This window comes from Pungitius pungitius, chromosome 15 (genome assembly GCF_949316345.1).
Source record: "Pungitius pungitius chromosome 15, fPunPun2.1, whole genome shotgun sequence".
Taxonomy (NCBI): Eukaryota; Metazoa; Chordata; class Actinopteri; order Perciformes; family Gasterosteidae; genus Pungitius; species Pungitius pungitius.
This window is the reverse complement of record NC_084914.1, coordinates 3,425,670-3,562,777: the sequence shown is the minus strand read 5'-3', so window position 1 is coordinate 3,562,777 and position 137,108 is coordinate 3,425,670. Positions and strand designations below refer to the sequence as shown.

The 137,108-nt window shown below is 48.1% G+C and overlaps 9 protein-coding genes across 39 annotated transcripts in view; 5 read left to right on the top strand and 4 right to left on the bottom strand.

The window, feature by feature from the left end:
• LOC119205091 (voltage-dependent R-type calcium channel subunit alpha-1E) overlaps positions 1–17,545 on the bottom strand; it is a 35,176-nt gene extending 17,631 nt beyond the window's left edge. The window contains exons 1-6 of the mRNA XM_062557844.1: positions 17,241–17,545; positions 15,438–15,898; positions 9,770–10,038; positions 6,521–6,627; positions 6,290–6,429; positions 105–209 (exon numbers count right to left, since the gene is read on the bottom strand). Coding sequence (XP_062413828.1) covers positions 105–209; positions 6,290–6,429; positions 6,521–6,627; positions 9,770–10,038; positions 15,438–15,853 — 1,037 coding nt within the window. The 5' untranslated portion in view covers positions 15,854–15,898; positions 17,241–17,545. The remainder of the gene's footprint in view (positions 1–104; positions 210–6,289; positions 6,430–6,520; positions 6,628–9,769; positions 10,039–15,437; positions 15,899–17,240) is intronic.
• Positions 17,546–19,487: 1,942 nt separating this feature from the next.
• Positions 19,488–30,303, bottom strand: klhl14 (kelch-like family member 14). Its single transcript, XM_037457421.2, is given in 11 exon segments — positions 19,488–20,729; positions 20,862–21,019; positions 21,474–21,632; positions 22,771–22,961; positions 23,099–23,177; positions 23,574–23,634; positions 23,636–23,659; positions 23,661–23,665; positions 26,874–26,995; positions 28,664–29,564; positions 30,133–30,303. Coding segments are annotated over 10 exon segments (1,818 nt in total). The 5' UTR covers positions 29,542–29,564; positions 30,133–30,303; the 3' UTR covers positions 19,488–20,588.
• Positions 30,304–37,599: 7,296 nt separating this feature from the next.
• On the bottom strand, positions 37,600–53,245 carry LOC119205506 (coiled-coil domain-containing protein 178). Its single transcript, XM_037457416.2, has 20 exons — positions 53,042–53,245; positions 52,677–52,820; positions 50,978–51,114; positions 50,808–50,866; positions 50,657–50,736; positions 50,041–50,262; positions 49,740–49,960; positions 48,729–48,871; positions 47,753–47,906; positions 47,572–47,667; positions 47,193–47,329; positions 46,912–47,095; positions 46,770–46,832; positions 46,310–46,438; positions 46,095–46,208; positions 45,737–45,882; positions 45,321–45,480; positions 42,619–42,768; positions 40,096–40,230; positions 37,600–38,109 (listed from the first exon to the last, which is right to left on the bottom strand). Exons 2-20 carry the CDS (start codon positions 52,732–52,734, stop codon positions 37,999–38,001), a joined length of 2,499 nt encoding a protein of 832 aa, XP_037313313.2. The 5' UTR covers positions 52,735–52,820; positions 53,042–53,245; the 3' UTR covers positions 37,600–37,998.
• Positions 53,246–53,649: 404 nt separating this feature from the next.
• dtna (dystrobrevin, alpha) lies at positions 53,650–68,530 on the top strand. Of its 25 annotated transcripts, none has more exons than XM_062557662.1 (24): positions 53,650–54,044; positions 57,736–57,803; positions 58,004–58,084; positions 58,173–58,386; positions 58,557–58,642; positions 59,023–59,177; positions 59,294–59,399; positions 59,606–59,772; positions 59,953–60,077; positions 60,643–60,651; positions 60,951–61,034; positions 61,190–61,258; positions 62,601–62,696; positions 63,396–63,474; positions 63,672–63,766; positions 64,804–64,917; positions 65,056–65,152; positions 65,724–65,747; positions 66,104–66,263; positions 66,352–66,441; positions 66,522–66,621; positions 66,909–67,050; positions 67,153–67,191; positions 67,345–68,530. In XM_062557662.1, exons 2-23 carry the CDS (start codon positions 57,737–57,739, stop codon positions 67,168–67,170), a joined length of 2,178 nt encoding a protein of 725 aa, XP_062413646.1. In that variant the 5' UTR covers positions 53,650–54,044; position 57,736; the 3' UTR covers positions 67,171–67,191; positions 67,345–68,530. The 25 variants fall into 25 exon arrangements, 21 of the variants coding, with proteins under 21 accessions (XP_062413646.1, XP_062413644.1, XP_037313329.2 ...); XM_062557660.1 differs by lacking the exon at positions 53,650–54,044 and adding an exon at positions 55,305–55,525 and having other exon boundaries at positions 66,525–66,621; XM_037457432.2 differs by lacking the exon at positions 53,650–54,044 and adding an exon at positions 55,307–55,525 and having other exon boundaries at positions 67,153–67,184; positions 67,409–68,530.
• Positions 68,531–69,674: 1,144 nt separating this feature from the next.
• mapre2 (microtubule-associated protein, RP/EB family, member 2) lies at positions 69,675–79,805 on the top strand. 2 transcript variants are annotated; one of them, XM_037457614.2, is made up of 8 exons: positions 69,675–69,762; positions 73,467–73,596; positions 75,249–75,376; positions 75,988–76,133; positions 76,263–76,479; positions 76,625–76,773; positions 77,531–77,689; positions 78,306–79,805. In XM_037457614.2, exons 2-8 carry the CDS (start codon positions 73,475–73,477, stop codon positions 78,402–78,404), a joined length of 1,020 nt encoding a protein of 339 aa, XP_037313511.1. In that variant the 5' UTR covers positions 69,675–69,762; positions 73,467–73,474; the 3' UTR covers positions 78,405–79,805. The 2 variants fall into 2 exon arrangements, with proteins under 2 accessions (XP_037313511.1, XP_037313512.1); XM_037457615.2 differs by lacking the exon at positions 73,467–73,596.
• Positions 79,806–80,347: 542 nt separating this feature from the next.
• spidr (scaffold protein involved in DNA repair) lies at positions 80,348–106,568 on the top strand. Of its 4 annotated transcripts, none has more exons than XM_062557691.1 (20): positions 80,348–80,963; positions 81,268–81,435; positions 81,678–81,735; positions 82,185–82,361; positions 83,067–83,206; positions 85,999–86,198; positions 86,822–86,949; positions 88,252–88,498; positions 91,394–91,586; positions 92,196–92,443; positions 97,628–97,786; positions 99,977–100,067; positions 100,155–100,295; positions 100,407–100,469; positions 101,019–101,250; positions 101,755–101,886; positions 102,893–102,986; positions 103,086–103,197; positions 104,079–104,135; positions 104,681–106,568. In XM_062557691.1, exons 1-20 carry the CDS (start codon positions 80,949–80,951, stop codon positions 104,798–104,800), a joined length of 2,775 nt encoding a protein of 924 aa, XP_062413675.1. In that variant the 5' UTR covers positions 80,348–80,948; the 3' UTR covers positions 104,801–106,568. The 4 variants fall into 4 exon arrangements, with proteins under 4 accessions (XP_062413675.1, XP_062413676.1, XP_062413674.1 ...); XM_062557692.1 differs by having other exon boundaries at positions 80,349–80,963; positions 83,064–83,206; positions 99,977–100,055; XM_062557690.1 differs by having other exon boundaries at positions 80,349–80,963; positions 83,064–83,206.
• Positions 105,496–106,413, bottom strand: cebpd (CCAAT enhancer binding protein delta). Its single transcript, XM_037457566.2, has one exon. It carries the CDS (start codon positions 106,411–106,413, stop codon positions 105,496–105,498), a length of 918 nt encoding a protein of 305 aa, XP_037313463.2.
• A 2,001-nt stretch (positions 106,569–108,569) lies between the features above and the next one.
• On the top strand, positions 108,570–114,987 carry mcm4 (minichromosome maintenance complex component 4). Its single transcript, XM_037457412.2, has 17 exons — positions 108,570–108,771; positions 109,602–109,671; positions 109,783–109,941; positions 110,038–110,201; positions 110,292–110,393; positions 110,488–110,583; positions 110,862–110,957; positions 111,045–111,183; positions 111,286–111,506; positions 111,684–111,804; positions 111,908–112,167; positions 112,489–112,854; positions 112,981–113,108; positions 113,414–113,621; positions 113,729–113,957; positions 114,086–114,219; positions 114,333–114,987. The coding sequence occupies exons 2-17, from the start codon at positions 109,608–109,610 to the stop codon at positions 114,426–114,428; spliced, it is 2,583 nt and encodes an 860-aa protein (XP_037313309.1). The 5' UTR covers positions 108,570–108,771; positions 109,602–109,607; the 3' UTR covers positions 114,429–114,987.
• A 613-nt stretch (positions 114,988–115,600) lies between these two features.
• ube2v2 (ubiquitin-conjugating enzyme E2 variant 2) lies at positions 115,601–119,066 on the top strand. Of its 3 annotated transcripts, none has more exons than XM_037457725.2 (4): positions 115,601–115,721; positions 118,128–118,276; positions 118,373–118,498; positions 118,642–119,066. In XM_037457725.2, exons 1-4 carry the CDS (start codon positions 115,706–115,708, stop codon positions 118,786–118,788), a joined length of 438 nt encoding a protein of 145 aa, XP_037313622.1. In that variant the 5' UTR covers positions 115,601–115,705; the 3' UTR covers positions 118,789–119,066. The 3 variants fall into 3 exon arrangements, with proteins under 3 accessions (XP_037313622.1, XP_037313624.1, XP_037313623.1); XM_037457727.2 differs by lacking the exon at positions 115,601–115,721 and adding an exon at positions 115,808–115,827; XM_037457726.2 differs by lacking the exon at positions 115,601–115,721 and adding an exon at positions 117,566–117,638.
• Positions 119,067–137,108: the final 18,042 nt, after the last annotated feature.

The window sequence follows — 137,108 nt, the reverse complement described above, 5'->3', positions numbered from 1 at the left end:
AGTGCAGTGTGAATATCACACCGCCATCTAAAGAATAAGCATTCGTTGGTTTGCATCCTCGCAGCCAGAGCCGGAGGTCAGAGGTCAGCGAGCGACTCACTCACTTGGGATGCCGGAGACGAGCTTGAGAGGTCGCAGCACTCGCACAGGCCCTCAGGGTCCGAAGGTCGACCGGGATGTTCATGTGGGCGCCAGCTGTGGCCAGAATCCTACACACACACACACACACACAGAGACAGACGCACACACACATCGGGTCAACAGTGCGTTGTTTTCTCTCTTTTATCATCGGGTAAGACTCTAAATGAAAAAACGGACAGGGACGTCCTTTAGTATCTTTCCCTGGTGCCTCCTTCCTTTCTTGAAATGAATGTGGTTTGTATGTTAGAAACGACAGAAACAGGCAAAAGGAAACAAGTGGATGCAGCTCGAAGGCGAGTGATTTCAAAGGAAGAAAAGGTGAATTAATAAAGGGATTTGACGTCTGCCTGCACAGTAGATCTGCTCAGTGCCAGACGTGTGTGGCGAGAGACAAAGAATGCACAGCTACACCTGGCAGGCACGTCTACTCACATCCACCCACGCGCACATTGACGTCCCTCCACCTACACACAAACAATGGAAAGAACAGCAACAGGGGCAAACAACGGGCACGATCCCATGTGAATGCCTCCTGTAAGCAAGTAAGAAAAAAAAAAAACGTTCCAAACAAATCATTGCAACAGAGCCGCCGGAAGCCTGCAAACACGACATCCTCCATCAATCCGAAGCCACCGACAACCGCCCCAAAACGCCCCAAAACGCCCCAATAAATAACAAACCCCGCTGCGTGGTGTTTTAACCAGGTTGTAAAAAATGATCCTAGAAATCTTAATTGCTTCCAGATTTTGAAACAGCCGCAGATAGAAAATCTATTAACTCATAAAATCGTTGAGCAATGTTAGGGAGTGAGGGGGATGGTGCGTGTGTGTGTGTGTGTGTGCGTGTGTGTGTGTGTGAGAGCAGGGGGGTGGAAAGCACATGGCAGGAACTCAAGAGTAAGCCCACGCAGAATCTCTCCTGAAAGGCAGTGGGAGGGAGAGAGGCCGAATGAGCGAGTGAATGAAGCGAGGCCCCCGTTTGACACTGCCAAGGATGGAGCTGAAACGCTACGTCGCTACGCTGCGACCACTGATGACCTGCGGCTGGAGATCTGTTCTGCACCAGAGGCCCCCCCCCCCCACCCCGAGGTCCGAGGTGGTGATGACCAACGGCATCAGAAGGCGAATATTTATGTTCATAATGCACATACATGCAGTTTCCTGTACACGACAGCCTTTGAAACCACACTACCTTGCCTCGTGTCGGCTGAACGGATTCATTTCAAATATTTTGCATATTTATTCGCGCGCACATACACGCGTGAAATGAACGGATCAACGCGACAAACCGCGGACACAAACGAACCCTTTCCATTTGCCTTTCTGTTATTTTACGCCACTGATGAGGATGCCAAACAATCCCTTTAACTTCAGTGTGGTTATCAGGAGTAAGCGGGTTTTTAAATGTGCCTGAATGTGAGTGAGTGAGTGAGTGAGTGAGTGTATCAGACCCTGGAAGGGATGACACAGTGAGTGGGAGTCTGTGGAAATAGCCGTCCAATCCAACACGGCAAAGAGCGCGCGGCAGGCCGCGGCTCCTTCAAGGCTGCACTTTGAGCACAACAATTCAGTGGAGGCTTTGTCTAAATTAAAGCAAATATTCTCTCTGTTGGTCTTGTGAATCATCCCTAGACACAGACACGCACACGCACACACACACACACACGCACACACACGCACACACACACATCGATGCCATCTTCTTTTGTTTAGTTGAGAATTAGTTTTTTCCTGCAGAAACTAAATTCACTTGAAACAACCTGAAAACATGCAAACCAACATTTTCCTTCATGTATTTCTACTGTTTAGTCCCTACTTGCATCTTACATCTTTGAAAATACCCGAGTTGTGGTTTGGGGTAAAAAAACTTCCTGACTTCCTGCTTTGCTGCCGCCGTACTGAGGACCGAGTCGAGCTCCAATCCGGGTTATGAATTCCCCGCCTGTGCTCCGCAAGCCTGATTAATTTTGCCAGAAGATTGGTTTGAACACAAGCAGGAGACGCATTCCTCCGGTCCCTCTGCTGTGGTTCCTTTTCCTTGGTGGCCCCCCCAGTTAGCGGCAGAGAGAGAGAGAGAGAGAGAGAGAGATCCAGGATGCATTGGTGACCTTCTTGCGCGTTATGAAAAGGCCGGACCTCTGGGCTCCTCTGAAAGAAGGTCACCTTACAAAAAACGATCTGTTTGGATCTGGAGTCATTTTGATATCGTTTGATGCAACCACATTTTTCCTGCCTTCTGCATCCTTCAACGTGCCTGCGGCGTATTTCACATGAAAAAAAAATATCCCGGTTTGCAGGTGTGAAAACACAGCTGTGAAAGATAATATGTAATAAAAGAAAGAGAAGTATAATTTGACCAGGGCTTGGGTGGAGTGAGAAGAGAATACAACACCCCCCCCCCCCTCCCCCCACTAGAGATTCAACTCGGTAGCAATCCAGCCTGGAGTTGATGTTTGTGCTGAGAGGCTGATCCTTTCCTGTTGCGCCGCATTACACCAAACCCGGCTCTGGAGAGGCTGAATTCATTACATGCACAAAATGCAGCGTCTCCCACACACACAAACCTCTCCACCTACACGCAGAGCACCGCCAGGAACCACGGCGCCACAGCGGCATCACGTTGCTCGCTGTTTTTTTTTTCTTCGGGCACAGCTCTGCGAGTGGCGTCAACGCGACGCGGCGAACCAATTAGCGGCTTTTGAATTAAATCGGAAACTAAAAACAAAAAACGACTGCTCTGTTGAGCAATTCCATTTGCAATTTGACTCCTGGTTTCTAGGTTACAGAACTTATCAAACAGCAACATTAAGACGTGCACATGGTTTTAGTTACTTAATTAATCTGTTATTTTTCTTGCAACGTTGCGTAAAGCTAAAATGCTTAATGTGCAAGCAGCTGGTGCCTCGGAGACGGGTCACTGGTTTTAAAGGATTTTTTCACATTTGTGTCATAATTCTCTTTAAAGACGGCAATTATGTTTCTACTCCTGAATACATACAGGCGTGTTGATGACATCACCACAAAACACACGCCACGCGGACAGGAAGTCGGTCCGGCGAGAAAAACGATCCCCCCGCTGCCAACTTTGCTTCCACGTCCCGCTGTGCACTTGATGGGAAACTAACTCAAGACACGCACACACAGCCCCCCCCACCCCCGCCCCAGACGGGTGAATCCAGCAATACATGCAAACACACATGAGACGCCTCCTGTGTGTTATTCACCTGGCTAGAAGAGCCGTGACCCTCTGCTCCGTAACGGCGTGCTGGGAAAGATGGCCGATGTCACCCGGTAATTAAGTTGTTGGAACTGATCGAAAACGGTACCCGGGGGTGGGGGGGGGGGGGGGGGGGGGGGACAGCAGGTCCACTGGCAACGACCGGTACCTGGGGGCCTTTATGAATGGAGTGAGACGCTCACGAGTCATTTGGGAGACGTTTCTTTGCTAATCAAAGCGCGCGCGGCGACCTGTGTGCCTCAGGACACAGTTGACCAAGTTTCCGTGAATTAAATTGGTTTGTGGGTGAATTGTTCTGGCTTCTCCGTTTTTTGCTACACACTCGTCACTTAGATTAAGGATTTTAATTGAGCTCGTCGTCCCGGCAGATTCGTTAATATGAAACGGAGTGAATGCCGAAAGCGCTGCCCCAGTGGCCTCGATTTTATTCCCCAACCGACCTCTTCCACACATGTGTGTTTTCTTTTAAGTCTGACTTACTTCTACTGTGCCACCAGTGAGTGTGTGTGTGTGTGTGTACGGAGAGGAGATCAGCGTATGTTCGAACCGGAAAAATGTGTCAAGCAGGTGGCAGGAAACCAGGTCGCCACGGTTACAAGCCGCGGCTGGAATCGGCCCGAGATGATCGGTGGGCGGAACCCTTCAAGAACTTAAGCAACAGTCGAGTCCATTTTAAACGCCGTGTGACTCCACTGTTGGTTCATCACAAAGTGCTACTTCCCTCCTTCATTCATCAAAAAATGAATTTAGCTTCTTTTACTTTGTTTGACTGACATTTGGATGAAGTCGGCTTGTGTTCATCCTGTTCTTTCTCCTGTACGTTCCAATGGGAAAACATCTAACAAAACATCTGCTAAAAGTGCATCAAAAATAGCGACGGTTGTTGCGTAAGACGCGCCGATGTGTTTCGGAGGACTGTAATTGGGTTCACGGCTCCGAAACTCCAAACTGTTGCGCAACTTGCACCGCTGGCCTTCGAGTGATAGCCTACGCCGAAGCTCTATTCATAGCAACACCGATGGTGAAAAAAAACACACAACAGGAGCCGGTCAACTGTGTTACGACCACAACCTGCTGGAGAGTTGTGAGTAACGGGTCGTTGGGTTTGTTTTTTTTACGGGCAAACCGACGCCCGGTGAGAGACTTTCAAACATCCCACTGAGGCCGCTGTTTAATGCCGACGTAAGAAGACAGAGGAAGACGGAGATAAGCTGAGGAAGAGGAAGGTGGGGGGGGGGGGGGCAACGCACCAGAAGCGATCTTTCCTGCAGGGGAGTTGGTCGCAAGCGTTTGACTCGATTAATGCACGATTAATGCAGCGGGCCGCTCTCTCTGCCTCCCGCCCGTTCTCCCGCGTTCGCGCTTAATTCAGAGGTCCCCCGGCGAGGGAGGGGGTGGGGGGGGGCGAACCGGAGAGGGCTTTTAGACACGTCGGCCAATCCACTTATCCACCCACCCATCCCGGCCCTGCCATGGAAACGCACATGCTCCTTGCGTTGTGTTTCTCTGTGGATGCGTCCGGTGTTTAAAACATACCGTTTAAAACATACCGAATGCGCTAAATGGAGACTATTTAAACGACATAAAATCAACAAACGGAGACCCGCGTACGGGGGGCCATGCTCCGCTGAACACGTGTCAGACGAGAGAGGTGCAGCATGTGGGGGGGGGGGGGGGGGATTAAAAGCCTTTAAAATGCAGCACAAGCGTGCGTGCCAACAACAGCGACAAAGGCAGCGTCAACTGATCGATCAATAGCATGACATGGACTTTTGATGTTTAAAGGCTACCTTTCATGGGTTCCTTGCTAGATTCTAGAAGTCGTTTAGAATGAAGCTGGGAAGCTCTTTCTAACAAATTGATTATTGTAGTGTTTATTGATCCCACATGTACCAACCTGCTGCAGTACTTTCTTCATAATCGGTTCCATTAGTGGCTCAAGACATAGAAGGCACATTTTGCCTCAAAGGACATGAACGTTTTACCCTTTTTCACTTGTCAGAGCTAAGAAACTGTTGCTTTCTAGACTAGAGTTCAAAATAAGGAATGTAGTGATATAAAGCTCCTTTATTCAGAGCTAATTCAGAACAATACAAAGAGCGGATATTCCTTAGTGGACGACAACGTCTGCGGCAATTCAGGCGGTGCATCAGTGAAACACTCCTTTACTGCTAATGTCAGCGCTACTGTTAGCTCCAGCTCTGATGACGTCTTGTTTAATGCCGCAGAAAAGCATCAGTAAAAACCAAACGTTGCAGAACAAATAAAAATACCAGGTGTCACGTTCCAGGTTGTCATGGTGACCGAAAAGGAGACCCGGGGGGGCACGGCTAGCGGTAGCTTCCTGTGCTTATGCTAATGCTAAAGCTAAATGGTAAATAGATTTGAGTAGCGCCTTTCTAATCTCTAGACCAAAGGGCTTTCATATTACATGCTCACCCATTGACACCCTGATGACCTGCCCATCATCTGACTTCCAGCAACTCGGCTTTAAGTGTCTTTCCCACAACCAACGTGAACTAGAAGAGCAAGGGATTAGACCTCACATCCTCCCTCGGCTAAAGAATCCAAAAAAGCAAACGTGGTGTTACTGTACAATGAAAAGGGCAATGACAAAAGGTAGTAAACCCTGGAAGGAGCCTCCAGACAGAAGAAGGAGAAAAGAAAAATAGTATGAAAGCGTTGCAAGAACCTTACAGCCAATCCACAGTCTGCATGCTGCTGCTTCGCTGTGATTCGATTGGCTCGCCGTCGGAGTGCAGGCGATGTTCAAAGAAGTGGATCAGAGAGAAATTTGATTCCCGCTTCCAAAAAACAGACTTTGCCAGTATGCTGCTTGGCAAGTGGTCACTTGGTGGTAATATGTTGACCATGTTTACAACAAACATTTCTCACATCCAACGCCACTCACCCGCTCAGCACGACTATGAAGTCCATGACGTTCCAGCCGTTCCTCAGGTAGGAGCCTTTGTGGAAAACGAAGCCGAGGGCCAGCAGCTTTATGGCCGCCTCGAAGCAGAAGATCCCGATGAAGTACGGCTCCGTCTTCTCCTGTGGAAGGAACGGACGGCACCAATGTCGTCACGGTGTGGAGCTCATTTTTTAACAGTCGACGTTCTCGTGCACTTCTTCTCTTCCTCACCAGTCTCTTGGCCATGGGGGTCTTATCCTCTCCGGGGAGGTGCTGCTCCAGGGCCAGGACCACACAGTTGGCGGTGATGGTGGCCAGGATCATGTACTCAAATGGTGTAAAGGCCACAAAGTTAAGGAAAGCTTTTTTTTTTTTTTACTTCAACACAAAGAGGAAACTACAAGCGTACAAAAAAAACTAATTCTGATGCAAATAGATGCCATATATTGTCCCTCATTAAACATATTATGCATATTGTAAGTTAAACAAGCCTTAAACAGCAGTGGCGTTATTCTTGATCCAGATATACAATATTTTTTCTGAATTCCAAAAATACTTGAAAGAGCATTTGTGGGTGGTTTAGAGCAAAAGAGGGGAAAAAAAGACCTAGATGGCTGGATGATTACATGACAGATGAATTATGGCACGGTTCATATTCTCTGGTGTTTGAGGCAATCTGTTAGAGAGACGGCAGTATCCATGGCAACGTGCTTTTAAAAGTGTTCTTCACTAAGAGGAGAAAGAGGCAGGTTAGGGAGGGAACGAGAGCGCCGTCGACACGGCTGGTTCAAACTACACAAACTACACAAACTACAGCGTCACACGGCGCATTTACTCCAGTGTGTCACAGCCTCCGCGACTGGTGGAGAAACCGACTGGTTTACTCCATCGCGAGGCCACACAAACCGCCGCGACGTCGCCTTTTGGCGGACCAGAAGCAAACAGCGCGTCCAACCACAGCACAAGCACACAGTCGGGTTTTTCAGGAGTGTGTTAATGACGTCATTTTTTTTAAGCAGAAATGTTGACCACAATGTAGTTCCAGCTCCTCTGTCTCATGTGACGATTAAATGTTTGCTCGAATACTTTCTTTCAGGCTGACCTCAAATCATCCATATGCTTCACAACTGGATCCCCTGCACGAACTTTAAATGGGAACACGGCTCTCACCTCGTTTTTCTGCGGGAAACCTGTTTCCGGACTCACCTGTCACAGGTGTAATCGGAAGTGAGAGCACATATTGGCGTCTATTTGTGCTTTCTGTAGGTTTTGAAGCTTCGAAGTTCATGCCATTTTCGAGGTGCTCCTGGGTAATTTTCTTAGGAATGGCGCGTAACTCGGCCAATTTTTTTCTCACGTCGGAAACATCTGTGTGTGTGTGTGTGTGTGAGTGTGTGTTCATGGGCCCTGTGGATACAGTATACGTGCACATGTGTGAACCAGCATGCGCCCCTGGTGACTCTGCCCCAACACTCGTCTATGTTTGTGACTTTCAGGTTCCCCCCCCCCCCCCCGGATGTTATTAATTTCCCTGTGTTGAGTGAAATGGGGTCAGTGACTCACAGAGGAGGGCTGCGATGGGGGGGCCCCCGGGACCCACACTGACTCACGGATCCACGTCGTCGCCATTGACCACAGGACAATAGCTGGAGGGGGAAATACTTAAAGTAAATCTTGCCCCCCTCCAGCTGCCCTTTACTGTCAGTTACCTGCAGCAGAGAGCGCGCTGGTTGGGGAAAAATCACATACAGGTATCCATCTCAGCTGAAGGAAATGGAGGGGGGGGGGTATCTAGGCTCTACTTGGCACTTTTATCTCAATTTGTGGCTGTTTCTATTTTTATTTTTTTTAAGAAATGCAGCAAATCAGTACGATTAAAGCTCTAAATGTTTGGTATTATTTTTAGAAAAAAATTACTTCAATGATTCAAAATAATGACTATTAACTTCTGCAGTTACTTAATCAAAATTAAATTCTTAGTGGAGATGGTTCATATTAATAATTGAACCGTAATGGGTCTTTGTGTATAAATGTAAAATACCTGGCCAGCAGTGATGTCAATTCTTTTCAGAATGCATTAAATCTATTGATTGCTTTTGAGATGTTTCTATGCCTTCTATAAAGAAGTATCCACCCAAGTTTTCCAACACCTGCCTTGAAGATACCTCGTATTGTCTGATCAATGGCCAAAAACCCCACAGATATCAAGCATAGAAGAATACACAACAAACAGAAGCACACTGGAGCAGGAGATTCTGTACGGCTCGATGCGATTAATCGACTGTTGATGCACATAGACGGTTCATTTTCTCTGGCAGGAATCGATACAATCCTTTCACCCAACAATTCGTCCTCCAACAACGGGCAAAAGAACGTGTGAGAAACACCATACTGTAACACTCCCATCGAGTTGTGCACGGATATATAAAATCGAACAAACACCATCGCAGCGAATGCAAATGCATCAGTTTTTCACTTGCAGTCTCTAAAGTTGCGACGCTGTGAGCAATATCTGGATCTCACCCGGCCAATACTCTGACATGTGCTGCTTTCACAGCCCACGATCCACCGCAGTACCACTGGCCAGCTCTCTCCCACATACCTCTACCTCTGTGATACCCGACAGTCACATCACCGGGCTGCCTGGCCAGCGAGTCTTGACCACTTTGCCCCACTCCCACACGCAAAAAACAGAGCCCGCGGTTAGGTAACAGCGGGAGACTGGCATGCTGCACTGAAGGGGGTGTAAGACAGGAGGAGCAGTGGGTAGATATGGCAACTGAGTGATGCTGTTTGAAAATGTAAAAGCATTGCGCGCAATTTATCGGGGAATTAAAAACAGATCTGAGTGAACAAGGCAAGGAGACTAAATGGATTCTGATGCTTGGGCTGTAGTTGGTGGCTCTCCACGTTCCTACATTTCTGCACCCAGCATTCATGTTGAATGAAATGGCTGCACCTGCTGAGAAAACAACACAGCTGATCTTTGCTCCAGCTGCAGAAGTTGAGGGGGGGGATAAGCCGCTGTGGATGCGGCGTATTTGAACTGACACCCACTCGCGGGTCAAGTTCATATTCCAACGAGCACCAGAGCAGCAGAGCTGTTGCCCACACGCCACCCCCACAGCGAGCAGAGCCGGCTTCTAACAATCACCACATGCTAACTTTTTTGCGTCTTCACGGGGGCCCTGAGGGCAAATTACACCTGGGGGGGGGAGTCTCCGGGCAGACTTAAAAGAGAAGAAGAATGAATGAATTAATCTCCTGATTTAACTACCAGCTGAAAATCATAATGCAGATGAGAATGCACCAAACATGTGAAGTGGTTAAGCAAAAACACAGCAACGAGACGCGCACTCAAGGGACTCTTCTTCTGTCGGTCATTAAGAGCTGCGGGCTTTTAATGACCGTCGCTGTCCGCGGTGCTGAACTCACAACGCGCGCCTTCTCTGCGCCGCGTTTCCCCCACGGAAGGATATGGCCACTCGATGATCCGCCTCGCGGCTCTCCTCATGATGTTGTCCTCCGCGAATATGAAGAGCGCCCTGTTGACGGTGAGGCAGTTCTGCCGGTGGGGGACGGGGTTGTACATGGCCATGGTCCGGGCCCGCTGAGCCTTGGCTTGCCTTATGGAAGCCGTGAGCCCCGCGGCCACCGCCGCCGCGTCCTGTTCCTCGCCGCCGCGCTCCGCGTCCCCGTCTCCGGAGTCCACCGCGCCGGGCGCGAACTCGTCTCCGAAGCGAGCCATTCTGCAAAAGAGACGAGGAGACCACCGGCTTAGATTTGGGGTTTTTTTTCGGTAAGTGGAGCGAAGTGGAGCTACTTGGGAAAATAAAAGAAGAAGGATCCACCTTTAAATCCGGTGACCGCTTTTCGAGCGCCAATATTCCCCAAAAAGTTGCAGATTCTTATCACTCCATTTCCACAAGAAAAAAAAACCCGGATTATATCATTGAGTCGGATAATATTCTAGCAGGGAAAAATCCATTTATTTAAAGACGAATCAGGCGAACAGGCTGCAAAATGTGGTCATCTCTGATTTTCCCATCGGTTAAACAGCGCGTTACAACCAGCTCTGAGCAACTTTTAATGTGCGCCTGTAAACTCCACGTCCACTGAGTCACTACCTATCGAGTTTCTACCAACACTACTTCGGGATCTGACAACGTGGCGGCTGCGTGATCCAAAACTACTCTGAGCTCATCGGGGAGAGAAATCCGAGGGAAGTCTTCGCAACTTTTACGCATCTTTACGACCCCGGTGAACTTGACAAAAGGAAGAACTCGCGTGAAAGGGAGCCCGTTTAACCGATTCTTTAAATTATAATGACAAAGGAAGAAGAAGAAAAAAAACTGCACACGAGGTAATTCTCAGGTGATCCTTCGGCCGTTTCACCTGCTGGAGAATGAACAGGCAGCCAAGCAGCGCATCAGCACCGGCGGCTCCCTCCCACTGTCAAATCTCATGATGGAGGTTTCAAAATCTATCTGAATGAAGGCTGGTGGAGAGGAGGGACATACATTTTGTAACCATAGCAATTAGAGTTTGCTGAGGATGAACAAAAAACAGTCTAAAAAAAAGGAGAGGGAAAAAAAAGAGCATATACACAGCAGGCTGTGTGGGTATCAAAAGCATTATGTAAATATGTTAGTGGGTGCAGTGGCAAAGTGTGAAATTATATTACAGACAATGCACAGATTGAGACAAACAATTACCTAAAGGTGATTTATAGCAAAGGGGGCTCGCTCACCCCCCCCCCCCCCCCCCCCCCTCCCCAGCAGTATTGTCATATTTTCATTAATGGAGACAGAATTGCACTATTAGAAACATTTACAAACTAGGCCATTGTGCTAATATTGGAGTAAAAAATAGAGCATGAAATAGATCGTAGGGCTGCTCCCTTTTTGAAGGGGTCGTTTTCGTGCTCAGTGCCACAAGTGAGACCTCGTTGGGCGACCCAGGCTCTCTCGCTCCATCTGCTGCTCCCCTCCCTTCCCCACCGCTCCCCGAAGATGACCACGCCGCCCCCCCCCCCCCCTCCCCCCCCCCCACGGACGCCGTGTTGTCCAATCAAGCTTGTTTGCCCACTTCAAGCCAACGCAACAAAAAAAAATCAACCCGGGTCCATCGCCCCCTGACACGTGACGCGACCCCCCTTCCGCTGGCCGACAGCAGCAGCACAGTGCAGGTATCAAAGTGTGCAGACGGGCAGCGAGAGGGGTGGCAGAGGGAGGGAGGGAGGTGGGGAGGGGGGGGGGGGGGGGTTGCAAAAGCGAGCCAAGACAGAGTGACAAATATATGCTTGGCAAACAAGTCGAGATCTGGGGGAGAAGAGGGAGAAAAGCAAATCGATTTAACATGATGTGAATGAGTCCATCTCGTCCTAATCTGCATGAAGCAGGCGGGCGTGTCACTTTCATGCAAAGCAGGAAGCAACAAAAGGCCACACTGACCTATTCAGTGCAGCATGTAGGATGTAACGGGGGGGGGGGCAATTAGCACTTGGTTTACAATCTGCTATTCTGCAACATATCCCACAATCACTTTCTTTTGAACTAAAAATGGAATTCATTACAAAAAATAATGCACTTGTTTGTAAACTAACGGAAAATATTTCCCCATCTATGCAAACAGTACATTTCTGTGTGTGTGTGCGTGTGTGTGTGTGTGTGTGTGTGTGTGTGTGTCTGTCTCTCGCTCTCTCTTTGCTGTTGTTTCCATAGCGACATCGCTCTCTTGAATTCCTGCGCCGTTCGTTCTTTTCATTTGTGCCAACAAAAGCAATGTTGCACAATGGAGCGACCTCTCCCTATACACACACACACAAACACACACACACACACACACACACGCCTTGCCTCCAGCAGGGCCATTGCACAATCAGGAAGCAAACTGACGTCCTCGCCACTACAAGGTGTAGATGCGTGATCGGCCGCGCTCTGCTTTAGGAGGATGTCCTGGCTTTTGTCTCCTCTCGTGCTCACAGCCTACTCAAAGGCGTCCTAAAAAAACAGCTCACGTGAACCGTCGGCGGATCAAAGCGGAGGAGCTCACGTCACATTTGGCTCCGACCCCCATCAAAGTTTTAATGGTGAAAACGTGTGTGGAGAGGAAAAAAGGGGGCCCGCGCTCAGCTGATTTAAGGGGTAAAACGGTGCCTTGCTACCTCCATGCTGTGTTTCTATGGACCGTCGCGTCTTCAGAAATAGCTCGCAGGAAGACAGGCGAAGGAGGGGGGGGGGTTGGGGGGGGGCTGCGGGTGACACGCAGCGCGGGTTCAAACGTTAATGGGCTTATACTTTGTGCTACAACACTGAAGAGCTTTTATGTAATTGCAGACAGCCTTTCATCCTGCAATGACTGGAGTGGTTTTAGCATTTTATTTTTCTTGCTGTTGCCTGGCAACAGACATCCTCTCATACTGAGTTGTGTCAGTTTAATTCGACCAATAACCGCCACTTTTTCATTGCTGATTGGCGTGACACCGTTTCCCTTGAAGCATATTAACGTTAATGTTACGACGGATAAATCTTACAACCGTGAAGATCAACACCTAAATGAGGACCAGAATATGTTGCACGTTCAACAGTGGAAGTTTCTTTTGTAAGAAAAAATAACTTTCCTCAAAGGTCATATCGTGCAGAAATGTGATATCACTCATTGATCTTGTATTTTTCACAAAATTAAAATTGCAGTGACAGTTATCGTTCAAATCCACAATGTCCAAATTGAGCGTCTGAGCTCTGAATGCATCGTCGGACGGTTTCCTGTTGCTCTTCTACTTTGATTCCCTAGCATCCCCTAATGGACAAATGACCGCAACACATGCAGAGTTGTGTGTTATATATGTTCAGCTGTCCTTTTCTTGGTCTCCATGTTTAATGTGTTGTGCTCTGATGGGGGCGGGAGCTACTCGACACTGCGCAGGTTAAAAACAAGAGCCTTTGCCAACGTTAGGGATCAAGGACGAAAGGCCGACATAAGACATAATGTGGGACATAAGACATAATGTGGGACATAATGGCAGACACAAAAGTGTAAGATAAAGATGGAGAGCAGGTGAGGGAATGACAGTGAAGTGGGTTTGAGTGGGTGATGGAGGTAAAGAGAAATCAGACGATGTAGGAAGGACGATGGGGGCTAGTTGGCGGGTTGGCGAGGGGGGGGGGGGTTGGGGGGGCTACACTGATGGAGTACCACTCTTGAGTGGAGTGGTTGGAAGCAGATAATCAGAGCGATGGGGGCTCCTGAGTTTGAAAGTTCACATGCGAGCACCCTCAGCTCCGCCATTAAAACCGCTATCCAGCATCTGATTACAGCAGACAGCAAGGCGTTAAAACACAAAAGAAACATCCATTGGACTGGTGAAAGCAGAGAGAAATGATTTGGTGAAGAATTGGCGAACACAAAGGAAGCCTCACACGTTTGAAACTAGTGATTGCCAGATGAAGAGAGACACTTGTTGTTGTTGTTTTGTTGCACACACTTAAAAGATTTGAACATGCAAACCACTGGCGGCACTAAGGAGCCACGTTTTGAGGGCGGCTCGGGACGTCTTCTATGCGTGATTTGATGAACATTACTCACAGTCATCACCAATTGGAAGAGACGTAGGAAATGTAGCGCTGCGCCAACTGAACAATGCAGGTTTCAAATGTTTTCTTTCTGCTTTCTTTGAATATTTGGTTTTTGCAGATGTTTTGTGAGGAAGGAGATGCATTTTTTAAGAACACAAGGACACACAAAATGCTTTCTGCCTTTCATGTAATAATTATTCAGGCAGGTGATTTAAGTTGAGTTGACACTTTAACATTAGGCGCGGTAATGAGTTTTTTTTTTCAAAGTTAAAGTCATTTAAGGTGCCCTCTTGTGGACTCTTCGGGGAAATAATCTCCTCCAATCACGAGCGTGCATTCGCCCAGCGAAGAGGTTGCATAGGCGCAGACAGCCAATCAGGATGTGCCCACCCGGAATATACCAGAGTCTAACAGGTCATGGTCACAAGTGTGAGAACCCTCACCCCGCAGCGGCGGAGCGACAGGGCCCTTCCTGTAGAGGGCGCCACCTGTGCTCATAGGTGGATGCAGAGGAGGAACGTCTGCCCTTCTACAACGTGACGTCATCTCTGACCAACATGAATCACCCATTTAACCCAATGTTCATTTAAACGTCATAAACGATTGTAGCTTAATATTAGGCAGTGGTGTCCTAAGTGGCCCGGTGCTTTGGATCTGCTGAAGCGTGGCATACGTGCCAACCTTGAGACCTCAGAATTAGGGAGATATTCAAAAGGATCGGGGGGGGGGGGGGGGTATCATCATATATATATCACACAAACGCAAAGAAAAATGTAATTCATTTTTTTCACAAATTCAATTCCTTAAGGGGTCTCCTCAGGAGGTTAGACTCTAATTTGTACAATAACAACAACACTACTCTACTTATGGTTGTATTTGAAGGTGCTTCGCAGCCTGTAGCACCGCCCTTGAAGAAGCGCAGCTATGAGCAGCACCTGTGAAATTCAATTTGCAGGAAAGGGGGGCGTGTCATCGCACGGATGGCACCTGTAGCCATGACACCTCTTTGCTAAGACACGAGTGGCAGATGCAAGATTGCCCCTCCACGTTAGTCTCATCTTTTTCCGTTCTAATTGCAGCGCTTGACTTCAAGGTGTAACCTGTAATTATTATTATTATTACCAGTGACGGATGGTGTAGCAATATTGTTGTCCGGGTAGAAATCGGGAGAAATTTGGGAGAAAGGTCGGTACAGGAGATTTTCGGGAGGGGTTTTGAAATTCGGGAGTCTCCCGGAAAAATTGGGAGGGTTGACATGTCTGTCCACAGGTCACTTTCACGAGAGTTGGATGCGTCATGGCAGAGGAAGCACAGGTGCAATTAATAACAAAAACCAAATCGGATGGAACAGAGCGATCTTTCCGTTCACTCTCGGTCTTGGACCTCGTTTGACGTTTAGAATCGAGGTTTTGGGGCTTCCCTCTGTTTGTTTGTAATGACTGACCTTGACCTCCAATGGCTGTCCTTTCACCCCGGACACGTTCCTCCTCCTCCTCCTCCACGGAGACGCATCCTCTCCACACATGCAATTTAAGAGGGCTCCTGTGCCTCTGAATCTCTTTCATACTTACTCCCACTCCTTCCTGCGGGCCTGCGGCGTGCTCTGGATCTTGTGAGCCTGGTGCGCCATTATGATGTCTTTCTGCTCCACGAGGCCCCCGCGCCGCCGCTGCATGCCGTGGGGGCTCAGCGACCCCGAGCCCTGGTCGGACGAGGCGTCGTCCTGAGCGCACGGCACGTCGAAGCTGGCGGCTCGAGGGGGCAGCCCCAGGCACTCGGGGAGGGCGTGGGGCACCTGCAGGGAGCTGGAGCGGGCTGCCTGCGCCAGGCCGTGCCGGGGGCTGGCGCCCGACGTCCTCCAGGGCTCGGGCTCGGGGAGGGACAGGGAGGACTGGGCGTGCATCCGTCCAGCTGGACCGGAGCCGGACGGGGACAGGGGGCCCGGCGAGAGGGAGCGGGAGAGGGACTGGTCTGAACTGGTGAGCATCTCTGCAGAGGACGGCGGGCGGGGGGCGGGGGCGTCACCATAATGCTGCAAGACGAGACAAAAGGGGGGGAGACGGGAGGAAGCGTTTATGAGTGAGAACTGGTGACACACATGAAACATTTCACATCCAGCCTGCCCCCCCCCCCCTCCCCCTCTCATTGTCTATTTTTAGCAGCGATAGAAGCTTGGCTCTATAGCGACCGCAGAGTCTACCACATTGATCCGGATCGAACGAGTCCAGCCCGCTTCCGCGTGGATTTATGGTCCCCAGAGGATACATTTCATTACTGTACCTGTCTCAGATACCAAAAGTAGGATTTTTAATTCACTTATCGTCTCACATTTTACAGCCAGATAAAGTCACAGCTTCAAAACGAATCAATGCAATCATGTTATTGGTCTTCTTCTAAATGAGCCCCTCTGAAATGCCCAATGTTCATGGAGGCAAAAGACAAGAAGGAACAAAAGCTTCAACCCAGCAGTAGTAGCAACAGTATTGTATTGGAGAAGGACACATTGGACACTCCACTTTGTTGCTTAAACTTGGTTGTTTCCAGAAGATTGAACCCATGGAATAAGACGACGCTGCCATTGTGTGTGTGTGTGTGTGTGTGTGTGTGTGTGTGTGTGCGCGTGTGTAACCGAGACAGAGAAAGAATGAGGGAGATGAGATGGCCTGGCTGAAAAACAGCAAGTTTGAGGCGAGCCAGTCAGAGACAGAAGAAACGAGTTTTTTTTCCCCCCCACTCAGCCGACGCAGAGCTGAATCGGAAGGCGCGGTGACTCACGCGCACGCTGCGGGGCTTCCTCCGACATGACCCCCCCCCCCTCTCACCTCCCCACCGGCCGAACGCACAAGTTCAAAAACACAGCCAGGTCAAGTCGCCAGGTGAGAGGTGATGAAATCGCTCGGTGGCAACGCGCACGTCTCCAGGGAGCAAAAGCATTCAGGTTCTCCCGCGTCGATCCGCCACGTTGCGTTAAAAAGGACGCGCACGCAAAGTGGTGCGGTGCGGTGCGGTGCGAGAGGTGAGAGCAGCGCTGCGGGGCGCCCGGACACAACCATCAGCTGTGTGACAGCTGTTGTTATAAATAATCAAATGATTCCCTGATCGCCTCTAATTAGCGCACTGAAGCAACTGGCAGCCCCCCCCCCCTCTCCCCCTCCTCTCCCACACACCCCCTCACACCCTCGTTAACAGGTATTGTTCATTAGGATGCTGTTATTTTTTGGTAATTCTTTTGGAAGTGTTTGATTTGATGAATAAGTGAAGGGAAGAATGAAGGAGGGGGGGGGGTTGAACGCAGCGCGCGAGACACCGCGGAACATTTCGATATAAAAGTAACGCAACGACCGACGGATCCGAGGTGCGTGGTTTTCCGTTACCTTGCTCCTTCATCGTTCAGGTGGATCCTCCGAATCCCGCCGCTCCCACTCGCTCCAAGTTTACACGTTTACACGTTGATTTGAGGGACGTTTCTTCTTCTTCTTCCTCTTCCTCTTCCCCTGAGTGGTGATCGCAGCTCGTGTTTTTTTTTTTTTTTGTCTATAAATACCGCGGCGTGGCCGGCAGCCAGAGGAGCGCGGCTTCACGTACACACAGGCGCGGGGACAGGAGCGAGGCACGCGGATACATCACCGTCATCCATCACCGGCGGAGCGACTCCACGCCGCGAACTTCACTCCAACAGTCACCCGCTTATTCCAGCCGCTCACCTGCCCCCCCCCCCCCCCCTCCCCAACCCCCCCCCCCCCCCGCAGCGCGGAGTCATTCATTTGTTTGTTGTTGGTAAACGAGATTCATGCAACAGGTGCGCGTTTTGGTTACAGTGCGCGTTGAAGTGAGTCGGGTGTGTGTGTGTGTTTTTTTTTAACCACTAGATGGGGGACTAAAGCCGCCGTACCTGACGCACGCACAGCAGGTGCAGCGAGAGAGGAGCTGCACTGATGTCACAGGTATAAAGTGACTGGAACAGCAGGGCCGGCACGGGCCTTTTGGGGGGGCCACAGCTGTACGTTTTTTTTTTTTTTTGCCCCCACGACAAAAATACGATTAAAAAAGTGTCCAGATCCTTAAGGTATAAAAGAAGTGGAAACAAAGATATATTTTTCAGTACTATTAGAATCATAGTATTGGATTATTATTGCTAATACATGAACATGTAACGAATCAATGGGAGGAGCTGAAATGTTTTATCAGATCCAAATAGTTACTTGCAGAAAGGGTCAGGAATCTATACATGAAATGTATGTACATTCACATTTTCTCTTTAGCTGACACTCTTACAGCATTCAGCCAAAAGTGTACAAGCAACGAGAATCAAGAAAGTATGATTTCTTCCAGAAAGACAAACTACAAAGTGCTTTAAGTCAGTGCCATATACGTGCTAATAAAGTGACGAAGTGACTAAGTGTACAAGCAACAATGAGTGGCACGTCATTGTCTTTCTTGTGATTTATTAGAAAGGATCTGTTCTTGAATTATTCATTAGTACAATAGTTTTTTATCAGTTTGATTAAAAAAAGTATATCAGAGGGACGCTGCATGTAAGTAAATATACAGTTGAATATTTTTGCAGAAGGAACTTTGGATATACCTTCACTTCACAAACAAGAAAACAGCATTTAAAAGTCTATTTTTGCCATTTTTTTGGCAGCAAATCCAGGCCATGAATGTGAACATAAATATGAAACACATGTCGGGTGTTTTCTTCCTACATTCCCTCAGTCTCCTCAACTCTCTGCTCGATTGTCTCCATAAACCTCAGTGTCTCCGCATTGTCAGACGTGTCTCTGCGGGTCTTTTTTTCCTAGTGTCCCCGATGCCATATTGTGTGAATTAGACATGGATTTATGTAATCTAGCAGAATCATCACTGTGAGGAAATAATTGCCGTCTTATCCTGCAGGCGGCCAAGTGGATGCATGACGCGGAGACGCCAAGCAGAGACATATTAGAAATGAACCATAGATGTGTGCGTGTGTGTGTGTGTGTGTGTGTGTGTGTGTGTGTACTAGCGGACAGAAATGGAAACGGTTCCTTCTCAAATATCCCTGAGATGTGAAGACTCGATCCGAGCTTCATTCTGTCAAAGTGAAGTTGTGTTTTAGAGATTCACTCGAGTTGTTACGCGGATCTTGAAGTCCTTTAGAACAAAAAATAGAAATCCTTCATGAACAGAAACGATGATTGGATTTCATCTGGTTACATTTGGAGTAAGAAAATGAAAATAACAGAAGTAGAAGTATGTTTTCTTTTGTTAATATTGATCTATGGTGAGTTCCTGGAGTCAGTTTTTCAGAGTAAATATAAGGTGAACTTAGATACTGACGCCCCTCAGGAGCTTCTTTTGTGACAAAGAGGCTTCTGTCTAAAATGGCAAAGAAGGGAAAAATGTATTTTAATCATCAAGTCAATTTATTTTCATATTTTAAAATGCAAAGGACATAACAGGATTTGAGAATAAATCCAGGGTTGAGTGCACAAAAATGTTTCACTGCAAGCGATTATGTACAAGAAAGAAATCAACAAATCTCTACAGGATCCAACAGGTACTGCATCGATATTTAGAGTCGACTCTTTGAACCCAACAACGTAGACTAGACGGGACTTGGATTCGTTTGATTTACGGGACTTGGATTCGTTTGATTTATTTTTTATTTCTTTTCCTAAATCACAGCACATTGATTAATTTACATTTGAATGAACTTTTCCTGCTGACTCCAAAGCTCACTGTTTAGTGCATTAAGGACTGTTTGTCTTTCACTGAAGAGGTCGATGCGTACGTGGCCTCATAAACGGGCCTGTTATCTTTGAACCTCCTCCTCTTCTTCTTCTTCTTCTGCTGCTGCTTACCCATAAATACATCGGCTAGCAAACTCAAACTTGATTGTACCGTTTAATTAACGTGAACATTAGTGCGTCATTTGAATGCTAACAATCAATGGTTAGACTTCATTCTTTTCGCTCGCAGCACAAAGAACAGTTTGGCAAGAGTTTTTTTTCCGTGACGTTATTACAGAAACACGACTTCAGTCTGGGTGTAAATCATTTAGATAATTAGCTTTAAATTCCTCGTTGAGATCATTGTGTGTTTTCCACAATGCTCTGCTGCTCGCGGGTCTATTTAAAAAGATGGGGGGGGAAGGGGGGGTCAGTTCGGTAAGAGCTGCGGCATAAGAGCACAGTCCAGAGTGACGGGGGAACATTTATACACTGTGATCACCCATTTGGTTCCGATCACCTGGAACCGCCGGCGTCCAAGTCCAAGAAACGACGCCGCATGTGGATGCAAATATGCCTCTTTACGGAATACAAGATAAAAATGGATTTGAAAGCTATAATTCAGTTCGACACTATGCGTGCTATAGTAGAGACCCCAAAAACACTCACAACCAGTTAAAATCAAATGTGGAACGAACCATTTCTCAGAACACGGATGAGTTTAAATACACGAGTTACACAATTCTTCTTCTTTCTGTTTTTGTTTTTTTTCTCTTTTTTTTTCTTCTCTTTTTTAAAACCTCCAGTAAGGAATAACGAAAGTGCTCTGGTCAAACCTGTAAAAAAATAATTTATACACCCCCTCCCACCCCCCACCCAAACCGGACTGGAGGGTTTTGTCACAAAAATGGTTGACGACCGCTCTGCTCATCGATGGTCTTCTTCCCGGTCGCTCTGCTGCTCCCCTGCGGCGGCGGCGCCGCCGCCGCCCCCCCCCGGTCGCATTAGTTGTCATTTGTTAAAGGGGAGGCAGGCCGGCAGCGTGACGGTGGAACAGGACGGGCCCGCCAGGGGCTCCGCCACCTCCCCCTCCAGCTCCGTCCACGTTCCCTTCTCCGGGCTGTAGCAGATGGTGGACGACTTGTAGGCCCCCTGAGGAGAAGCACAAGACGCCGTCACTCCCCCCCCTGCTTTTTTTTTTTTGTCTCTAAAAGCGCCAATTGGCAGCAAAGATAGAGTCCCGGACGAGAGCCCGGGAAGGGAATCCGGGGTGCGAGGGCGTACCATGCTCCAGCTGTAGCCCCCCACCAGGAAGATGCTGTCGTCGAAGACGGCGCAGCCCGGCCCGCTGCGCCCCTCCAGGATGGGCGTCTGCAGGATGTTCCACTGGTCGGCCTTCGGGTCGTAACACTCCACCAGCATCACGTCCAGGTGGGAGAAACCTGCCAGAGGACCAAAGACCTCTTAAAAAAGGTGCATTCGTGTATCGCGTTAATGCAAGTGTGTGTGTGTGGGGGGGGGGGGGGGGGGGGGGGGTGGGAGGGGGGGAGACGATCTGGTTCTTGTTTGGCTTCGAAAAGCCCCTGAAAACACATTTCAGCCGCCAGCTCTTTGGGTTTTTCTCCATATCGGAGCCGAATGGGAACGAAGCACGAACCCAAAACACATCATTGTGATTCAGTAGCCTGTTCAGGTTACAAAAAAAAAAAAAAATTATACATATATTTCGTACCTTGATTGCTGGAGTATAAAAGAGGTCACGCAGTGAAAAAAAGGTCCACGGCTGCTCATAAGAGCCTCACTTTCCCTCGTGCCTCACGTGGACAAAAAAAAAAGAAGAAAAGTACGGATCCCGACCTCTTTTCCGCTCATTTCCCGAAGCGCTCGAGTGCTTACCTTTCAAATGGTTTCCGCCAATGGCGTAGAGGCGGTCGTTCATCCCCGCCAGCGCATGAATGGCCCGCTTTGTGTTCATATCCTGTTTCCTCGCCCACACGTCCATTACGGGGTCATAACAGTAGAGCCAGGACACGTACTCGCCATTGTGAACTCCTCCTGCAACAGGTAAATATAGAACTGTGCTTTCACAACAAAGCGGAGGTTACAGCGCCGAGGGCCGAACGCGCGGCGGCGGCGTGGGGGTGGGCGGGAGGGCGGGGGCGGGGGCGGGGGGGGTGGGGGGGGGCAAAGCGGCACGTGTCTCCTTTTTGCCATCGAATCAGTGCGAAATGCTGTGACGGCATCGAGCTGGGCCGTTAAAACGACGAGCGGCGCCGCTTCGAACGCAGACATTCCAGACGTGACCCGGGGTTGGTTTTCGAGGTGGCGGCGAATGGGAAAACGAAGGCGGGTGACGGGGGAGGTAAACACGGGCCCAAGCTGTTGCCTAGCAACGTTATTCTGTTGGAAAAATAAATTGTAAAAAAAAGGGGGGGGGAGGGGGGGGGGGCGATTCAGGCGGAGGGCGAATAGGGACACGTTCAGACAGTAAAAAATAGCGAGTTCTTTGAAGATTAAAGCTTGTGAACATGTTATATTATACATTATTACACATTAATACACAAGTGACTGACTTTTTGTTTCAACTAATTAATGTTAATGGCGGCTCCGACTTAAGCCACCAGCTCTGTGCAGAACCTCGGGGGCCGGTGCCCTTTGTTCCCTTTCTTTGATTCTTGTACGGTAACAATGTGCGTAATGTGTCATATTATGGAGTTAAAATGAGCTGGTTTCAAAACATTTGTAATTAACGCAACAAACCAGAACCTCTGACCTATAGGGGTTGGCAGTTGAGTTGCATCGTGGGTAATGTAGGCCCCGGGTTTTAAACAAAACGACTTTGAGCCGTCTATTGTGAGTTTTGAACATCAATTTACGATTTTTTAAATACTTTTAAACACAATATTAATGTCGATACTATTGTCAATTGCTGATGATTCGTGACAGAGCCACTCGTGATTGTTTGTCCTGGTGAATCTTTACGTTTGGTTATTCACAATGTGCTTGTACTTGGGTAAAATGTGTAGTGTCCCGGACATTAAGTATTGTGCCACTTATGGAATAGAATTATTCTGTAACCGTAACAGAAAATAGGGACGAGTGTGTGTACTTGTTCGACCCCGATCACATGACGCTGTAAATAAAGATCCCCGGGCTGATGTGGTCGGGTGTTGGCGGGTCTCTCTCTCCTCACCTGATATGTAGATCTTCCCGTTGTGCACCGCCCCCGCGTGGGCGGCCAGGGGCTGCGGCAGAGGCGACAGGTAGTTCCACTCGTTGGTCTCCAGGTTGTAGGACTCCACGCTGGACAGGTAGCCGCTCTCGTTCCTGCCGCCGACCACGTACAGGTGCTTGTCCAGGCGGCAGGCGAAGAAACTGGCTCTCCTGGGAGGGGGGAGGGGGGGGGGGGGGAGCATCATTAAACCCGGCCACCTCACACACACACACATACACACACACACACACACACAAGCCCATCAGTCTCCTGCGGGCGTCTTTTGGGGTCGCAGGAAACGACTTGCCTCTCCTGCATGGGGGGCAGCTGGATCCAGCTGTTGAACCTGGGGTCGTAGCGGCTGACGAAGTGGGTGCTGTGCTTCCCTGCGGGAGGAGAAGCCACAGAAATCAAGGGACGACTGCCTTCCGAACATCTGATACCCCACACGTGACCATCTGAGGGTTTTTTTTTTTTTTCCATCTCAAACGATCTGTGATGACGGGTTTTTGGCAACAAAAAAAAAAAAAAAAGGACAGTCTGGCGTCCTTTGATCCTTCACAGCCTTGGATCCTTACTACGAGCGGGCGCTCTTTACACTCCTCCCACGTAAAATGTTTCACTGTTAACAACAGTTATTTTTCCGTGCCGAGTGTTTCTGGTGGAGTGTTGTTTCGTCCACTTCAAAGGACGAAGTGGCCGCGCGGACGAGCGCTTCGTCCGCAAAAGGTGTCACAGAGAGAGGCAAGACAACGAAGGGTGAAATAAAAGCGGCGTCGTACCGTTTGGGTTCCACTGGTCCTCTCCGCCCAGCAGCAGCAGGAAGTTCTCCACCTCCACCACCGCAGTGATGGGCGCTGTTGTAAGGACATTACTGTGGACAGAAACAAGAATGGCGTCAATGGGAGCAAAAATGGAAAAGTCCTTCACGACGAGGACATCGACGCGGTGTCGCCAGACGGGAAATCTGAGCTGGAGGAGTGATGGCGGGGGAACCTCTAGTATGTGTAGAATAACAGCTGATCTTCTCAGGTCAAACTGAGTCAATAGAATTACAGTGAAACCTCGTAATAAACCTCAGCCACATCGTTTTCGATCGGTTCGACGAGCTCGTCGTACCCGCCGAGGTCCGGATTGCATGAGGGGGGCGGGGGGGGACATTGTGGTCACGGTGACGCAGTCAGACGGATGTTTCGCAGCGCTAAAAGGATTTATTTCCCCCTCCTCGTTGCTTTTTGTTTTTCCGTTCATCCATCTACAGGAAGTCATTTCTTGTGGGAAATCAAGCCTGTTGCCCCCTTAACCGGAACAAATGAAAATACGAAGCAGAGCAGGCAGTCTACTGTTTGCCGCCGCATCCATCCATCTGTGCGTTTATGTACATCTGTCCGTCATTCAGGAGGACCTAACTGCAGCGAGGGGGGGGGGGGGGGGCGCACCTTCTCTCCTCACGCCGCCTCACGTCTATAATCTGTGTTTATTGTATGTCCAATAAACACGACGCTTAGTCGGCATGAAGAGCAGCGGGTCTTCCCCCCCCACCACCCCGGTGTATGTTTTCATGCTTCATCTTCTTTCAGGGGGGGGGGAAGTGACCCCATCGGGGTGTAGAGAAATGGTCGTAGGTGACAGTCGTAATGAACACGATCGCGTTCACTCAATAAATCTCGGGCCCGGTGCCTTTTGAGCACAAATCAGTGGAATGTTAAAGCCCACCTGTCTGTCTCCATCAGTCATTTCCACTCCACCCCCCCCCCCCCCGCCGCCGCCTGATGGATCGCAGTTGCCGCAGAATTAGACAGCCTTGAATCTCCTTCCTTTCCAATTGGGCCCCTCGCTGCAATCTCACTCCTCTGCGAGGTGGGAGCCTCCGATAGGAACTAATGCTACGTGCGCTCAACACGGCTTCATCTCGCAGCGAGGAGGGGGGGGCGGGGGGGGGGGGGGGGGGGATTAGGTCGCCTGCCTCCAGTGCGCCCTTAAAGACGAGTGCCATACGACTCCCGGGTTCCCTTACACGCTATTTACATTATCATCCAGTCGGCGCACGGATGGGCGGCTCTTTATTTTGACGTCCAGCGACTAAAAATATCCCCCCTCCTCCCTGCCCCCCCCCCCCCCCTCCCCGTGCCCACGTGAAGAGAAGATTGTTGCTTTACGGTGTGTCTGCAGAAGGAGTACCGCCTACTCTACAGGTGCCTCAGATACAGGTGAGCAGTTGGATAAGTGCCTCAATGACGAGTGAAAAACAATGAAACACATCTGTTACGTCTCTGTAATGTGTGAGAATTACGACGCCCCCCCCGCCCCCCCTCTCTGTATCTCTCTCTCTTTCTCTCTCTCCCGCCTCGATCTCCCCCTCGCCCTCTGGGGGACGGACGCCATCCCACACTGCGCTCCGGGGCTCACTAGAGGGAGTCAGAAGCCTCTGCATAGACGCCGCCGTCCGTCCCCCCCCCCCCTCCCTCCCTCCCTCCCTCCCTCCTCTCCCACTTTCTTTGTTCTAGGCCCGACGCCGCGTGGGGGAGGAGAGGAGGTCCACGTGGGCACACTAGAGGGCAAACTTCCACTCCGGAACCAGCGAGCGAGCGGATCGATCCGACCGCAGCGGGGGGGGGGGGGGGGGGGAGGATCATAAGATTCTCCCCCCCCCAAAATTGCGCTGATGAATGTCTTAATCAAAAGGCTGTCGCTCTCAGCTTCGCCTCATTGAAAAGTCCTGATTGAATGTTAATAATGTGCTATTCCACATCCTTTGTGCGGAGGCTACATCAGATGCCCGCTAATGTGTTAAGGGGATGATTTTGCAGTTTTGTCCTTCCACTTGGCCACGGACCATTTGAGGGTTGACTTTTTTTTTTTAGTTTTTGAGTGATGGAAATCCCGGGTGACCTTTTGCGTGTTTAGGTCCACACTCGTGTGACGACACACACACACACACACACACACACAGACACACACAGACACAGACACACACCAGCGGGCTGCAGGCTGTTGTGCATGCGTGACTCCTTTAGTAAAAATACCTCCTGCAATAACAAATTAGTAGAGTTAGCTCGAATATTCTAGCAGCAAACCTTCTGCTGAATTCAAGAGAACAAACCCACAGCCCTTAAAGGGGAAAATGATTATATATATTATATATATATATATATATAAATAAAGGGCCCAGCTGACAGAGGACAGAGCCACGGCTAATGGGTACGAATGAGGAGCCACTGCCAAAGCATGGCTGCAACCAAAAAAAAAACTCAATATGTCTGGCAATGATGATGCAAAGGACACATACGGGTCCCCATTAGCTCTTGGTCGACCTTTGCAATGTGACAACAACGTAGTGGAGCGCCTTTGAAAGGTCAGGGAAGACAGAGAGAGAAAAGAGCGCGTGGTCCACCCTTCAGAGGTAAGAACAGGTTCTCTGTGGACTTATTATAAAAAAAAAAAAAAAAAACGTATTTTAATGCGATATCATAAAACCAATACCCGTACCCTGGGGTGAATTCCTACATGAGACGTGTCTATCCTCTCGCTGTTACACCAGTAACGTTTGCGTGTTTCATGTTTGCCAGCATTACAGCCGCTCTTTGCCATTTAACTCACTTTAAATAAAGCGAATGTCAGCGCAGACACCAGGTCAGCGGGCTGTGCTTAAGTAGCTCTCAGGAGTTGATCAATGCGAGGGAATAATCAGGCTAAGCTTTAAGAAGGTGTTGAGGAAAGATGCTTTACTTCTCTCTCTCTCTGTCATTAGATCCAAGTGTAAAGTGCATCGTGCATCCTGCCAGCAGATCTCAGCAAAAAAAAAAAAAAGAACCCAAGTGGAGCCGGGCATGAAGCTCCACAGTGCGGCGAAGTCACGCTCTGTTTAAAAACTTATATTAAAAGTAATAGTGATACATTATTACCTAAAGGATTTAGGAAACTCCTTCCCCTCATTTTCCATGGAAATTAACCTGCGTTAAAGTCATCCATAGGAACTACTTTTTCTCATCATTACAGCCACTAACACAAGATGCCTCAGGTTAAAAAAAAAAGAAAAAAGAAAAAAAAGAAAGAAAGCAGCAGAGCCTTCCGCTACTCACTTGTGAGGATCTTCCATGTCTTTTTCTCGTCGTCGTAGTACTGGACCAAATTGCTGGGGAGGCGATCGGGTCCAGGAGGCAAACCACCCACCAGTAACAGCATTCTCTTATTGGAACGGATTCTGTAATGTCAAAAGTGTGTGTGTGTGTGTGTGTGTGTGTGAGAGAGAACAAAACAGGAAGTGAGCCTTGGAGATGAACCAAAAAAACTAGGCTCAACCTTCACCTGGAAACCTCTTAAAAAAAATGTCTTAATTGGCCTAATAGCTTTGCCCGGCGTCTTTTATTGTTCTCACTCTGAAAATGTAAGAATACAATCATTAAAAGGAACAAATGGAACCAAAGGATTCAATTAAATAACTGCTTGCCGTCACAACTACTGAACACGCCGCTTCATATCGGGCCTGATTTGAGCCTCGCTTTCATTAAGATAAAACACAGCTGCAATGAAACATGGTGCTCATCCTTCTGTTATCGATCGGTTATTGCACTCTGAGGATGTATTTTTCCAATTAGCTGCGAGGAGAAGAAGCTCCTGCTGGAGGCCAGAAGCACAATCGAGCACATAAACCTTCCCCCGAACAACGTCTCCTTTTCATTGGCTGCAATGACTCATGTGACATCTCTGAGCCAGTTCCAGAGGGATTTCCTGTTTTTTTTTTTTTTTTTTTTAATTTAAACTGATATATAACCTAACAGTCACACACTTTATTGTGCATTAATGACCGTTATCTGGCTCATAAGGGACTGGAACACAAATCTACCGATTAATCACAATAAGCATCAGAAGGTTAAGAGCAGCTGGCCTTTATCTCCGTCCACGTTCACCTTTCTCATATTTTACTTTTCCACGCTTGGGAAATTCTCTCTCTCTCTCCGCCACTGGCCCACTCGGAAGTGTTTTGGGGTTATTCATATGCAAATGAGCCCCTGGACATAGATAATGGTGATTAATTGAGAGGAGAGAAACAGCGGCATGTGATGCCAATTAAGAGGATTCCTGATCCTCTGCTCATTCCAGTCCATACGTGGGAATAGATGTGTTACTTGTTGTCTCCGTGCTGCGGCTGCTTCAGAAGGTTTATGCAGACTCATTTAACACTTACTGAAATCTCCTGTTTACCAAGCGGCTCTCCTTTGGGTGCAGATATGTACAAACATGGAAATAGAACATGGAGCTGGGCCTATTTCTGTGAGCGAGACTTGTTATCTAACCGGGAAATTTAGGGGACACGGCCAGAGTCTTTAATCAGAGAATCTTTCATTATAACACGTGGCTAAATATATTCCCTTCTGAGCATATTCCATTGGGTTTCTTCACTCACACCAGAATTGTTCCGTGATTACCATGTAATCCTGGTAACAATTAAATCAGAGCATTTCAAATGGTATTCATGAGAGTTGCTGCGCATTACCTTTATCTCGTCTCCTGCATCTTGTCTACACTGATTAGGGAGCAATTACACAGATGTGTGAGGGAAATAGCGAGTTTTTTTTTTTCCTCCCCTCACTAAAACATGAGGTAAGTTCCTAATTATGGGTACAGTGAAGCACAGAGTAGACCGAGACCCCTGTATTTCACAGGACGAGCCAGTCCTCATTAGCTGGGCCCTCCGACCTCTGACCGACCACCACCCACCGGGTCCAGACCGCTGCAATCCTACTTTGTTCAAATTTAACACGTGGGAGGACCTCATCCTAATCCTAATCACCTCACGCCCACTCAACGCAAGCTCCTCGGCCGTGTGTGTGTGTGTGTGTGTGTGTGTGTGTGTTTGTCTCTTCCTCACCTGCTGGCCGTGGTCTGCCTGCAGTGCTGCCTGAAGGGCATCAGGTGGTAGTTCATGGCGTCCATGAGTAGCTTCTGGCACACGGGGTCAGTCCTCATGAAGTCAACGGACTGCACCCTCTCCACCAGCTCCGGGGCAGGTATGAGGGCGAAGCGCAGCCTCTTCATGAGGTCGGGCGCGTGGTGCATGCGACTCTCCCGGTCATGCTCCAGCCAGAGGACCGACATCTGGAACAGCGCCAGCTCCGACTCCACCGGCGGCGGCAGAGCGTCCAGCATGGCGCACATCTCCTCAAAGTTCAGCAGTAGCACGTCCTCCACCAGGTACTTGTTGGCCAGCTTCTTGGTCTCATCCAGGCCGTGGAGCGCGGCGATCTTGCAGATCTGCTTGTAGTTCTGCACGGAGATCTGGTCGTTGAGGAACTGCACGCTGAGCTTGGTGATCTGGGGCACGTTGAGGATCTTGCTCACCGACAGCACCTCCTCCACCGTGTCCAGGGAAAGGGTCACGTTGGCGGTGTACAGGTACTCCAGCACCAGCCGTAGTCCGATGGACGAGCAGCCCTGGAGGACCAGGTTATTGATGGGCCTGGAGCCCGGGGTGGCCAGCTTGTCGTCGGGCGAGGACGAGGGGGTCCCGCTGCTGCCCTGGTCCCCTTTGCTCCCCTCATTGTTGATGACGTTGTGGGAAGAGAAGAGGGATCTGAAGTACTGGGAGCAGGAGGCCAGCACAGCCTTGTGGCAGTGGAAGTGCTGTCCCTGGGCGGTGAGCGTCACATCGCAGAACAGCTGCTTTCTCCAGAGGAGGTTGAGCCCGTGTAGCAGGGTGTCACTGTGTGTGGGGTCAAAGGTGGATGTTCTGTCACCCGATCTGGACATGACTCGCCGGCTGGGATCGCCACCTGGGCAGCAACAAACACACCGTGCAAGTCATTTACCCCGGGGGGGTCACGTGTTCGCAACACACACACACACACACACACACACTAAGGATGCAATCGATCACCTAATCGAATAGAACGATTTCTCGAGTTAAGTTATGGAACAGATTGAGGGGGGGGGGGGGGGGGAGAAACGCATCTCCAGGCGGAGAGACTCGACATCCGACGGACTTTGCGCTCACGGAGGTGAACCGCAGTAGTTCCCCCTCCACCCCCCCCCCCCCCCCGAGAGGCTTCCAGATGGAGGCGAAAGAAGCGGGGGGGGGGGGGGGGCTCGGGTCTCTCGAAGGAGAAAAAAGGCCCCCCGAAAAAAGCAAACAAACAACCGGAGGAGCTGCGGCGCTTCTCCTCCCGGAGACCGCGGGGAAGTTGTCGTATTTTCGGGGGAGGTGGAGGGGGGGGGAACGCGGAGGACGGATAACACGCAGCATTCAGCCAAACACTTTGTCCCTTCTCCTGTCTCTTTGCTGCACGCACACATACACGCGCACACAACGAGGACACGGCGCACGGATCCACGGAGTCTTACGAAACCGGCGGTCGGTCGGGTCTCCCGGAGCCGCCGGCCGGTCCGCCTTCAGCCCGCCGCGAGCGGGACGCGATGCCGGGGCGCCGACAACCGCACACGGGGGGCGGAGGAGAAGAAAAATAACAAAAACAAAACACACGCAGCTCTCGGTAAAGTTAAACGCCACACACGCATTATCTTATCGTTTCGCAAAAGAAAAGGGGGAGGAAAAAAAAAAAAAACGTGCGTAACGTGTGTAGAGTTAAAGGCGCCCGCGTGCACATTTCCCTCTAAAAGCGCCGCTCACAACTAAACGACGCGAGCGGAGGAGCAGCCAAACTTACCTGAGACTTCAGCTCCTGGCACGGGGAAAAAAACACACACACACACAAAAAAAAACAGAAAGTCAGCTTCAGGATCCCAATATTCTCCTGTGAATATTTCCTTTGTTCTCCTCCTTCTTCTTCTTCTTCTTTCTTTTTTTTTAGAGGAATGTCCCGTCCTTCTGCTGCCTCAAAACCACCATTGACTCCAACTCCACCAAAGTCCCTGTTTTTCTTTCTTCCAGGTTATTTGTTGACGGCGTGATCATTTGTTCTCCCGAATTAACAAGAAGTGTGTGAGAGTGTGTGTGAGAAGAGGGAGCTGTGCTTTCTGCAAGAGGAGAAGAAGAAGAAGAAGAAGAAATATACGTGTGACAAATTATGCTACCAAGAAACAACACATCATTATCCTTGGGCCTGGGGCTCAGTGAGTCGTAACGAGAGTAATAGGAAATCCACGGTTGGGGAGAGAAACGGTCGTGCATGGCCGGTGGAGAGAGACCATGCAGGGGTATGGATGCTGGAGAGACTCGCAAAATTATGGCTCAAGGCTATTGTAAAAACTGTCGAGCGTAAATGACTGCGATTTCAAACATCTATGGAAGAAAGAAAGGAGAAAAGGGGGGGGGGGGGGGGGAAGAGAAAAACCGAGTCTTTTCCCTCGCTGTTATAGAGAGAACCGTCAAGTTTTAGTGCGCATTGCTAATTAGTCAATTTCTCTCTGCCTTCACAGCCCGACGACTTTGCTGCTGAGCTGAAACTGCTAATTTCTGGGACCAGCCTTTTTTTGGCTGTGAACTGGATGGATGAATGGCTTGTCTCGCACAAATGACAAAAAGCCCCTGCCTTAATCTCCATCGCCAAAATAACCCCTCATCTCCATTCTGCTCCTGCTAGTCCTTTAGGGAGGGGGGGGGGGGGTGGGGGTGGTGGTGCTTCGACACAAACTCAAGTTTAGCATCTGCACCATAAAGAAACGCGCATGTTGTGTTATAATGATTATTAAAATGGCCTATACAAATGATGTCTATGTGATGTAAAGTTGTACAACACGCCGCGCGTTCCTCTCGGTACCCTTCTTTCACAACGCGAGGTCCATGGGTGCAGCCCCCCCCCCCCCCTACCAACACACACTGCGCTGGGACCCGATCCGGCATCGTCACGGTGACGCGTTGCATGGGAGGAGTCCCGGGTTGGACACCTTTACGAGACCCATTTTACCTGTTACAGGAGATCGAGGCGTCGCACAGCGGTTGTTGACCTTGACCTCGCGGTACAGCCGAAAAGGCCCCGCGTGGCTTCAGTCCATGTGAGGGTATTGGTGGCAACGAGCCGTCGGGGTGGGGTGGGGGGGGGGATTCATTTTTTTTCATTTTGCGGCGGGTTTTCAAATCAGCGAAATAACGTCGCCGCTAACCCGACCCAAAAACGGTGACGACGTGCTACGATGTGTCAATTAAACGCCGAGCTCAATTAGAGTAAAGGGACGCACGTGCAGGACTCCCGTGGGACCCCGAGTGACAGGTAACTCGGCAAGTTACGAGATGACAGACGGGGGGGACAAACGGGGTTTGTTCACGCCGCGCCTACGCCGTCAATACCGGGCCACTCGTAGGTAGCATCCGTTATAAAAGCCGTAACCACGATATCGTTACATGTTTGACAAGTACCCAGCCTGCGTGCCCCCTCCCCCCCAACCTCTGAGCACATGCATCCCACACAACAATCACCGAGGAGGTAAAAAATCTTGTCTCGTTTCAGACTTTGTTCCGTTGGAATCGACCGGGCCTTCCTTTCGCAGAGTCGCACGCCGTCGCTCGGTTAGCACGCCATTACCCGGCTCTCCGGCGAGCCATTCCCGCCCGATAAAATGACCATTTTCAACTCTTTTCAAGCTCTTTGTAGCAACTCGGTCTCCCGAGGCCACTGGTCTTCGGATTGCACGCCGTTTATGGTTGCCAGTTGTTGCCGTGTGCAGAAAGGAAGCGGAGGGAGAGGGGCGGAGGGGGGAGGGTCGGGGGGGGGGGGGTCATCAGATAAGAGGAGAATTTCCAGACTAATTAAACCCTTTGAGACAGAGAATCACACCACAGTGATTTACAACTCTCTGTACCAGTTAACCCGACTCATATTTATCTGTCATATTACGCAGATACCATATCTACCTCGTGTGTGGGTAACAAGTCGGCTTTTTGTCCGTGGATAAAAGAGAGTTTTCACTTTCTGCATTAGCGGGGACAAATACTGAAAAGAAGAATAGTCCAAAAAAGGGGCTCAGACAGATAAGAGTGTCTTACGTACGGGGAACTGTTGTAATAAGCCCCTTATTTTCCCCTAACACACAACTTCCTGTGCAGATTACAATGAAGCTTCTCGTCGCTTTACAACAACAACAACACGTAAATATGAACCCTAGCAGCACAAACACATCATTTGCCACCTTAAATCTCTAAACTGAAGATTTAATCTAATCCAAACAAAAGGAGAAGCTCCAAAGTTGTTAATCGTAGAGTCTAGCAGGCATAATTCCTTTTGCTGGCTGCCGCAGAGGGGTATGCTAAGATAGAAAGTATTATTTTCCTAAATGGAAGGTGTCAGATGGTCACGGAAATGTGATCGGCTGTTCAAGATCACTGCTTCCCATCTGCAATTTGTGACGTGTGAAAGATTCAGCCCAAATGTGCTCACCGAGCGTAAATCCTCAGCACTTTCTCTTATCGTGGAAAAGCAAGATAACCAGCTGTTTACAGATCAGAGAACATATCATATTAATATCATGGAGAGGGTGATATCATCTTGTTTGCAAAATATTTTGTTAACTAAGTGTGGTGTGGCAACCTATAAAGTGAGATTTGCAATTTATGTTTTAGTGAAATGTTGTTTTCTGATGAAAAAATATATATATAAATAAACGAGGCAGCAGGCGGCCTCTTAAAAAAGAAAGAAAAAGAAGATGAATTCAAACGGCAGGTTACAGAAACACTGAGTTATGGAGCCTGCAGCACCAACATTTGAATGATAAAGTCCAGCTGACACACATAGTGTCAATTCCTCCTCCATCTTTATGTATTATTATTACATCACATATTTTTAAATCATCTGGGGAGTAGTTCAAAATCGGTTTTTTTTCTTCTTTTAAATCATTTTCTAATGAGATACGACTGCTGGAAACTCTTGGGACTCCGTATTTGGAGTGATTTTGATTTCGGGAGTCCCAGTAACCTGGAACTTGAACTGTGTGACACAGTTTGGACCAGCGGGTCGCCACCCCCCCCCCCCGAGAGACGCTTTGACACAAAAGGAACAAACGAGTTCACCGTTCGTTCAATCTGCAGAGGATGAGGAGGAGGAGGAAGGGTCAGTCAAAGTGCAACATTCCCTGCAACAATTTGGACATTTAAACCTGGCATTCGCCCCATTGAACGACTTCTCCTCCTTACGCCTGGATTCCCGGGACTGACGAGCTCGTCGTACGCGACTCACAGAGCGTCTCACAGCGTGTTTGCCATTCGGGGAGTATGGGGAGGCCTGCTGTTTTATAAACCCCCCCCCCCCAACCCCCAAGATCCCCACACACGGCGCCGCCACCACAGACACGGCTCAGAGAGTCAGCCGCCAGCCGGGAGGTGAGCGGAAAGGAAACAGGCGGTGTCCCCTTCGGTCTGTGTGTGTGTGTGTGTGTGTGTGTGCGTGTGTGTGTGTGGCATTTCTCAAATGACAAAAGGATCCCAGTGGTGCGGCTCAGGTGGGAGCAGCCACGGAGACTCACCTGAGGGAGAGTCCGGCCTGTTGGGACCAGTGGGGGCGACCCAGAGAGGTGTGACGCCCCTGCAAGTGGCCACAGTGCTGTTGAGGTGGGGTTTTTTCATTTTTATTGCAGGGTTGGAGGGGGGGCGGCTGGTGGAGAGGGAGGGGGGGGGGGGGGGGCTGCTGTTGCGCAGTTTCCCCAGCGTGATGCATCTACCTTCAGGGTGGCAGCAGGCGTGGAGCGGGGTGCGGCGGAGCGAGCCCGGGCTCAGTGGCGCGGTCACCTGGGGACGCTGGAGCTGCTGTAGCAGGACTGATAGTTATTCCTTGGGAGGATTGCAAGATGAGCCCCATTGTATTAGCAGCCCCCTTCTCCCGAAACGGTATCAGTGTTCCCCCCCCCCGAGCCTTCTGAGGAAACAAGTTGGGGTGCAACATATTTCAAAGTTTGCGTCAACAGAACGAATGTGATGTTGATCTCTAATAAATGAATAAACCAGGGTTCTCTTCTTCTTCGACGCAGTGCGCTTCCTGTCAATCGGAGGTTAAACTTCAGTGATTTCCTTTGGCAACGGGAAGCAGGCTAATTATTCCATACTGATTTGAAAATTGCCATTTTCCAAAAAAGGCGCGCTTCTGGTGTCGCAACCGTTTGAGTCGTAGCTTTGGAAAATTCTCCCATGTCTAATATGGTCAGCACTCCCAATTATTCACTCCACTGACAAGTGAAACAAACGGGACCAACCAGTGCGTTCGGTGTTATCTACTGGTAATAATTAATACAAAAGGCAAGCTCCCCTTCTCCAGACAGCTTGTGAGAGGAAGTTACATCCAGAGGGCCGAGGTCACATGCAGCATGGCCGCCAGGCAGGTCACATGGCACCACAGTCTGTGGCAGCGGTGCTATTGTGGGGGGGGGGGGGGGGGGGGGCTATATGCAGCTACTTCATTGGCTCTAAATGCACAGCAGCAGAATAAAAACATTGCCAATACATCGCATGCAGAGCGTATTCGGCCTGTAAGCAGTATTTGTAATGCAGATGTATGTTTTTACAATGAACATGAAAAAAAAAAAAAATGAATTAAATGAACTATTTGTTTTAAATTTCCTTTAAAGAGTTGTCATGTAATCATCGGAACCCCTCTTATTTTACCCTACGAGAGGATATTAAAGGCTTTTTTTTTTTTTTAATTATAGAGAAGCACATTCTCCCAACATCCATTAAAGGAATGCCATGCTAATTTTACATCCTCGCAGCAGGCATTGGCATCAGCAGAAGAAAAGTGGATGAGTTTCTCTTTAACAGCTGTAATTTGTGTTTTCCAATCACCATGCTGATTTCTGCTCATTATCCTCCGGTTTCACACCGGTAAGTGAGCAAAGTTTGGATTGATTGACTCTAATTAACTAAAAAATGTTCCAAGCCACGGATTTATTATCATGCTAGCTGGCCACAAATGTCAGAGACTTTCACAAATTATTATCCCGTTAAAGATAAATATGTTTGAAATCAAACGAGTGTGGCAACACAAGGAACGCGTATTGTTAGGCTGATGAATTTGTTTGGCATGTTTTCGGCACAGTTTCCACATTAGAGACTCACCTGGGCAATCACACTGTTCCAGTGTGTTGTTCTGCTGCACAGTATGACTGAATGACAGATGCTGTAGTTGCCTAAACTTTAAAAAAAAAAAAAAAAAAAGGAAAAAAAAGAAGGAACACAGCGCTGCACTGTACCAACGCTGCGGGGAAAGCAGCTAAAACGTGAGGACGGAAAGAGATCAAGTGGTGGCCAGAAGACCTCGTCCACAGAAGCTCACCCAGCACCTGCTCAGAGAACAGCACCGGTTTTGAGCGGACCCCTCCGGCTTTTTTTTCTTCTTTTTTTCGCGTTTTGTTTTTCCCCTTCCTGATCTTTGAAAAGATCTGGAAGCAGAACTCGGGAAGACGGAACGTTGGTGCGATTCGCTCGGCTCCACGTCAGCGATCAGAGGCGATTCGCCGGAGTGAATCCAGGCGAAACGGGCCCATCGCCTGCATGGCGGCGCCGGGGCTGAAATTGAGAATCACGCTGCCTGCAAATCGGATTTTACCCAACATGTCTCTCGCCAAAATCAGCGTATTATATTAAAAAAAAACAACTAAAAAAAGCTCTAAACCAGCTTCCATGTGTGACACAGAGAGGCTGCGTTGTCCAACACTCATCATTCTGAAAGAGGCCTCGAACATAGAAGAAAATACATCTCAGCTGTCAAGGAGCCCCATCAGTGTTTCCACAGTCCACCCTCTTTAGAGTGGCAGCATGTAGGTGTGTGTGTGTGTGTGTGTGTGTGTACACCTTCAGATAAATGCGATGCCATGTAGTTGTGGCTCACTTTCTTTTTTTTGGGGGGGTGGGGGGGATTGATTAGATGCAAAGAGCGTAGACGAATGCGTTGGGGCGGCACTTTCATTTGAGATATCGCCGTACAGTCAGCGAGGATCATGAGACGAAACTGACCATTTTTCTCCCCGAGGTTCTTCCAGAGATGCGGTCCGGCGCCACCGGGTGGAACGGCGTGGTGCGTCTGCTGAATCCAATCCAGGACCCCGCGTGTTCGAATACTCGGATTATTGTGCGTGAACAAACGCTGATGACGGCCATGCGTCAGGACGCCGGACTCGTCTGCGGCAGGCCAATCATGTCCCTCTGGTCCGTTGTGTTTGCACTGCCTGCCCCCCCCCCCCCCCCCCCCCTCTCCTCTCCTCTCCTCCCTCCCCGTCTGGCCCCACGATTCAGAGGGGCAACAAAACAACAGCATCTCTATCAACACGTCTCTGAAGGAGCAGCCAACGAGGTCCGTTGACCTTGGAAAAAGAAAAGAAAATGTCCAATATTATTTACTCATTTCTGTTGGTTATGCAAAGGAACGATGTGAAATGAGTCTGATGAGATTTGGACGCCTACGTGTAACTTTTGGTTGCTGTGTATGGACCATTAGCAGGTCGTTGTTGATACACAGAGAAACAAAAAAAACAAAGAAAAGGACTAAATGTGATTGGGTTAATATTCCAAATTGAAAACAGCGTTTCCCGAGGGTTCTTTAGAAAGCCAGTGGATAGTGTGCAGGCAACATCCTTTCGTGCACACTATTTACCCCTGGATTGCTTCGGGCTAATGTCTCAATAATTTTCACTCCTTTCTCAGGTCCTTCCCACAAAGGACTTAACTAATGATCCATGGACAAAATGAAGCATTTAAATTTATTCATTAATCATTCATCTCCAGCTCATTGAAAATGCTAAACTTCCACAAAATTAAGATTGAATATTGAAAAGTGATTGAGGGAGACAGCTCCCGGAGAGTGAGGCGAGCAGGAGGAGTGCGGCGAGCGCCAACAGAAACGGGGGGTCCTTTAGGGGGGGGGGGGGGGGGGGGGGCGCGGCCCTCGCACGGACACGGTCAAGGTGGCCTGAGGTGCGCTAAGTGCCGGTTAAGGTCACAGGGTTTCACTAGTTGTAATTGGATCTGGGAATCTGGAGAAGCGTAGAATTTCTGTCAACACTGCCTGTAATTATTCTCTTTTCCAATTAATGGTGACATAGATTAATTATCTGATGAGGCAAAGCCAATTGCAATCATTCACCCAGCTAAAATTAGATCAGTCCTGACAGCAGCATGAAAGTCACCTGTTTCATTGTTATGGATTCGCTGCAAGTAAAGAGGGGGCTGGGGGGTGGGGGGGGGGGAAGGCACAGTGAAGCGTGCAAGGTAAGTAAGTAAGTTGTCTGGTCCAGGTGAATGTCCAATCACGCTGCCGTTTGAACTGAAGGCATCTACTCGTTCCATCCCGGGCCGGCTCGTTTGTTCATGCCGCCGTCGTCGCAGGCGTCCGTCTGCGGCTGCAGGAGCGCAGCGACGGGCCACATTTCTGCTGACAAGCCGTCCTGTTTGAATAACACCGTACACGGAAACGAGCCAATTAAGAAAGGCAGTAATACAAACGCCTTCGCTCTGTCTGACACACACACAAACACGCACACACACACACGCACACACAGCGGATGGTGAGTCTACACTTGTGAAAGTAAAGTTACCAGCTCGCTGTTATTTATGTGAGGAAGGAGAACAAGGGGCTCCTGGTGAACCACGTCCGGGTTCACTGCTCTTCTGTTTTTAAAAAACCTCAGCATCCAGTTTTTCTATTAAACCGCCTGGCACTGTCAACCGGCTTGGGAATCTGAACCGGCCTAGCCATGCAGAAATTCTCTGACTAACAATTATATCAGAAACAGGATCTTGGATTACAGTCCCCGGGGACGGGGGCGGTGGGCGTCTGCTCCGATCATTACTGGCCATTCAACGAGGCTGTGCACCGCTCTCCGCTGTTAGCCATTGTCAATTACGCCATCCCTGGTGTAAACTCGCGGAACACAAAGCTGAACTGCCAGTTCTGGCAGGAGTGTAACAGGATGACAGCCCGCCGAACCCCACCCACCCGACTACCCCCCCCCCCCAACACCAACCCACCAACCCACCCAGACACCCACCCACTCTGCCCTTCCTCCCCCTCGAGCTACTTTTGAACAAACTGCCATTCGGCTCCCGATTCATGCACACGCCTTGGCCGTGAACGCGCCAACCTGACCTCCCTTACGTCCTCCTGGTGGGGGTTAAGTGCACATGGTGGATAAGAACAGGCCTCGTCGGGATTCCGCCCGCTTTGAAGCAAGTCACAAACTGGCATCGGCTCCTTGGATTCCTTCATTTCGCATTTCTCTGTTTTTGCCTCTCAATGATCTGCTGAAACTCGACCGGGCTCTTAACATGAAGTCATTATGCAGATTGTGTGTTCATGCCCTGCTCGGTGGTGGTGGTTGTTGTTGTTGTTCTTCTTCGTCCTCTCTCCTCATATAGGTCGTACTTTTTGGAGGAGACGCTGAGCCGGGCTGTTCATGAGGAGCCTGTTTAAAGTGCTCCCTGCTCTGATGGACCCTGCGCTGAGCTGTGACGGGTGGCTCTGTGGTGCGCTTCAATACACCAGCTCTTTTGTCCTTCACACTCTGCGGCGCTCTGATAGCTCCTCCCCCCCCAGGCCCCCACAGCCCCCCCCCCCTCCTGCCTCCCCCACTCTGCTGGGGCCTTTCGAGGCTGGGCCACTGAGACATGGCTGCTCCCTGTAATGTCTGGACCAGACCCATCAAAAAAAAAAAAAAAACAGCAGGAGGAGGAGGAGGAACAGGGAAGGAAATCACTTAATAGTATTTCCACTCTGTTCTCCCCTGGAAAACCTCTAAAATCAAATACGAGCACTTTGGGCCTTGAGTATCTCATGAATTTTAGTGAACATGGCCACATGGAGAGTAGTTCCATGGTACGGCTCTGGAGAAGGACTGGACAGGACATTTCATAAAGATTCATCACTGTCTCCCCGTCCGCTTTGCCCTCATCTCACATCGCGCTCACAGATTAGACACCGATTATCCCCTAATTGAAGATCCTTGCTTCTCAACCTTGTAGAATGCGCCGCTGCCCTCGCCGCAGCACGAGCCGGAGGTCACGCCGCCGCAGAGCTCTTCCACGCGCTCTAACAAACGACCCGCCAGAACAACACCGGCGGGTAAACAGGAAGTGCTAATGCGACGCGACCAAAACACCAAAAGTGCCGTGCTTTATAGAGCCATCCGGAGTGGCAGCATCAGACAGGGGGAGGTCACCGCGGAGGCACTCGAGCAGACGCACCATCCATCACGTCAGCCCCGCGATCTGATGACTGAATGTACGGGATGGACTGTGGCGGCGCCGGCGTCTTTAACTCCGCCGCGGCGGCGAGGCACAGAAGCCTCGGCGGATGTCTGCCTGGCTGCCCTCGCCCGGCCATCGGCATGAAGGGCGACATTTTGGTGCGCGTGATCCCACCCGTTTTCAAATACCTGGGCAGTTTGTATTTTCCGGGGGGTCTCTTGAGAAAGAGCCAGGCACCGGTCCAGTTCAGCCCGGCTGTAGCGGCTGCGTTGTTTGAAGGATTTCACCAGAGCTTTGTGCATCCTCTTCTGCAACAAAGAAAGCTGGGGGGGGGGGGGGGGGGGGGGTAGGAGAGGGGGGGGGGGGGGGGCAGAGAAAAGGAATTGGTAAGGCAGGAGAGGAAATTAATGGCAGTGTTCAAGAAGAATGATGGAGGGGAATAGAGAAAGCAGTCAATAGCCCATTCTGCAGTACACGGGCCTGACAGGAATTTCACAGTCTCTTGGTTTCTCTGCCCACTCGTGTGCACTCATCAGAATCCAGTCACATCTGGCTGCCAGGATGGGGGGTTAATTTTCTCTAAATGCTTCAGCAGTTTTGTTCTAGCCGAGGCAAACTCTGTGACTGCAAAGCTGATGAGTAAAATATTTCTACTTCACCCAGTTTAACTTTATACCAATCCCCTCAAGACATATTTTACACATACACACAGTCATGAACCCCCCACTGAAACCAGAAATTATTCCTAGTCTCTTGGAAAGACATGCTGCTTGCTTTATTATTTTGAACACAGTTTCATGGCAAAGAGGTTTAAATTCTGATAGATGCCGTTGCTCCTCTTCCCCCCTCCATCTCCCTGCTCTTCCTGCAAAGCTTATCATTGCTGGCCAATGTGTTCCCCGGTGCATCGAAACCTAACGCGAATTAGCTCAGTCATCAGCTCCTGAAGGAAAGACAATAACAAGAATGCTCTTTATGGTGTCGCCTGTTAAAAGAGCCGAAAGCCTCTGCAGAAACAAAGCAGTGCTGCATGGACCAGAGTGCAAGTGCTATCGGACGCTAACGAATCATATGTTTATTTACAAATGAGAATTTTTGCATACTTAAATGTATTTACATTTGTTGAATTCCAATGAAGAAATATCTTAATGTTTTACTAAATTATTTCTCCTATTTGATAAACTATGTAACGCAAAATATACTTAAAATAAAAGGTACTTCTGCTAGAAGTTTGATTATTATTATTGGATTAAATGGATCTAGCATTTTACTGTGGTGGAGCTCATTTGAACTACTTTAGAAAAGGGCCATTTCACCTGTAACTGCGTGTTCTCAGTTACATCCCATCACTGTCAGGGTAAAGGGTTGAGAACACTTAACGTAACAACGATGACACGAGATGCTGCTTCTTGAGAGAGAGAGAGAGAGCTAATAATGCCAGCTTTAAAAGATCAATAACCTGCTTTTAAAATGTGAATATTAACCAAGTTATAGCGTGATGGCAGGGAAAAGTTCAAATCACAGCTGTGAGCCCGGCCTCTTTTTATAGTTTATAGTTCTAGAAACAAAATACGTGTATAGTACTCAAATCGTGTCACTTGAATTACACGTCAGGAATGCCTGTTGTCAGGGTTATTTTTCATGGATACTTCAAAAGACTCATTGTGCCCCGCACAGAGATTATTGGCTCTACAGACACACAAAGGAGGTGTGAGGCTTCTCAAACACACACAGATGATCCTGACAATGTGAAATCCATTTACTTTGTTGCCCCCAGTAGCAAGCAAATGATAATTCCCATTGTGTAATATATGTTTTAACTGGGACGTAGAATGCAAACATAAGGATGATTGTTCATTTTCCTGAACGTTCCCCTATAAATCAGATTAAATGTAATCTGCATTTTGGAAAACATTGCTGATGATAAGCTGGTTATCGAAACTAAATTCAGGCATAAAACGCCAGCCGAGAGGCTGCCGTTGCAGGAGTGTAGAGTTGAAACAAACAAAAATGGTGAAGGCTGAATCCGGAGTAAAAGAAAATCAGGCTTTGATCACGAGCGTGGAAAATCCTGTCCACAGGATTTTATTTTTGCATGCATTTTTCACTTGATAACATTCATGCAGTTAGATGAGGAATCGCTCAAGTAAAGGTATTAGTCATTTTTGGAACAAATAACATGATTTCTTTTCCATTGCAGGAGCAGTGCGGCTTCCCCCTGCTGTTATGCTTGTCATGTGTAATTCCACTCCAGTTCAATAGTGTCAAAAACTATACAGAATAAACCATAAAATGCTGCAGAGTTGTCTCCTCCAACTAGTCAAGACCTCTCGAGCTATCTCAACGCTGACGGCACATTTATTGTCTGATTCTTTCCAATGGTGTGTGTGTGTGTGTGTGTGTGTGTGTGTGTGTTTGAGAAGAAGCCAATTTGGAACCTTCCCGATAATAAACCGCTTCACCTCTGGCCGCTTTAGAAAAACTATAATCAGGAAAAAGTGGAAGGCGTAATATTTACATGTACCATCAACCTCCCTCTTCTACTCCCCTTGGTGGCAAAACTACAGCGCTATCATTACATTATGTCACATCCATCATCCTCCTGCACTCAAGTTCTCCCATGGCTATTAGATTGCTGCAGACACCCCTGTGAGGCGCACTGCCCAAAAGGAGAAGAAGGTGACAAAAAGAGAAGAAGAGGAGCCGTGTACCCGAGTGTAGTAAAGGAAAGACTTGTGCGCCTGGTTTTTGTCTCTCAGCGCGGACGCCTCCTCCCGCTTGGCCTCCGTGAGGGACCTCTGAAGACCTTCGTACTCGCTCGCCAGACCGCTGTTCTCCGCCAGGGCGACCTTCAGGGCTTCCTACACCAACGCGTGAAAACACAGTGATGGGGTGAGACGGCACACTTCTTTTACTGTGTAGTTTAATACTGCGCAGGTTTGTTACCCAACGCAATGAGAAATAACATTTTCGAATGATACGGACATGAGCAAACTTTCTTTATATAATCAATAACCACCTGGAGACGAGCAGGCACTGACAGCTGCGTTGTAACTATTGTAATTGAGGCACATGCTTCATCTCTCATTTTTTTTTTTTTTTATTTGACCTGACAAGGATGACCTGGGCAAGAGGCAGGCACTTATCTATCATTATTTATCACTAATCCAATGCCAACTTTCCCTGTGTCTCAAATTTAAATAATTAACAATGCAGAATTCACTGTAATAATTCTCCGTGTACAGTAATATGAGACCAGGGATCATTGAGTTGCTAAAAAAAAAAAAATGGAGCTGGTGTCCCTATGAAACTAAAACCCATGTAACTGATGTTGGAAACTCTGGATGTCATAATGACTTCAGAAAAGAAACCAGGTTTAATACGACACCAGGTCCGATTAACGAGGTCACCGTCGATAGTGATCCGGTACGTCCCGTCACCAATATACTCAAATATTGATTTCACACTGAAACGTACATGTGTCAATGAGAGAGCTCTCAGACTTCAGGAATGGATTTGCGTTGTTGTGATGATCATTTTAACGAGATGTTTGCAGTAGAAGAACTGCTGAGGCATCACTACGTTCAGTCGAGGTATAAAAATACATAAGGATGTTTCCCGTGACACGTACAGACACCCGAGGAACCATTGTGGGGGGGCGACGGGAACTGAGGAGTCCACGTGCAGTACGGTGCATCCTGCACGGCAACACACACACTGACCACTAAGGAGACACTCCGGCTGGAGGACGTGTGCGCGGGATACAAGGTCTGTGCGGGCTTACGGCACTTTTCTGGGAAACCCGGTGAATAAATCACGGCGAGTTTGTATCTACCTGCACATCCTCTTTTTTCCCCCCCTTTTAACAGCGTTTCTCCCCCCCCCCCCCCCACGCACGTGAGCGGCGAACTACCTGCAGTCTACCTGCAGACATAATGAAGTGTGTCTCTGCAGTGGAACAGAACAGCACTAAAGTGATGAGTTTAACCCAGCAGAAAGGGGGGGCTGTAAACATGACAAATGCCTGCTATTGATTTCAGGTTTAATTACTCCGTGCAGCACTGACAAAGCCCATCTGACGCCGTTGTGAAGTGTAAAGGGAACAAATTACACTTCGCCGCTCATAAGAAACTGACGGCGTCGGCAGTTTGCGTTGTTTACTTTGTGCTCGCCAAGCGACGCGGCGGCGTGGAGGACACGCCCACACACGAGCACGGGTTACAACAAGACGACCCGTTTCACATTTGCTTTCTTAAACATAACCATCGGTCTCCCTTCTCTTTTCAAGGTGAACTGACCCGCGTTAGTTTGCGGAGCAGTGACCTACAGCAGCTATTTGAGAGGATCGCACGAGGTCAGCACTTTTAGAAGAAATCTCTCCTATAAAGAAATATCTAAAAAGAGTCTAACCATTCTGCTTCACGCACCGGGGCTTCTGAATGCGCTCGCTGCTTATTATGGTATGCTAATGCAGACATTATGTGTGCTTTATATTGGTCTCAATGATTAAAGTGACCAATTTCCTCTCGCACTTCAGACCCTGATCTTTGTATTTGGCGAGGAGTATTGTTGTTCGTCTTATTTTGCGAAAAGACTTAAACCCTTTTCTCCGCATGGCTAACTTTTATCTTGCTAATGGGAGTTGTGTCTATGAGGAAGACTTCTAATTCTTAAATTGTCTCACGCCAACAACTTCCTTAAAGTTGCTGCACTTGGATGCATGGCGGCTTAAGCTCCATTGCCTTTTCTTGTTTTGAACTAATGCATTCTTGATCACCGTTTAATGAAACTATATACCACATGGCGATTTCACATTAGATAAGCCATGTGAAACCGCCATCAGCAAAGAGACTCTGGCTGGGGCTGATAATCCTGAAGATGGAAACCTTACAATAAATAGAGGTTTCTCTTACAAAAGGAGTGTTCGAGCACTTGCCTTTTGGTGAAGGCTGCAGCTGCGTTGCTCTACAAGAGCCTATTAGCGACATGGACGCGCAAAGGAAAAAAACAACAACTAAAAAAACACCCACGTCATACCGTTATTTGACATCGATATGAACATAGTATGGACAATGTTGGCCTGCAGGTGACAGAATAGGAGCAGCAGCTCAGCGCGATGCGCATCATCAAATTCGTCCAGACAAAAGACTATAACAACAGTGAGTCGTCATTTGTGAGGAAAGCACTTAAACAAGATTGACCGTGGCTTGTAATTTTAATTGCGCGGCGCCCTTTTCTCTGCATCTTAAGGGGAGTATTGTGACGAGGAATGTGCTGACACTAATCCACAAACAGATAAACAACGAGATCGGTGGGGGGGGGGGGGTTTCTTTTCCACAGCACGTCTCATAGTATTTGACACTGAAAAAGGTCGTGCATTTACAGAAGGCAATGGTGAACAACATTTTGTTACCTTGGTGGCTTCCATTTCCTTCTTTCTTGCTGCAACGTGAGCCGTGTGTGCCTGCACGGATCGCTGTGTTCGTTGTTGGCAGTTATTAATATCAGACTGCAAGGTGCTCATTATGAGAGCAGCTGACTTGTTTTTGAAATCCACCACATCAAAGACGCTCCTGCAAGGTGAAATCAAACACATAAAAAGACAATTAATTTAAAAAAAAAAAAAACCACTTCTGAACATCACGCACGTACGAACATCGCACCACTGTGGGCGCCTGTGGATGTATACGGAGAAAGATGAAGTTATTATCACATACGACCAACATTTTTTTAAATAAATGATTATTAATGTGTGCTCTTTCAAAAATGCTGTATTGCCTAAAAAAAAAAAAATAGAGTTTGAGTATTCTTAAAAAGAATATGACCTACTGAAGCTCCGCTATGACCTCCGGCATGCTTTTGACCATTTCCTCCATTTGATGGGAAGCATGGCAGGAGTCCCGGGTCTTCTTTGTCAGGTCACTGATGCGGGCCGAGGTGGCGTCGTATCTCTCGACGGCGGCGGCGAGCGAAGCCTGTCAACAAACAGCCGCATTCATTCTGAAAGTGGCTTTACGTCAAAGTGTCGGGAGTGAGAGAGATTACTTTGTTCCGCAAAAAGAATGACATGACAAATAGCCGGGACCAGCTCGGTGCTCAATGAGCTTTACGGAGGGAAGCTGACTTAGCGACTGCTCCACGACTCGGGATGAATTGTTTGTGTCACTATTTACTTTCCCGTTTCTACCTGAGCAGCTTCCAGGTGGTCACGTTGGAGTTGTTTGTCCTGCTCAAGTTTGACTAATGTGTTCCCGTGTTCACTCTGGATCTTCTCAAAATGTTCTGTCAGATTCATAATTTTCTGTATGAACAGAAGATTAGATTATTACCTTTTTTACAAAATTGTATTAATGTAAAATTCGCCTCGGGGCTGAGATTATATTTATCGAACTGTATAATTACCATAAATGTGGTCTCCAGTTCTTTGGTTGCTGTGGACGCGTCTTCAAACTCTTTCTGGAGTTTCTGGTTAGTCAGCGCTCTGCTCCTTTGCTGTCGGTACAGTTCCTCACTCTTATTCGCACACTGACCCTGATGCGATAGACAACACAACGCCATCATCCAAAAGGCCTCAAACACTCACAGAGGGGTAAAAGCGGTAAGAGGAAAATGTACAGGCTGTGGGAATGGATCTAATTATGCAATTGAATACAGCCAGGCACTTAAAAAAAATCTTTATGGAACATATAATGTTCAATTTTTATTGAGAGTGTGCTTTGTGAAGCGTCACCTCCTAATCTTATACGATCAAACTTCTGCAAAAACACCTTGATATGTTTTGAAGACTTAAATAAAATAAATAAATAATTGAAACAGACTTTGTTTGCGTCAGTTTCTCCTCTAAAGCGCCCGGTGCATTTACCTTCAGTAGCTCCAGGGCGCTCCTCCGACCCGTCAGATCCTTCAGCAGTTTTTCGATCTCTTTCTGTCGAGCACACGGAAGAAAACATTCCAGAAACTCACAATTTTCCAGCCATTGAAGGTGGACACACGTCTCCGCTGACCTTGGTCCTCTGCTCCTCCGCGGAGGTGAGCTTCTCCCGCTCGTCCAGCTTGGCCCGGGTGACGGCGTGCCGGGCCACGACCTGGGTCACTTCCTCCTCGGCCTTTTCCCACCGCTCGTCATTGTCGACGATTCTCTGCAGCATCTGCTTCCTCTCCTCGTGCATCTGCTCCACCGCCGTCTCGCTAACAAACAAACAAAAAAGGAGGAGATGGTCACACAGCACAGCGTTAACAAACGCATTGGATTAATAACCGCATTGCTCTGGCTCTGGGAGTGCACCTCTCAGACATTTTCCTCCGGTAGTCCTCCACGTTCTGTTCACACTCCATGTTTTCTTGACGAAGAGCCGCAAAAGCGTTACGTTTTGAAAGGAGCTGCTCTTCAATGCAGAGAACCTCGGCTTCCCCGTGAAGTCTCTGCAGATAACACGACACAACATACAGTGTGCTGCCGAGCGGATGCACTTAGCCAAAAGCCCTCACGGAGCCGTGGCTTCGAACATCGTGTAGCATGCAGAGCTCCAGTGAGAGGCCATTCGTAGGCTGGCAGTTGTGTTTACCGCGCTCTACCAGAAGAACTATCGGGACACACATAAGCAGGCAAAGCAAGTGTTATGAAGGGATGTCCATGATTTAGGCTCCTGTGCGACAACACTCACGGTCTTCTCAATGTCTTCTTGCAGTGCGGTTAGTTTGTCTTTTGATTTCTTATTCTTTTGAATTTCAACCTCGACTTGAAGTTTCAGTTGCAGAATCTGTAATGAAAAGGAGAGAGACCTGAACGGGACTGAAAGCTGCCCTTTTATCAAACTTGACCCGAATCTACGAAATGTCCTTTACTCCGTCGTTTTCCGTCTTCTCGAGCTCCGTCATCTCCGGGATGCGCGCTGTTGTGGCCGCAAACTTTTTTTCTGTGAGCGCGATGGTCTCTTCAGCGTCCTTTATCCGGGCCAGTTGACCCTCCTCGATCACGGTGAACTGGTCGGATTCTCCCCTGGAGCGTAAAGCAGTGGGAAGGACACATACCTCAAACCGACTGATTACTCATTCATGTGCAATATCACCAGTGCACAATATCAACATTCGGTGCAATATCGCTATTCCATCCGATAAACATTTCATATTTCCCTGTTTGAATGTGCAGTAATGTGAACTCAACCATTCAGTCCGTCTATGATTATACATTTTTTTTACTGTTTACTTATTTAGTATACCCTTACTGTTTGATTACTTATTCATCGTACTCATTTTATTTCGTACGGATGCATCTCCTTTTTACTGCTGTCAAACCGCACATCGGAACTAATATTGGATTACAGGACTTCAGGATGAAAGAACACATTTAAAAAGCCATTTATTTTGTACATCTAAATCATTTTCCAAGTTTGTTCAATGAATGTTTTGATACAGTGAGCCTCTTCGCCTGGTAATGCAGCATTAGGCAGAAGTATTGTTGCTATGGATACATGCAGTTTAATATACCTTGCACCCTGATTTAAAGCAGCAGTTGACTGTCTTGGTTTGAGGGTCCTTTCATAAGATTTCAACAGACTCCCGACGGCTGCACTGAATCAAGCGTTTTCAGTGGCACAATCCGACATGCGAAAATACTTCTGCTAAATACAAATTAAATGTTGTGTAAATGGTTGTTTGGCTATAAATACATTTGACTATGGATATTTTCTGGGACTTCCTTTGTACTTTGATAGTGTACAGTGCATACAACCTTCTAGAAATCACAGAATAAAAGCATTTGGAAATGTAACCAATCAACAGGAATACAGTGAGTCTATACTCTGAATCCTCTCATACTCACAATGTTTTATCCAGCTTATTCTTTATCGCCAACAGTTCACTATCCAGTCTGGCCATCTCCTTGTTGGTGTCCAGCTGCATCTGTTTTTTCTCCTTCTCGGCCAGGAGGAGATCACTTTGTGCTTTTGAGCAGACTTCATCAGCCTAAATATTATATATATATATATATATATATATATATATATATATAGGTAATGAAGGTAATGACATTAAATACAATTAATCTCTGTAGCTATACCTATAAGCTACTGCCGGGGGCCCACGACGAGGCTCTGCACATAAGATTATTATTTTATATTTATTTGCTTAGCTTTGGCAAATATTTAAAAATCCAGAACTAACCTCTTAAGCCTGTGAAATTCCAGATACGTAGATAAACATTTGAATACCCGAGCCTGGGGATTACACTGCGTCACAACACTCCCAGGCAATGACTTGATGAGAAACACATCATCAGTGCTAATTGAGTCAGTCTCGTGTTTCATTTAGGAACCATGAAGATGCAGAGATTTGGTATAAAAAGGTCAACCCCCTCCCCATCCCCTCTCACTTTGACACACTTATACTGGATATTCTTATAAAGGGATTCCACTCCAAGTGCAGTTGAGCTGAATTCAGTCGTTACATTTTTTTGGTGCATCTAGAGTAGAAGGAAATAAAAAATGTACAAAGAAGAAAAGCTAAATGAAAAGTCGGGGCATTATTTGGGTGATTAGGATGGTTCCTCTGGGGACCACGAATGCCCGTACCAAATTTCATGGCAATCTAGTCATTTGTTGAAACGAAATGACTTTTCCTCAACCAATGTGTTGGATAAACACCGGACCGACAGACCAACAAACGTCCAATAAATCCCTCGCGCCGTGCCACTTGTGGATTTAAAATAGATTTAAAAAGAGAGCGAGTGGGCGAGCGAGTGAGTAGGAGCTGTTTTGTTAGGAAGTAACAAATCTGGAAATGTTCTTGACTTTGTGGTCACATACACAGGGAGGAAACAGAGGGGACTTTGTACCTCAGCTTGGGCGCTGTTGAGTTGATCTATGAGTCCTCTCTGCAGCTCCAGGTTCTCTCTCACAATAGGAATTTGTTTTCGGGCAAAGTTGATGTCCTCGTGTAAGTTCTGGTTCCACACCTCAGTGAGTGACAGCTTCTCCTGTGCTTGGTCAAGTTTCTCCCTTTCTCTCCTTAGCTGCCACTTCAGCTTAGAGATGTCTCTGATGCATGCCTCGTGCTCTGCAAAAAAAAAGAAACAAGTCAAAAAGGCATCGCAATATTTCCTTGAGGAAATGACCCCAAGCTTGTCAGTCACCGACCTCTTTGGACCACAACAGCGTGTTCTTGTTGCTTCCAAATTGTAACACTGTCGACTTTGTTCTCCAAAAATCTTTTTCTCTCCTTCTCTTTGTGGAGAGCTTCCTCTGTGTGCTGCCGATCAGCCTCCAGCCGCTCAATCAGATACACGACCTCTCCGAGGACGTCGTTTATTTTCTTCAGTAGTGGCGGTAAAGGACAACTTTTTTCTACAGGAATACAAACTTTACAAGATTGGTGCATTGTATTGGGCTGTGTAGGACTTTAAACTCAATAACAAACACAATAACGGGTAAACCATTATTTGCAAAGCTCTGTTGCTATAATCTGACCAACTACAAAGTGCACATTCACCCCCCCCCCCCCCCCAAAAAAAATCAATGCTATTCTATCAGCAGAAGTGGACTCTGGAAGCTTCTTTTTTCATTATTATGTGGACAAAAAGATGTGAACTGAGACAAGTAGGAATTATTGTCCCACTGACTACTCCACTGCAAGAAACTGTGAGCTTCTCCAAAGGAACCTCACACGTGTGTGTTGCACCTTGATCTAAAATGAACAACTGATTCAAAAATATTTTTATATATTGAATTAGTATTAGAAATGAAAAAAGGTGACCTCTCGCACTGATAGCAATGCCTTCGACGAACAATTCCACAGATGTTACTGATTCGGGATCGGAGTCTCCGGACTGGAATCTGTTTTAAGAAAGTCACGTCATGTTTCCACATCCTTCTGAATAGAACTAAATAAAACGGGAGGACTTCACCTGAAGGTTTTTCTGTGTTGATGCTTTTCCCGACTGATCCGCAGTGGATATTTTCCAGACTGGTACAAGACAAAAAGGGAAAGAAATGCTTTGAAATAGAAATTTAAAAGCATTTTCTAAATCATATTTAAGTTTATGATATCTCATCATCACATGTGACATCAGTTTACCTGCTGACACCAGTCTTCCACAGTCCCCTTCAGCTCTTGGATATGGTAAATAGCGTTGTTGACACATGGCAAGGGGCTGTTGAGCAAAGCACATGTGCGACGTCTACCAGTGCAGACAGCCTGGAACTCTGCTTGATCTGGAGAAAGACAAAACAACAAGACTTTTGTGGGAACAAGCATTCAGCCTACTTCAATAACTTGATTTTGAGAAGTAACTGCAAGAAAAAGCATTTGGCCGTTTCTGCACTTTGACTTGGATAAACCCTGCAGAACATTGGAAGCATCAGTGACAACTATCTCAAACATCTCGAGACAAACCAGAGGGCACAATTCTCAGTGGTGAAAGGGCGCCATCTGGCGGTCGCAATGGGTAAAAGAAAATAGTTCAAGTGGCAATAACTCAACATCTGAGAAACATCTTAGTCTTTTGTCCATATCACCATTTAATGCTTATTTACGTGACTAGAGCAAAGTCAAAGTCAAAATAGTGACGTTTTTTTTCAGACCAAGTTGCTGTCGGTGAGAAAAAGTACAAAGCTGTACTTTATATCGTTTTGATACACATTAATATTTGCTTGCACTGGAAAGTAAATTAAAAAAGACAGAAAACCACCACAAATAGACATACTATTTAGAAAATGTTTTGAACCCAAGACGTGAATTATGCATGATTGACTGTGCAAAGACAGATTATATAATGCAGTCTAAATTCTTATCAAAGATCATCAGTCTTTTAGTTACAGCGTAAGAAAGTGGGTCAAAAAGAGGTCATGTTTATTTTCACTGCCTGCTGGGCACACAGGACTGACTGGAAAAGAGATGTTCAGAACCACCAATACATTTCACTTTGAATTACAGTAATTTACCCAATTTTCCGGCAATTTATTTTGATGGCCAACTTTTGCGATCCTGTATGTGTGTGTGTGTGTGTGCATAGCAGGGTGAGGAGTACCGGCCTTGGAAAGCAGGGTCCGCCCACACATTCAGCTGGACCTGAACGTGCGCCACCCAAAGGAGGATCAAAGCGCAGGTCCAAACCCACTAGAGGCATCATCGATTGCCACGAGGGAGTGGTGTGAGACATGCACCAGCCGGGCCGGCAGGCACCCTTCTGGGCCGGGCACTCGGGACATGCATCGCATGTTGGGGGTGGTTGATTTGCCCCTTCACAGCGGTCTGCCCGGGTCAGCGACCACCGGGGGGGGATAGAACCTAAACCGGCAGGCATCAAACTGCGCCCCGGACTGCTGAACCTTTTTCCCACTTTGAGATAACGGACATCAACGGGGCTCCATGAATTGAACAGTGAGCCACAACAGGAACACTGGAGAGGGGGGGGGTTGGGGGGGGGGGACCGTGGGGGGTACCCGAAATGACGGCCCTCTTTTGCTGGGCACTTGAGATGAATAATGCACAGGGAGGGAAGGCCGAGAGGGCGTATGTCACCGGCGGGGTGAGGAGGCTCCACGTCAGACCGGCAGGGAGTGTTATGGAGTCTGATGGACATCGGTTTCCCCTGAAGTTCCACCAACGACATTAGATATTTCAATGGGTAATTATCTTAAAACTGAGGCAGGTGTGGAATCCAAAATGGCCGACATATTCTGTGTGTCAATAAAATCATCTCCTCAGTGAGTCTCCATCCGTTTCAATAGCTGGCCGTTTGCTCCTTAGATAAATCCCAGGGGATGATTCTCACCTTGCTGGTTCGGTCGCTCTTCCCTCGACGGGAATCTGAGTGGTTCGACGTCCGGCATCGAGTCCTCCGGTCCGGATGGGGCGTTCAGGTCCAACGTTTGACGGACAATGTCTTGATTAGCAGTTTAAATGGACCCTCCAGGTGCTTAAAAAAAAAAAGGTCGTTGGTCAAACAGTTCGGACTACGTTTAAGTCGCGTGAGCGTTGGCTAAAGTTGCAACTGATACCTTCACTCGGCTCGCTCGCTTAGCCAACGTTTAAAGTTGACGGTTAATTAACTCGGCTGATGACATATTAATGAGCCGCGGGGGGTCGTTGTCATGGCAGAAAGTGAGAGCGAAAACATGTCAGGCTATATCGAAACACTTGTATTTTAACCTTTTGACTGCCAGCTATCGGTTTGGTAAACGTTATCTATAAGTTTCCCGTTCTTCTGCGTGACGACGCTGAAGCGGAGCTGTGAAGCGCGAGCCTTTTCGATAAAGTTTTCTTCAAACGAATCAACTGAAGTCGCTGTCAATCTCCCACCGGGGTTGCTTAGCAACAAGGGCCTGCTGCTATGAGAGGGCGCGGTGCGTTCAAGAGCAGTAGCGAAGGTTTGTGATTTTTTTTTAGGGGTGTTTGCAGCTTAACGTGACAGGGTTTTCTTTATTTTGTTTGACAATGACAGTAAAGGCCCTGATCTTGTGCTATAGAAGTGCATTGTTTACGTCATCACCAAAGGCTTAACAGCTAAACTTGAAAGACATAAAAAATATAAATTATTTTTACATCCCTCAACAAATTTTTAGGGATGTATTCATTGACTTTCATTTGGATTTTTTTGTCTGTAATGATTTATGATTTTTGTTTTCAATCACAAATAGGTATTGGAAAAAAACTAGTATCTAGATGACGTCATCTTCCCATAGCTATTAAAAAAAAAAAGAAAAAAAAAAAAAAAAGCTAATGAACAGAAATCTGTCCACGCACAATAAACCCGCGTATGAACTTCCTCTATTTACCCCCTCTTATCGCGTCAAACTTTAACATCCGCAGCCGCGGCACACCGGCGGCGAGAGAAGAGATTGCGCATTACGTCATCGCGGAGGCCACACGCACCGGAGGGGCAGCGCTGCCTCCATCCTGCTCCTCCGCCGGTAGGCTACGCTGCCCGGAAATCTTCCTCACGACGAGAGCCCCGTTTGCCGTGGTGAAAGCGGCTCCGGATCGCCCCCCCCCCCCCCCCCCGCTCCGCTCAGAGATGCAGCGACCGACAGCAGAGAGCCGCTGATCGCACCGCGGGACGCGACCCGCGTCGGACGGATGGGATACAACCAAAACAAACCAAAGATAGTACAGGGATGTTGCAAGGTCGAAGTACATTGTGGTAAGTCTGTGGTTTTTATTTTTTAAAGTCTGCAGCTCCTGGCGGCTCGCGGAGGAGCGACCTTAACCTACTTGCGGACGAGTTTCTCCCGATCAAGTTCATATTGATTAAATATTAACGATGTGCGGGAATGAAAACGCAAAGCATTATGCAAAGTGTCGCGTAGTCGTGTGTGCGGGATGCCGTTTGTGTAACAATGAGAGCTTTGTGGTCGCGAGGGCTCCACACAGGTGTCTCAGGCGTGACAGGTGCCGCGTGAGCTGAGGATCCGCCACAAGGAGCCTGTTGCCATTCCCTGTTTCATTCTACGGTGGCATCAAAGTTGTCGTTAACGTGTGTGTGTGTGTGTGTGTGTGTGTGTGTGTGTGTGTGTGTGTGTGTGTGTGTGTGTGTGTGTGTGTGTGTGTGTGTGTGTGTGTGTGTGTGTGTGTGTGTGTGTGTGTGTGTGTGTGTGTGTGTGTGTGTGTCCGAGAGCACGGGTCTTTAAAGCTCGTAATCAGAATGCGCAATGTATCCTCTCCGATCACACATTAGCACAGAGGAAAAAACGTCTTTACCTTTTTTTTTATTTTTTATTTTTTTACTTCTGCGTTGAGTGCAAAGAGCTTTACAACAAAACAACTTGTTAAATTTGTGGCTGCTCTCACATTTAAACATCGAGGGTGCTGAAGTTTTGGCCTTTTAGCAGCTGAAACCATGGTGATCATCAGCAGGCGAGCAGAGGGCCCTGGGACATCCCAGCCAGACACTTACCTACGCAGGATTTAAGCAACACCTCCCAGCTCCAGCAGGTTGACCTTAAGTCTGACCTTAAGTCAATGGCACACAGCTTTCTTTTTTTTTCTTCATTTATTTCTTTCTTTTTCTAATTCCTCTCCGGGGATGGAATTTCGGATGGCAGCCTTGTGATGTAAAAATAACTCTGGCCAATCACCGGTGACAGCTGCGGCGTGCTGTGTATGCCCGAAGGAGCCGGGCCAAACACACACACACACACAGCGCTCCACGACTCAAGTAAGCAAAAAACTCTTTGATGACCACTGTTGACGTGCATTAACCAACCTACACAGTCGAATGTTAAAGTCGGTCTTGTTCCTGTGGGAGCCTTGGTGGGGTTCCCCCCCCCACCACCCGATGTGGATGGCACGCGAGGGTTTTTGTCTCTTTTAAGGGCAGTTGTTAGTCTCATGCTGCCCCCCCCCCCCCCCCCGGGGGGGAAAGACTAATGTTTGCTGGGCACGTGCCAGGAATGAGGGTTCGGGGTCTGCAACCAGAGAGCCGGTGAAGAATGTGGGGGCTTCTCATTGGGAGTTAAAGATAGAGGCAGGCTGGCTGCTCGCTGACCAGTTTCTGATTTCAGACGTCCACTACTCGTCCAACTGGGCTGCTTTTTGAGGGCAAAAAAAATCTGCTTTTGCAATGGATTCCAGGAGGAAGCGGTGACCGGGCTTTGTAATAACAACCATGGTGCTTTATGAGAGGTAATGTTGATCATCTTGATAAATCCCGCCTCCTCACCGCCCGCAGACTTTGTGTTGGCTGTGCCGGTTTAATACCTGCTCCAATAGATCGTATCCGTCTGGGTTATTTCCGTGAGTGAAAGCAGAGGCACAGGAGGTCGCGTCTTGCTTGTGACGCGGGAAAGGACATTGGTGTTCATTTATGAAATGGTGAATGTCTGTGGACCTCCACGTTCACCAGCTGTGTTAGAGATTGATGAGGTGGCACATCTACTGCTTTTAGAGATTGTTTACATCACGAATAGTTGTCCACCGTTGTCGTGGCCTTCTTTTATTTATGCGTTAACAGAGGGTTGTCATTTATAACCCTAATGCTAATATGGATTATCTGCTCTTGTTTGTCATAATAACGTGTCCATTGATAACCAGTTGTTATGTGTAGATTTTGTAGCAGTCACTGCTTTCGCTGCAAAGTGATTTCCTGAAATAACCAATATACTTGATTCTTTACTTCCAGCAGGGTTTAATCTTTTCCCTCTTAATCTGGATTTCAAAAGATTCCTCCAGCGCCGCAATTCACCGCCTAAACCCACTGGGAAAACAAAAGGGTGTTGTTTCTCGCTCTAATTTCCACACCCATGGAAATTACATTCCAATTATTGTCAGAAGGAACTTGAGATGACGATCGTCTCGCAGAAAGTGAAAACTTTTGTCTTCAGTGTGAGGTGTAGTCTGTTTTGTGAAGGGGGGGGGGGGGGGAGTTGTTCTGTTGGTACTATGTTTTTATGAATAGAGTGGCTGGGATCTCTGCTGCCATGGCAACGGACCACATGACTAGGTGTATTAGATTGCCTCAGACAGTGTGCAGCGAGGCATGGTGTGAGCATTCTCTCTGCTGCGCTGCCCCTTTGAAAGTCTTGTCCTTGTCTTACTCACGCCGCCCTCCTGCCCCCCCCCCCCCCCCTCCCCTCCACCCACGCCCTCCCCCAATCAGGTTTCTGCACTGTAGTGTGCTTTTGTTTATTTTGCACATGTACATTGAGGTAGAAATTGAGGTCAGTGTGTGTTTACCACTGCCGGAAATAAACTGCTTTGCCCGAGGGCAAACTGAGCTGTGGTTCTCTGTTGTCCCACCTCCCCCGTTGATATTTATAATTATATTTTTTTGGCCATTAAATTAAGCGTGAAAATGCCCACGGCCTTAATATTTCGAGCTAGATTGGAATTTAGGGCACGTGCGCGAGGCAGGGGATCAAGATCTGGTGGTCTTGCAGGTGTTGCCCCTAAATGCCACATCATTTCACTTCTTGTTTAGCTTCAGATGCCCCTCAACAAATGTGCAACCAATCAGATAACCACAAACGGATTTGCAAATTCAATTGATCGTTGAACTAGCCCCCCCCCCCCCCCCCCAGCCACACATTGATTATCCATTGGTAGCTAAGCAACCATAAGTAAGCACAGCGGGCCTGTCCACCTTTAAGATTTCTTCACTAATTGAAGTGATGCGCGCAGGAAATGGTAAGATGATTTCATCCATGATTTGGTCTTTTATTGGACGGCTTGAAGGCCCGCTGTCTTTTTCTTTTATTGATCTACTGTAACGGCAATGGTTACCAAGTCTGTTAGCATGTCAGCTAACGTTAGGCTAATGTCCCCGGCTCTGTCTTGGCCTTGAACACCTAGCTCACCACTGTGGGTTTTATGTCTCCTACTGAGGATGCTAACTTTGTAGCCTGCAACATGCGTCCTTAGCTTTAGTCTCTCATAGTAACACACGTAGCAACCGAGTGCCCATTTTAAGTTTAAGGGAAACTCTGGACCCATTCTTTCTTAAACCACTATGGATTCTCAAGGGGGTTAAAGCCGCATCTCCTGCCACCGTGAACTGCTGCTCAAGAGCGGAACTTGACAGCCGTAGCAACGGTAACTAAGGGTGTGAGGATCCCGGAGCCCTTGGGTGCCTCGAGTGTCTGAGGCATTTAAAGTGAAACGACGTGGCTCTGGGTCGCATTGTGTCAAACGGGGCTTTAATGTTACTACAGTTCACAAAGCGAGTCACAGAGTCACGACACACGCTGATGAACAAATGTTTCGAGATGCCGCGGAAAAAATACAGGTCAACGTAGCAGCTTCATTATTCAGAATAGACCTGAAAGCAATGGGAAGGGCCTATTCAGAGATGTGTGAGAAGTGTTTGTGGATGCATTACTTTCTCTCCTCTTCACCAGAATGATTGAAGACGTTGGGCAGAGCGGTGACAACATGGCAGATAGAAGGCAACTGTTGGTGGAGATGAGTAAGTGTTCAGGGCCACAGCTCGGCGTGATCTATGTGTGTCTTCTGTTTAACTCGCTGAACATAAAAATGACAAATTCCTCTCTGCGGCTTTCTCGTTTTCCACCGCGGTTTTAAAGCGCACGTCGTTCAACGTTGGATAAATTGAACTAGCGCAGATGTTCCAGAGGTTTTTTCTGATAAAGGGTCATTCTTCCTCAGGGGCTCAAGATCTGGACTCCATACGACTATCGACGTACAGGACGGCCTGCAAGCTGCGATTTGTGCAGAAGAAATGCAACCGTGAGTATGACGCGGTGCGCTTCCCAAAGCCCACCCCCCCCCCCCCAAAAAATCTAAATGCCAAAGCTCAGCTCCTCCCCGCGTCCAGTGCACCTGGTCGACATCTGGAACGTCGTGGAGGCCTTCCGAGAGACCGGCGTCAACGCCGCGGACCTCGGCGACCAGCTCCCCGCGGCGCGTCTGGAAGTGGTGTTGTCCACCGTCTTTTACCAGCTCAACAAGCGCATGCCCACCACGCACCAGGTCGCCGTGGAACAGTCCGTCGGCCTGCTGCTTAACTTCCTGCTGGCGGCCTACGACCCGTGAGTGGCGGGGGGGGGTCACGTGACGCGGTTGTGCCGCCTCCCGCGTAGTCGCGCGAATGTTTGGCGTGAAGTGTGACGAGTTATAGACATCGACGGCTTCTTTTTAAATAATCTGTGATGTAAGATGTCTTTCCTCTCCTTTTTTTTTTTATTTTTTTTTTTTTTAGGGAAGGCCAAAGAAAGATCTCTGTCTTTGTTGTGAAGATGGCTCTGGGAACCATTTGTGGAGGGAAAATCCTGGATAAGTTAAGATGTAAGCAACGCCGCAAATACTTTTTAAATTGTTAAAAATGCAATTTACAGTCCAAGTAATGCACCTCCTTGGAATTTTACAAACATTATTAATGCCTGTGCTTACTATATCTCTGCTGGGCCTTCGTGAAGGAAGAAGCAGCACTGGCCGAGTCATTATTCATTATGCGAAGGATAGGGTTTATTACATAATCTACAAAATCCGTGGGAGCAGTCGCCATGTGGAGGGGAAAAAGAGGAGGGCTGCGTTATAATAAAAATGTATTCACTCTGATTTGTTTTCCCAAATAGGCGGGATAATTGTATCGTGTACGCTGCAATTAGCCGACTGTGGTGGCAACCGACAATTAGTTTAATTAATTTGTGCTGCCTGGTTTCCAGACATTTTTTCCCAGATATCAGATTCCGCAGGAACAATGGTCCACTCGCAGTTCGACCAATTCCTGAGGGAGGTGCTCAAGTTGCCCATGGCGGTGTTTGAGGGGCCCTCGTTCGGCTACACCGAACAAGCCGCACGGACGTGCTTCGCGCAGCAGGTGAGGGCTTCGTTGATTGTTTGATGCATTGGCGTCCCGGGTGGTGGTGGTGGTGGTGGGGGGGCGGCGGCGGCGGCGTTTTCACCTCACTCTCCTCTGCGCCCCAACGTCAACAGAAAAAGGTCTCCCTCAATACATTCCTCGATACGCTGATGTCCGACCCGTCCCCTCAGTGTCTGGTGTGGCTCCCGCTCATGCATCGGCTCGCCAACGTCGAGAACGGTACGAAGAGTTAGCCCCCCCCCCCCTGAGTGTGTGTGTGTCTCCACTGCTGCGTCCCACACACAGTCACATGCAGTCGCCAGAACAGCCTGAGTAGCACATCTGTCCTATTAAAATGACTGGAAATTAATCCTCTTCTCTTTACAATCACATCTGCTTGTGTGCATGTGTTCACCCCCCCCCCCCCCTACTCTTCCTCCCCACAGTCTTTCACCCAGTCGAGTGCTCCTATTGCCGTACCGAGAGCATGATGGGCTTCCGCTACCGCTGCCAGCAATGTCATAATTACCAGCTCTGTCAGGACTGCTTCTGGAGGGGCCATGCCAGCGGTTCCCATAGCAACCAGCACCAAATGAAGGAGTATACGTCATGGGTAAGGGGAGGAGGAGGAGGAGGAGAAAAGGGACGGGCCGATCCGGGTGGTGTGAGGATGCTGAACGTTGTGTGCAGGGGGGGGAGGGGGGGGGTGTTGATGATGTCATGTGAGGAGAAGTCCTCTCCCTCGTGAGTTCAGGGCTTTTTCACGTCGCTTATTTTTTTTTTTTTCTCCCAGAAATCCCCCGCCAAGAAGTTATCCCACGCGCTGAGTAAATCCCTGAGCTGCGCCTCCAGCAGAGAGCCCCTTCACCCCATGTTTCCCGACATGCCCGACAAGCCTCTCAACCTGGCTCACGTTGTGTAAGTTCAACCGCCTTCTTGGTTTCTTCTTCTTCTTCTTCTTCTTCTTCTTGACGGCTCTCATTTTGCCGCATCGAAGTCTGAAGTGAATCCAGTCGATCTCTTGGGTCAGCTGATCAACGGGGCTTAATTATAGCCGGGGGGGGGGGGAATGATTGTGATCTGCAACGCTGCTGCTCCCCATCCCTCGACTCGTCTGGTGGTTTTTTTTTGAGTTGTGTAAAAGGCAACGGCACAGACTGAATACCAATCTGGTGCTGTTTATTAAAGGCAGGTGTAGTTACCGCCTTGTGAGTGAACATCTGTTTGTGCCTTTTATTCTTTCAGCCTCACATTCAAGATGTATTTCACAGGACAATCGTTTGATCCAAAAGGATTCCGATTATTGCAGTTTTGTCCAACTGAATGTCGGTTTTAGAGACAATTACTGGATTTTCAAGATGAAACTTTATTTATGAGTCTTTATCATAAACACTGCTGATTATGTTTGGGGAAAATGGTCCTCGATTTATTAATTTCCTATTTTAGTGAATTTATTCTAACTATTGTTTTTTCCCTTCCTCAGAGATACGTGGTGAGTTTGCTTTGCTTTATTCAACACATGGTAAAAATGCGCCTGTACCTTTTTTTTTTGTGACTGTGGACTTGAATCCATTGTTTTGTGCTTTTTTCATATCCCGTGCACACGAGAGTGGAGTCGATCCACGGATTCATCCCCCCCCCCCCCCCCCTCATTGGTTGCATGTTTTTATTGTTTGCCACAAACCCGGCTTAAACTAATCATCCCCCCCCACACACACACACACACACACACACACAAAAGTTCATGTTGTATCGTACTACATTGGATGAACATTGAACCTTTCTGTTCAGGCCCCCGAGACCAGTGAACGTCACCAACGACTACTCGCTCTCCCACTCCATGCCCACATCAGGGAACCCTTACTCCACCAAAAAGTGAGTTACTCGCCACGTCTCCCTTTGCTGGTCCTTTTGTTTTCCAAATGATGCGCACGTGAGAAGGTTTGTGTATCATCGAGCTTCTTCCTTTTTGTCTTTCTTTGTGTTTTTTTTGTTTTTTTTTGTGCTGGATGTAAATGGCTTTGTTACAGCAAGAGTAATGGCGTTGAGCAAAGAAAGCCTTTGACTCTGGCTGCTCCACATCTGTTTAAGGGCCGAGGGTAAGTGCCTCCGCAGCTCATATCCACCTATGGACTAATATAGGTACGCGGGGCGTACACTGCAGCGCTTTTCCTATAGGGAGGGTTTTACATCGTTGTACTTCAGGGGCTACTCAAAGAACCGCTGGATGAAGCGTGCGCCATAATCATCTCTGGCGATTTCTGTTCAGAGTATCCATCACAATCCGTTGTCATTCACACGCAGATGGCTAACTGCTACTTTGGAATGTAAGCGTCTTGCCTCCATTGTCCACTTTGTTGAAGCTGTTGCAGTTAAACAGAAGAAATGAATCCGTTTTACATCAAATTCATGCATGTTTTTTTTTTTCCCCCAGTTGTTATACGTGATTTTCTTTCAGTTAAAGGCCGTTTGAGCTGCACTCGATGGAGACGGTGTTTCTTTAGGGAACACCGGTTCCTTTCATACCTCGTTCTGGTATGAAAACACGGTGGGTTGTGATGAGTGAGCGTTGTCCGTGTGCATCGGGGTCAGTGTTTGCACAGCGGCCCGTACGATGCGGGCCTTTCGGTTGACGTGGCCTTTGAAGCTCGACCGGCTCGAAACCTTCTGCTCAACGACTAGCGTTCCGACGCGTCCCACAATGCAACACAATAAGGGTTGTGTTGGAAGTGGGTTAACTGTGCGTACGGTGAATGACTGGAAAGTCTCCAATGGTGTTAAACCCTAAGATTATTTTCAATATCTTTGCATCCTTTATCTCATTGTCTAGTAGCATGCAGTGCAGGATCATTATGAGGTCAATTTGCAGTAGCCCGCCGTTACTTAAATTGGATGCTTTTATATAACAATTAAAACGGCTAAGAATAATCGCCAATTCATGCGTTTTTATTCGTGTTGCATTTCTTTCCGATTGTATTGAGCGGCTCTTTGTTAAGTCTGCATCGACCCTCCATAACCGCAGCGGGTTTAAGAGGCGGTCGCTGAAGGGGTTTGTGATGCAGACGGGAAAGCCTCTATAAATAAAAGGAGCCACACCGAAAAGCACGCCGGACATTGTTTGAGCGGCACAATCGTCTTGCTCACAGTGACTTCAACTAAGTAGCAGGGCGCCGAGCCACTGACGCCGCGAGAATGTAAACGTGCAGCTGGTGGAGTTTTTCCCCCTTTGCTTGTCCTTAACCCCGTCTGCCGGGGGGGGCCTCCGTCGCTGGCGTCTCCCTCCAACATAAACGCGGCCTTGTCTCCCTCCGGTCACCCGTGAACGGCTGCTTTTCAGCCGCTCTCTCTCTCTCTCTCTCTCTCTCTCTCTCCTCCCCTCCTATTGTCAGCGGTGTGTAACGTCACGTTCTGTGTGTTTGTGAAACCCTGCGCCGTTTCCAGGTTGAACTACAACCTGGACGTCGCCGATAGACTCGCAGACGAACATGCGCTCATTGGCCTCTATGTGAATCTCCTCCAAAACGACCCCAAAACATGGTTAGTTTGTTTCCGATGTGGTTTGTTCCGCTGAACTGCCGCCTGGTGACCTTTCCCCCGACCCCCCGGGGCCTAACCTCATATAGTGAGTGTGTCCCTAACGCCGCATGCCGTCACTCTCACAAACTCCCACTGTTCTAAGGCATCGGAGTTCATTTTTTAATATGTATTTATTTAAAACACGACTATATTGTGTTGGTGAAAAGATAACATGGTTTCTGGATGAAAAATGCTTAAAAACAAATGTGTCACATTAATATTGTATAACTCCAAATGCTCAGCGCGGATTTGTTAGTTAATTGGTACCAAATACTTTGAAAAGATTTTAGCTGCTGTGTTCAGATTTGACTGCTTTAATCATCTCTAAGATGAGTTTGTGCCAGTAAATCTTGTGTGAATTTTTAAAAAACAAAGCAAGGCAAGACTGTTGTGCAAGCTGACTTGGGTTTTATTTTAACACATGAAAGATGACATCTTTTCTCCTCGTGTGTGTGTGTGTTTTAATGCTGGTTTTTGCCTCATCTAGCATGTTGGCTCTCAGTGTCTTTCTGTGTGACGGCCTTTGAGAGCTTTTAATTGTTACTTCGTCAGTGATCAGTAACCCTTCTGTTCTTTGGACACTCCCGTCCAATTTCCTTTTTTTTTTTTATTAACGCGTACTAACCCACGTCGCCTTGTCGCTTTTCCCTCTTCTGCCAGTTTGCTGGAGAGCACCCATCAAGATGAAGAGCACAGCCTCATCGCCCGCTATGCTGCTCGCCTGGCTGCCGACGCCGCGGTGAGACACGGATCCCATATTTATCTTTCATCGGTGTCCGCTGCCCTAAAACCTGTCCTTCATCCCACTGCAGCCGCTTGGGGGGCGAGGGGGGGTGTTACTTGCCTGTTTTCATTGGCTCAGCGGTTAGAGCCCGTTGGCGTGTGATGTCACTCGCTCTGCTCCCCCCCCCCCCCCCCCCCCCCCCCCACACACAGGCTCAACAGCAGCGGATCCCCACGGACCTGCCCGGCCCGCTGGATGCCAACAAGCAGCAGAGGCAGCTCATCGCCGAGCTGGAGAGCAAAAACAGGTCAGGGATGACCGCTTTGGTGATGCTTCTCCGTCCTCCTGTTTGTCTCGTCCTTTTTTTTTTTCTTTTTTTTTTTTCAACGAGAGATTCCCCCCCCCCCAAAAGAGAGAATTAACCGTCCTGGTCTGACAAAATACACTCACCCCAAAGCACATTACTAAAACCCTGCCATTATGATAAACTATGTATTCCATATATAAATGAAACCATTTTTTATCAAGTTGCTGACTGTGTGTACAGTAAATAATTTAGCAATTTATTTATATAAAATATATAATTTACAGTGGAATATTTAAAATTACACATATCTTTCTATAATTAGAAAGCAAAGCAGTTAAGAAGACTTCTTATTAGAAGTAACGGCGAGTTTAACATTAATATGACAGCGGTAAGTAATGGTGAATAATGATGCCAAAGTGAAGACAAAAGTTCAATTACAGGCAAGAGTGAACAAGTGCATGGGCTGCAGCTATAATTAATGCTTTTATTTAATACAAACAACGGATCACGTGACTGATTTTTTTTTTTTACACGTGGTTAACAAACCTGCAGAGAACTATCACCACTCCTTCATGGGCCGAATAAAGAGCGGCGCCGAGGTTCACCATGTGACGATCGAGCTCTCCCTGCTGTGCAGAAACGTGTGTTAAAGGAACCGTGGGATTCACCGTGGGGGGGGGGGGGGGGGGGGATTTACAGGCAGAGATGGACCATAATGTTCATAACTAATTGTGTTTTAGTCCGCTTAGACGAACCAAACCGTGGCTCCAGAGAAGCCCCCTTTTTTGTGGGAGGAGAGGGGGGGGGGGAACCTAACCCTTCACACTCCTCCCCTAAGTGTCCGTTACTTGATTGTTTTATTACCGCCTCTATTGCGCAACAACAACAACAACAACTGTATACACTACCTGCTGCAGACACACATCCGTCTTGGAGTCTTCTCCCCCCCCCCCCCCCCCCCCTCTTCCCACCCGCACGGGGCAAAGCGCGTCTGACTCGTGCGACCCTCTTTGTGCCCCCCCCCCCCCCCCCCACAGAGAAATCCTGCAGGAAATCCAGCGGCTGCGCGTTCAGCACGAGGAGGCCTCCCAGCCGCCGCCTGACCGGGGTCCGCAGAACCCCACTCTCCTGGCCGAGCTCCGGCTCCTCAGGTAGCCCGGCCCCCTCCCCCCCCCCCCCCCCCCCCCCACAACGCCGCCGCACATTCTGCAATGATGAGCGCCAGGCGGTGGAGACGTCGGGCTGCTTGTTGAATCATCACGACCTTTCGACTTGTGTCCTCCTTCCAGGCAACGCAAAGACGAGCTGGAACATCGAATGTCGGCTCTGCAGGAGAGTCGCAGGGAACTCATGGTGCAGCTGGAGCAGCTGATGATGCTCCTCAAGGTACGTTCACTTCTACTCCAGATTCTCCCAGATTCAGGCCCAAAGAGCCTTTTTGGACTTGGTAGTTCAGTCCAAATAGCGGTACAGTCTCCCCCCCCCCCCCCCCCCCCCCATTTTGAGACACGGCGTCTCATCTTTTCATTTCAGCCTGGAACTGCATCAGGAAGGTGTTTGTCAGGCGTGTTTTTGCGAGACGAACAGTATTCTGGTTCTGGTCTATTTGCGAATGCTATTGATTATCGCCAAGTGGCATTTGAATACACTAAAGGACCCTGCAGAGGTGGTTTAAGAATTGGGTGTTGAATCACCTTACAACGAGGATGAGCTTTGGTGCGATGATATCTTTACCCCCCCCCCTTCAAAGCCCACGTGAACTGGCTTCAGCGTGGAGCAGATCAGTCTAATTAGGCTAAAAGGATCAATGTTAATCCATTAAACTTGCATGAGGAAGCCACATGCCTGTCACATCCTGGAGGAATTACTGATTGGATTCGCTCTCACCAGCGGCCGCATCGCATGCATCCGGCGCATCGCGAGCCATAAAATATAGGTTGTGTTTTTTTTTTTTCAGCTGGAGGAGGAGCGAAAACGAGCTGTGAGTGCAAAAAAGGGGCTGAAACTGCACGCTTGGATTCCGAATGGTTGCATGTTTTGAAGTAAAAAAACCTTCCGTTGGGTGAAAAAACTTAAAGCAGAGTTGGAATTGCTTTTAACAGCATGTTGAGACATAAGGACAAATGCAGCTTAATGACTCCACATATTGTACATTTCTATTGTGACGTTTCCCCTACTGGACATAATCGAGTGTGGCTGTTTTTTGGTGTCTGGCATCCTTTGCTGGGACCGTGCTCGGGTTCTTTCAGACGCGGTTGCCCCCCCCTTCCCCCCCCCCCCCCCTCCCCAGCCAAAGCCAAAGTGTTGTTTTTTTTTTTGTTGTTGTTGTTTTTGCAGACTCAGGGCCCCGGCTCGCCGCGCTCTTCTCCCGGCCACGGCGTCGGCCGGACGATCCCCACGCCGGTCCACTCGGACTCCGCCTGCACGACCCCGACGCACACACCTCAGGACTCGCTCATGGGCGTGGGGGGGGACGTTCAGGAGGCCTTCGCTCTGGGTAACGCGGTCACACGCACAGATGCGGATGGATGCTGCGATTCTGGTTTCGAAATACGTTTTTATTTTTTTATTTTTTGGGTTCAAAGGCCCCAGGAGGAACTTGAGGAATGACCTACTCATCGCTGCTGACTCCATCACCAACACGATGTCGTCGCTGGTCAAAGAACTCAATTCAGGTGAAGAGGAATGAATGAAAAGTGGCATTTTGCTCTGTGGAGTTTTGTGCTCCCTTTTTTAAAATGAGCTTTTCTCAAAGAAGGTGGAAGTGAGACCGAGAGCACCTCGGATTGCGATTTTGGACGCGCCGACCTGTTCTCCACACCCTCTTCTGACCCGTTCTTCACGTACAAATCGAGGTACCACAGTAGGATGTGTCTTTTAACAACTCTCAATAAATCCTCACTTTTGTATTTTAGATACTTGACCCCAGAATGATGCTTTGCCACTTTACACATCAGGTCATCTCCCAGATTCCTTCAGATCACCCATGTGAATCAGATTACAGACAGTTTTTCACCTTTTTTAAATAAAAAAAACCTGAAGAGGAGCGTTGGTCTTCGGTCGCGACGACCTCCGGCCTCTGCGTGGTGCACCTGCGGGTCCCGCGGCTCGCCCTGAACCGCCTCGTCCTCTCTGCCTGCAGGAGCGCCAGCGCGGCGGACGAGGAGAGGTTCGAGAGCGACCTGGAGCGGCAGCTGGAGGCCGAGCTCACGCTGACGGAGGAGCTGACGGAGCGCCGGCGGGGGCCGGACAAGGCGTGCGCGGTGGGTGGTTCCCGAGCGTCGGTGCGCGGCTGTGGGTCACGTGGTAAGAGTGTGCTTTTGGTTCCAATACTCCCGCTAACTGCCCCCCCCCCCCCACCCGTGTGTGTTTTTTTTGCGCTGCAGGTGACGCTGCGGCAGTGACCGAGTCCGTCCAGGTGAGTGGTAAGTGTCTGAAGGAACAATAAAATGCATCGTCTATGTAGCATTTTAATTCAAGAAATCACCATCACAGTTTTCTCCACGTGCTTTTTTGACCTTGAGGAAGCGCCTCCCAGCACGACTGATCATAATCATGAATCCGTGTTTCTGTCCGAGCTCCCCAGGTAGCATATTTGGGATATGATGCACTCGTAACACGTCCTGTGTGCTTTAATACCAGATGAGCAACAACAGTAGAAGACACTGGACGAGGAGACGCTGGGCAGCACTGAGGACGAGAAGAATTTTTAGTTGAATAAACTGCTGAATACAACCATTACAATACATTTATGTAAAGATATATTTTTTAACCAACCACATATTTAAAGTAATACTGTGAGCCGATGTAAAGAGATTAATTAGCGAGCTGTCTTATTACACCACAGGTGCCATGAAAATAACACATGACTTTGAGGAATTATTTCTTAATTCTTTTGCCTTTTTACATGAGTTGTCAAGCAAATTTACAACCACACGGTTAATACGATTCTTTCAAAGGCCCATGTTACTGAAAACAGTGAACCAGGTTCACTTAAGTGTTTGTTTGTCCTCTGATTTAAAATATAAACTTGTGTTGAAGTTATAGATGATACATTTTGTATTATTTAATAAATGTGTAACTCCAGATTTGACCACTGGTCCTTACATTTCTTACAGATGCTGTCAAGTGGCTTTTGTGTTGTTGTGTTTTGGGCATTTTTTTTTTGTAGCAGCCAGATCAAAAAGGCTTGTTTTATTTGATACCTTTAGTGGTTAATAATGCACACATGCCTTAGCAGATTGGAAAACATCTCATTCATATTGCCAATGCAGCACGTAGCTGACAACAAAACGAGCCTGATTCAGCGCTGGTTGTCTTTACCTGACAAAGAAGGTGGAATTCATTAAATCTCATGCTGGGAAGGGATTTTATCTGCAAACATGTACACTGTTTATTAAGTTTAAGATACAGCTAGATTGGTTCTGAGGTGTGGAAGCGTTTTAAGGTACAGTGACAATATGGTGAGACCATCGAACAAATTGTGTTCCCTACCAATGTTTTACGAATTAAGGTTTTTATCATTTTGCCATCGTTTCATTTGCTAGTGTCACTGCTCTCACACCAAACATGCACACTCTTGATGTATTTCCTGAATGTGTGTGAAACTTCACTCAGTCACTTTGGGGAAAAGTGCAAGCCCATCAAAAATCATAAATGTGTGAAATATATCTAGTTTGATTTTTTTTTTTTTTTTTAGCAAGTTCATAGCAGTGATTTCTGCATGGTGGTGATGCACAATAATAAAGTGTTGACACAATATCACATTTTTTGTCAATGGACTCTTTCTGTCTTTCAATTTCCGTTCCAGACCGGCACACTTCTATTGGCTTAGTTTGGCAGTGCACATTTATTATCTGTCATAAGTGAACCGTTGGCTGCCCTCAACCTATTGTCTATAATTCATCACATTGAACCACCATCTGAGGTAACTTGAAAGCAGCCATCTAGCACTGAACCTCGCACTCATGTGGTTATTAGGAGAGAGAATAGCATCAGCGTATGAAATAAACAATATTAGTCATGATTATTATTGACATTGTATGTTTTACATCAACACAAGCCCGGGTAAAACATTTATAAACGTATTTTTTCATAATTGAATGGCACCTCGGTGTTATATTTTCTGTCTTTATACGGTATCAGCAAAGCAGGGTAAGGGAGATTCATTTTATAGCGGGCCGCCCTCGTCCTAATATCGTATGTCTTCTATGAAGTGCGTGACTGCTCCCTGGTGTTAAAACAGGAGGAAAGCAGTTGTGTCAGAGGCTGAACATGTTTATTCAATCAAAGATGTGCACTGTTTTTTATTCTATGGAAAACTATTTGCATGAAGGGGAACAAGGCATTTTGAAAAATATCTTTGATATCTTTGAAATATATCTTCAACCTGCTGTCTCATCAAGGTTCTAGAAATTCACATGGTATTTTCCCAGATAATTTAAATACTGACTGTTCATCTCATCCAATAATGTACATATAATACAAAAGTGCAAATAATATGAATTCAATCAGTTCACATATTTTGTCACTTATGAAACCATTAATTATAGTTTTTTTTAAAGTATGTGTATACTAATCAATATTCAGTCACATTTATGGAACAAAAGGTTGGATGAGTACGTATATATTAATTTTATCCTATATCTAAAATGGTATATAATGGGGAATTTATAACGGGTTTCAACATGGTTTTCAATAAATATTAATTAGTTTGAATATATTAGCTTTTCTATGGGAAAAGTGATGTGACACGGAGCGACAGGACGGAATGCTGCTGGATGTTCCCAATGATCAACGCATCAGGACGTGATTGGTGTAACTTACGCCCAAAGTCTCCAGTGGACCAATCAGCTTCGACACCGGTGACGTGCTGTCCAATCAACTGCCCTCTTTCAGCTCATCGTCCATCGAGAATGGGCGTTTGAGGGTGGGGTGACTCAGCCGGAAAAGGAGCATTTTTAAACACCTAGTAACCTGCGGAACCGAGTTCACTGGTGAGTCTCATTTGCTTTTCCCATTTGTTCTAGTCTGTATTTTAATTTGCGTCGTCCTACAACGGCGTGTTCGTGTTGTTAACCGGCGCCTACCGACGTGTGTGTCGTCGCCGGTCCGTACGCTGACGTGAACGTTACCCGGACTCTCGGCATATGTCTGCTGTCACCACTCTCACTCTCAAGTGTCGACAGCCACCAAAATTAGCTCGCTCTAACTTGACGGTTAGCTTTACTGAAATATCCGAAACCAAACTGCCTGTGGCGTCACAATCGATGAAAAAAAAAAAACCCATTCATTTATTTTATTTTGTTCCGCCGTTGTTTCACTGTCGTCTTTTTCCACTCATCGCTTCTCATTTAACCGTCTCTCGCAAGGCGAAGTGGAGTTAGCTTCGCCCTGTGGCTAACCGAGTTAGCTGCTCCGAAACCTCACACATGAGGGTCCCCTCACTTAAAGCTGTTCATGATCTTTGCACAGGGGGCACATGAGAAGGGGGGGGGGGCGGCTCCTTGGTTTTACGTCTGTGTTTTTTTTTTTTTTAACTGGCAGACTCAAACTTTTCTCTGGACACATGTTCCATTGAACTGACTTGTTTAAAATATAACTTGCCACTGAAAATTAACGTGAAACACCAGTGCTCCATCTTTCTCTGCGCCCTCCCCCCCCCCCCCCCCCCGTCTACATTTATTTATGTATGAGCCGCCCCCCCCCCCCCCCCTCTTAAAAACGTTTGCACAAACAAGTCTGATATCCCTGTTCAAACATATTCTGCACCCTTGATAGCACTCTTAGATACCAGGCGACCATTAACCTGCTCAACCATCATTAACCAGCTCAACCATCCTAGTCGGGGTAACAATGACCTCCTGGACCAGTGCTGAGAGGAGCCCTGGTGTGGATGTGCACGCCTGATTCTCTCATTGAATTGACATAAACCAATTCTACCCAGTAGCCTTTATGTTCACAACTCTTTAATCAGAGCTGGATTAATGTTGTATTCTTACAGTCAACAGTTCCTCAAACAACAAAGCTGAGATGATTTTAGCCTGAAAGGCCAAATGTACATTAACAGACAAGTACTTGATGTCTCACAGATGGGTATAGGTGATGTCTTTGATTTCTCTTTTTGGATTTGGAGGACAACTTCTCCCCAGGTGACGAGGTAATCCAGGACAGACCCCATGCGTTGTCCACTATTTACATATCAAATTGGGCTGCACCGCCTGTATGCTTTTCTCAGGACCCTCCGTGCTTCACCGCCCCCAAGTGTTGAGTTAATTTTGACGGCAGTCTTGCGATGAGCCACCCAAACCGCGCAGTGCCACGCACCCTCGCTGTCCCATCCCGATGCAGCACAGCGCCTCCTTTTAGTGTGACCGTACCAGTCTCCCTCGCTGCTCGAGGCCCGACGCACTTTGGTTGTTTAATGAGAGTAGCACCGGTTATTTACGCCCTGAGTTTGGCTCTGCAGAGGTTTATTCAGAGACTGAAGACCCATTCGAGGCAGGGAATCCTTAACATGTGTCCTTCCAGATATAACTGCTGAAGAGAGAGATTTCTGCAACTGCCTTGATTTCATTTATTTTTCCGAAACATTCACTTAAAGGCATATTTTAGTTTTAAGGGCGAATTATTGCAGTCACGATCAAAAGCAATCTGTGGCACATGCGTCCTCTTTGTTGACATCCCTCTTATAAAAGCTTTGTTGTGATTACTTTAAGCTGAAAAGAACATAACATTGTAAGCTATGGCTATAATTTCACACAACACTGTTGGAATTTGAAATGAGTGTTGAAACGTTGAGGTTTCAACACTCATTCAAGCTTCAGAAGAAGGCAACTTTCGTAAAGCTGCTGCCGTACGTACAGTAAGAAGATTAAACGGCCGTAATCGCGTGAAACTTGGTTTAACTGGAAAAACTAGACAGATCAACATGGTTGTCGTTATTACTGGGTTAAATTAATCTGCCGGTATTTGTTGGAGTGAGATCAAGAGTCTGTGGGCTCTTTGTAGAAGTTAATTCCTTATTTGTGGGTTTGAAAGTGACGCCGGCTGCCCTGGTGGTGGCACCAGAGGAACTGTTTTGAGTGAGCACACTGACCCAATGTTGAGTGAGTATTTGAACTCCCCGAAATATTATTCACCCGTTTGACAGGAAATGTAGCTGCTGGCGGCTCAGTTGCAGGATGAAGCGTACACAACCTTAAAAAGGCAAAGCAAAAAGAAATGTTTCACATAATAATCGCCCTGTGACCACGTGTAAAAAACAGTTTACACCTCAAGACAAAGAATGAAGTTTCATGCATTACTAGCCAGAAATTTGAGTTCACCTTTGGACTGATGGTTGTGCAAGATGGACCGTTTGTATTGATCTCAGTCTAGCCCTGCATTACACTTTGTTTGACATTTAATTTCAAACGGAGGTCTGTAATGGACCTTTAACATAACGCGACAAAATAAGTATAAAATTTGAAACAAGACCCGAGTGATTGGCTGCTTCTTCGTGCATAATTTTCCTCAGGTAAACATCCCAGCTGTGTTGTTTGGGCTCTTATTGTGTGTCATTTGATCAGTTTGCCATCATGCCCGTTCGCCTGCTGTCTCACGCACATCTTCTTACCACCGATTATCATTATGTTTGTTATGAATCAGACTTTCAGATATTCCAATATTGGGGCTGTAATGATTAATGGTATATTTGGATATGTCGCCAGTCTCACAAAGAGCAACACAACAGCAGCAGTGTTTTTACAAGGTGACAACAACAGATGTGAGATTGCTGAGCGACCACACAGGCCGTGAACCAGATCTTTGTATGATCAATAACGCGTATTGTTACACGCTTACTGGTGTCTTAAAAATACCCGATTGTTTGTGGGTTCGACAGAAAATAAATGTGCCTCAAATTTAGAAATTGATTCATTACTCATCGGTTTGGGCTTTGGGACAGGATGAACAACTGTTAATGTATAATAATCGATTTACTGTTCATCATGATTCATTGTTTGGGCTATAGAGATGCAAGTTCCAGAGCCCCCACCAAAAAACGATATTTACATTAAATGATATGAATTGTTTGTGATACAGTTTCTGTTGACTCTACGGATTTCTTGATCGACCTTTCAACGTTTGTTTTAATTCATATGAATGGATTCGCTAATGCGGTTAATTTCCACCACACTTCCGCCTGCCATGTGTTGCGTCATCATTTCATCAGCACCACTTGTGTCGGGATCTGATTTTCTCCCCCCACCCATCAGAAATCACCTGACTAATTTCAAGGTGAAACTGGGAGCGCTGCATTACTTAAAAATATATATATATATATATGATCATCATAATAATCATAAATAAATAATAATACTCCCCGTTGACTGGATTTCTATGAGCCGACGTGCGTTGCTGGATCCTAAACCGGCCGTCGTGCACGCGGGGGCGATCAAATGTAATTTGGGTGGTGCTGAAATAGCCCACCAGAAGGAGCAGGCAGCCAGCCCCGTCGGTCACGTGGTGCAGCAACGTCACCAGGGCAGAGATTTGCGAAGAATAAGCAGACAGAAGGAACGAGACCCGCAGGCGCGGCTCTCTGTTTTTAGCTTTTGCATCGTTCCTGTTGGCGTTTTTTTTTTTCTTCTTCTTCTTCTTCTCTTTAATTTATTCCCGTCCTGCTGAGAGAACAGAGTATCTGTTCCAACATTTTTAGACACCCAAATGCCCGGTCCCACCGAAGCCCTTTCCCCAAATGGAGAGAATAACAACGACATCGTCCCGGACAACGGAACCAACATCATTCCTTACAGGAAAAATACAGTGCGAGGAGAGCGCGCCTACAGGTAAATCTGCGTACTGATCCGCACTCGATTCCGTGCACATGTTTTAATGTAAAACATCATTAAAGACGGAACACTGGTGCAGACAGAGCCGCATTCCGGCCTGGTCCTCCTCCTTTTTCCTCTGTTGCTCCGCAGCCATCCGCTACGTCTCCCCCGTGTTGTCTCCTGTCATGTTAGCTCTCTGCACACGGCCTAAATCACCCTTTTTTTCCAACCCGCCGTCTGTTGCGGAGTGCGTGTGTGTTTGTGTGTTTGTGAGGAGGCCCGAAATATAGCGAGCCCCCGGAGTAATGTTGTCATGCGTGTGTGTGTGTGTGTGTGTGTTTTTCAGTGCGCGATGGTACGTTTCGCTAGCAGCGGATCGCTCATTTAATGACAGGAAAACACGCTGCTAGTGGATCCCCATCGTGACGTGACACTCCGCAGCTACATAATAATCCCCCATCTCACGACGCATATGTCTGTGTGTGTGTGTGTTAGTGTAGGGTGGTGCTTTTAATGTGTGGAACCTGCAGCCCGAAGCCTGATCCACCCCTCCCCTCACAGCCCGTCCTCCACCGCCCCGGACCGGCCACACACACCCTGGCTGAGCCCGGGCATCAGCCCCCGCTGCCCGGCTAACAAAGCATGCTAGCAGCGCACACACACACACACACACACACATATCCGCTTTGTTGACATGAATGCCCCCGCCCCCCCCCCCCCCTCCCCCGTTTCCTTCACTCGCTTCCCGGAGGAATCCGCTCCTGTGGGGCTAAGATAGCCCGACTTTAACGCGCAGGGTTGGTTAGCACCCTGCATGCATGTTGGATTGTGAGGATGATGATGATTTAGCATGATTTCTGAGCACCATATCAGTGGTTGCCATGAGTGAATAAGGGCGCGCGTGCGCGTGTGTGCGCGCGCGTGTTTTTAATGCAGATGTCCTGCTGTGCTTTTCCAATTGAAGTGGAAATGGTTTATGCAGCACTGTAAAGGGAATTGAAGACGATTGCAAACTTGATTTGAGGTTTGGGATGAATATCACTGAGTACTACTTTGTCGTGTACATATCAACTCAAATACAACCCCCTGCAGTGTGGACACACAGTCAGTTTGTGGGCTTCGAAGGGCCGACTTCCAAACATTCTGTATTTTTACTTTAGGAAAAAAATGAAGGCACCCGCATGCTGTCCGGTAAACTGCAAACAAGAAGTTGTTTGTTGAATTATTGATTGATTGATTGAAAACTAGAAAGGCACTTTGTCGTCTCTAATACATTTTGCTGCTCAGGTATGACCACTGTGTGGGAAACCGTGTCAATGAGCCCCCCCTCCTACCCCCAACACATTTTATGCATTCATCCGCTGTGCTGTGGCCAAGGATCAAAGTTTGAGATCCCTGAAGCATTTTTTTTATTTTTCTGCACCTGTTCTGCTTTCTTTGTGAGCCTGAATGTCCTCCGTGTAAGCAGTAAAAATGACATCTTTCTAAGCCATCTTTGTTGCCTTCTGACTATTTAGATTAATCCGTTTTGCACAAAATGCAGTAAACTATTTTAGTCAAAGTAAGCAACGCAAAAACACATTTTCATTGTGTCCAATTTGAACTGAGGCCAAATGAATCCGGACACATTGCGTTTGTTCTTAAATGTTGTTGTTTCTCTGTTGCAGTTGGGGGATGGCGGTCAACGTATATTCTACCTCAATAACCCAGGAGACTATGAGCAGGCATGACATCACTGCCTGGGTCAACGATCTCGTCAGTCTCAACTACACGAAAGTGGAGCAGCTCTCCTCAGGTGAGAAGAGAACCAAACACGGCTCCCCGTACTCCTCGCTGCGCCTGTGACAACGAAGCCGGTTGAGATGGGAGGCGGCTTTTAAGAGATTACATCTTCGTCTGTAGTGCTGGGGGGGGCAAATCATTCTGTGTAAGGTGGCAGTTAAAGCAACGTGTGGAAACCTGCTCGCCTCTCTCTGGCAGGTAGTTGTCTATAAATAAACTTGTAGCTTGCAGTGTTGTCTTGCTTTGACCAAGTAATCAAACTTCAAAGCGACTTGTTTGATGCTGATTACCTGTGTGTGTGTGTGTGTGTGTGTGCGCTCTCTAGTTAGATTTATGTGAGTTTGAGCTGATCGTTGACACGCTGCCAGGTCGAGTTGCTGCCCTTTTTTTTTAAATGGATAAAGCCCTAACCAGACTTCAGTTAATATTAGCCACGTTAACATGTATCTGCATAAATAGTTATCTTTTTAAGGAAACCGGGTCAATGATCTAGAGTCCCTGGGCTTTTTTGTCTTCTTCTCTTTCTTCCCGCCATGTTAAATCCTGTCCCAAATCTGGGCTCTAGTCTTTGAAGTTTCCACGCAAGGGATTATGTCCTGAACTAACATTTAGTCCCGTCCGCAGGAGCTGCGTATTGCCAGTTCATGGATCTGCTCTTCCCCGGCTGCATCAGTCTTAAGAAGGTCAAGTTTCAAGCTAAATTGGAGCACGAGTACATTCACAATTTCAAACTGCTGCAGGCCTCCTTCAAACGGATGAATGTGGACAAGGTGAGTTGCTCAATGACACTCAAACCGTGTTCAGGGTAATTAACGTTGCATTACTGCTCATTACATTACTGCTCCACACTTTTTAAGTCCCCCCCTTTTCAAAATCTCTCTTCTCCCCCCTCGCTTCAGATTATTCCTGTAGAGAAACTGGTCAAAGGCAGATTTCAGGACAATCTCGATTTCATCCAGTGGTTTAAGAAGTTCTTTGATGCCAATTACGACGGTAAAGAGTACGACCCAGTTGCAGCCAGACAGGGTCAGGATGCCATTCCCCCACCTGACCCCGGTGAGCAGATCTTCAACCTGCCAAAGAAGTCCCACCATGCAGCCAGCTCCCCTACTGCAGGTAAGCTCCTCCTGCAGCAAAAGCAGAAAATGCCATGCAAAAATATGTGTAATGTTAAGTTTTCACATTTATTTACCAGACCCGTGGTGTTAGTAACTCTTTATTCCTCTATCCCTGAGTAAAACACCCTCTTTGCCCGCCGTAGGAGCGTCACGGTCGAGCTCTACGACTCCCAAAATCGCAACCCCGACATCCAGACCTTCGTCTGCCAAAAAGATCCCTACAATTGCGACACCGATTCCTGCCAAAGGAGAGAAAGAACTGGAAGCACAGGTCACTCATCTTACCGAGCAGGTGTGTTTGTTTTCTTCACAACTCCACACTTGACTGTGTTCACTTATCAGCTGGAACACCAGACACGCGTCAATCAAAGTGTGATCAAGTGCTTCTAAAGTGCCTGAGACAGTTCATTGATTATTATAAGAAGAAAATCTCTAATGCTTTCCGCTCTCTACACAGAACATTTCTGAATAACCTTGAATTAATACATAAATTAATATTCATGTAGTCTAGCATCTCCTACACCAAAGACTACTTTAACCTTTTTAAGCCACCCTTCACACTGACGACCACTTTGATGTGATTGATACGGTCAAGTCTTGTTTACATTTCTAAATATTTCTAAATAACTGTATTTTACACCGTACACAGGATTTAACATGAAGTGTAATTGTTCCATTGTGCGATCAAACATGTTCCTGTTAAGTCCTTCTTCAACTTGAATGCGTTGTGTGACCAGTAGCCAGCAGTATTCAATTTAAAATGCTCAATGTGTTTACTAGTTTTTATTGAATCAGTGACTGAAAGGATCAAGAGATTATCTGAACAACGATAAGATGACGATTGAGTTCCAATCCATAGAATAATCTAGTAAGCAATTTACTGTGGAGGATTGTTACATGTGACGTGTGTGTGTGTCTTATCTGTTGTTGTTTGTTGTGTTTATCTGTTGCCTTTGGTCTTTAAACAAAGTCCACATTGTCCTTATAAAAAAATAAAAAAAATAAAAAAAGTTTTTTGATATTGGCCCTAAACATTGTTTCTCCCGCAGATGGAGACATTAAAGTCGGCACTGGAAGGAGTGGAGAAGGAGAGGGACTACTACTTCAGCAAGCTGCGAGAGGTGGAGCTGCTGTGCCAGGACCAGGGGGAGGAAAACGCACCGTTTGTCGATCAGCTGATGGAGGTCCTTTACGCTACAGACGAACAGGTGAGTCCGCGAGGCTTCTTTTGATCCCAGAGGGATTTGGGGAGAGGTTTTTTTTTTTTTTTGCTGCAGCAGTAAATCACATGAATGGCATTGATCCCCTGGTGGTAAAATCATGTGGAATTTCTTGTGCGTTTTGAATGAGATCACCTGCCTTGGTGGGAATCACATTTGTTTAACCCCCAAAGCTCGAGCCACAAAAATTGAGGCCCCCGACAATAAATGCAGCTGCCCAAGATAGATATAACTATGAGCAAGCATACTGCTTCATCATAACATTGCACCTTGAACCGACATCCGTCTGTGCTCTCTCTGCAACTCGGTGTGATGAGGATTGCGGGTCAGAATACCCGGAGAGAGATATATATATATTTTTTAAAAGAGGTTATATAACACGTTATCTCACAGTGACAGTTATTGATGGTGGCATTTCCGCTCAACTGAACACAAAAGGGACCTATGAAGAGAACAGCCAGCAACAAATCATTCAAGCCTGGGGGGGGGGATTTAGATTTTAGCCGGACCGACTCGGTTTGGAGCAGAGAACCAAAGCTCTTTCAGCAGCAGACTTCAGTAGCAATCTTAAGCCATCTATCCCCTTTATATATATATATTTTAGGAGGGAGCAGAGCTGGCTGAGGGCGACGGACAGGAAGTGGACCAGCAGGCCCACGAGGAGGCGCCAAATGATCAGCAGGAGGAGCAGGATGAATACTGAGCGCCACCATCCCTCACCACAGCTACGCCCCTCTTTTTTTAAATATGTGAGAACTGTTAAAGGATTTTGATTCTTTTCTCTTTTTTTCCCTCATGGTTTTCCTTTTTTTTTTTGTTCTCTCAAAGACTGAGCACATGAAGCAAACCTCCTGAATAGAAGCAACGGCAGTTTTTTTTTTTTTTTTTTGATCGTTATTTTTTTGTATCCCTCTGCTCACTGTTCAATGTTTTTCGTGACCTCGTGGTGAACTGCTGGGGAAGGTTAATGGTAACAACCTCCACCAGCGGAACAAGCTCAGACCATCACAGAAGTTTCTAAGGGACTGTGTGTGCGTGTTAGTGTGTGTGTGTGTGCGCGTAAGTGTGTGTGTGTGTGTTTCTGTAGAAACTCAATTCAAATCCTACAGTAGACGTGATGAAACGCTGAAGTTTAGACGGGTGACTGTTACCTGCCAGTGCAAGTGTTAACTTCCCAGCTTCTTTCCTTCTCATTTTAGTTTTTTTATTTTTATTTTGCATATCAAGAATAATAGTCACAATACCGCAATAAGCAAAGCCCCGAAAGGGCTCGTAGTAGCTCTTATTCAACCACCTTTCATATGTTGCACTGACATTTGACTCTGTATTGGACAATCTGTCCATAGACTCTCACCATATTTATTATTGTCAAGCCTTTGGAATAGAATCCTCGTGAAGGAGGACGGTACAGTCAATGAGTTGTGAATACAATGTAGTAAAATGCCAAGTTCTGACTGTTGGACGACTGTCCTCGCAAATTTTTCGAGATTTCCGATAATCAACGATGTGTTATTCAAAGCATACAGGGCAGTCTGGTGATGTTCTTAACCTGGAAGGCCATAGACCTAGGGAAGGAAGAAACGTTATTGTGGACTAGTTGTATTATGATGCAGCATTTTAAGTTTGAAACCTCCGCTGAAAACTTGTGGTCTGTTCAGATTTTCCAAGTTCTTTTAAGGTCTTTTTTTTTTATTGTTTCTAAACCACAGGTTTTAGGAAGAGTCGGTTCACTGAGTAATTTGCTATGCTATATTCCAGTTAGTACATTGTATACCCATTTCTTAATATTGCATTTACTAATATTGAACTGGGCAGTGCACCATAATGCTTTAGTTATATATTATTGTGTAAATGAAAAAGAATGTAAACATGTACTGTCAATAATTAATGAATGGTAAATGTTTTTTGTTTTTTTTCACGTCCCACTCATTATGCATTCCCCAAAAAACGTGTTGCATGTGTGCATTTTATTTGTGAATAACTTGACCTGCTTTTTACATATTTAATAAAAAAACAACTATGTTAAGTGAGCTTTTTGTATGTTTAACCTGCTATTTGGAAGATTCGGATGAATTTGCTGTAATAAAATTACGTTTCGAGTCCATGGGAGTGTTATATATGTTATATTATAAGCACTTAATTAAGTCATCTGCTGCAGGCCAGGGGAGGTTAGTTTATGTTCTACTTTTAAATTGAATGCATTTTTAAACATTTTGGCTAATCCTTGAATTACTGGGTTGTTGTGTTATATTTAAAGTGACCGGATTATTAAGGTTATATATGTAGTTCTTTGCCTTCTTATTCAGAGGAGCAAACAGTTGTTTGTCATTATATTTAATTTATAGTTGCTATGGAAATACCAGCTGTCACTGAGGTCTAATGTGGACAAAGAGCGGTTTGAAGTTTCTTACTGAGACCAAAATATCCTTTGCACACTGGTCATTAACGTTTTTTCAAGAAAAAAAATAGATTCGAAGCCAAATCATGGATGAGTCAAATTTAGCATCACAGGATTTAAAGGCATAGTTCTGAAATGTCATGTTAATTACTGATTAGAGGGATGGGTCAGTTAATATTTAAGGTAGTATGCTTCCAAAGAATTAAAAAATCTTGGTACAGTGGATAATACAAATAGAGGTGGAAACCGTTCTAAAACCATAAAAGACTCCGCGATGGGATAATAATGAGTACTTTCATTTTTGTCATTTTATTTAGTAGTGGAGAAAGAAGTATCCAGATCTTTTAAATGACTAGCGGAATATTACCATACTTATGGAATTAAAAGTATAAGGGGAAAATGCACCTAATACTGAATCAACGATGCATTCATGTGAAGGCTAGATCACTATTACGGGGCAGCTGGTACGGGTGGAAATAACGGCAACTTCTTGATATACTAAGTAACCTAACCCATAATAGTATGTTTATATTGCACAGTACTAAGAGTGATGTTGTATAGATACTTTTACTTTGAATGAGAAAGAAGCTCTAACGCACAGAGATACACGGGTGTCCTCCGGGCCACGCGGTTGCATAAAGAAGCACACCCCACTTAGATTGAGTAACAGCCTAAACTGGTGTGTTCTGCTAACTCAACGTTAGTTAGTTTGCAAACTAGTGAGTTAGCAACCACCGGCAAACCTCTATTAAACAAAGGCAGGTCAATTAAACATATTTCACTAGATAACGTCATGTGGAAACGCATGTAGCAACAGCTGTGGCTTCAACTTTATTTTATTTTGTCGCCATGTCTTCCAGAAAGGTAAGAAACCCGCTAGCTTGCTACATCGTTAGCCAGTTTGTGCTAACTTCTATGCTACAGGCTACTTAGCTTTGTCAGGATCCGCCTCAACCGGCCCACAGCTGAGCTGAGTTTACCTGTCAGGACTTGTATGTACCGATGTTAGCTTGCATTGTAGGTACACCACTTTTGTATTGCAATAGTTAATTTTAATAAATAAACCGCCACCGCAATTATAATCAGCTCCGACTAAGAGCAACCAAGCCATCTCTTTTTGATTAAGTTTTGGATGCCCGTCGTTTTCTCTTCGTTTTAATTATCGTAGCGTCGAAGATGCTTCAAGGACGTGACGGGTGTTTTATTTCCGGACGAAGTGGAGAGGTCCACCGGTTCAAAACCAGCGGGCAGAGAACCGCCATCGCTTTCATCTGCGTCCTCCGCCAGGAGCTGGGAGCGGTGTGGAGACAGCTTCCTGGAGGCTGCAGCGATGGAGGTTTGACCCCCCCCCCCCCTGGAGATATGTTAAACCATACAACACCCCCCCTCAACCAATATGCATCGTGACCACGTTGACGCTCATGCAAACCCGCCATCACCCTTAGTGACTATGCATCGTGACCACGTTGACCCTTATGCAAACCTGCCACCCCCCCCCCCCCCTCAGCCGCATATTCATCGTGACCACGTTGCTCTCACGTTGCTCTCACGTTGTTGATAATTGTGTTTGCGTTGCAGAATAATCTCCAGACATCAGGGAGGAAACTGTCTGACTATAGAAAGTTCCCCACTTTAGGTAATTGTTTTCTTTCATTAAGGGCTGTGCAATAGATTGCGTTTAACTGATGATTTCACACCACCGCTTATCAAAAACGGTCAAGTAGTGAAAGCTTCCATTGAATGATTGGTCCCATTGTAATATTGTTTACTTTCTTCAATCAGATGGTTCGTGATTTAATTCTCAGGTTTTCCAGTTTTTTCCTTGAACGATAGGGAAAAGTGAAGCTGCATGTGCTTGACAACTTTCTAATGTTTGAGATTAAGTTTAATTTGAAACCATACCCAACCCTCTTCTTAATTAAACACACAATAATTTAAACTACTGGATTCAGTTTGAGTGCAGGGGGGACTTCAGCTGCTCCTCCTTCTGAGATTTTAACTGTTAAAATATGAAAACAGTTGCCTCATCTTTTCCCGATCAGAGCGTGATGTCATCCTCTCATGCATCATCTTGTGTTGGCTCAGTGCAGACCGCTGCGGTCATCGAGGACCCGGTGCACATCGCCTGGAGCTCCAGTGACGGTGAACAGTCCGCTGACGAGACCCAGGAGCAGCAGCAGCAGGTTCCTCAGAGACCAACCAGTCCTTCAGGTCCCATTCAGTCCTACAGCAGAGCGCTGCGCATGCTGCGCACGGACAAAGGTACTTGTAGGAGTCAGATTGATATCGCTCTTCCTGTCAGAGTGGTACCGGTCTTCTTATTGTAGCCGTGAACTCCAAGTCAAATTCCATGTATGTCTAACATATAATGGCAATAAACGTTTCCTGATTTGTCAAATGTTGAATCATTTCAACAAAAGGGTGATTTTAGTATCTTTCTGTCCCTTTTCCTTATGTTTTTGTGGATAAATGACTAATGGAGACAGCAATTTTGGAAACGGGGTGAGAGCTAAGGAGGATGTGATGAAAATGAAGCTTAGATTGTTATTATTCGTGTATGGCAACATTATTAAAAGAACCCTATTGAGAAATAAAACTTTTTTTCTTCACCTTTCGTTTAATCCAAAGGAAAATGAATAAAATAATTGTATTTCTTTGTGGGGTCCTTTTTCATTATGTCGACAGACATTGAAGTTAACAATAACGTATACAATTTCTCAGCACTTTTTAAACGCCAAAAACTTTTTATCTGACTTCAATTGAGCTTGATGAGTTGCCTCAACTAACTATATTGTCTTCCTCAATACTTGATCAAGTAAAAAGAATAAAAAGCCACCCAAGTAAGGAACGTGCTGGATGAAACAGCGACACAGCTGAGCCGCTTCTACTCGCTGCTCGACTGAAATGTTGTTGAGAGAGACTTTGAGGAAAAAGCTGGTAAGTGGGTTGTTTTTTCTTCTTCAGAAGACCTTCCTGCCATTGACACAGACAGTGATCTGGACGAATCTGAGGAAGACGTCCATAAGGACAGCGGGGAGCAAATCTCCGACTGCGACTCCGAGCCCTCCGTTGAAAAACGAGAAGAGTCGCCCCTTCAACCTTCTGATGTGAGTAAACTCTTCATAACCACAAACTTTCTGTTGACTGTGCACGTGGTCTGCAGGCTGGCACTCGGTTTGTGTGTTTTTGATGACCACTGGATGGCGCCACACATCCACTTGAGCCCCGATAGAACTTCTTGAAAGCCCAGTCTGTTTGCAATTAAAAGTGTGACGTCGATCGACCAGCGCATGCACGCAGTCATGTTACAAGTCGCCAGAATGAGGCTTGTTGCCGAGTGGTTTAAGACTGATGGGCCTTCAGCTTTGGCGTGCACGGCGTGAATGCACGTCTTTCTGTGTCACTTAAAAGAAGACCTTTTTCGTTAATTGGGTTTTAGGTCGCCACATCAGCGTCGCGTTTACCCTGATGTTTGTTTAGCTGATGCTGCGCCGTTAGGTGGAGTGACGCGGTGTCTCTCTCTCTCTCTCTCTCTCTCTCTCTCCCTCATGTCCTGTCCTGATTGAGCCCATCGGGGCCAAAGCCAGCACAGCAAAACATTTTTGGTCCTAACCCAAACTGTCCAAACTGCTGCATATCCACAAGAACATGATAAAATACATAGGAATGCTTTCTGCTTCAATGAATACAATAGATACTTTTTATTCCCTGAAACTTTAGTGTTATTTATGGAAACCACAATACCGTAGAGATGTTATTTGTCAATAGACAAGAAATGAATAGACTTTTATTGTCTATTAATCATTTATTTCAAGCAGATTGTTGCCGTTGCTTAAATCATTGGTTTTTTTTTTACTGCTTTTTGTATTCCAGTGGTTTTAAATGTTTTGACGACAAAACAAGTCGGTGATGGCCACTTGATCTCTGGCCATTTTTCCTCTGATTACCAAATAGAAAACAGCACAACAAGCGGGTCAAGCACCAAAGAAAACAATGGTGAAAACCCAGCGTGGTGGGATGCGGACTCTCTGTACCGAACCCACTTCTCGCGCGCGTTGTCATTAGACACACAGGGCCGTGTTATCGCAGTAGTCAATCTTTGGTGCCCCCCCCCCCCCCGTAATGCTGCGGAGACTCGACTGCTCCTGCGGGGATCCCTGTTTGTTGAAGGCAGAGCCGGGCCTCGACCAACAGCCCAAGGAGTGGTGGAGGTTCAAGACCACACGCGGCGCCTTGTTGGGAAAGCGTCCTTGAAAACGTCCCGGCCAACGATGGGAGCCGGCGATCAATCGGACCGGCGTACGCTGATGTGGCCACTAATCAACTGAGTGAAGGTGCAGTTTAGCAAAACGAGGGCTCGGCGACGAAGTCTTTGCAGAGTGCAGAGAGGAAGCAGATTAACATCTGCCCCACAGACCCGGCTACTTCCTCTTGTCGCAGTTTATTTTGCTGCTATCAGCTCTCCGGGGTGGAGCAGGGCTTAAGATCACCTGAATGGAGGCCTGTGGTCGGACGCCTCCTACAACGACGGAAGGGGGTCCTAGTTTTTAAAAAGGCGGTTGTACCCAAATGTCTGTATGTTGTTTTTTTTTGGCTGCATGTTCAGTAACGGGAATAGCATTTGAGTATTTAGTTTCTTCATTGGTATTGTGGAGAAAAAAAGTATTATTAGTACTGCAAGAACATTTTCGTAGCATTGTATGCATGTTTTGCTTTTTTTCCTTTTTGGTCATCGCGGTTTTTGATTATTTACAGTCGGACCAGGAAGGTCTCACTTATTATTTTTTTTGATTCGACAAGAAAAAGGAGGGATGGGGAGGGAAAAAAAGGTAGACTCCCGATGAATGTTTAAGAACTTTTTGCCATCAAAGCAACAAAAGATAATCGGCATCTTTTTGAATAGCGTTTCAGTAAAATAAAAAATAAAATTGATTTCGATCTAATTAGAGCAGCAGAACAACAACTCTGTCTGAATTTTGCTTCTGAGATCTTGCCAATTTAAAACCGGATCCAACAGGATACAGAAGAAACCAACCCAGTCCAAGTTTGTTACTCCAGATAAATCTACTGCTGACTCACTGCACGTATGTCTGCCAGATTCCTGTGTTATTGTACCAGTGCTGAAAGTGGATAGGCGGAGCCACGAGGGCGGGTTTTTTTTTTTTTGCCTCTCCAGTCCTAAGAGGGCGTCCGCCGGCCAGATGAAGCGTGTCCCGGGCCTCCCGCACCAGCCGCTCCCAGGGTCAACGACCTCGACCACATCAGGGCCGAGTCAACAGTGCAGCGCCATAAACATATTTTTACTACTGTTTGTTCCGGGGGGGAGGGGGGGGGGAAACGTGCGAGCGGGCTGAGGGTCCGGAGCGGCGTGCTTACAATGCTCTCGGCGCCCGGGTGAAAACACTCCTTGAGCCGGGGCCAAGGACATAGTGTTCTTCTCCGCTCTCTCTCTCTCTCTCTCTCTCCCTCCCTCTCTCTCCCCCCGTGGCGCGCTGCAGCGTGACGTCAGCTGGCGCGGCGCCCAGCCGGGGGTCAAGTTTTGATTTCGAACGAGGCGAGCGGGTAGGCTGGCTGCGGCCTGGTATGCCGGGTCGTGTCTGCACACGACGGGAGAACTCGTGGATTTTTCCATGAGAACGGGTTCTTCTCAGGTGCAGCGAGCAGCAGCTCGGGCTTCAAGCCCCGTCTTGTGTAACATAACAGCCCTGACAGGGCATCATTGTACACTGCGGGATTTGATTAAGTCTTTAATGACTCATAAATGAAGTGAGTGAAGAGTGAATTTATGACCCCCCCCCCCCCCCCACACACCCCAATATGTCGTGGTGTTTTATGTTTTTTTTTGTATTTAAAAATGAGGGTAAAATCTTTTTAATTAATGAAGTACCTGTGACCCTAGGTGACGGAGCCAGAGATCTCGGGCCACGTGTCCGACGGCGAGCGCGTCGGCGTCCCCGTCTCCCCCCCCAGGTCTGGTGAGGGCAGCAGGAGGTCAGTGAGTGACTGGGTCAGGTCTGCTCGGGCGATGCTGCGGACGCCTCAGAAAGCGCCGTCCAGGGCTCCGCAGGACTCCGCCAAAAAGAAGAGGAAGTTTCAAAGGTTTGACTGCGGTTCGCGTTCATCAAAAAGCCGCGTTGAGGGGGGGGGCACCGATTCCGCTTCTTTTAATGATATCTGCCGAGTCCCGGGGGCCATAATGGTTTTTCCCTTTGTCAACTGCTGACTGTGTAACACGGCGTTGAGTCAACGGCTCGCTGTGAAATCATGAGTGATCGCATCGACAAAGCTACAATTACATTAATGCGTGTTTCATCGCCTGGCTGCTTAATTCATTATTTGCTCGGGTTGATTTGATCCAGAGCGATTCTCTACCTCAGTCATTATTATTCATGCACATCCACACATGCATACAGTATAGATCAAGTACATTGCCTCACAGTAGGAGCACTGAGAGTAGCGAGCGGCGTCAGTGTTTCCACGGCGCAGCGGAGGATGAAAGGGACACCTGGTGTCACGACGCGCGTGCTAAATGTCATTGCCATCTCCAAGACCCCCCCTTCCCCCCCCCCCCCCAAAATCTGACAGATGGCTATCTGAAGTCTTTCAACGGTTTGCGTTTCGCTTCAAAATATCAATATCTCTTGAGATGAAGAGCTCTGTGTGAACGCCGCCCTCGCTCCGCCAGTGACTCCGGCGCCTGCCGTTGGTTCTGTTTTGCGCAGCGGAGGCCTCGCCGAGCGGCTCGGCCGGCTCCGGAGCAGACAGAGGTCCGCCGTCAGCTTCTGGAGGCACCAGTCCATCTCCGACACCCCAACAGCAGCAACAACAACAACAACAACAACAACAACAGGTCATTAACACACGTCCAATGTCCCCATCACACCCGGATCCGCTGCGCACACACGGGCCTCTGAATCCCCGGTCCCCCCCCCCCCCCGCTTCACAATGAACTTTGATTTGTGAGTGGGACGGAGCAGGCGTGATTGCATTCTGATCCGAGCCGTGAACCTGGTATGTAGGTGACAGGAAACTGCTCGCCTAGTTCTTTCTTTTTTTTTTCTTTTTTTTTTTCCTTTTTGCGGCGTACCAAAACCGCTTCTGTCTGTTCTGTCGTTGTGAAGCGTGTCCTTATAATGGGACACGAGCGGAGTTCGTAAAGCTGACGGTTGATAGTGGAAAGGAAAAAAAAAAAAAACAACAAAAAAAAAACGCCCACGTTCGACCTAGAGTCCCGCGGTCAGTCGACTGGTTTATGAGGGGAAGGAGTCAAAGGGTGGAGGTTTGTATTGACTTTTTGTTGTTTGACATTTTTTGACCACCCCCCCCCCCCCCCCCCCCAGTCGGATGTCCGGCGCTGCAGAGTGCGCAGTCGAACCCTTTTAAGGAGACTTTGTTTTCCTCACTGCGCCCTAACTCGCTAACAACGGCGCTGTTACCGGATAGCCATGTCACGCCGTTACCTGATACCTGTTTATCTGTGGCGCTTGTCATTTGGATTTGTGTTTCAAGTGCCCCGCCCACAACCTAATGGGCTTATTTTTGGGCCAAGGAGGGGGGGGGGAACGGGAACACCGCAGGGCGATGACGGTTATCCAATCTGCGACATGAACGCATGCAGCCCAAAATGCAAAGCGCTTTAATTTCACGTGCAGACGAATGCATGTTGAAACATGAACCCCCCCCGCCGCCACCACCCTTTTTTGACTGACGTTTTTGTCTTATCGCATCAAAATCCTCCCTCTGGCCACTTTCGAGGGGGGGGGGCGCTAACATGCGCAGAGAGCGACGCCGCGGGGTTTCACAACTCGATGCGATGTGCAGCCCGAGTCGCTCTCTTATCGCAGTTTTGATTTCACGGCTTCGGGGCACCGTCACCATTTGGCCTTTTCTCCACATTACGCCTGTCGACAACATCGCTCGGGCCAAAAACAGCAGAGTCAACTCCACGGTGAAATTCCAAAGATCTGCACACTGACCCCGAGGGGGGGGGGGGTGCTCGCTGAGTCAGTTACGCCTTTTACAGTCGTGGAGTCGGAGCGCATAATGAGTCCCGCGGAGAGCGAGGGTCCGTGAGAGCACACTGAAACGCACGCGCACTCGCCAATGCACGCTAAACATCTGCGCTGTTGTTGTTGCTGCTTCTGCTCTCCAGTGGACAGGCCCGGCGTGCTGGTGCTGGAGGTGCTGGAGGTTCACGAGGAGTGCAGCATGCAACTGGCGAGCTGCTGCGAGCCCGCCCGCCCGCCTCCCGGAGAGGCCCGCCGGCGCCGAGACCCTCCCGCCGAGGGGGAGGGGGAGGGGGAGGGGGGGCGGCGGCGTCTGCTGGTGCTGTTCAGCAGAGAGACGGCGGCCCAGCTGATCCCGGCGCCCGGCGACGTCGTCCACGTGTACCCGCCGTGGTGAGGAGACGAAATACCGTTTTCAAGCATTCGTCGAGTTTAACAATGATGTGTCCAGCTTATCAAAGCAGAATGAGGAGGTCTAAAACCCCACCGCGCTGCAGAGAACGTTATATAAACGTGAAGGTTCTGGCTTTCACAGCGAGGCAGTGGCAGCAGATGTAGCGAGCAGATGTAATCTTACAAGTCTTTGTTAATTGACACCAGCTGACGGGACCCAGAGACCCAAATCTGTGAAGAATGAGTATTCTACTGATGAGTGTAACTTTCTTCCACTTCCCTCTTTTTGATTTTTTTTTTTTATCAGCATTGTGTCCTGCCAGGCATTCCAAAAAAAAAAAAAAAAGGACTCTGTTACACAATTCAACTGACCACGTGCAGGACAACGAGTGAAATGCTGACGAGGCGTTCTGATCAACTGAGAACAAAAGCCCAGCTTTAACATACATTTTGGGGGGGGGGGGGGGGGGGGGGTTTAAGTAAGAAAATGTGCTGCTCTCATACCAAGCAGAGGCCCAGATGTGTGTGTGTGTGTGTTTTCAGGGTTTGTTTTGGAGATGGAGCGAGGCAGCAGTTGACTCCAGCTGTTGGGAGTTTAGGTTGAGTGTACTCCTGGAATATCCAGGCTGGCGGAAGGGGCCTCCTCGGCGCTCCGACGTCACAAACAGCTCCAGGGAATGCTTCGCATTCCTCTTCCTGGCAGTGGTTCGGTCATTTCCAGCAAGCCGGGGAGAAAAAAAACCCAGAGTGGGATTATTTTCTGGAGCATTTAGGAGCAGAGAGTATAGGGAGCCAAAGGAGTGAGATTGAAAACACATGGTGGCTCGAGAGCTCCACTGTGGCTTTAGCACCTCTCCTTCCCTGTTGTATTCCATTCCTGAAGCCACAAGTAAGAGCAACTCTCCCAGTCACTCTTTCAAAGAACCCCCCCCCAAAACCGCCCTTTTGTTCGTGCAAATGACTTCCAGCAGGTCGACATTTTTAATCAATCAATATTCTGACCAAATATTCACATCTCATAAGCACGAAAAGCTGTTGACATGCTCGGTATTCTCTCACGTGTCTGAAGCCACGGGGCTTGAGGTGGAAAAAACCCCCGCAGTTCAGAGTCTTGTAAGGCTTTTTACAAGGCTTTTTGCTTCCTGCGGGACACTCACCGGTGGGTTGATCTGTGAGTAGGTTGGCTCCGCCCCCACCGCCCACGCCTCGCGGCGGAAATACCTGCAGGGATTGTTCCCCCCCCCCCCGTGACGTCAGCAGCAGCGTCGGGCCGCTCCTTAACCCGGCTACCTGCCTGATGATGACAGCGGCCCACACACCTGTTCCCAACAAGGGGGAGGGGGGGAGGTCAGCTTCCTGTGTGCGGGCGTTGGACCCGTCACGGCTCTCTGCTCGACAGATATGACCTGAATGTGCCGAGAGTCACAGAAGGGATAATGTAGTATTCACTCAACATTGTAAAATCATTTATTTTTTTGTCACAGTTGGTTTAAAAGGTGCTGAAGTACAACATGGCGAAATGTTTAAGTTGAATCCTGATGTGATAAAATGATACTTGACATCAGTACTTGATAAGCTGTATTAACTTAAAGTAATGCACAAGGTTGGTGAACATGAACATGTTGATTTAACTTCGCTATGAGGCTGTGCACGTGTTTCTTTTAGTTGTGTGTCGACCCTCTTTCTACATAGTTTGAATAGCTATCTCGGGAATATTTAATCACTTTTATCAACTGTGATTTGTTAAAGGACGCGGTATTCAAATCCCATTTCATATCTTTGAGGATGGACTAAATATTAGTTGCAGCTGGTCTGATAAAAAAAAAAAAACTACATAAAGAAAGAGACTACAGCCTCTCAAAAACCCATAAAGAAGGCGAACTTGATAACCTTGAGAGTTCACTTCAGCTCGCTTCACCCAACGCTATTAACTCGCTGCATACTGAGTGTGTGTGTGTGTTTTTTTTTTTGGATCATTACATCCAAATGGGACAGGTTTAAAAGACGAAGAAAAAAAAAGCAATGTTTAACCCGCTTTGCCTTTTCGTTTTTTGTTGTTCCGCTGCGAGCCGCAGCACGTTCGGCGGTTCCCGTCAGCCGGGAATCTCGACTGTGAGTCAGCGATAAGCCCTCGTCACTCACCCGTGTCGCATGTGGGAACAATTAAGCCGTGAATCAAACTTGGGCATAACCGACCTGCGGCGTAATGAGCTGCTATTCAGGTTGATTCTCACACACACACACACACACACACACACAGGTTGATTCACACACGTGTGTGAATCAACCTGTGTGTGTGTGTGTGTGTGTGTGTGTCAATGGGTTCAAACACTTGACCCGGAACTGTCCGGAACTGTCCGGACCTGCGCTTCCTGGACGCGTTGGGCCTCTCCTTAGTGGGGAGGGACGTTATAGACTCACGCCGGTCACGACGTGTTATTCTGGGGGGGGGGGGGGGGGGGGGGGGGTCTGGCTCCGCGAGCGTCTGATCCCACGGTGGAAGGAATATTTCTTTTTGCTGTCTGTGATGTTTGGAAAGTCTTGTGCGATCGAGCTCGTGGAGCCTCGCTAGTGTGGGGGGGGAAAAAAAGCATCTCTCACCCCAGTGAAAGAGGACCAGAAGCATTGTGTAGTTTCTCTTCTTTGATCTCCCACTCTGTGCAGGGTGAAAACCTGCGGAGGTGGTTTGTTTGTTTGCTTATCTGAGCTTGACATTCAGTCTCAAAGTATGTGCAATAATTTACTCCATTTAATGTGCTGTTAGTCTCTGCATCCGCCATCAATGCACAAAACGCACAAACTCTTCGTCTTTGGCCGACTTCTGGGCCTCAGACTCCATCCAGAATGTTGACAAGCCGCTCAGACTGAAACTTGTGAATTTTGGGTCTTTTGCAGGCAAATTCTCTCCATCGAGGGCTCGGGCTGTAACGCTGTTCTGAACACGCACTTCAGCCAGAAAGTCTTCTCCGCCGCCAAGCTGGACCCCGGAGGCCTTCCCCCGGCAGGCCGCCGCGGCCCGCCGCCTTTGTGCGGCACCTTTGGCCTGCTGGAGGCGGGCGGGACCACAGCGGAGATGGAGCCTGTGCAAGTGCGTATTGTTCAAAATGCACTTTTATTTAAGGTTCGGGTCGTGTTGGACGCGGCGCCGACTTGGTTTAACCCTCTTAAATTCACGAGGTTATTCTCAGATGGAGCTGTTTATTATTATTATTATTAAGACAAAATGACATCCTCACACACGCGAGGTGTCTATAGTCTATGAATGTTATCATCAATGTGTTATTTAGAATTCCGAAAGTCTTCACAACATGTTTTTACACTAACCGTGTTGCATTCAATCTCTGAAAGAATCGAATAGACACTCAAATTGAAGTGTATATTCTAAATGTATGTGTCGGTCGACCACGTCCTTTTTCTCAAAGCAGCGATTCCTGTGGTTAACGCTGCTCACTGAGATGAAGTCTGGCCACAAGGACAAATGACGTGTGGTGTGAAGGGGAAATGAATATTACGTTGGTTCAGCTAGACGTTGCTTGTAATTTTCGTTGGGTCCATATTGTATCGTGAAATAGTCTCTCCAATATCCAAAGTCCTCCTATTTTCATCAAACAAATACCCATATTTAATAAGCACAAGCATTTCTTCCTTTTTTAAAAATGACTCCTGCAAGATGCGTTTCCTGTCTCACTTCCACCAGGGCGCCTCCCCCGGCTCTCGGCGCCACGGCGGCGGCGGCTCGCGGGCGTCGCCGCGGCGCAGCCTCTCCCTCCTGGAGGCCATCGAGGGGCTCGGCCAGGCCGGCTGCGTGGGGCAGGAGGTGGAGGCGGTGGTGCAGAGGGTTTACTCCGTGCCCGTGCCCGACTGCTCCCCCGGGTCCACCCTGAAGGCCAGGCCTCCCTCCGGCTCGTCCTCGGCTCCCCCGCCGGCGGAGAAGGGCAGAACCAGGTACCGTCGGAGCGGCTCATAGCGGGAGGTCGTGTGTGCGTTTTGTGTGACACCGCTTCCGTGAAAGAGAATCGTTCTTTAATTGCGTGCATGGGTTTTTTTTCCCTCGGGCCTCATCCTCGCTGGTGCGCTGTTTCGAGAGTGGTGGGGGCCGTTGTCCGTGGGGGGGCCACCCCCCCCCACCCCACCCCACAAGGCGCTCGCGCTGTCTCCAGACATATGGCATCGCTCGACGAAGGACACAAACATTCCTAATGGAATCCAGCCGCCTCTGCGAACAACTCGGGTCCAGTTCTGTGGAAGTGCAGCGCGATGTGTGTGTGTGTGTGTGTGTGTGTGTGCGCGTGTGTGTGTTGACGATCCGGTCCACCAGCGAGTTGAATCGCTGCCCGTTAGCTCTCCGCTGGGTGGAGCAGGTTCTCATCGGCTTCTATTACTTTAATGGCAGCAGGAAAACCAGCAGTATATTTTATGTGTGTAAAAGTGCCTCAGTCTCCGCAACAGGGAAATAAATCGTAGTGCTGGAAGATGCTAGATGGAGCTGCTAGATGCTCCATCGCGTCTGCTTTCGGGTTTCAGTGACCGTCATTGAAGAAGTCCTCTACTTTGGGCGTGACAGTCGTCGGCGTAATGTCGGAGGGAGCGGCGTGCGTCCAAGAACGCGCGTGCCCACGCGCCGATGGCTGCGCGCACGGACAAATCAGGGCTGGTGCGCCGTGACTGTTTTTTAATTGGGTGAGGCGCTAACCAGTGGGACCGAAATGTGATCATTGTTTATGTAAGCGCTCAGTGTGTTATTATTTTAATTGTGCTGAAAATGAGGACATTGATGTGATTCTTGGCATCAATTTCAGCATCAACTGCTGGATGTGATAATGATGATGATGATGATGATGAGGAAGAGGAGGATGTTGTGGGCTGTAAAACCAAACGAGCTGATTGACACCTCGAGGGGGGGGGGGGGGGGTGGAGTTGCAGGGGTGCGTGTCACTGTCACAGCACGGGCTCCGACCTTCCGTCTCATCTAAGAAAGTCTCGTGTTGACGTTTTGATACAAAGTTTCCGTCGGTTAAAAGACTCTTCAAAGCTCCCCATGTTATCGAAAAGAGGTTTACCTAAGAGGTCTTATTAGTGTTACTGACTCACCAGCATGAACTTTGGTTCGCCCCCCCCCCCCCCCCCCCCCCCGGCTTGTTGTTATAGTTCTTTGCTGAGTAATGGAAGCGAAGCCTCGGTTCCTCTGAGCGGTGGGGCAGCTGACTGAGGGAGCTCGGGTCTGTAAAATGACACCTGCCGCTGCCACGCGGCTTCTGCGACCCGTAAACAAACGCCGCCCTCTGACCGGAAGCGCTCCTTCCGCCCTCCCTCACCTCCGCAACCCACGATGATCAAAGGTGACCACGCCGGCACGAAATCAGACCATTTGGATGACTCCGCCTCCTTACTACTACGCACTTTATATCAGTGTTTTTTACATTTTTTTTTTATGTACTTAAGTGTACTGGAACATCTTATTGTGCTGTGGTTCGAATAACAACCTCCGTGGTATATTTAGGGTCTAATAGTACCCTTCCAGGGGGCGGGGGGGTCGTGGGGGGGGGGGGGGGGGGGTTACTCCTCAGACCCACTCACCCCTCTCTGTGCAAAGACGAGTACAGTTTGTTACTCTCACGTCGTGTCCCCAGCCTCTGTGACTCACTCGCCCCGGACAACACGCTCATTTGATCCTTTTGTTGTTTAGCCTCTACGTTCACACACACACACACACACACACACACACACGCGGGATGGGGGCCAGTGGGATATTTATGCCCAAAGAAGACGTTTAATTCCCGTAAATTCAGAGTAGAATAAACAAGGAGATTAACTGTTTGCAGGGTGAGAGGAGAGTTGTTTCTCTTTTTCTTTTTCTTTTTTTTCCCTTCTCTCTGTGGAGAAGGAACACAATGTGCTGCGAGGATCCTGTTACAACCGTGTTTATCACGGCGCCGCCACTGATTGGTGGGCAACACTTAGGAAGGAATCCCGCCTGTCCGCCCCCCCCCCCACCAATGAGGCCTCTCTGTTCTCAATGCGTGGGTCACTTACTTGTGCGTTGCCAAGTAATGTGCAGGCGCACACGGCGTGGGAGTGTGCGTGTGTGTGTGTGTGTGTGGGGGGGGGGAAGTGTGCGTGTGTGCGTGTGTGTGTGTGTGCGTGCGTGCACAGGCTCTGTGTATCGTAGTTCCGGGAAGAAAACCGTAGTTTCTGAGAATTCTGTGAACGCTCCCAAAAACAAATTCCTGAAAACTGCCTGAGAAGGAAGCCTGGCCAACGGAGGGGGGGGGAGTGGGTGGGGGGGGGCTTTTGAGGAAGTCGGGCTGTAACGAGTAAAAGGAGGAACTGAATGTTGTTTAGGTCAAGCTGGTACCACTGAGAAACCCATCAGTCATCTCCTGCTATCTGTGTCGGGTGTCACCTCGGGTCTCGAGTCTTTTGCGCGTTGAGACAAGCTGCTTTTAAAGGGGAAAGTGAAACTCTGCTCTCACGGAATGTGACCTTGGCAGCTGTAGTTCCCATTGTAAGCAGGGTCGTATTGATTTATTTATTGGGGCTTTAGGCTGGTTCAGTTCCATAACTTTTTGTTTGTTTATTGTATGCCTGTAGTAATGGTTAAATGATAGCCCTGGTGTTGTATACAAGCCATGAATAAACACAAAGTCAAAAATGAACTGATCCTGCTCACAAGTAATTTAACAATACATTGTGTTCCTCTGCATTAATCATACCTAAACATTCCCCAAGCGTTCCTTCCTTTGAGTCCATCTATTAAATGCCGCCCTGTTGTTGTTAATACTAAATCACCAAATGTGTATTAATATGCTTGTGGAAGTTGTTACATTTTTTTAAGGGACTAATAAGCCTTTAGTTTTCTATGTGTGACAAACTTTGAGAGCTGAACGGTTCCATTAGGTTTCAAATAGTTTATCAAATAAAAAATACTTGCCGGCAGCTTCTTCGATATAGACATTTCTCTCTGTTTTACGTCATTGTAAATGTTACATTTTTGGTCCGTTTCTATTTTTTTATTCTTTCTTTATTACACAAACAAAAATCAAAAGTCAGATCAATGAAGAAGGCGCATGGTGAGAAATGCCCCCATTCATCTCACGCATTCATCTAGCTGTAGTAAATGTTACTTTTGCCTTTCTGAAGGAATGTGAACGTTGCTTTTGAGCCCGAGGCCTTTTCTTGCCAAACGTGTGATTTTTTTTTTTTTTTTTGAGTCAATGAGTGAGTGATTCAAATGAGCCGCGCACTAATCTTCACTTCGCCTTTTTTTTTTTTTTAAACCGTGGCTCCATCAGAAGAAAAACATTCTTTTTCCGAGATGTGCGATGGTTCCGATTTTGGAGCGAATAAAGCGAACAGCTGAGAATAATCTTGGCGAAAACATTGGCCTCCGCCACCAGAAGTCATGGCAGGAATGTTATTGAGATCTCTATTTCCAGGTCTCTCCGAACAAACACAGACAGGCCCCGTGTTTACCAACACGGGACGCTTATAGGCCCTAATCAGGTGGTCTCAAAACTTTCCAAAGGTCCGGGCACATGCGCATGCATGCATGCATGCATGCGTGCGTGCGTGCGTGCATGGCCGGGCCCCCTCCCTGACTGCGCTCTTGTCTCTCGCGTGGGGATACGAACTGTACTGTTTACTCTCGGGGCTGGTGCGGGGCCCCGTGTCTGGGCTTGACGGGCCAAGACACTGGATCCCACAGCGGTTCCAGTTCCCTCCCTCACTGGGAGCAGCAGCAGCAGCAGCAGCAGCAGCAGCGTGTAGGAATACGCAGCAGCTCACGAGGTCTTCTCTGTCAGCAGCAGGAACACTCCCACATGTCACCATTAAGCCCGGTTCGTTGGCGTGTCGCTATTCATGTTTGATTGCATCGATGGCTCACTCTTAGGGAAACAAAGAAGGCTCGCATTACCCGATACAAAAGAAACATGTGAGCGTCCAATTATTGTGGAAGTGTCATCCATGCAAATACCTGGTTGATTGATTCATTCCGATCCAGTCAGTAGCCTGCAGGTGCAGCGCAGGCAAACTAAACAGAAATCCACCAGTCGAGGGACAAAACTTTAAAAGTTTTAATTTTCAGTTCTCCTGAGAGGTTTTATGGAGATCTTCTTGACGTTGATGTTAAGACAATTTCCTGAACTTTCCTGAACTTGTTAAAAGGTTTCCAACAAATTCCCAGTGAAAGTATTCCGGCGGCCTAATACACCACAGCGGCCCCTTGTTTGCACCGTGACTGCACTTTGAATGTCACATGTTTGGACCCGTGATTGCACTTGGAATGCACCATTGCTGCACCATGAATGCACCATTGCTGCAACGTGATTGCACCGATGAACTTGAATGCACCATTGCTGCACCATTGCTGCACCATGAATGCACCATTGCTGCAACGTGATTGCACCGATGAACTTGAATGCACCATTGCTGCACCATTGCTGCACCATGGCCTCGCCCTGAATGCACCCTGGTCTGATCACCTGCAATGCATATTGGCAGAAATGTATGGCATGCCGTTTTATTCCAAATTAAATAAATGAATAAATGCATAAATAAATGAAATATGCATTTGAAATACATAGTGAAATAAATAAATGAGGCAATAAATATTAAAGAAATGTAATCATTTCATGGTACTTTAATTTCATAATGGCACTTTATTTCATGCCACTTCATTTCACGTTCTTATATGCTAATCAGGGGACCTGGCTATCTCTCGCATATTTCATTTGTTTATGTATTCATAAACACCTGTTGCACCAAAATGCTCTGGTTCCTGACTGGATCCTGAGTACTTTTGAGTCCTCTGTTAGAACATCGACTAGAAGCGAACGCGCTGATGCCATTAACTGATTCACACCCAGTTGTTTTTGGCGAAAATCATCTTAATCTTGCACCCCTAGGAAAAAGCCAGGTGTTTATTCAATGAAGTCACGCTCCCTTAAATACAGACATTTAAGGAGACCGTGCAGAGTTCATGACCACTGGTACATCAAGTACAGTAGTGAAGAGGACGGCTGATAGCAAGTAAACGTGGATGTTAACAAAACAAACACAAAAGAACAGTTTTAAGCCTTCGGACATTTAAGAAGTACTCATGTTGGATCCAAATTGTGTCTCCCCCAGGCTCTGTGTGCTCGTCCAGGACGGCTACGGGACCTTCAGCGTGGTCCAGCTCCACCTCCTGCCCTGCAGCGACGACCTCCACCACTACCGCCGCGAGTGGCAGGGGAGGACCTGCCGGCTGAGAGGCATTAAGGTGGTGCAGCGGGTCACTCGAGAAAGGTCAGTCACACCTATCCACCCCCCCCCCCCCCCCACCCCCCTCCCGTGGTATCTTTTCACCTGACGTCCAACGCCCAACAGGAGACCAATCTGCCAATCTGTGATATGGATGTGTGCTCTGTTATCTTATCTCGCTCCTCAGCCATCTGCAGCAACAAACCCCGGGGGGGGGGGGGGGCGAAATGCCTCAGGGCGCCGTGCCGTAGAGGCACCGGGTGGCGGGGGGGGGCCCCAGCCGCAAGCCCCCCAGCCGCAGCCGCAGCCGATCCTGCAGCCCGGGTTTTAACGGCTGCAGCCCTCACACATGTGTATACGTGCAAAGTGACACCGAGGTGAACGGCACGCTCTGTGTCTCCCAGATTAGAAGCAGTCGAAAGAACTGACCCGGGAACATTTGCGGAGCGGCTGGGCTGTGGGGGGGGGGGGGGGGGGGTGCGGGGGGGTGGTGGCTATGTTTACGTCGGCGGCGGTATTTTCGGTGCCACCGCAGAGCCTCTTAACGTCTCTGGAGGGCGCTGTGATGGATGGATGGGCCATCTCCACGGGTCTCACGCATGCGGCTATCGCACCAGCCCGAGTAGAAGAGCACGTTTGTCTGGTTGGGGTAAAAAAAAAAAAGGAATTCACCCCTATCCTCCCCCTACCACCCGTTTCTGAGAACCAGTAAATATAGGGAAATCTAAACACATGGGTGGGAAGAGTTTGTCATTTTGGGGAATGCGCTTCATTTTTAGTTCTTGAGGTAGATGAACTAGATTGATGTCGCCGTCGCGTCTCTTTGGCAAACAAGAAGCTACAAGACTGTTAACGACTTCAACTCCATTACTCAAAGGAAGAGAGGAGTGAGCTGGAGAGCAGATTTCAGTCCGATTTTAGTTACTTTTGCAGAGAAAAGCTCTCTTGTTTGGCGTGTTTCTGTACTTCATTCTAAGCTAAGCTACCCGGGCCTCTGACTCAACTTGACTCTTAGCTCAAGTGGAGTCTTATGTTCTTATCTAACTCTTGGCGAAGAAAAGGAGTGAGCGAGCGTCATTTCCAAGATGTCAAACTTTTCTCTGAGAATACTTAATCTTGGGGGTGTGTGTGCTTTTGTAGACAATCAAGAGGCCGCCCCGCTGGGAGAGTGTGTCGTGTCAATATTGCCCTTTTATATTGAAAAGTTACCCATTCTCGGATGTATGTTGACTAAAGAGGGAGGAAAAAAAAAGAAGAAGAAAAATCACTGAGCTGATTCTGTCCCTCGGAGCGAGTTGAATGCGTCGTGTTTAGTTTGTCGTTACTCTTCTTTGAGTGACGCCCCCCCCCCCCCCCTTCCCTCCCCCCGCAGGACCTGACAGGGCTGCACAACCAGTTCCACACAAAGGAGCCCTGTGATTACGGGCTGACTAACAGGTTGTTAACCACCGGGCTGACGCGCTCACGGCGGCGTTTGCCGGGCCTCGTCGCCGGGCCGCCCTGAACGCTCCCTCCTCCTCCTCCTCCTCCTCCTCCTCCTCCTCCTCCTCCTCCTCCTCCTCCTCCTCCTCCTTCTTGGAAAAAGAAAAGAGCGCCGTGTCCCCGTGGCCGCCACCTGTTTTAATCGTCCCCGGGGGTGGGGGGGCGGAAACGAAACGCCGCAACAACCCATCCAGCGGGATCTAAATCCGACCTGTCGTCCCCGAGAGATTAACAGCCGGGCGGAAGAAGGTCCGGCGTCACCAACAGAGCGTTTTTATAAACTTTAACCGCCAAAGCCGCAACGTTTCCAAACGTTTGTTGTTTTTTGCGCCACGGGTGACGTGGCGATGTCCATCGGCCTGCACCGTTTTCACACCCTTTCAGTATCTCAAAAACCTGTGTGTGTGTGTGTGTGTGTGTGTGTGTGTGTGTGTGTGTGAAAACAATTTCTTCTTTTTTTTTTTTTCTCTCTCTTCTTCTTGGAGCGTACGTGCTCTGCCAGCCCGAGCACGCTCGCTGCCAATTTGTTAGAACAAGCTGTGTCTTTAGCGGGGCTGCGTTTCAGTGGAAGTGAAACTGGCTGTTAAAGCTCTTTATCTTCCCGTTAAAGTCCCTTATTCACCATTTTCTCCCACCGTCACCCCCTCCGCCCCAACACACACACACACACACACACACACACACAACCCGCCCTTTTCAGAGCCTCTTTTCTTACTTTTTGTCCTTTTTTTTTTTTTTTTGTCTCAACCTCAGGAGCACCAGGCTCTTCAGCCTGATAGACAGCCTGTGGCCCCCAGTGATGCCTCTCAAAGATCACGGAGACACACCTGGTGTGCGCCGCCCTGTAAGTTCTCCCCGCAGCGCCCCGACATCGTGTTCTGTGTTTGCACATCACCAACTGGTGGCCCGCCGCGCGCTTTTTCCTTCAAAGGGAGGCCGACCCGCGGGTGTGGCCCCGGGGTTCTGCTACCTGCTGTCGGGTCAGGAGAGCTCCGTGGAGCCCGGCGAGGACGGAGCCGCGTCGCCGCTTTACCGCCCGCCCGCCCGGCAAACCCTCCCGGGCGTTCTGCAGGTGACGCGGCGCGTACCGAACATTCCGCCAGCAGATCGTCGCGATAACTAATCTCTTAAGACTCCTCTCTGTCTGCTCCCCTACCCCCCCTCCCACCCCCCCCCCACACAGAGCGAGCGCCAAACCTGTCGCTGCAGTTTTGTCGCCACTGTTCTCTACAAGAGAGAAACGCAGGTACTTTTTGGTTTTCTTCTTGACGGAAAAAAACAACCATTTTGGGAAGAGAAGCGAGAGGCCCCCGTGCTAGCTCCTCGCTCGGGCCCCCCCCCCCCCCCCCCCCCCTTGAGATAAATTCAACCAACACACTGATAAGATTGATCTCTGACGTGTGGGCATGCGTGCGTGCGTGCGTGTGTGTGTATGTGAGTGTGTGTGTGTGTGTGTGTGTGTGTGTGTGTGTGTGTGTGTATGTGTATGTGTATGCGTGTATGCGTGTGTGCGTGTGAGAGGCCTGGACGTTCCCTGCCATCGATTGGGGGAGACCTTTAAACTTTGTTCTGAGATGTTATCTCATCTCGGTCAGAGTGGACTTTGCCTCCCACCGCCGCAGCACACGATTGTAGCCTGAAGGCGTGCAGCTCGTTGACTGGATAATCTCCTCAGAGCTGGGTTTTTTTTTTTGGGGGGGGGTGTTTTTAGTTGTTTTTTTTTGTTGCTGTGCAGTGTTTCCTGGTGTGTCTTTCTGGGTCAGTCTTGTTTCCTGAGCACGTCTCTGCGTCTCAGGGTCGCGATGTAGGCCAGGGTGAGGTTTGGCTGCTGCTGACGGACGCCGCTCTCCAGGAGGAGGAGGAGGAGGAAGAGGAGGAGGAGGAGGAGCGGCCGCCCGAGAGGCCGCGCGGGCGAACCGTGGCGCTGTGTGTCAGCACTTCCTGTGCGCTCACTTCCTCTGTCCTCGCCGCGCTGAACTCCCCCGCGCCCCGTCGCGTGTCCTTCACAGACGCCATCAGAGAACACGGTTAGAGCTGCGCCGCGAAACCCGCGACACGTGCACCCAGAGCGTAGTAAATATACCTGCTGACCTTCCACCAAAAAGCACAACAACCGAGTTTCTTCACTTTAGGATTTCCATTTCAGTATTGTGTTGCACGGTTTGCTGCATCGATCTGACTGCTAGGGTCAACAGTTCCTTGCAGTGGAGGAAGAAGTACTTTGTGTGTACTTCATGAAACACAAGTAGAGGAAGTAAACTGTCACCTCTGTCTTATTCATCATTAATAGAAAAGGTAGATTGACACTACATACATATGATACGTTAAAGGAATAATATGCAGCATTTGATAGAAATTAAACTTGAATCCCTTCTGACCCACAATGAGTCTCCACAGACTCGGCCTGTACTTTCTCTTTCCTTCTTCTACACGGGATTTAATTTTTTTTTTCTTTGTTCTTCGCTCTGGAGCTCCAGGGAAAGAAATATTTCCCATGCACGTGTGTTTGCAGTAACCCTCTCCCTCTCCAGGAGTCCTGTTGTGCGCGGAGCAGTCGGTGGTGGAGGTGGTGTCCGAGCCTCGGGCGGAGGCCCCGCCCGGACCTGTGCGACTGGATCCCCTGACTCCCGAGGTCACACCCAACTCCGTCTGCTCTCTCTCGGGTCAGTCTCCTGTCCCCCCCCCCCCCCCCCCCCGCTCTGATTCCTGCAGAACGCGCCCCCGGTGGGTGGGTTCCCCCCCCCCCCCCCCCAGCGGAACGAAAACCACTTTTTATTCCTCGTCGGCGGGTCTGCGGCTCAGCGAGAGGCCTTGATGTGGCTCCGAGGCACCGGCTCTCTGCTGCTTGTTATTCAGTGTCTTCAGGCTCTCATTGTTTTGGGACAAAGGAAACAAAAACACATTGGATTTCGTTGGATTTCAATCAATTCCCACGTCGTAGTGTCAGTGAAATCGACGCGTCTGCTCCCCATCAGGCCCGCTTGAATGTCAGATGCAACGATCCGGTGTAAATTGGTTTCAGATTGAAAGAACTTTGCATTGTTTACCCCCTATTTCTCCAATTTGCTCACATCAAAAAAGACACATAAGATGTGAGTTGGTGTTTCTCTTTCCCCCCCCCCACTCTGAGGCTTTCCAATTATGTAAATGCGGCGCGAAACCGATAACAACCCGCATCTGTGAAGGCGGCGTCAGAGCCGGGGGGGCAGGAGGTCAGACTTGTGCGTCCTCTCTCGGGTTCTGGCCCGGACGTGTTTGGTCAGGTGGCTGAAAAACAATAAAACAAACTTGTTATCTTCTGCCCTGGTGGCGCGCGGGGACTCATCTCCTGGAAATGACCAGTGGGGGGAAAAAGCCCCCCCCCCCCACCTCGACGTGCGAGGCCGGAGCCTGGCGTTGTGCAGCGTTTGACGCGCTCCGGGGGCCCGGCAGCGCTCTGCTGCGTTTTGTATCAGCGGCCCGGCTCAGATAAAAATGGAAGGGGATGTGTTTATCTCTTACGCCCCCCCCCTCACAACGCGTACACACACACACACACACTTGGAAACCCGCGTAGCTCATTTATTCGTTTCCTCTACCTGAGTGAAAGAACAGTTGCTGAACGTAAACTGGGGGGGGGGGTTTGTGCGCAAAATGTCCAAATGTAAAGACTTTTGTTTCTGCCTGCAGGGGTGATAGTCGGCGTGGATGAGGCCACAGCTTATTCCTGGCCGGCCTGCAACCGCTGTGGAAGTGACAACTTGGAGATGTCACCGGAAACACCGTAAAGTTCTAAAATTCGAATGGAAATGACTGCAACGTTTTCTGCAAACAGACCTCACACGCTTTGTTTCTCTCCTCCTCCTCCTCCTCCTCCTCGCAGGCCAAAGCTGCGCTGTGGTCCCTGTGCAGCGCCGGTGGAGGAGCCAGACACCAGGATTCAGCTGGAAGTGTTCCTGAGTTCTTCATTAAGTAATTGCACCTTGAAGGTGAAGGTGAGAACGGTGTAATCGGGGGGGCGGGGGGGGGGGGGGGGGGGGTTATTCTGTCATTTGAATGTCCACTCGTTGGTGAGTCTCACTTTTCCGGGGGGATCGGGTATTTAAAGGTCCACTTCCTCGGGGGAGCTGGAATCATGCAGCTCGATATCACGTCTACGTCCAGCCGCCTCAGCGTAGAGATCGGCTCTGTTTAAAGATCCGCCTCCAATCAACTGGTTATAAATCATCCGTTTAATCTTTACAAACGTGGTGCTTTTTCTTTTTTTTAAAGGCTTGTGGTCAGACCATTTCTTGGGTGGGGAATAATCACCTGCGAGTCTCCACTTTGCTTCTTGGCCTCCTTTTGGGGGCAGATTTTGTTACCTGCCGACGTAGCCGTGCTAGCTTGTTTCCAGGCTTCGTGCTAAGCTAACCGGCTGCTTCCCGTTGGAGCCACAGACAGCGTGTGGCATTGCGGTATCGAACCGCCGCCTCCAGTTCTTGGCAAAGAAAACGAATAGCGTTTTATTCCCAAAAACATCAAGCCAACTTAACTTTCGGGCTAGAATGCAAACCGAATGTGATGCCGGAGGATTGACAGCACAAAGACTCGCTGAAGTTTCCTTGAGCTTAACCTTCTCGTGTGAGATGTCTCCTCATTGAACACGTGTCTGCGTGCCGTGGTTTTAAATCGAGTCAAATCTGCCGTGGTTTTTATGTCCGGAAACGACGTGAGCCAACGCGATAACAACGAGCAGCGTTGTTCTTATCAGCCGCCCAATGTTCAGCGCCCTTCTTCTATCAATCTGTGACTTGCATTTGTTTTTTTTGTTTTTTATTTGCAACGTTAACAAGGACATTGATGAGTCCAGAGTCCTTTTCATGTCTCCCGACAGCTGCAGCAGAAGACCATCGCGTCCATCCTGAACTCAGCAGCCCTGGGGGCTCACGAGGTGGGGTCGCTTCTACAAACTGTGGGGCATTGATCTCGTGTCAATATGTTCTCAAAGCCTTGCAATCTGGTCGTGTCAAGGTGATAACGCTTCTGCTGCACTGAAAGAATTTTTTATTTTTTTTAAACGAAGTCATGCTGGTCACAAAACGTTGACCGGGAATTTGGCAGCGAAATACTGACGTCACCTCCCACCCACCTCTCATATTTAATGATTTTTTTTTTTAACGTTTGCAAGCAGTTTTCTACGCTGGAGACGTTCGTAACTCATGAATATGACTTACAGGCGTTGGCGCAGTTCTTTAATCTTGCGAATGCAGAGTTATTTGCATTGTAGGCAGTAATGATGTTTACCAGGGGAACATTTAGAGTGAGGAATGAATTCTTAGATCAACAGAAATGCCGCGGGACCAATGTGCAGGGTGCAAAGGTCACGTCAGCCTGTCGTGCACACGAGTATTCTTGCAGCTTCAGATGATTTTTTTTTTAAACGTGTTGAAGGAATGCTGCACAGTGAGAGAAATGTTCTGACGGAGTGCGTTTCAGTTCCCAGGTTACGACGTGGAGAACGTCCTGGGGCAAGCAGTGGGGCCCCTCGCCGTCTACGTCCGTGTCGTCACCAGGAAACCGGCCCTCTGGATCGGCCTGGAAGAAATCTGCCTGTGAGAGGAGCGACATCAATCCTCGGGCTTCAGTCGGCTCCAAGGATCTGCACGAGAGGCCTCCGAAGGTCTGAGCCAGATCGCCCCTCCCCCGCCCCGAAGGCCTCACTGACAGCTTGAGGTTGCAAGAAGACAAGGTCTTGTTTGTGTTTTAAAGATACGCGATCCTGTGGACTGGGAGTTGACAGCCCAAGGGTAGAGCGGTGGCGTGCAGTCTGTCAAAGCCGCCCATCAACGGGAACTTTTGGCTCTTAAAAAAAAAAGTCATCTACCTCTGTATCAAAGAAACTTTCACTGTGTTAATAAAGTTGGATTTTTGCTGATGTGACATTTTCAGTTGCTCCCTCCACACAGTAGATGTAAAGATTACTCAGACCAGGATATTTCTGCACCTTTTCAGCAATTTTATTATAGATTCCATAAACAAAATGTTTTCAAGGGTTTCATACAAACGATATAAAAGATCATGCGCTGGCTCTTATACAAAGTTTGGAATTATAACATGTACCATATCATGTAAATGCAGTGGTAAAATAATTTAATACAGAGGACAATCCCACAAAAAATGGCAGCAACATCGTATATTTTCCAGTGCCATTATGGTAAGCTTAAAATGCATCTGTTACAGATGGTAAAAATCGAGAAAATGTCTGTTGAGGTAAGTCTGCTTATGGCTCAGTCCACAGATCCGTGAATCTGTCACCGGCTCAAGGCGCTCGCGGAGCCCGCGAAGGACGGGTTGGGCATCTGCTTGAAGAAGTCCCGGAGCCCGGAGAGCTCTCTGGTGAGCTGCTCGATCGTTTTATGGAGCTTGTCGTTGTCGGAGCTCAGTTCGAGCAGCTTGTGCTGCATGTCCACGTTGCGCCGCTTGGCTTTGTCCCTGCTCTTCCGCACCGCGATGTTGTTCCGCTCTCGCCTCTGCCGGTACTCCACGCTGTACCGGTCCACCCGCTTCCCCTTCTCCCGGCCGACCTTCCGCGGGGAGGACCTGGCCGAGCTGGCCGCGGAGCCGGGCTCCGGGGTGGTAGGGGGCGTCGGCTGCCCCGTCGGCAGGCTGACGGAGGTCTGCGCGCAGCTCTCGATCTGCGAGGGCAGGGACGAGGACACGTCGCTGTCGCTCCAGTCGGACTCCTGCTTGATGGGCGCGCAGAACGCCCCCTTCTCCAGCCCGAGGTCCGCGCGCCGCTCCGCCGCGTACGCGGCCGACAGCTGGTGCTGTTGCTGGTGCTGCTGGTGCTGCTGCTGGTGCTGCTGCTGCAGGTCGGCGCTCTGCGCGGGGGGGCTCTGCATGTTGTAGAAGTCCAGCTTCTCCTGCTTCACGGTGTTGAACAGGTCGAGGAAGAGCTCGTCGTTGCACAGCTCCAGGTTCGGCACGGCCGTCATGGACTCGATGTACTGGCTGAAGTCGATGGCGCTCTCGTCGTCGTACATGGCCGCGGTGGCGGCCGCGGTGCTCAGCTCCGCCATGGGTGGGGGCCCCTCGCCGCCCGGCTTGCAGAGCCCGTGCTGCGGGGCGCCCAGCTTGGCGCTCTCGTAGAAGTTAGCGGGCTCCACCGCCCAACTCATGTTGCATCGTGGAGACACGCAGCGGGAGTCCAGGCTGTATATGTCGCACATGAACGCTGGTGACTCGCGCCCCCCCTCGGCCCCACGTGGTTTGGGAAGTATAGTAACTTGTTTGAAGAGGCGACCTGCGGATGTGACAGCGCAGTAAACCCGCAGAGGCGTTCTCCCACTTTTACTATTTAAAAAAAAAAATGAAGCGGTGGTTCTCTTCTCCTGACAGCACTTGACACTTCTCTGGAGCGCTTCTCCGCTCGCGCACTGTTTTTGTAGCGTCGTCCCGCCGACGTCACACGTACCGCCCTCTTCCGAGCCAGTCAAGTCAAAACAAGCGGTCACGTGGTGTCCGTTGACTCCCCATTTGAGGAGAGAGGGGCGGGGTTCTGGCCCCGCCCACATTTTACTACGACGCTATGAATGGTTGCGCGTTGTTTACATACGGAGTTAATTGGTCTCCAGAAGTAGAACTAGTTCAAAGTATTCAGATCATTTACTGGAGCATGAGTAGTAAAAGTACTACATTATCAGTATCAAAAGATGTTACACATAAAAACAGACTACTGACCGCAAGATATAAATTGAACTAAAATGCTGCACAATGTTTTATGTTTTAGTATTTCCCTGAATAATCATTGCTCATACATTAATGTATGTAGTTAAATGACACTGTTGTACAGTTAAGCTCCAAATCAGCGAGGCGTTTTCCTCATATGTGCAACAAACTTGGAAATAGTTTTCTGATTCTGAGAAGCGGTACTTTAACGTTGCAGGTGGTCAGCGTGTAGCTCATCGTTAGTACTTGATGTGCTGATGATGTATTTTATCAGCTGATTGTTTGTAGAAGTTTAATCTGAAAAGTACATGTAGTGGAGGAAAAAAATCCACTATCTAAGTATGCTGAGAATGAAAACACACTCAAGTACCTCAGAAAGTACTTCAAAAGGTACTTAAATACAACACTTGAGAGTTCTGCTTTAAACCATTGGTCTTAAATAGTCCACCAACCCATACAATGACAAATTGATATAAGGCCAATGGACAACATTAAGATGTAATACGGCCTTTAAAATGAAGTACTTTTATCAGTTTGTATGCCATACCGATGTATATCGGTCTGGCAAACTGATATTTAATAATATATATATAATTAGACCCACTTTGTAACCACATTACTGTAATACGGTGCATGAGGAGTTGAGAAAACAGTCCTACTTTCCAGTTTCGATTTAGTTATTTATTGTATGGAGTACTGGCTTTGAATTACTTTAATTTTAATTTACCTTTTGAGGATCCTTATGTTGTTCCTGTGTGCGTTGCCATAAAGTTTATTTTGCCTGTCTATCCCAAAACCGGTCCAATGTAATAAATAGTATGTAATAAAAGTGAAACTAGGCAGGCAAAACCACCAAAGCCACAGACAGCCTCCCCGGGAGGTGGTTATATGTTCAGGGAGTACAATATGTACACTGTCCTGACCTGACTGAAAGAAGACGTGTCTTTTTATTTTAGTCATTGTAAATAAGAATTTGTTCTTAATGATTTAAATGACGGTAAATTATTTTTAAATATAGCTTTATAAAAACACATACTTGTGTATATATATATATATATATATATATATATATACATGTTGGGGCCGTACCAGTCTTGGGACACATGTTCAGACACTTCTCGGAAACGCTTCTGTGTTTCTGCCCCTCGGGGAGTGAGCTGGACTCCGTCAAAATCTTTTGTAAATGGAAACTGCGTCACCTGCGGGTCGATAAACGCACGTGCAGGATAAAGACACGTTTAGCAAAAATAAATCCGTCATTAGAATTCATAGTCTAAATGAACGGTAAAATACATTGTTGTTTGATATTCTTTCAGACTGATGATATTGCGACTTAAATGAGGATTTGATCCGATTACTTTAAATAACATCGACACCAACTGCCGTAGATATTTGTCTCCATTTCAGTTTTAAATTAACTTTCATAATTAATTAATTCTCTTTTTTTCAGCCGTTTATTTTGCAACTATTTATTCATTTTGTCAATGTTTTTCAAAAAAAAATTGGCAGATAAAATACAAAAATATTGGACCAAACCAAACCAAAGCGGCTCAGGGTATCAATCAGCACGAGACCACGCAGAATAAATGCAGATACATTTTTAAATCCAATATAAAACAATTCATGTTGTCTGAGTTCAATTATAAACGACCTATGTTACTGATACAAACATTGTGTTGCTTTTAATTCAAGTCGCAACGACTTAAACTAATCAGGACCCCCCCTCTCCGCAGTGAAGGAATCGACCGGAAAGAAAACGGCGACGCTGGTTCGCTATTGGTCCAAAGTTCCCCGCGAAAACAACGTCACTCGCAGTTTCGCGCCAGATCTGCAGCTCACGGACGTACACAGTAGAAGAGGTAAGGATAATCTTAACTTAATGCACGTATTTCTGATAAATCTTGTGGACATGTTGATTGACGCGTTTATCCGATTGAAGATCGACTTCGGAGCTCATGCTTAAGAGTGAAATCCTTTCAAACACAAGTATTACGTTTCAGCTCATTGTTTCCTCTGCAGCCACATGTCAAAAATGGTGGAAACGTTTTTTTGTCGACTTTTCCAAAAGCTTTCAATGAAAGTAGGAAATCGTCATTTTTAACAATAATGTTACACGTCGAGAAAAATTGGCACACCATGCTCAAGTAAAACTGAAACGTAAATAAAGATACTTACTATTATTATTATTGATTGTTTGGGAATTCACTTATTGTTGCACGGACAGGTGGAGAATAGGCCGCATAGAAGCTTGACAGTTGGCTTATTGATGCCAGATAAAAGCAAGATTAGACACATGCCGTTTTTAAAATGTACCTATAAATAATATTTCCAGTTACGTTCATGTTTTGCTTTTACAATGTTAATGTTCCCAGTGCAGCTAAATGTATTCAGCATAATAGCGACAAAGGAAATGTTTAACCACAGTACCAGCCAATGCAAAGCCTACAAATACATGATAATGAAACATCACTTGAGGACAAGTAAGTATCCAACATCTGATCTGAGCCTCACTTTGAGAATTCTCTTTTATTGTGTTAACAATGCAACAATAAAGGGACCAACTAAATGTCCCTACACTGCTATCCAAGCAGAGGCTCTGCAGACCGATCCAAACAAAACAATAACCAAGTAAACAAAGGCACACAGAGACAAACCTTTACAAACCAGTGAGTTGACTTTTCATCCACAGATCGACATGTCTTCTCCATCATCGACTCCCGGGGGGCGCAAGCGAGGAAGGAACACAAACCCGTCCACCCGTGAGTTTGTGTGTCCTCCATCCCAAGTCACGAAGACCCTCCGCGGTCACGCGTCCACCTGCCGGTAACCTGTCTTTTTTTTTTTTTTCTCTGTCTCCCGCGTGTCCTCAGCCAGCAGCGAGGGCCCCACCTCGCCCCCCCCTCAGCGCCGCAGGGGCCAGGACTCCTCCGCCGGGGACCTGATGCCGATGCCCACCTCCCCGGCGACCGACGTGCTCAGTCCGGCGGCGCCTCAGGACACTTCTTTGTTCTCCAGCCCCCGACCCTCAGGTGCCAAAGCAACCTCCCACCCTCCCTCCCACCCAACCACCACACCCCACCCGCCTCCCCCACACAGAGTTGACTCCCCGTGTCTCTTTCCGACAGTCCCACCCAACGAGGTGGACATGAGCTCCCCTCTGATGTACGGCACCCCCAGCTCCAGGGTGGAAGGGACCCCCCGCAGCGCGGTGCGTGGCACCCCGGCCAGACAGCGACCCGACCTGGGGTCAGTCAGGAAGGGTCCGGAAGTGGATCTTCAGTCCGAGCCGGTGAGTGGAGGAGGACGACATCTGGTTCTTTCCTTTTATAGAGGATGACGGACTTAACCCCCCCCCCCCCCCCCGCGCTTATTATTGCAGCCGAGTGCTGATGGGCCCGTGGTCAGCGAGCCGAACGCAGGCCAGCGGCTGGTGATCTGGGGCACGGATGTCAATGTGGGGACGTGCAAGGAGAAGTTTCAGGTACAAAGTCTCATCATCATCATCATCATATGTTCCCCATTCTCACTACGATGGGGGGGTTGTTTAATAGTTTGCTTCCCTTTTTTTTACCCAGAGGTTCCTGCAGAGGTTCATCGACCCGACCTCCACCGAGGATGAGAACGCTGGTTTGGACCTGAACGAGCCTTTGTACATGCAGAAGCTGGAGGAGGTAGCGCTTTTTCTTTTTCTTCATCGCGGTCCCGTCGCTCTGCGTGACGCTTCCGTTTGGGCTTGATCCATCGTCGGCTTTGAGTCCGACTCGATGAGGTTTCCGGTTGTTTTCGGTAGAGATCATCGTCCAAGTCATGAGCCCGAGTAAAAATGTCTTCTCAAATGAGAGTTCTCTCTCTCTCTGAAAGGAGCTCGGCCTGCCGGTCCACGAGGCCGTTAAAGGAGGATTGGGTCACAGCAAATGTTTTAAACGTAACTATTTCTCTCGGACCACAGATCAGCGTCGTCGGCGATCCGGTGCTCAACGTGAGCTGTCTGCACGTGCAGTCCTTCGATGCAGAACTTTACAGACAGCTCATCTGCTACCCACAGGTAATGTCCTACTCTCCATCGTTTTCTTTATCCAAAAAACCGTACTTAACGTTTGAATTGAGGTGATTTCTTTTGTTCCGTTGGCAGGAAGTCATCCCGACCTTCGACATGGCGGTCAACGAGCTTTTCTTTGAGCGCTTTCCAGACTCCATCCTGGAGTACCAGATCCAAGTCCGCCCCTACAACGCGCTAAAAACCAGAAACATGAGGAGCCTGAACCCAGAAGGTGTGTGTGTGTGTGTGTGGATTCATTAACCCGGCCCACGGGGAGCGAAATCACACTTCTGTCAGTGCTCATCCCCCCCCCCCCCCCCCCCTCCTTCCGCAGACATCGATCAGCTGATCACCATCAGCGGCATGGTGATCCGCACCTCGCAGCTCATCCCGGAGATGCAGGAGGCCTTCTTCCAGTGCCAGGTGTGCGCCTTCACCACCCGGGTGGAGGTGGACCGCGGGCGCATCGCCGAGCCGGCTGTGTGCCGCCACTGCAACACCACCCACAGCCTGGCGCTGGTTCACAACCGCTCCGCCTTTTCAGACAAGCAGATGGTGAGAGTTCGGCGGGTTCGATGACGATGATGACGACGACGACGATGATGATGTGGGGGGGTGGGGGGGGGGCAGATTGCTCGACGACACCCAATCGCTTCCAACTGGTAATTAACGAGGTGCGGCTGTAGGGGGGGTCACGACGTCTGCCTCATCAACCCGCCCTCTCGTTTCCAGATCAAGATCCAAGAGTCGCCCGAAGACATGCCGGCCGGTCAGACGCCGCACACGACCATCGTCTACGGCCACAACGACCTGGTGGACAAAGTGCAGCCGGGCGACCGCATAAACATCACCGGTGAGATGCGCGTCCAGCCGACTGCCCAGAATGCTTCCTACGTGTGGATCTCCCCCCCCCCCTCAAACGGCTCTCCTGTCGCCCCCCCCCCATCCCCCCGCAGGCGTCTACAGGGCCGTCCCCATGCGCGCCAACCCCCGCCAGAGCAGCGTCAAGTCCGTGTACAAGACCCACATCGACGCCATCCACTTCCGCAAGACGGACGAGAAGCGGCTGCACGGCCTGGACGAGGACTCTGAGCAGAAGCTCTTCACCGAGGACCGGGTGCAGACCCTGAAGGAGCTGGCGGCCAAGCCGGACGTCTACGAGCGCCTCTCCTCGGCGCTCGCGCCGAGCATCTACGAGCACGAGGACATCAAAAAGGTGCGTTGGCAAACCCTCGCGTTTGGAGTTTTAGAGAGAAGCCGGGCAGCAATCCGAAGGCGTTTGATTAAAGTCATTGGTGCAGTTTTGACTTTTTTTATGTCCCTGGAATCATCACTTTTTCAAAAGAACAATAAAGACTTTCCACGTGTGACTATATCCACCAATCAGAAAGCGCAAGGCAATCGAATATGAATTATGAGAATTGGTGCGTGATTAGTTGCACGTAGTATTTCCCAGCAGCCTTCACTAAAGCCTTGTTATGTAAAGAAAACCCAAGTATTTACCCCCCCCCCCCCCTCCCCTCCCTGTTGCTTCCAGGGCATCTTGCTGCAGCTGTTTGGCGGCTCGCGCAAGGACTTCAGCGCCACGGGGCGGGGCAACTTCCGCGCCGACGTGAACATCCTGCTGTGCGGCGACCCCGGCACCAGCAAGTCCCAGCTGCTGCAGTACGTCTTCAACCTGGTGCCCCGCGGCCAGTACACCTCGGGGAAGGGCTCCAGCGCCGTGGGGCTCACCGCCTACGTGACCAAGGACCCGGAGACCCGGCAGCTGGTGCTGCAGACCGGCGCGCTGGTGCTGAGCGACAACGGCATCTGCTGCATCGACGAGTTCGACAAGATGAGCGACAGCACGCGCTCCGTGCTGCACGAGGTCATGGAGCAGCAGACCCTCTCCATCGCCAAGGTGGGCGGCTTTTTTTTTTTTTTTTTTGTTGTTGTTTTTTTTTTTTAACCGACGCCGCGGAGGGCGTTCGTCCGCTGGCAAGAGGAGGGCCCTCACGCCGTTTTTTTCGCGTTTGTTCCTCTGCAGGCCGGAATCATCTGCCAGCTGAACGCCCGGACCTCCGTGTTGGCCGCCGCCAACCCCATCGAGTCTCAGTGGAACCCCAAGAAAACCACCATCGAGAACATCCAGCTGCCGCACACGCTGCTGTCCAGGTGAGCGCTGGAGCAGTGGACGCCACGCCGTCCGTTAGTCTGGAATCTGTTACTGAAGGAGGTCACACTGCTGTTGTTTTCGCTCCGATTTAAATTAAAAAAGGAACAGAATCAGGATTGCCACTTTAAATGGGTTAATCATTTTATAATTTAAGTGAAGAACTGACTCCAAACTTTTTTTTACATGCATCTTAAGTAATTTCCTGTGTTCTGTGTTTAAGACACAGGACATCCCGTCCATCATGTCATGCTTTCGCGTTCGTGTTCCTGGTTTTAACGCTGTGTTTACGCCTCTGAACCGTCAGATTCGACCTCATCTTCCTGATGCTGGACCCCCAGGACGAGGCGTACGACCGCCGGCTGGCCCACCACCTGGTGTCGCTGTACTACCAGAGCGAGGAGCAGATCGAGGAGGAGTTCCTCGACATGGCCGTGCTGAGGGACTACATCGCGTACGCGCGGACCTACGTCAACCCGCGGCTGAGCGAGGAAGCCAGCCAGACCCTCATCGAGGTTCGTCACCCCCCCCCCCCCCCCCCCCGCCCCCCTCTCTAAATAATTAACCCTCCTCGCGTTGACTGCTCGAGACGCCAAACGTTTGCACGCCCGGTCCTCCTCAGGCCTACGTGGACATGCGGAAGATCGGCAGCGGGCGCGGGATGGTGTCCGCCTACCCGCGGCAGCTGGAGTCCCTGATCCGCCTGGCGGAGGCCCACGCCAAGGTGCGCTTCTCCGAGAAGGTGGAGAACATCGACGTGGAGGAGGCGCGGCGGCTGCACAGGGAGGCCCTCAAGCAGTCGGCCACGGACCCCAGGACGGGCTTCGTGGACATCTCGATTCTCACCACAGGTTCGTGACACGCGTCGGGCGTGTGTCTTGACATGTTGATGTTAAAGAGACAATTCGTTAAAGATGGGTTTTTAGGGGAAAAGGATCACAAAAGAAAACGACGGTAACTTTTTAATTGGTGCCTCCAGGTATGAGTGCCACCGCGCGCAAGCGCCGGGAGGACATCGCCCAAGTCCTGAAGAAACTGATCCAGTCCAAAGGAAAGACGCCCGCCATGAAATACCAGCAGCTGCTTGACGACCTCAGAGGACAATCCGAAACGGTAAATACGTTTTTTTTTTTTTTTTTACGAAAAAAAGAACATGCCATCGGTGACTGACTCGTGACTCGTTGACTGACTTTTCCTCTTTTTTTTTTTTGTGGCTTTGTTTTCAGGCGATCACCAAGGAGCTGTTTGACGAGGCGCTGCGAGCCCTCGCCGACGAGGATTACTTGACGGTCACTGGAAAGACCGTACGCCTCCTCGCCTGAGGCGCACCCCCCCCCTCCCCCCCTTGCAATTATGTACAGGCCTTCGCTTCACAAATCCTAGCTTGTGTCCACCGCTTTCTTTCCCTCTTTTGCTCGTGCTGTAAAAATAATTTGTACAATTGACCTGCCGTGTGTTTTGCGGCCACGTTGGGAGAAAAGAAGAAATAACCTGGCAAATAGAGCTAATGTTTAATATTGTTTACCCATTTGCAAGTAATGTTGTTTTGGTGAGAAGCTCATTATTTCCAACTTGTACATTGTAGTCACTCTGGTTTAAGTCACTTGTTTTTCCACAAAGATGGTTGTCCCTGTAACGAGCAGTGACGACTTATTAAGAGAAAAAAATAAAATGTTGCTCAAAGAAAATACATTTTTCTTGTTTTGTTCCAAAATGTAAAGTTTCCAGAATATTAAACAGATGTTTTAATATTCTGCACTTTTTTATCCTAGAAGGCTCAAACCACTATGTGGAATTTCAGTAATTAAAAGTTTATATTTATATTCTTGTCATAGCAATAAGCACACGTCCATATGTCATTTTCTGTAAACAAACCATTTGATCTGCTCCCCAAATGAGCCTCGTCTGTTTATTTGTAACCTTTTAACTAAAGAGTCCCGACTTTTTTCGACTGGTCAAACCGGAAGCTGCTTCTTGTGAAGTAACGTGAGCTAATTAGCTCAATTCCCTAACTTTATTAGTTGATTTCACAACAAATGTAGTCAAACTGACAGTAAAGGTGTTCCTTAGTGTGACAGGTTTATTTTGGCCTTGGCAGCTTAGTGAGGTGAAGGTTTGCCAGATTGCTTTGTGGTTGAGATTTGATCAATTTTAACTTTTATGCTGTTTAACACGAAGCTAATACACATACATGCAATGGTTAGGCTAATAATGTTGAGTTAACTAAAAGTGGCCAATTAACAGTTCTGGTTACCACCACAATTACATATACATATTGAATACAGTTGCTCTCGTGGACTCGTAGTATTACCATTTTACATTAAATCCAGTTTCCTGTTGGTATAACTTTTTATACCTTTTTTTGTGAAACTTGTTTAAAAGACAAGACACATCTTCGAGTGATTCAAAGTTAGCTCAAATCCATTTCTTTGACGTGTCGTAAAAGTGCAACAAGGGGCAACTTTTGTGGTTCAAATGAGTGTTGAAAGTGTCGAAACCGGTTTTTGCACAGCAGCGAACTGCCGGCGCGAGACATTACCGTCGTGTTTAGCGGCTGTGACGTCACAGCTCTGTGTGCTTCTGGACTCGGCTGAAGAAGATGGCGGCCTCCTCAGGTTCGTGTGCCTTCAGACTAACATATACAGCGGCAGAAAGTGTTGGCTAACCCGCCACTGCGCTGACATCCCGGCCCAGCGAACGTGGCGTCTCGCTAACTTACAGGTTTTTCAAAAATCGCTCCCCGCTGTCATTTATTTGTTAATGTTCCCCATCGTTGCTCTCCGCGGGAGCCGTCTATCTCCCGGGATAACTCGGTAGGCTAACCTAGCTTACACAGGCGAATGGCTTGCACCGTGAGTGAGCTAAAATAGCTCGAGGTGTCCGTATTCACCGGCTGTGTTTCAAAGAAAAGCCCGTACTTTTGAAAAGCACCATTGGAATTGGTAAATTGTTTGAGTAAATAAAACATTTAATGTATGGGCTGTGAACAACCGCAGATTGTGCTAGCTAGCTGGTAACCTAGCTACTAGAATATTCCAGGACCGCGAGGCAGCGAGTGTCGATCTTTTTTGTGTCCGGGAAGCTACTAATTCGATCGGAATAGACCTAGCGTTACATTTAATTGTACTCATTTGTCCATGCGCCATCTGGCCGTACTGTTCAATGGACATTTGACCTGCACAAATTCAACAGTGGGATACATTCTTTGTATCTTTTATAGCGTATCTAACACACCAACACATTGTAATTAGTATAGTCATGCGCCTCCTTTCATCAACACTTTCTAACAGCTTTGGGACAATTCAAGAACATTTCTACGCTGTATTATTACTACTATGTGAATAACGTCAAAGGCAGGAAGTGTAATCAGTGTTGGTCATTGTTTGGTGGAGAGTGGAGAAACGCAGCAGATTTTTTTAGTAGTCGGCAAACGTTGTTTCGGCAAATAGACGGAGCCCAACCTGGGTTAGGAACATAACAGGGAGCATTGTCAGACGTACAAAATAAATTATTTAAGAAACAGCGAGAAATAAGACAATAAAAAAACGTATTATTCCAGAATGTTCCACGTACTTTTTGGTGCCAGTTCAGCTATATACCACGTGAAAGTAATTACAAACTGGATTATCAGGAAGTAACTTAACAATCGAAAGTCGAGACCAGTGCAGATTCATTTTACAAGTTTCGTAAATGAATTAAATATATAAACGTAAACGTGGCACAAACCTGCTCACGTCATCGGTCTTTAATCCTGTTTTAGTTTGTTTTACTTGCATAGCTATGGACGTAACAATAGGTCGGTAACACAATGCTTTGAGTTAATATACTCAAAATGTCCATCTACTTTGCTTGTACATTTAAAAGGTCTGCTAAGAACTGAAAGAGCTAAATTGTAGTAAGTTCATTATTCTCAGGCTTTTTTGCATTGAATAAAATAATCACTTTATGACACGCTCGAGGAAAAAATAGAGGATATTTGAGGCTTTCAGCATTTCAAGGCTGAGGATGTCTGGTATTTTATGTGTCTTCTATCACACTAAACCAATTAATCAATTGTCAGTTATTTTATCCTGTTTGGCGGCAAAACAATTATTCAACTAAATGAAAACATAGCTATTTATTAACATATGATTATTATTTCTAAACGGCTCTATTTACTTTATAGTGGTGCGCTAACACCAGTAGCTAATATTAGTACGTGTTTAATGTCAATAAAGGACTTAAATCTCAAAACTTATTGCAAGCAAATACCTTTAAAGATGTTAGAGCCACTTAAGAGTCGGTAATTTGTTGTGGCCGCAGCACATCAGATGTGAATTATTGAGTTTGGTGTCATGGCTCATTACAATAAATGTCTTGGGATCGAAGGAGATGAAATTCAGTTTTATTATGGAAGGAGAAAACGTGAGTGTTTTCATTGCTCCTTCAATTCTCGCTCTTCAAATTTGTCTTCAAGATTAGAAGATGCAGCAGTTTGAGATCACTTAAGTGCTGTCCCTTCACAACCGCCACCACCCCTCCAGTCATGAACTGTAAGTGGTTCATCATTTACAATCCCGGTCGGGCTCTCCAGTCGACATCACATTCGTCCTCTGAGAACATTTTGAAATGAGATGCAGCTCCACAGCAGGCAGACCGGGATGCTCTGGTGCATTATGTGCATAGCTAAATAGAAGCATAATTATGTGTTCAAAACTCTCCTGAATTCTCAATTGGTCACAATTTTATCATTTATCACAATTGTTATGTCTAAATTGCAATGATATGTGCCAAAGAAAAAAGCCGTAACATGTGAGGAGCAGTAACAAGGGACCAACAATGAATTGTAACAACCGTAAAATAGTTTCAGATTCTAACTTTTAACTAATCGTTTTAGTTTTATTGACAAAATTGATCAATCTGAAATGTATTTTGTCAATGAAGAAACCTTTTGTTTTAACAAACGTAACAAAATTGTAGAAAATAAGAGACCTAAACTTTTTAATGTACAACTCCTATTCCCTTTTTTGTGTTTTTTTTAGGAGTTAAAGTTCCACGCAATTTTCGCTTGTTGGAGGAGCTTGAAGAAGGGCAGAAGGGCGAAGGCGACGGCACAGTCAGCTGGGGCCTGGAGAATGACGACGACATGACCCTCACGTGGTGGACGGGCATGATCATCGGGCCAGCGAGAGTAAGCAGAGCCAGCGCAGCGCGCCGCTCCAGATTCTGTCTCTGCTACCGATTCTGCTACTGATGTCTGCCCTTCTGTCCCCCTTCTGTTTCCCAGACCAATTACGAGAACAGAATATACAGTCTGAGATTGGTATGCGGCTCTAGATACCCGGAGGTGTGCCCGACTGTTAAGTTTGTAACAAAGATAAGCATGAACGGGATAGATAACTCCAACGGGGTGGTAAGTGTCCTCATTAGTGTGTCATGGTTATATACACAAGTGTTTTTTGTTGACCTGGCACACTTTGCTTTCGATGATGACTCACCGTCAGCCCTCCTGTCCCGATGACTGATGTGCTGTCTTTGCTTTGTCTCGTCTCGCAGGTGGATTCAAGTAGCATACCAGTTTTAGCAAAGTGGCAGAATTCTTATAGCATTAAAATTATTCTTCAAGAGTTAAGGCGTCTAATGATGTCCAAAGAAAATATGAAGCTTCCACAACCACCAGAAGGACAAACCTACAGCACTTAATCGCCATGGATTGTTTCGACCCTCTGTCTTAAACCTTACTCCTAGAAATATCGTGTAAAATCATCGAGAGGCTCACGTCACACATCGACAATATCGTCTGCAAGACCAACATTGGACTTTCTTATTACATAGCTCAATGACAAAGGAAAATGTCTCTGCAGTTAAGCACTGAGTAGTTAAGAGACTCCCAAGACCACAGTTATCCGCCTTTAAGAAACTTACTTTGACAATGACTTTTATGTTCGACGTGTACCGTTGCTTGAGTGAGCTTTAAAGAGGGAAAGCATGACGCCACGCAGAGGATGTTCCAATAGTTTTGAGTTAAAATGACTGATCACTGAAGTAGACAGCGAGATGTGTGTGTGTCTGTGTGTGTGTGTGTGAAGGCTCAGTGAAGGCTCATTCCTAGTCGGGGGAGAAGCCATGTTTTGGAGTTTGTTGGTTTATTGAAATACATGCTGACTGCTAATTATTGAACTGTGGCTGTGTCAAAGCAGTGTCACAAGGTATATAGAGATGTACAATGGATAGATCTCTATATACCTTCCTCGGCATTGACACACGTTTCTGCTCTGCAGCTCTTTGACATGTAACGGACGTTGAAGCCTGTGCTGTTCTGAAACCCTTGCATTTAACTTCCAGTGAAAATTGCAGGTGTATGAACATGTGATTTGTGATTTCCTGAAATTAAAATCACTGTCTGCAAAAAAACAAAAAAAAAAGAGCCACAAGCGTGATTTCTTTTTTTGTTTGACTCCTCCGCTGCACCATCATTCACCGGTTAAACCACGAGGGGGCCCCAGCCGACAAGTAGACTGCGGCTTCATTCATCGTCACGTCGCCCCTGTTGGGTCACGTGACGGGAACCCCGTAGTCATCGGGAAAATATAATCCAAACGCTCATTCATTACACACTGCTACAGTTCTCTTTCCTTCTGATTGATGGCGCGTCCAAACCCGCGGCAGCTAATTCCTCCTGGTTCTGGTCGGTAAACGGAACACTTCGAGGCAGTGAGCTGTTCCCGCTGTGACCTTTTATTTATTTTTTTGTGTTGCTTTTCCATTATTCACAAGGTTTAATTAAACGAATGGGCAGTTAAAGGGGGGGGGGGGGGTGGGGGGGTTCGCTGCAGATGGTGTAGTCGTCTGTCTTCAGTACGCTCAGTTTATCTGTTTAGGATTATCGGCCATTGCTAAACATTAAGTTAGTGAAGCATCTTTCGAATTGAAATTTTAAAATCCTATTGAGCAGGATCCCGTTCTTTGTCGCAGTAATGGGGGGTTTGGGGGTGGTGGGGTGTTAATGCTGTATTTTAGGGGATTTCTGGCCATTTGCTTTCCATTATCCACGGGCACAGACCTTATTTTGGAAGGGTTTAGTAACTGATGGGTCCAGTCTCATAACACCGATGCACCATCAGTCAAAGCCTTCGACTCGCCTCTCGATGTTTCCTCTCCTTTGTCTCGTGAATACTTTTATGTCTTAATGAATGGCTCGTGTGATTCTAACAGCCGCCGGGCTCTTCCACGTCAACAAGCGCAGCTTTGTCCTCGAAGGCGTTCACTTCACACAGCGAGTCTGTGAGAGCCCCCCCCCCCCCCACACACACACACACACACACAGCAGGACCTCATCTTCAGAGCCCGAAAACAAGAAATCCGTCGCCCTTTGTATGTGATTCAAACCTTTTGTTGTTTTTGTTTGGTTTTCTTAAATTTCTTCTTGCCGGGTTCGTGTAGTTAGTTTTTAATCCTCAAGACTGCTGACTTGCACAAAGATGAAGAATAGAAAGACGAAGGGGTCTTGCCTCAAAACGCTTCGCTTGAAACGAATAACAATTCTACATTTGCATGAGAAGAGCAACGTAAACAGAAAGAACAAAACATGCCTGGAATGTTGAATTTGTGCATCATTTACATATCAAGACTCACTCGTTTTTAAATGTCTACTTTTCCAGTCATATTTGCATTGGTTGAACTTTGACGTCCCCCCCCCCATGTCCAACCAGCTCGCAGCTCTTTGCCCCTAGAGGGGGCTCTACCCTCGCGTGAATACTCAGTGAGGGGTGGGGGGTGGGGGGGGGCACACGTGACGGACGCTGTGATGCTTCCAGGCTCCGTTGTTCTTTAGGAAAGTGACCTGCTACTGTTCCAGAGGCTCTTCGCTGGTGTCCCTCTGTGTCCTCCATGGGGGGGGCAGGGGGGCGCTGCTGCCACATAACTCAAGCAGCATTTGCAATGTGCAGCAATTGGATGGAGATTTCGTATTTTGATGTGCGTGGGCGTGAGATGACCTCCGTCTGAGTGAGGTTTGACTTTCTGGATGTGACAGTTGGTGTATGAGCCTGACTTCCATCTACTATACTCTCCCTGCTTGCTTGTTGTCTCCCCCCCCCCCCCCCCGCCCCGCCTCTCTCTTTTCCAAATCCTCTCGGAAGTCATGAATATGAAATCAGAAGTGGCCAGTTCACTCAGCAGCACAGTCATCCTCCAATATGAAAGACACAGCCCCGGGTTACGCAGGCTTATTCCTTTTATTCGCCATATGTTTTTCCAGAGCAGACTCAACGACTATACTTTTTTTTCTTCTTCTTTTCTATCTGCTAATCTCATTTAAATGCAAGGAGGAAATCCTTCCCGGACTATCTAACCTCCAGGCCATTCAGACCAATCTGAATTTCAAACATGCACCTGCACAAAAGCACCAGCTGATGCTTTTACACTTGTACCAGCCGGGTTATTTTTGGTTTCTTTATTCGGTGCCATCCTCCAGGCAAAGAAAACAAGTTATTTTGCTCTGGTTTGGAATGGGGGGGGCGCGCAGAGGCGCTCAGTGATCTAAGATGGGAAGGAATGCGGCGAGGAGGACATGCGTCTCGGCTGCCGGCAGACTGCTGGAACCAGGCCTTCGGTTCGCAGAGCTCTCACCTTTTGCCCCACGGGGGTCAGGGGTGGTGGTGGTGGGGGGGGGGGCAGAAGGTCGTGTCATACGTCTGTTGATACTGTAAAAAGCTTCGTCTTTGTTTTACGGCCACTGAAGGGACAATGCGTCTGTGCTCTTGACAAACCACATGTGTCACCATTCATTCATTCATTCATTCGGCTACTGATGGAGAACCAAATGTGACAAAAGGGTTGAGGCGGGATGACTACAGAAAATGTAAAGGATGTCTCAAGAAAATTCACAAGTTGCCATAATTTAACTTTATGTAGGCCTCGTTATTATACCGCACGGTCAAACGCCATCAAATCATAGAAAACTACGTTCGAAGTGATCATTTAAGTTTCCCATTACACAGGATTTAACGTAAAATGGCAGCGCTTTTATTTTTTTTCTCCTATGGTCAAATATCGCGTGATAACATTCCTGGAAACTCCGAACCTGAAGGAACAAGTAGCCATTACGGTATTAAACCCTGGCAGCACAAGTCAGCATTTCCACTTGCATACGGGGGGGGGGGGAGAGGAATTAAAATATTACAAAACTGGGTCTGTCTCCACTCCGGTGAGCACGGAAGCTTCTCTGCAAACCGCCACTTCCTCATCGCGACGTCACGTGATTTCTTTACGCGGCGCCGCGTCACGTGACCCGCGGGGTGCGAGCGTCGGCCTGACCCGAACCTTTCTCCCTTTTTTAACCCCTGAAACCGCGAACAACAAGAAGAAGACGAGAAAACGGACCACAAGTCCAAGTAGATTCTTTTTTTGTTGTTGTTGTTGTTGTTGTTGTTGTTCTTTCTCTTTTCTTTTTTCGCTCAATGAAAGCAGCGTCGGTAACAAATGACGCCGTTTTGCTGCGGCTAATTACCCACGTGGACGGTTTCTCCTCAGTGGCGTATTGACGGTGAGATAAACGAACGCCCCCCCCCCCCCCTCTCTCTCTCTCCTCGATGTGAGAGAAAGGGACAGATTGGAAGCACATGTCTGCTCCTCCGTTGACGAGCGCGCTTCACGCGACCGGCGGGACGCGCCTGAGGTCATTCTGACGCTCGCCGACGGCGGGCACGAGGAGGACGAGGAGAGCACGAGGATGACGGGGCTTTGATGTGCGAATCACGCTATCTGCAGCATGGAATCAAAAGTCAGCGTGTTGCATGCAACAGAGGGAGGGGGAGAGAGGGGGGAGAGAGCATGGAGGGAGGGAGGGAGGGGGGGAGAGAGACTGTGTACTCACTGCATTCCAGGTTATTTATACAGAGTGAAAAAACTGGGTAGACTTCATGTCTCTACTTGGTGAGAACTATTAAATTACTGGTGGATGTTTTTAATTACTCCACATAAATGTTGGAACATAACACTTCTCCAGTGTTTTTTTTTTTTGTGGGGGGGGTCTGTAATGTCTCACATGTTTAGGGAAGCACTGGCTCGCACTTAATCACGGTGGTCCCTGTGTGATTCTGGCGTTGGAAATGTGGCTTTGTGAGAAGAAGAAAAAAAAAAATAGCATTCCTTCTGCTGGCGCAAGGGAGAGGAAATGGGTAATAAAACCAGGAGTGAGGAGAGAAAAAAAAAAAAAAAAAAGCCTCGGCGGCGTGCTGGAGCCAGTGATTCTGGGATCCACTTAATTGCTCTTAAATGAAAAAGATTTTTGGCTTCCAATTCGCTGTTTAAAGAAAATTCAAATCCCACATGTAAACCAGCCAGGCGGCGACTTCTCATTCGGCAGCATGAGCACTAATCCCCCTCCTATAATATTATTATTAATATTGAGAACGCTGCCGAGATGCTGCTCTTCTGCACATGTACCCAGGCCACAAAACAAACCAGGAGGGAGGGGGGGGGGGTCTGTTCCTTGAGTGTTTTTTTTATCTCTGTTTAATTGCAATGCAGCTTTTATCCGTTGTTTGCTTCGTGATCGTTTGGAACCGCTGTGCTGCTTCTTTTATCCGAGGCTGTCGCAGCGGATCATCATCAAACAGCTACAGCCACCAGCTTTTTGGGGGGGGGGGGGGGGTTGGAATATTCCGATTGTGCTTATAGTAACAGAAGTAAACATATATGCAGCAAGGAGGTCATAACATGTTGGGTAATGCAGTATTCTTTGCTGGTTGAAGGGGTACTACGTGTTACACCTTGTTGTTGTTTGCTGCTATAAGTGAAAAACAGCTGGCCAGATGTACTGAAGTACAGTCTACTCTCTCCCCCACCGAGCACCACTTAGTTTCCACCATTTTCTCATCTCATCGCATCACTCCTCGTTGAATAAGACATCCCGGCACGTCCCCCCCCCCCCCCCGCGTTGCTCACTTCTGTGTGCGAGGACGACGGCGAGCTGTCACGTCGCCTCACCCTGCTTCCCTTAATGTGCTCATTAATGGCCAAGAGGGGCGTGTCACATCCCGTCAGGGCTGACCCCCCCCCCCCCCCCCGCCACCCCCACCTGGTCGCCCCTCAGTGCCCGCCGGTGCCCGCTGACGCTGTTGTGGCAGTGGTGGCGGGCCCGAGGACAAGAGGGCCCGGGGGGGGGGGGGGGGGGGGGAGGGCGCAGGATGTGAGACAATGCTGGGAAGGAAGAGGAGGGAATCCTGGAGCTGTGGGCAGAAGGCCCGGTCAGGCCCTGTCTCTGAGAAGCCCCCCTGTCCCCCTTGAGGATAGGAGGATTGTGTGTGTGTGTGTGTGTGTGTGTGTGTGTGCGCGCGCAGAGAGCGAGGACGGAGGTTGCAGCCTCTGCACTGGTTTTTAAGAGGGGACGTCTTCATGTGGTTTGCTTCAGAGGAATTCATGGCAGCACTTCCTTTGAACCCCTATTAGAGCATTTATAGGCAATGCGTAAACCCTTAATAGACAGCTTATGACACACATTTGGTCCTAAGGAGGTTTAAGGACATTACATCAGAAGAATACTCTTACTGAGGGAAAAAAACAATTCCTGCATGCAAAATCTTACCTTCTACTAAAATTACAAAATGATTGACATAATATACTTTAAGCACCAAATGTACAAGTACAAATTATGCAGCAGTAACAGATCAGAATCATATTATTGGATTATAATGATTAAGAGACCAATGTTTTTAACACGAAGGTGCGGATCATTTGAAATATTTTATGATGTGTAGCTTAAAAAAACTAAACGTAATATATTGTATTAATAACCTGAAACCATAAACGTAGCAAGTACCCCCCCCCCCCTCCCCAACCACAAAATGTAGTTAGGCAAAGTATAAAGTCATCATGAAATGTAAACTATTAAGTAAACTTAAGTGAATGGATGCATGAATCCTACATTCACACACCTCTTCAAAGCCAATCGCTGCTGGAGCAGCTGACGCGGGACGTAGAACAAACGAAGAAGAGGAATCCGTGGCGCCGGGGCGCGGTGGCGATGATTCGCGACCGCCGAGTAACTGGAAAGCAGCTTAAACATGAAAAAAAAACAACAAAAAAAACATAAGAAGAAGAATGGCAAGACCGGGCCTTTTAAGGTTCTGCCTCCGGGGCGGCTGGAAGACGTGTCTCTCGACCACAAAAGATGATGCACTGGATTTCGCAGCAGACGAGCGGGGGGCGGCGGGGGGGGGGGAGCGAAATGGATGTCCAAATATTTCCATGGCTCCTGCGGCCTGCTCCCCTCGCATAGCCCTGGCGTGAGCTCATCGGCGTGCGGCTAGTTTGTGCTCCCTCAGCACTGTTTCTTTCCCCAGTCCGCCAGTATCGATGTCGGAGCTAAGTAGGCATTGACAAAGTCCTCCGAGCTCCCCCCCCCGTCCCCCCCCTCCCGTCCCCTCGACCCACCACAACTCTGGCTCCGCTATTTTTGAATAAACGCAGATTATCTCTTGGGGTCACCTCTGGCTGAAGGAGGTCACGCTCTCAGGTGGGACTTCAGTAACTGGAACACTGACAGCGGACTGGACCACAGCGCCGCCGACCATTAGCTGGCATCAAGGTGCTCCGCTCTTTTGTGGTCTGTAATGTCCTTTTAAGTGGGCTCAGTGCATGAAACAGTCATATCTAATTCTCCCTCTGCTGCTGTTTTTTTTTGTGTGCAAAAAAAGGCATCAGAAAGCGTTGCAAAGACCCTTTTTTGCGGGAGGGGGGGGGGTGTAAGCATTCTTTTCAACTGCAGCTCAAATCTCCCCCAAAAGAGGGACTCGTTTGTGGTGTTTAACCAGCGAATACATTTACATGAAATGTATTCCTCATAATGCAAACATTTGGGAACAGAGGAGCCAGAAATAACTCTCCCAGGCAAGATGTGGAAGAGATTAAGGCTGAACCAACGACAGAGGCGAGCGGAGGCGGGAGGTTGGAAAATGAGATGGGGGGGGGGGGGGTGGGGGAGAGGGGGGGTAAGAAGAGGTGAGGAGACGGTGTCTGCGGGGGGTGAGCGTGTGTGTGGCGTGGGGTGTTGGGGGGACTCGGTCCGCAGAGGGTTTCGCAGAGTGAGTCGACAGACGAGAACTGAGTCAAAGAGGGGGGGGGGGGCTGGTGGCCCTGTGAAAACGAACTCATAAAAGTCACATTTGTTGGTGATGCATGAGGAAGTGAAGCCAAGCCTTTGGCACATGTGTCTGTGGTGCTAAATTAACTGTTAACACAAATAATCAAAGTGCAGGGCCCATTGAGCGCTGGCGCCAGTGAAACGGGGCGGGGGGGCTGGCTCGCTCCTCTCTGAGAGAGAGAGAGCGAGCGAGCAGGTGGAGGTCTGACCAGGGGGGGCTTTCACAGGATGGAAGTGCTTACAAAACAGGCCCCCGCCGGCCCTCTGACGGAGGAAAGCACCGCCGCACTCCGGCTTTTCCAGCTATTGTGTGGAAGCGTGCTTCTCTTTTTAGATCTGCCTTTGTAAATCCTGACAAGCGGCACCAGCAATTTACCTCTCAGGCTGCCTGATGCCCATTAAAAAGCCACTGTTGTGACCTTGGGAGGGGTTTTTACATTTTTTTTTTAATTATTATTTTTTTTATCCCAGGCTCTCTGGGCCGGACTTCCACTCCACAAAACCTCGTGTCCACAGAGCCGCTCTCTGATTAATCTCCTCCCAGCTGATGCCGATTAGCTTTTATGAGAGTCAACCTCCCTGTTCGTTTATAAAACCGAAATAAAATGTCCTCTTTCTCCTGCTGCCCTTAATGAAATTAACATTTTAGAATGTCAGCTTTTGGGCTTTTTTTTTTTTTTGTCAAAATAATTTGTCAATAAGATGTGCAGGCCCACTGCCGGCTGACTTAGCAGCTAGCTTAGCATAGTTCAGCGCAAAGACTAAACAGGTGGAAGCAACTAACTCATTGGAAGCAGCGAGTTGATTTTACACTTTAGTTTTTTTGTGTGCAGATTTTTAAATAAACACTATATAACTGGTGAGCTTAAGAGTTGCAAGCAGACCTACTTTGCTGGAGCCAACAAGTTGGACTTTTCCACCTGTTTCCGGTCTTAATGCTAAGCTAATTAAAAAAATCAGTATATATTTTTCCCCATATTTGACTTATTGCTCCATAATTAATATCCCATGTTCCACATCCACCTTTTATCCACTTACTAGTTTGTGCATACCTTTTGGATTTATACTTTACATCCATTTCCTCTTTTAAAACGTTCCAACTTTTTACTGTTTGTTTTCGCTTCACTTTATTACTTTTCCCTTCCCGGAGCGTAATGAGATGGCCACGAAGCATGACACTGCACTGTGTAGATTGTGTCGAGTAAACACGTGATCCTTGGAGACGTGAAAGCGAGAGCTTTGAGATAAAACTTTTGTTTAACAATGGCTGAGAAAAGTAAATGAACTAAATAGAATTTATCTGATATTTCTCAGCCGCATGAACCAAATAATACCGAATGGAGTCAAGAGTCAAATGGATCAAGATGTAGCTCATTTCAAACACAACATCCTATGATGCCTTTTATGCAAGATCAAACATCTGAGAGGCGTCTAAATTTGTCTTCACAAGACCGTTTCGGATTTAAGCAACCCCCCCCCCCCCCTACCCCTCCTCCCCCCCCAGCCCCGGCCAAAACAGTCACGTCGTGAGGGGAAAATAAATACAACAATTTGGAAAAAGTAATACCCTGCAGCTTTGTGACATCAGCACAAAAGCAGCACGGCCCCCGACGCTCTCCACTTCCCAAGCAGCCCGCAACTGGGCTGCAGACCGAGGTCTTCTGGCGCCACAGTCATCACGTATGTCAGTCACTCGCGAAACCCCTCTGTTTTCCTTAGAGGATGAGCTAAGCTCCTCCTTTAGCCCTAACGATTTATTTTAGACTGCAGCGTCCCGAGACCCCCTTTCTTAACAAAAAAAAATCCCAGTTTATCTTGGCCATGTTGTTTCAATATGAACCAATCAGCTTAGCCCCCCCCCCCCCCCCCCCAGTTTAGGAATGTCCCCCGGGACTCGCCTCCGGTTTCCCAATAGACCCATTCATTTTGAGGACACAAGTTTAACATCTGGTTTGTATTAACGCTCCCTGCAATAGCTCTCATCTTGGGCTCAAGTCACACAGGAGGAACAAGAGGGCAATCACTCCCTGCAGAAACATTATTTGCTACTAAAGACACCGAGAATACTTCATAGACCAGAGAAACGCAGCTGGGGACGGTGGCCGTGTAGCTTAGCTTAGCGTGAAGCACGTCCAACACACCACAGGGGCCACGTTTCATGGGTTTTATCTGCGGTAACGCGTTATCAAATTGAGCCGTGGTCGGCGTTGCCAGTCATTATGCTAAGCTAGGCTAACGGGTACCCCGGCGGTATGCCGGACGGACACGAAGAAAGGAGGTGTGAAAATATATTGCATAAAAAAACATATTTGGTATTAATCAATGAGCTTTAGAGGTGCTAGTAGGCAGATTTAGTTTAAGTTTTATTCAGAGCCAGGCTAGATGTTTCCAGTCATCGTGCTATGCTAAGCTACCTAGCTCCTGCAACATATTTAGCGTGCAAATAGGAGAGCTGTATCAACCTTGTCATGCATAATGAGTTATTCTCACGCACATCCACGTACTCATTTTTCCTCTCTCCATGTGATCAGTCGGCTTGACCTCCAAAAGTGTGCAAAGTGCACTTTGTTGCGCTGCAGAGTGCTGCGTGGACAAATCTCTGTGATATCAGACAGGAGCACTTTAATGCTCCGGTAATTGTCCTCCGCGTTCCAAGTGTATCCAGATGTCTCCTGGTGTGGAGGGTTGGGGGTGGAGGGGGGGGTGTCGTCCTTCGGGAGAGCACACTGAGCCAGCAGGTGCACGTCTCAGGTAGTCAGTCTGTCAGCGGCTCTCAGCTTGGGACAACGGACCAACTCCCCCCCCCCCCCCCCCCCCCACCACGGGTCCGTCCTTGTCCCTTTATCCTTCGAGGCACCCTGCAGTGCGGCGCGTTGATGTGTCGGCCGAAAATGAAGAGCAAGAAGGGGAAGCAGGCTGGTCTCTCATCTGGTAGTTGAACATTTTTCTTTTTGAAAGAAATAACTCATTTGAGGTGTCCTTCAATCGGGGCCCCCCCTCTCGCTATCTGCTTTATATCCTATTAGTTTCTCAGTGTAGTGTAGTGCCTTCCACACGCCGTGCGTCTGTCTGGTGGAGTTCCTATTAAACCTAATGGAGCCTTGGAATTCATGATAACAAATTTCGAAAGGTTGTTATCTATTGTTTTCACTGCCCAAGTGGATTTCTCTGTATTCATAAAAATACTCGGGCATATTGTTCTTGGAGCTGACTTGGTCCTGGTTGTATTTGGGGTCCTAAAGGTGCGGCAGGTAATGGTTATTGTTATTGTTGACAGTTTGAACCGCATACCTCACACGTTCACTAATGTTTTGTGTATTTTAAGTTACGTAGATAACAAACGCATTCAGCATGACAACCGTCACTTTTTACCACTACGTCAAAGGTTCACGTCGACCCTCTTTTTAAATCTGTTACTGACTCATTGACTATTCATGCAAGTTACCTTTCGCCTCATCGTGCCTGAGAGCAGCATCGCCGCTCCACGGATCACCGTGACGCACTCAATCCCGTCCGTGTGAAGAGGGTTGAAACCCCCCCCCCCCTCCTCTCCCCTCCCTCCCCCCCTCTCACAGATGAGACACACTTCATCACTACCGGCGTGACGTTGGTTCCTCTGGCGTAACGTCTCTGACTCTCCTCTTACTCACGGGGGTTTTACGAGGTTCACAATTGAAACATTTCTGTGTCAAAAGGAAAAGGTGCTTATATTCATACTTGTGATTTAGGAGTCTGAGTAAGTTCGGTAAGGTGGCTGTGAGTGCAAATCATCTGCTAAGTAGTTTTACTTCCATAATGATAACGTGTTCCACGTCATCTTATTTACTCTAGTAATTCTATATCTGTTCTGCTTAACTAATGAAAAGGTATTAAATTAAACAAGCTAGAAATCTGCTCCCGCATCGCAAATGAAAGCATGATAACAAGCTGCTGAGTGAGCGGAGGGTTTGTCCTCTGGGGATCATGAATGAGTTTTTATTGCAACCCTTCCAGTAAACTGTAGAGCTCTTTCAGTCTGCACCAAATTGATGAACAGTCTATTTCTAATGAAATTCTGTAATGGTGCATTAGCATCACATAAGGCAAAGAAATAGAACAGTTAGAACATTTTGCCATGTATTAAACTATATAATTGAGGTGAGGTATTTTTCACAAAACGAGGTTGTACTCATAATATTGTTTGAGTAACCATCTGGACGTTAAGGTCACTGATTCACAGGCAGTAACTTTGTGTCAGACTTCGTATTAAACCCTGGCCATGCTCAGCCTGTGGCGTCTCTCTGAAGCCCAAACATTTTGACCTCTGACCTCCCCCGGGAGGTTTTGGTTTACAGCAAGAGTTAACGGTGCTGATAGCGTGCTGAGAACCCGCCCACTTGACCCGGGAGACGACTCGCTCTGGACCGGTTTACGGTACCAGTGTCCTCCAGCTGATTATCAAAGAAAAGCCCACAGATAACCACGTGTTGCTTTCTTTTTGGAGCTGGACAATGTTATCCGGCTCCAAATAGAGAGTCACGGGCCCACAGCATCGCGAACTACATTAAAGGGTTGATATATGAAGGTTTTTTTTTTTTACTGGTCCCAGTGAAGTGTGGTCGGTAATGTCATGCAGCAGCAGCTATGGGACAACACGTCCAGTCTAATCTCGCACAGACCAGAGGAAGCATAAACACGACAAGTCACTTTCTGTGTTTTACACAAAGCAGGACCGGCTGTGGACCGTGTGATGTACTCGTAAAAGACTCCCTGCGACTTCTCATGGGGGGGGGTGGTCTCCCGCAGTCTGTGTGTGTGTGTGGGTGCCTGTGTGCGCTGGACAAGATCATCATAATTTATGTGTTAAAGAAGGTTAACAGTGGGGACCTGTTATATTGGTTTTCTAAGTACATAATGTCTTTAATTTTAACGCTTTTATACGTCAATAGCGTCACTAAGAGGCCTCCTTCCGCAAAACTCTTTGAGTCACGCCTATTTTTTTTTTTTTTTAATTTGGCAATATTGCAGTGTGTTGGTAATAAAAAAAAATGTTCTCACCTTCAAAAACGCCTTCGGGTCCACATTTGGAAATGAAATATTATGATGTGTTTTTGCAATAATCCATCCTGTCCGCAGTGGGACATGTTGTTAAGTTTCTGCATACAAAGTGCCGCATTAGGAGCTGATGCAGAATAGATGCCCACTAAAGGAATTTTAATCAATCTCGACTCAAGGTCCTCAACGAGTTCCAACTATACGTCTCAAAGTCTTCATCTGCAGATATTAGATAATCCAAAATACAGAACTTTAGTCAGGTGATAAACATAGAGGAGGTTTTGTGTTGCTTCTTGTTCAATTTCGATATTGCATTTAAGGTGTAAAGTGATACGTGACGGTGAGCATCATGTATTGGGCTGGGTTTTGTTGTTGCTGTGTTAAAGTGAAGATTCTCAAGTCATTTTACAGGAGGCGATAATGTTGTTAAGAGGATAATACGCATTTGCATTTCCTTCAAAATAAAGTCTGTTGGATGTCAGAGCACACGAAGGCACATTAATCATCTTGTTGCTTTCATAACACCCGCAACAAAAATAACGCAAACTAAATCATCCCCTTGGTAGATCAAGGTCAGCATCTGAGCAGGAATTGAAGGTGTTATTTTGGATCTGAGTAATATTGTTCCCAATGCGACACCGTCCCACTGGATGCTGCTCAGTAAAGAAGCACATTCCATCTAGATAACCCGGGCCTCACTGCGAGCAAGGCAAGTGGGATGAGTCGACAGAATTCCGTTTTTTTTGGAGTGTTCTTCATTGCAGTACGTTCATGCAGTCCATTCGGGATATGCATCTCATTTAAGTTTTTTTTTTCATCTGCAACACATGCACGGCCTCTTTATTGTTTATGATCAGCTCTGTTCTTTTGTGCAAAGGTTTGAAGGAAAAAAACAACTAAGCAACACATTGCCCAGAGGGAAAGATCACATTCTCTGCTCTAAAAGGAGAAAAACACACATTTTAAGCTAATTAAACAAACAGGTTATTGGATACGCAAGGAAATGGCAAAGGCAACCTTTCTAATGAAGGTGGTTGAAGGAAAGGAACGATGGAAACTTGCTTCTTCGCTCTGTAAAGCGGTCATGGGACCAACAAAAATACATGTAACTTGCTGTGAATGGTGCAAAAATATGCAAAACCACCAATGTGACCTTTCAAGTAAAAACCGAGAGACGGCTTATTAAGGATGTAAAAGGTCAGGAAGTTATGTGTGAACTTCCTCTGGCTGAGGGGGGACCCAGCGTTAAACAGGTTGTCACATTCAAGTTAGACCTTTAAAAAAAATGAGGATTGTAAGCTGCTGAAACAACTCCGTGTCTGGAGACGGGCCGGCTTCTGGCATCCTTCTCCCCCCACGGAGATTCGGCCTCGTCCACTACCCCCCCCCCCCCCCCCGCGCGCGCACAGGCGACACTTCATCTCACTTTCCTTTCGGGATCGTTTCGGGGTCCCTTAATTGGGATTTAACGCGGTGTCGCGCCAGACTCAAACCGATGTCTCGCTCCATCGACCATCTGTCCGGCCCCATGGCGTAAAATATCTGAGCACACTTTAAACCGAGGGCACAACGGACAGGTGCTATTGCATAAAGATTTTTTAAATTTTTTAAATTTTTTAAATTTTCACATGCGAGACTGCTATTTCTAGGTCAAGATCTCTTCTGCTTCATACTTCAAACACACATGTATAGATACATTTTGCAAATACAGGAAAACCTGGAGCTATGAATCACATGTTTTCAAAGCAGCATCTTGAGATACGGAATCATGTAACCGGATATTGCAGACAGAGGGACGGAGAGATTTCAGAGATGGATGAAAACAAAGATGCTTCTTCGTGAGGTTTGCGAAAACGGGTGCCGTTTGGATCCCAGTGACACATCCCACAGATCAATGAGTCATCGCTACAGTTACTTTCTGACTCAGCTGCCGGGTCATAACGGTCACACCTGATAATCTGGGACAGGTGCAGCCGAGCAGGTAGACGTGAAACCCGATGGCGTCCACTCTGACGGGGCAATCGGTGCCTTTTTGGGTGAGAAGACTCTTTGGTGGATATCAACATAATCACCATTTGTTAATTGATTTTTAACTGTAACCCCACTGAAACTTCAAAATAACCGACGGGCTAAAAACAACCCAACAGTAGCAGGTAATTGCAGTTTTTTTCCAACCCGCTTGTTCCAGAACTCCTCCTGGCATATAAGTACCTGCAGAACTTTGGTTTCAAGCTTGTTTTTTTGTGTCAAACCAGGTCCTAGAAAGCAGCGCAGCCTTTCCAATCAAACAATGCTTTGTGAGACTGAAGCTAATAGGTGTCCATTACGAGGGGGGGAACCCCCCCCCCCCCCCCGTCTCAGACTCGTATATTCCCCAATTAGCCGCAACCCCTCCGAGCGGCTGGCAGAGGAACCTCGGCGGCTTCTCCGTAAAATCGGCCACAGTTGGACGCATTGTGCTGGACTGGATTAGCATTGTGGGGCCGCCCCCCCCCCCTCGTGAGGGCCAGCATTTCATTTGTCACCTGGGAGCACGGCTACGAGGCCGGGTCACGGCTCCACACAGCGGGTGGTGGTGGTGGTGATGGTGGTGGAGGGGGGGGGGGGGCCTGTAAACCGCCTGTTGCTGCCGCCGAGGCTGACCTGCAACAGGGCCGCCATTCAGCCATCTTGTGAGGAATGTCTGCCGCACCACGTGGGGGGGTGGACGGGTGGAAGGGGGGGGGGGGGGTCAGCGGAAGTTAGATGCGGTTTAAAGGGAACAGACGGATGACCGTGCGCGGACAGGGTTTCCTTTGAAAGGGGCGTTCAAAGGGGTCCTTTGACAGCGGCCGTGTCAGCTGATTACGAGTCCTTTGACTCGTCTCCGGGGCTCCGACGCGCCGAAACGCCGCATTAATGCACTCCGCCGCCACTTATTCGATTTTACGTAAACAAGTAATCTCTCTCTAAAATGTCATGATTTTTATGGATTAAACTACGTAATTACATTTATTAAAACCTACATCGGCTTTGGCTGAAAAGTGCTCCCCACATGATGAATAAATATAATAACCCGAGAATGCAATATCAATAATTATACATTCTAATAGGAGTGGTAGATGTAATATTAATAATGTCAAAAAGTACCTCAAAATTGTACTTAAACTGAAGGTAAATGTACTCAGGTGTTGATACAACTATAGAGTTTATTGTTATCATGTCTCAGTGCTATTATCATGCTAATAGAACCGTTGTGCTAAATTGACATTTACGTAAAACGTGTCTACTCTTCTGACCCCTTCAAAGTGCTCCAACAATAAATGTCACCGTTCCCACGTACACACTCACGCGCTGACGGCAGAGGGCTGCCATGAGGGCGCCAAACTGCCCGTCGGACCCAATCTAATTATTCACACACGCGCACACACACACACACACACGGCCACCCATTGCGATGACACATCGTTACTGGAGTGTTTTCTCATTATAGATGTTCAGGAGGCCACGGGAGTCAAAAGAAGTGGTGAGTAGAGATTTCTGCTGAAGACGGGCGCGAAAGCACGCGAAACTCGGGCCAAACGCGCCTGCAAACGCAGTGCGTCACCAAATTACCAGCGGGAGCTGCCAGCGTCTCCAATTGCAGGGGGGGGGGGGGAGGGGAACGTAATGAGCGCGCTTTGGCGTAGTGGCGAATAATTGCGATCCCGATGGCGCGGCGCGCGCTTCGTCCTCGGGCTCGGCGTGCGGCCTCCATCGCAGCCTCCCGCTCTTCTCTCGGTCAGAAGGCCCTAGCGCGCACACACAACGGCCCCCGCGATTATGTCTGTCCTTGGGTTGCACACGCGGAAGGGGGGGGGGGGGGGGGCTCGCCGGCCCGGCACTGGAGCACAATTAGCCCGCGGTCGGCGGGGCGCCCGTCTTAACAGCGCCGTTGTTCTCCCTTCTCGCCCCTGCGGTTCATTTTTTTTTTTTTTACGGCCGTGCACAGTGCACGTTTTCACCTCTTGTTCTGTATTTACAAGGTAGGTAGCTGGTGGAGACGTGATGTAAGCGGAGTCGTTTGGCTCGGCGGCGGCGAGCGTGCGTCACCCTCCAGGAACAATATGGTTGAGCTTCATCGTGCGTCAGGTGTCGACGCAGCAGACAACTGACATGAGCAGGTCATGGGGGGGGGTCTGGGAGTGGGGGGGCGAGGCGCCGATAGTGACCCGTGCCAGCTTGTGGTCGGACCTGTGAGTGCCGGGGCTCGAATCGCCGCGGAGTTGAAAGGGCGAGGGAGGTGGCGGCAGAAGTGCGGCGAGGAGCAGTCAAGGAAGATAGACCTCCAGTGTTTGTGGGGGAGGAGGGCGGGGGGGGGGGGGGGCGCAGCTCGGGTTCTAGGGGGGACTGCTGTGGGGCTCGTGGGCTGGAGGAGGCTGGGTTGGTGGGGGGGGCGGGGGGGTTGGCGGTGGCGGTAGCGGTGGCGCGCAGGAGGGTTTTTCTAAACCAGGAGACTGTAACTCATTGTGGCCCGACTCCACTGGCTTGGGGTGGCAAAGATCGTGAAGTCCTGGACATTCATCAACCTGCCGAGGAGGGCCGACTGCTGGAGCCAGGGTCTGTTTTTCGCCCCCCCCCCCCCCCCCCCCCCCCCACCCCTCCCCCTCCCCAAACCCCCCCACCCTCCTGCCTCTCACCGTGTCAATGGGATCCAGTGCGGACTGTGCCGAGCAGGCAGCCGCCCTGAGGAGACAGACCCGGGTCAGTGCAAATAATCAGGCCTCTGACGCCTTGCCTCGTTACTGGGCCCGGGGGGGGGGGGCGGGGTGAGTGAGTTTGTGTGGTGGTGGTGGGGGGGGGGGGGGTTCCAAAGGAAACCAGCGGCTGGGGGTCGGGGCACTGGGTCTTTCCGAGAGGAAAAGGTCATGCTATGGGCACGCATGCTTGCAGAGGGATAACAAGCGTTACGATACACTTCCAGTTCATTTCTTTCGTCAGGCTGGACGAATGTAAAAATGTGATTATAGAAACGCCAGGAGAAACGTGGCTCGGGGGGGGGGGGGGGGGGGGGTGATTCTCCCCGATACATGACATTCATTTTAATAAGGTGACTGCAGAACGCAGCCTGTTTTTGCCCCACGATGCACGCGGTGTGCATGTCCACTTGCATCTATGTATTTGATTATTAAGTGTTCATGTAAATTAAGCATCTTTCTGTTTAGCTAATACTAGAATTGGACTACTCGTTGTCAATCAAATCTGACTGGCAGTGTGATTTCATCACTCTCACTGGTTTTCACAGCAGTCACTTGGAGGATTGCTTCTAATCAAAAACATGTTCAAAGTTATTCTGAATAACTGGAGTTTAAAAGTTTTGATCTTAAGTACTAAAGTCTGCAGCAATGTGATTCAGAGTGAAAAAGCTTTAAAGCTCAGTTTTAAAGGATCCTTGTTTTGCAACCCGAAGCCTGCTGTTGGGTGAACCCGTCTCGCCGATTGATCGGAGATCTTGTTTCTGATTGACGACCGGAGGCTTCGTCAACTTTCTCTCTCTCACGCCCCTAGCCTCCCCCCCCCCCCCCCCCCCCCCCCCCCCCCCTCCCCAAACTGTGAAAAAAAGCTCGGCCATCCGAGTGCGTGTAAACACGGGCGCCTTGTCGTAAATAAAGCTTTTCACCAGGTGACACACTCGGGAATAAAAAGCCATCAGTCACCCGCTCTGGCTCTCGGGCGGCCCTTCTCCCCACCCTCCTCCTCCCCCCCCCCCCCTCCGGGAGGGAAACCTGCGCCCGAGGACGCCCGGCGGACCGGTTCCCAGCGATAGTGGCGCTGAGTCGGGGCCCCCGAGCTGCGATCATGGGAAAATGTAAAGGCAGGAATG

What these genes read in the sequence shown, in the direction of transcription:
- LOC119205506 (XM_037457416.2), bottom strand. Translation starts at nt 52,734, where the DNA reads ATGCCGGACGTCGAACCACTCAGATTCCCGTCGAGGGAAGAGCGACCG. An exon ending in GAGGTCATAGCGGAGCTTCA is followed by an intron (nt 45,481 to 45,736) that starts GTAGGTCATATT and finishes TTCACCTTGCAG; the next exon opens with GAGCGTCTTTGATGTGGTGG. An exon ending in GGAAAATACAAACTGCCCAG is followed by an intron (nt 38,110 to 40,095) that starts GTATTTGAAAAC and finishes TTATTCAAACAG; the next exon opens with GACGGCTTGTCAGCAGAAAT.
- dtna (XM_037457432.2), top strand. An exon ending in CTGCTGGCGGCCTACGACCC is followed by an intron (nt 58,387 to 58,556) that starts GTGAGTGGCGGG and finishes TTTTTTTTTTAG; the next exon opens with GGAAGGCCAAAGAAAGATCT. An exon ending in TGAAGGAGTATACGTCATGG is followed by an intron (nt 59,773 to 59,952) that starts GTAAGGGGAGGA and finishes TTTTTCTCCCAG; the next exon opens with AAATCCCCCGCCAAGAAGTT.
- mapre2 (XM_037457614.2), top strand. Translation starts at nt 73,475, where the DNA reads ATGCCCGGTCCCACCGAAGCCCTTTCCCCAAATGGAGAGAATAACAAC. An exon ending in CGAGGAGAGCGCGCCTACAG is followed by an intron (nt 73,597 to 75,248) that starts GTAAATCTGCGT and finishes TCTCTGTTGCAG; the next exon opens with TTGGGGGATGGCGGTCAACG. An exon ending in TTTACGCTACAGACGAACAG is followed by an intron (nt 77,690 to 78,305) that starts GTGAGTCCGCGA and finishes TATATATTTTAG; the next exon opens with GAGGGAGCAGAGCTGGCTGA.
- spidr (XM_062557690.1), top strand. An exon ending in GCGGAGAAGGGCAGAACCAG is followed by an intron (nt 92,444 to 97,627) that starts GTACCGTCGGAG and finishes TGTCTCCCCCAG; the next exon opens with GCTCTGTGTGCTCGTCCAGG. An exon ending in GAGATGTCACCGGAAACACC is followed by an intron (nt 102,987 to 103,085) that starts GTAAAGTTCTAA and finishes TCCTCCTCGCAG; the next exon opens with GCCAAAGCTGCGCTGTGGTC.
- cebpd (XM_037457566.2), bottom strand. Translation starts at nt 106,413, where the DNA reads ATGTGCGACATATACAGCCTGGACTCCCGCTGCGTGTCTCCACGATGC.
- mcm4 (XM_037457412.2), top strand. Translation starts at nt 109,608, where the DNA reads ATGTCTTCTCCATCATCGACTCCCGGGGGGCGCAAGCGAGGAAGGAAC. An exon ending in GAACACAAACCCGTCCACCC is followed by an intron (nt 109,672 to 109,782) that starts GTGAGTTTGTGT and finishes GCGTGTCCTCAG; the next exon opens with CCAGCAGCGAGGGCCCCACC. An exon ending in CTCCAGCCCCCGACCCTCAG is followed by an intron (nt 109,942 to 110,037) that starts GTGCCAAAGCAA and finishes TCTTTCCGACAG; the next exon opens with TCCCACCCAACGAGGTGGAC.
- ube2v2 (XM_037457725.2), top strand. An exon ending in TGATCATCGGGCCAGCGAGA is followed by an intron (nt 118,277 to 118,372) that starts GTAAGCAGAGCC and finishes TCTGTTTCCCAG; the next exon opens with ACCAATTACGAGAACAGAAT. An exon ending in TAGATAACTCCAACGGGGTG is followed by an intron (nt 118,499 to 118,641) that starts GTAAGTGTCCTC and finishes CTCGTCTCGCAG; the next exon opens with GTGGATTCAAGTAGCATACC.